Genomic DNA, 143607 nt, shown 5'->3' on the forward strand with positions numbered 1-143607 from the left:
GAGGGGATGTGGCTAGAAGGGAACCCTACTGCATTGCTGGTGGGAGTGTAAACTTGTTCAACCACTTTGAGCTTTTTCACTCAAAACTGGGGCTCTATCTCTTGAGCAACAGTTCAACTTCTGATTTTTTGGTAGTTTATTTATTTATTTATTTTTTGTCGGTCATGGGGCTTGAACTCTGGGCCTGGGCGTTGTCCCTCAGCTCTTCAGCTCAAGGTGAGTGCTCTACCACTTGAGCTACAGCGCCACTTCCGGTTTTCTGGTGGTTTATTGGAGATAGGAGTCTCACGGTCTTTCTTGCCCGGGCTGGCTTTGAACCGCGATCTTCAGATCTCAGCCTCCTGAGTAGCTAGGATTACAGGCGTGAGCCACCAGAGCCCGGCTTTTTTGGTAGTTTATTGGAGATAAGTCTCTTGTGCTTTCCTACCCAGGCTGGCTTTTAGCTATGAGCCTCAGATCTCAGTCTCCTGAGTAGCTAGGATTTCAGGTGTTATCCACTGGTGCTGGCTAGTTTTCTTTATTTTTCTTTAATTTGGGGCTGAACTAAGGCTTGAACTCAGTACCTCTCACTCTTGCTCTGCTTGTTTTCTCACAGATGGTGTTCTACCACTTGAGCCTCCAATCTAAAGTTTTTCTAGTTAACTGGAGATAAAAGTCTCCAAGATTTGTCTGCCAGGGCTGGCTCTGAACCATGATATAGGCATTAGTCACTGGAGCCTGGCTGAGTTAAGTTTTAGAAGAATTTCCATATTGCTGTGTTGATGATAGATTAGAAGAGGGCAAGGGTGACAGTAGGGAAATCAGGGGAATGTTGCAATGCAGTGATCCCTCACCTATTGAGGGAGTTACATTCCAGAGACCCTCAGAATAGGTGAAAATCCAAGAAGTAAAATCCAAGATATAGTGAGGGACAATTAACGCTGCTTTTTTCTGTGGATTTTCACCTATCACTGGAGTCTCTGGAACATAACTCCTGCAATAGGCGAGGGAACACTATGTGTCTTTTCAAAGAGACCTGTGATATCCGGGTGCTGGTGGCTCACACCTGTAATCCTAGCTACTCAGATGGCTGAGATCTGAGGATCATGGTTCAAAGCCAGCCCTGGCAGGAAAGTCCCTGAGACCCTTATCTACAATAAACCACCAGAAAACTGAAAGTGGCACTGTGGCTCAAGTGGTAGAGCACTAGCCTTGAGCTGAACAGCTCAGGGACAGCACCCAAGCCCAGAGTTCAAGCCCAACAATTGACAAAAAAGAAAAAGAAAATAAAAAGAAAGAAACCCATGATACACTGAAGCCACAATAAGTGAACTGAGATATAGTGAGGGACAACTGTAATCCACTTTCTTTAAGTCATTCTTCGGTTTAGTTTGCATGGTTTTTTGGTTATTTTTGTGCAGTATATAAGATGTGTAAGCCTCTTGTTTCTTTTGTAGATATTTGTCTCCGGATTCTATACTTTCTAAAATTACAAAATTAAAAATTATTCCCTCTATACATCCTTCTACCTCTTCTAATTCTACTTCCCAAATTGTACAAGTTGCACTTTTACATTTTGTCAACTTTTGCTTTATTATTTATTTATTTATTTATTTATTTATGTCAGTTGTGGGGCTTGAACTCTGGGCCTGGGCTCTGTCCCTGAGCTGTTCAGCTCAAGGCTAGTGTGCTACCACTTGAGCCACAGTGCCACTTCCAGGTTTTTTTTGGTGGTTTATTGGAGATAAGAGTCTCATAGACTCTGCCCGGGTTGGCTTTGAACCACAATCCTCAGATCTCAGCCTCCTGATCCTCCTGAATAGCCAGGATTATAGGTATGAGTGACTGATGCTCTGATATTCTTTATAATCATAATTAAATTACTTGTTTTTTTACTTCTAGATTAGATTAAAAAATTTGAAAATGAAGTGTTTACTCTGAGTATGTAACTAATTTTTTAGTAGAAAGCCAAAGATTATGGCCTGATTACATTTTACTCTTTATAGTCACAATGTCACAACCTCTATTTGTTGCTGTCTATCATTCCATGTTCTTACTGCCTTCATTATTGGAAAGTGGCATTTTGGGTGATTGCTTTTTTTTTGTTCTGGGTAGAATAAATATATGCTTTCTTCACCATATCTCTGGTACACTCTAGCTTTTTTCCATTTTTTATTGCTAAGAATAAATTCAATTCTTCTTGAAGCTTACTTCTTTTGTCAGTTTAAACCGAGTCTTTGCGTTTGACACATGGACTTCTTCTATAGAGTTTGTCTTTCCTAAGATTTCTTTATAGCCACCCACTATTGCTTGCTTCTTGCCTTCTGTATCTTTATTATGTTTCCAATATCCCTAGCTTTTAATCATACCATTCTTTGGTTGACTTGCCTTTTCTCCAGAGTCCTCCATTTACATTCTCTGTAGAATTTTCTGGACTAGTCAGCTCCCTAATTGGTCTTGGTCTGTGTTCAGTCAACACATTTTTCTGCAATTCTTATCTTGTGAAATATACTATCATCTGATGTTTCTCTTTTCTTTGAACCGTGATCCTCAGATCTCAGCCTCCTGAGTATCTAGGAATAAAGGCGTGAGCCACCAACACCTGACCTCTTCTTCTTTTTCATGCCTTTTTGTAGTGGTACCGGGTTTGAAGTCAGGGCCTTGCACTTGCTAGGCAGGCCCTCTAACACTTGAATCACTCCTTCAGATATTTTGCTCTACGTTAACATTTTTGTCTGTCATAGGGCTTGAACTCTGGGCCTAGGCACTGTCCCTGAGCTCTTCAGCTCAAGGCGAGTACGCTACCACTTGAAGGAAGGAAGGGAAGGAAAGGAAGGAAGGAAGGAAGGAAAGGAAGGAGGGAGGGAGGGAGAGAAGGAAGGAAGGAAGGAAGGAAGGAAGGAAGGAAGGAAGGAAGGAAGGAAGGAAGGAAGGAAGGAGCCCACAATTGAAACCAACTTGGGAGCCGGGCGCTGGTGGCTCACGCCTGTAAGCCTAGCTACTCAGGATGATGAGATCTGAGGATCACGGTTCAAAGCCAGACCGGGCAGGAAAGTCCATGAGACTCTTATCTCCAATAAACCACTAGAAAACCAGAAGTGGTGCTGTGGCTCAAGCGGTAGAGCACTCAAAGAGTGCAGGGACAGTGCCCATGCCGAGTTCAAGCCCCACAACTAACAAAAAAAAAAAAAAAAAAGAAAGAAACCAACTTAGGAATCACCTGGAGCAGCTAGGCATCAGAAGCAATAGCTGGGGTTTGGCTTCAGTTGCATTGTATCAAACTTGTGTGTGTGTGTGTGTGTATGTGTGTGTGTGTGTATGTGTGTGTGTGTGTGTGTGTGTGTGTGTGTGTATGTGTGTGTGGGTGTGGGTGTGTGTGTCTGTGCCAGGGCTTGAACTCATGACTTCCTATTCTTATTTGTCTTGCTTGTTTATGATTGACTATATTTTGCTAGTTAATTGGAGATGGAGTCTCCTAGTCTTTTCTGCCCAGGCTGACTTTAAATGGAGAATCTCCAGGTCTCAGCCTCCTGTATATCTAGTATTACAGACTTTAGCCACCAGCTGCTAGCCCAGGCGGTTTTTAACTGGCTTTTTTTTTTTTTTTTTTTTGTCTGTCATAGAGTTTGAACTCTGGGTCTGGGCGCTGTCCCTCAGCTCTTCAGCTCAAGGCAAGTGCTCTACCACTTGAGCCACAGCACCACTTCCGGTTTTCTAGTGGTTTATTGGAGATAAGAGTCTCATGAACTTTTCTGCCCGGGCTGGCTTTGAATCGTGATCCTCAGATCTCAGCCTCCTGAGTAGCTAGGATTACAGGCGTGAGCCACTGGTGCCTGGCTTTAACTGGCTTTTTATGGTTGTCTTTTTTTTTGTGCAGGCATCTTAAAGGTTCTGTTTGTCTCAGAGAGAGCCAACAATCCCATCATAGTACTGTGAACACAGTGTGCTTTGTGAAAGCGGTTCTGTGTACTTCACCTGTTAAAACAATGTGGCAGTATGTTGAGAGTACTTTGAGAGATGATATTAAAGAACAGCATACTACTTGAACAAGATTACTGCAAAACTTTTCTCAATCAGGGTCTGGGGAGATAAATCAAGCAGCCAGTCAGACAAGGGTTGAATTTAGTGATAATCTTAGAAGCCATGAAACCAGGGTGGCACATGTATGATGCTAGCTTTAGCAAAGGGAAGAATGAAGAACGAGTCTCATTTTTCTTTTATCTTTTTTCTCTCCTCTGCCCCTTGAGCCATAGCTCGATTTCATGCTTTTTGGTGGTTAATTGGAGGTAAGGGTCTCAGATTTGTCAGCTCAAACTGGCCTTGTACCAGCCTTGATTCTCTGACCTCAGTCTCCTGGGTAGCTAGGATTACAGGCATGAGCTACCAGTGCCCACTGAATCTAATTGTTCTTACCTGTCTGTCCTCAGTCAACAGTGTCACTAAAGGAGGAAGGTAGGAAATGGCAGTTCCAGAGACACTATGTAACATTTAGCATTTACTGTGTTTCTCTTACATGCTGGATATTTAACATATGTTATCTCTAATCTCCTTTACAGCTTCTGAAGTAGGTGTAGTAGTCCCTCAGTATCCACAGAGAAGTGGTTCCAGGATTCCAATAGATATGAAAATCCACAGATGCTCAAGACACACTCATGTAAAATGGAGTGTTATCTACAATGTGACCTATGAACACCATCAAAAATAAGTAATCTCTGGATTACTTATAATAGTGAATAGAGCATATATGCCATGCAAATAGTTGTTATACCACATATTTGGGGGATAATGACAAGAACAAAATCTACATAGTAAGTACAGGTGCAATTTTCCAGATTTTTTTTGTAGGCCTGGACACTGTCCCTGAGCTCTTCAGCTCAAGGCAGGCACTCTACTACTTGAGCCACAGAGCCACTTCTGGTTTTCCAATTGTGTTTTGGAGATAAGAGTCTCATGGACTTTCCTGCCTGGGCTGGCTTTGAACCGTGATCCTCAGATCTCAGCCTCCTGAGATTACAGGCATGAGCTACCGGAGCCCCAGCCTTCCAGGTATTTTTGATCTGCAACTGTCTGATATAGAGGCCTCTCTGTAATAGGTTTATATTATAGATTAGAAAGTAAGCATAAATTGGACAAGTTGCTTGCTAAAGGTAATACAGTGTATTAAGTAGCAAAGTCAGGATTTGAACTTGTTCATCTGGCAGTATGACTTAGGCTTTTTCTATGCTGCATGTCTTTTTGCCTCTTCTAGGTCAGCAACAGTATCTCAGGCCTCTGAGAAGCAGATATTGCTCAAGAATACTGACTAATCATGTGTGGGCAGGGGATTCCATGGTTTGTTTGCCTATCAATTCATTCTACAAATGCATGCTTTATTTACAGCTAGAAATTAGGGAGAGGAGTGCAAGGCAGGTAGGTGGAGTAGGAAGGGGCATGCTTATGGGGAAGGAATGTGGGAAGGTTAGGAGTGGTGAGGCTAGAGAAAATAAAGAAAAAAGAGCCATCATAAGCTCAAATACAGGGTAGAGGCTGATTTGTGTGTCTAATTTTGGTTGTGGTACTGAATGGTCTCTCTGGAGCAACTAACAAGCATGTTCCAACCCAGTCATGATATTCAGGAAATGAGTCCCTTCACCAATAATTCACACACACACACACACACACACACACACACACACACACACACACACACACACACACTACAGATAGATTTTTGTAAGTTTTTTTTTTTTGTCAGTCATGGGGCTTGAACTCTGGGCTTGGGCGCTGTCCCTCAGCTCTTCAGCTCAAGGCAAGCGCTCTACCACTTGAGCTACAGCGCCACTTCCTACAGATAGATTTTTAATGAAGCACATCAGAATATATGTTACCATACTATGAATTGTCTTATGAAATGGTGTTTCTAATGCTCATTGAATGACTGGAAGTTCCCTTCAAAGGAGCCAAAACCTGATTTGGGTGCATATCGTGAGAAGTTTGTTGAAAAGAGAAAAGAAAAACAATCTCAGTTTATGGTCATAAGGTTTTAAATTATGTAATTAAAAGGAAGGAAGTACTATGGAATATTTGCCCATATACATTGCCTTAATTTTCTTCTAGTGGGGAACATAACTAATATCAGATTTGAAAAATTAAAAAAAAAAAGCCTGATTTGCATTGGCACTTAATCCCACAGGGAATGTGAACTAAGATATGGAAAGGCAGAGCTCAAAGGAATGTGTTGCCATGATACATCCATTGCAGGACTTCTCAGACTTCACCTGCACCTGAGCTATAGACAAAGTATGTTTGAGTGCTGTTGAGGCTTAATTGTGATTGCTCACACTCAGAGGGATGGCAGCTGGGTTGATCATATGATCCTAATGGCATCTGATACAGACAGGCTTGGGAATCCAGAGAGCTGATAGGGTTGAGAGATGTTACATTTCCCCATACCAACTGTGTGTAGTACCAACAACCTCCAGAATCCAAAGGAGTTGCATTGGAACCATAATACTATTCATATACTTCAGAAGGAATAAACCAATGATTCTAATCAGCTTGAGTGCTCAGGAATAATAGAAGCTTTATAAAAATGTATTTTCTTCTACACATTTATTATAAAACATCTCTCAAGACAATTAGGTCATGATTTTTAACTTCTCTTAACCTTTTGATTGAAAGGTGCCATAAAACATCTAATGTGATTCTCACTATAAAGGAAAAACAGTTTTTGATTATGTATGTAGTCCTTCATTAAAACTATTAACAAATTTCCTTGGGAAGAACTTTGGCATGTCTTCTATAGTAATTCTTAGTACCTTCACCTTAGGGAAACTTCTCAGCTCAGGAAAACCTATGCCCTCTCTACTAGTAGTGTGGCAGGTAAGGAGAGGCCACCTGCAGTCTTTTCTATTATTTGGAAGACAAATGTTATAATAGTGGAAACAGATTTAGAGCTTTGTAATGTTCACCTTGTACTATAATATTATGGATATCTATTGGTTTTCCTACTCTGGTCTCAGTAGGATGGTATCACGCAGAGGGATGGTGGCAGAAGGAAACAATCTGGTTGGTGGATAAGAATCCTGCCTTGGAGTTCCCTCCATTCCCAGCTATCATAAGCTTATCTGTAATAAGAATTTACAAGCTTTTGGGGGGAAATTTTTACTTCATTATAAAGGAATTTTTGTCATCTGAAGAGAGGTGACATAAATTCAGTGCATCAATAAATACTTGCCTTAATGTCAAGTATTTGTTTATGATACGGAAAAATGATTCTATGTTCTTGGGAATGGTTATCCCTTTCAAGCTCCTTTTTTTATGTGCGTTTGTTTTGTTCTGAAAGCCTTGGAGATGCAGAGAAGAGTGATTGGAACAAGCTGGCTACTGAATGGGACTTGGGAGGACTAGGACTTGACTTTATGCCTATAAGCTCTAAAATCCTGAGTTATGATTGATTTTAATGCAAATAGGGTTGGGGAGGCCCAGGGAAGATATATTTCAGTATGAGCATCCATATCTGGGAGCTAGTGTTGCTTCAGCATCTTACCACGTGTGTATGTGGGTTGCGGTTGGTCTGGTTCCTCATGTCCTTTGGCACCACCCTTCGCCTCTGTCTTTGCATAACTATATTAATAGAAGGAAGCTCTTCCTATACTGGCGCTCAGCCCCAAGGAGAGGTTGGCAGAGGCTTGGCAGGTGGGAATGTAGCATGGAGAGGGGTGGGGGTAGAGGGTGGAGGCATCGTCGAGTGGCGTTTGGAATAACCAATGGTAGTTGAAAGCAGGGGCGGCAAGGGCGGGGGCGCTGAGGCTGTTGAGCCAATGGAGAACGAGCAACTACTGGAGCGACCTGGTGACGTGAGGAGCGTTCCATTCGGCCAGCGGTGGGCGGTTGCCACAGCTGGTTTAGGGCCCTGACCGTTGGGGCCCCTTGTCAGGAGGAGGCAGCCTCCCAGCCTGGGAGGAGAAGTCCACTGCCACCTCTGGCAGTTGCTGCGGTCCCCTTGGACAATCTACTTCCTGCCTTCAGTTGCGGCCGAGTTCGATCTTCCTCATTCAGGTAACAAGGGGTGGGGGCGGGGGTCTCCGGGGCTGGACTGCGCGGTGGGCTGTATCCTCTTCAGCTGTGTGGGGAATCGGACACGTTGGCACCGCCCTTCTTAACTCGCCAGCGGCAGAGCCCCGGGCTCGGGGTGACTACACGTGGCGAGGCGGGTGTGAGTGTGTAGAGGGTGTGGAAATGTGAGCGTATGGATGTGGCATGTGTCCCAACCTGCCTGGGGCGGTGGTCTGCTGCGTGGCGGAGGCAGGGCGGGCCTCTGGAGGGCCGCACCCGCGGGCTGGGCCAGACTCGGCCTCTGGTACTCGGCTGGAGGGTTGGTGGAGGCTTCCTATCGATTTTAATTTTTGTTCTTTCAGGCCAGCTTCCCCTTCCGACCTCTCTTCTCCCACTTGGGTCAGTTCCTGAGGAGGGGATTGTTTTCCTGGTTAGTTTTACACAAAGGAAGTGTTCTCTGCACCTCTGCTGTCTCCTCCCCTTTCTCCAGCCTCACACCTTCTATTTTCCTTTCTCAGTTGTCAGTACCTTTTTGGACCTTTGCCCTCTTCAGCCCAGGATGATCTTGAGCTGGTTGTTTCTCTCTTGTCAGTCAGGCTGCAGGCTTCCGCCTCGTTTTGCCAGCGTGGGGCATGTGGTGTCAGTAAATAGAGGCCACAGCCCCATACCTGAAAGCAGGAGGATGGCCGTGCTTGAGAAAGGGTAGGCCTGGGAATTCAGAATAGTAGTTAAGAAATGTCCCATAAGTTGCCCTTATGACTTGTCTTACCTGCTGTCTCTTCTCCCGTCATCAATTGCCAACCATTCCACTATCTTTCTTGCTAAAGTCAGCCTTTCACCTACTTTGTCCCTTAGGTGTTTTGTTCAAGGTTGGTGCTCTATTACTTGAGCCAGCTCCACGTTTAGCTTTTTACTGGTTAATTGAAGGTAAGAGTCTCAGGGACTTGCCTGTTCCCACTGCCTTGAACTGCAATCCTTAGATCTTAGCCTCCTGAGTAGCTACGATTACAAGCATGAGCCACCAGCGCCTAGCCAAAAGGTGACTTGTTCCTTGATGTGATTCATATTTGAGTGGCTAATTGAAGAAAGAAGGTATAGAATGGAAGAGGGGAAGGAAGGACAGAAACATTATTTTTAGAGCCCTCTTAATGAAGATTAAAGAACATTGTGGTGTAATGGAAAGTGTCCTGGGTTGGATGGAAATCAGTGGACATGTTTTCTTGTCTCAGCTTTGCTGTTATATGACCCTGAATAAGTTATTTCCTTTCTCTTTACTAATTTACAGAATAAACTACTTGTGTTAGTTTCAAATCTGCTCTATTCTCAAGGTTCTAGGATTATGAAACCATCAGTATTAGTTTGGAAACAGGATTTATTTCAGAAATACTGGCCCCCTTCCCTTTTTTGCAGAATTTTTCATTGTTTCTCTGTACAGTACAAACAGATTAGAAATGAAAATTTCCAATCCCTACTTTTCAGACAGTGTTCATCTTTCTGCTTCTGGGAAATGAGAATTCAATTGCAATTTCTTATTCTTGCCTCATATTTTTTTTCTTTTCCTTAGGTCTAGAAATTCGACTTTTGATGATGGTCGACCCTGTAGCAGCAATAGATAACGTGATATCAGAGCTGGGCTCAGCCTCCATTTCTGCCTTCCTGTAGTCACAAAGCTCATTTTGGAACAAGACTCCAATCATGTCTGTGATGGTGGTGAGAAAGAAGGTGACACGGAAATGGGAGAAACTCCCTGGCAGAAACACCTTTTGCTGTGATGGTCGGGTCATGATGGCCCGGCAAAAGGGCATCTTCTACTTGACCCTCTTCCTCATTCTGGGGACATGTACACTCTTCTTCGCTTTTGAGTGAGTTTCCAATGAGTTGTTTGATTATGGTTACTTTTTTGTGGTATATGGGGATTGAACCCAGGACTTTAGGAATTCTGGAGTAATACTAGAATACAAGAGTAATGCCCCAGTCTTTTTGTTTGTGTTTTGTTTTTGAGACTGGCCTTGATCTTTTGATCCTCCTGCCTCTGCCTCTAGAATAGCTGGGATTATAGGCATGCACTAGCAAGCCCAGCCCTGATGATTTGGATCCAATGGAAGAATCTTCTTTCCTGGGAGTTTCCTGAAGTGTCTTTGGGTCATGCCAACTAAATTCATTACTTGATGGTTATAGCAGCATATATACTTGCTAAAAAGACCAAGACTTTCAATACCAATTTTATAGTACCAATTTGGGGCTATCCCTGACAAATTTGGGAAATGTAAAAGGTGTTTGTTTTAAATATGTGTTTCCTTCTTTCAGTAACAGGAGCTTAGTACAAATTTTTTCTTCTTTCTTTACCTCTCCCAAATCTAGGAGGACCCTTCATTGTTAAAATAACACTCAACGATATTCACTCTGTTATTTTGGGTTTTATTTCCCTCTCTTACCTAGCTGTTAAATTAAAAAGCCAACTGAATTGGGAACTTGCAAATTGGTTCCAGCCTTAGCTGAACCACAGACTAATTGTGGGCACAGCACACAGATGCTTTTTTTTTTAAAGGGAGTTTCTTTTTCTTCCACTCAAAATAATTCAATGTAAACAACTCTCTATTGTGTGTATGTCTGATGCTAGCCTTGGAGATTTTTTCTGTGATGCAATCTTGAGTGTTAGAGCCACTGTTTAGTGTGTGTAGGTCACTATTCTAGGGAGGTGGCCAGTTGGATTCTAGGACACTGTGGCATGACTACTGAGTGTGCTGAGAATGCTCTATACTCTAGGGATGGGAGCAGTGCTAATTGTTTTGGGATTACTATAGGGAGGGCCTTGAGGAACTAAGAGATGTGTGTGTGTGTGTGTGTGTGTGTGTGTGTGTGTGTGTGTGTGTGTGTGTGTGTGTGTGTGTGTGTGTGTGTGTGTGTGTGTGTGTGTGTGTGTGTGTGTGTGTGTGTGTGTGTGTGTAGACTGAGAATCACACCTGATATGGTGTGCAGTGGTTCATGTATATGAATGTCCTGGAAATGGAACTCCCTTGCTGGGGTGTGGTCAGGGGAGATAAAAGGGCCCCCTTAGCCCTCCTATTCAAAGTGAGCTTTGGTCAATTGGGATTCATTTTGCCCCTTCTATAAGGGTTATGGATCTTTTCAGTACATTCAGAATGATTTTTGGACTGATTTTCCAAACTTTTTTTTTATGGTTGCAGCTGGTTTGAGTAACATCAGGGGCAAGAGAGGGTTTCTTATTTATAACAGGCCTACCAAAGTAGGGTCAGAGTAGCTCTTTGTTAAAGGTTCTTTTGCTGTTGCTACTGGTAGATTATTAAAGATTTGGTACCTGCTCTACAGCCTGAGTTTGTGTGTGTGTGTGTGTGTGTGTGTGTGTGTGTGTGTGTGTGTGTGTGTGTGTGTGTGTGTGTGTGTGTGTGTGTGTTGCTTCTGTTCATGGACCAATGGACCAGGGGCTTTTGTGTGGTATGAGTGAGCATATGCAGGCAGACATATGCATAACATCAGACAGTTTGTTTTCTTTCTCACCACTGACCCCAAGGTTTCTTTGCTTCATTCCTGTCTTGCTTCTTGTTAGAAATGCAAAGCTGAGCTTTGCTGTCATTCTTCTCTTTTGCTGTTTTTGTCACTCACAGCTTTGTGGTTGAATTTTTATGATTAGAATCATTCATGATAGAGTTATGACTTGTGTCCAGGCTCTGAGTGAGTTGGTAGCTCTGGTACTAAGAAATCTAGTTTCAATGTCCAGTGGAATTTGGGATTTGGAGCTATTGCTGTGACAATAACTTTTTAAAAATATTCGGGAGCCAGCGAGAGTCTCTGACTTGGATCTGTTCCACCAAAGCCCCTGAAGGCTTCTGAAGAAAACTACCCATGGGGGTAAAGCTTATAATTAGCCAAGTTACTATCTGACAGAGGCAGGTTGAGTTTTCTTCCAATTTTTCTTGGACTTTGCTTCTAGGTACAAAAAGTGAGGCTGTTTATAAAACTGTCCAAGGCAGTTCTAGCTGTCTGAATGATTTGAAGGTAAGGCTGGGGGGAGGGGAGACAGAAGTAAATAAATGTGTTAGTTTATGAGTGGAATAGAAAAGTATAAATCTGATCAAAGAAGGAAGGACCCTGGGCTGGGAAGGTGGATCAGTGGTAGAGTGGTTGCCTTGCATGCATGAGGCCCTCGGTTTGATGCCTCAGCACCACATAAGCAGAAAAAGCCGGAAGTGGCGCTGTAGCTCAAGTGGTAGAGCGCTAGCCTTGAGCTGAAGAGCTGAGGGACAGCGCCCAGGCCCAGAGTTCAGGCCCCACAACTGGCAAAAAAAAAAAAAAAAAAGAAGGAAGGACCCTGATGATGAATCTTTTTATTGAAAATGATGCAGTTTGTATTTGTAAATGTACAAGTGTATTCATGTAGATATATGTATGTACAGGTAAGGGCATCTGAGTAATGAATGGCTGTCTGTTTCCATTCTTAAATTGTCCAGGAGCACAGAATCCACATCCTCTGGCTGTTGCATTTTTTTGTGTGCAGGTCTTGGAGCTTGAAATTAGGGTCTGGGTTCTATTCCTGAGCTTCCTTGAGTCAAAGCTAGCACTCTACCATTTGAGCCACAGCTTCACTTCCAGTTCTTTTGGTAGTATAGTAGAGATAAAGTCTTACAGACTTTCCTGCCTGAGCTGGCTTTAAGCCATGATCCTCAGATCTCAGTCTCTTGAGTAGACAAGATTACAGGCATGAGCCTTTGGTGCCCGGCTTGGCTGTTACATTTTTGCCTGTGGAAAAATAGTTCAAATTTTGAAGCACATCTGGATTTTCATTTAGCAACAATGCCCTGCTTGCAGCAGGTGCTTAGATACAAGTGTGAGCTGATTTATGGCTGCCTGTGACAAGGCTCTGGGTCAGCCAGACGGCTTGAGAAGTCTGCTCAGGTATGTGTGTACCCTTAATGAAAAACATGCAGTATTACTGGTGCCAGTGGACAGCCTTGTACTTTTAGATTTTGTCTTTATAAATCAAGACTTTTCAAAAGAGAGGTATGTAATTTTCAGTGGGCAGACTGTATGTTGAATACATAAAACAAAACAATAAAAGGTTTTCCACTGGGAGCAGTTAGTTCCAAATTGCTCCAAGTGTTTCCGAAGAAGCTGAGTGGCCATCCCTCAGGACTGTTATTACAAACTGGAAATTTGACTATCTGGTAACCAAACCTCTCACAACTCTAGGAATCTGAAAGTCTCTAGAACTATGTCTAACTGGAAGAGTGAAATACACATAAAGGAGAGTATGGATTACTGTAGGTAACTGTATGTAAATATAATTTTCCTCATGGTAAATGTATTTAAGTTTAAAAATGGAGTGAAAACTATACAATGCTTAAAAATAAGAATTTTAATGGAGTGTTAATGTGTATGCTGATTTCAGCTTTAAGCACAGGAGCCATTTGTAGGCCTTTCTGCTTAAATCTTATCTAGCTTGTGTGGTGAACACATAGCCACCAGTTTGGTCTAGAGTTTCAGGACATTATAGCAGAATGACACTGACAACCTGTGAGCTGTCCAGATACTGAAATACTATTGTATTTGGTCAAACATTTCCTGGCAAAGTATAGTCCTCCTGAAAGGTCAAGCATGCTGTCTTCTGGAACTGGCTGCCTAGCTTGCTTTATTTTGTGACCAAACTTTGAGTTGAGTCAAGGTCCTCAGACTTTTCTTGTTGCTCTTTTAAAAAATTAAAATTGTTATTAAAAGGGTGATATACATAGGGTTTACTGTTACCTAAGTCAAGTTAAGAGTATATCTTCCTCCTTTTTTTTTTTTTTTTGTCGGTCGTGGGGCTTGAACTCTTGGCCTGGGCGCTGTCCCTCAGCTCTTCAGCTCAAAGTGAGTGTTCTACTGCTTAAGCCATAGTGCCACTTACAGTTTTCGAGTGGTTTATTGAAGATAAGAGTCTCACGGACTTTCTTGCCCCAGCTGGCTTTGAACCAGGATCCTCAGATCTCAGCTCCTGAGTAGCTAGGATTACAGGCATGAACAACCGATGCCCGGCAGGAGTATATTTCTTTTTGGACAAATCACCCCTTCCATTTCTTTCTCCCAGTTTTTCCCTCCCATCCCCACCCACAAGTTGTATAGTTCATTTTCAACATAGTAGCTAATGAGTACCACTGTGCTGCATTTGTTTACCCTTTGTCACTCATTCTCATTTCTTAGAGTTCATTTCGATAAATATTATTTTATATGATTAGATACACATAGGCATTGTGCCTTTGTGTTCCTCTCCTAAGAATTTCTTGTGGCTCTTAATAGAAGCAGCCTGCTTCTGTGATCAACATTTATATTCTCACAATACCATATGTGGAAGAAATCATATCAAGGCACTATTTAGACCAATTTTCCCCATGGGTGCTTTTCATGTGCATTGGCAGAAGAGTCATTGAATTAGATGAACTGAATAAGGCTTTATAGCACTGCTTAGTAATTGTCCCACTTCTAACCCATCCAAATTTTGTCCCTTTTACGTTCCTTTAGTTGCATATAACGTTCATTGCAACAAATAATCTATAACATTTCTTATATTTCTGAATTCTGTGGTGATTATACTTTTTATTTGTTCCCCACAACTAGAGATAAGCTCTTTCAGGGATTACCACCTATGTTTATAGTCTCTGTCAGGCCCTCTTCCAGGTTTTACATAAAGTAAGTAGAAAAATAAATGTTGTTGACAGAATACATTCTAGAAGCACTTAGAATTTAACAGTTTTGCCAGGTTCTGGTGACCTGCACTATAATCCTACTAACCCAGGAAGCTGAGATGTAAAGATTGTGGTTCAAATCCAGAAGTGCAGCTGTGGCCCAAGAAGTAGAACTCTAGACTTGAGCAAAAACACTCAGGGACGGTGACTAGGCCCTGCATTCAAGCCCCAGGACCAACACACACACACACACACACACACACACACACACACACACACACACACACACACACACAAGTTAACATAGAATCCATAGAATCACAGGACAGTAGAGATATAAAGGGCTTTGGAGATTTGTTTCATCATTTAGTGGGTAAGGAAACCAGGCCTATGAAAGTGAGATTACTTTATCAAGATCTGTTGACCATCCTGCATCTCTGAAGGACACTACATTACTTTTCATCTTTTATTTGGTGCTGGTCCTAGGGATTGAATGGCCTGTGTACTCTCCTTGAACTTTTTTGTTCAGGGGCAGCACTCTACCATCTTAGCTTTTTTGGTAGTTTAGTAAAAATGATGGCATGGACTTTCCTGCCCCAGCTGGCTTTGAACTGTGATTCTCAGATCTCAGCCTCCTGAGTAGCTAGGATTACAGGTGTGAGCCATTGGCACCCAGCTTCACTGTTACCTTGGCTACAAAATCTGGAAGATATTCAGATTACTAACACTGCTCCTACTAGTCAAAAATGGACCAGCATATTTTGGGTTCTTTCTTGTTAGTACTTGTGTGTATTGCCTCAGTTATTTGGTCTCCCAAGCTAGAAAATGAAGACTTTGTAGAAAATTGACAGCTCTGCAGGAGTACTGTTGCCTATCTTAAACTGCAAACTTACAAGTGTAAGGAGATTTGCAAGATAATTAGGGATTTTTGGCTCTTGGCCACTCCTAGACCCCATTGACAGATGATGACTGCAAGAAAAATTGAGTCATGTGTTCCTTACTTTGTTACCTAATAGATGGTCTTGATGGAAGGGAAACTGTATTTATTAATTGATGTGATAGAAAAAGATCTGGCAATACAAACTAAGCAGGTTTGAGGAAACAGGATTATATAGATCAAAGCTAAATTTTGACAGGGCAGAATACTAATGTTCATAGTGACAAGGTCTAGGGTGCCTGAAGAGTGAGGCATACCTCCAACCTGTTTTTTTTTTGTTGGTCCTGGGGCTTGAACTCTGGGCCTGGGCTCTGTCCCTCAGCTCTTCAGCTCAAGGCTAGCACTCTCCTACTTGAGCCACAGTGCCACTTCTGATTTTCTGCTGGTTTCTTGGAGATAAGAGTCTCATAAACTTTCCTGCCCAGGCTGGCTTTGAACTGTCATCCTCAGATCTCAGCCTCCTGAGTAGCTAGGATTATAGTCATGAGCTACTGGCGCCCAGCCCCCAACCTTTTTTTTTTCTTTTCTTTTTTTGCCAGTCCTTGGGCTCAAACTCAGGGCCTGGGCACTGTCCCTGAGCTTCTTTTGCTCAAAGCTAGTGCTCTACTACTTAAGCCATGGTGCCACTTCTGGCTTTTCGTGCTTATGTGGTACTGAGGAATCAAACCCAGGTTTTTATGCATGCTAGGCAAGCACTGTACCACTAAGCCACATTCCCAATGCATGTTGGTTTTTTTTCTTAAGATAGAGTCTCAATTTCTATCTGGGCATATAAATGGACTGTTATCCACCTACTTTAGACTTCCTGTTGTTGCTAGAATGAGAAGTGCATGACAACACATTCAGTTTCCCTTCACTGAAATGTAGTCTTACAGTTTTTTGCCTGGGCTAATTCACGGTAATCCACAGGATGCTTCTTAAATGGAGCAATGAGAAGATAAGGGTCTTTTTTTTTTTTTTTTTTTTTTTTTTTTTCTGCTGATCCTGGAGCTTAAACTCAGGGCCTTGGCACTGACCTTGAGCTTCTGTGCTTAAGGCAAGTGCTGTACCACTTGAGCTACAGCGCCACCTCTGGATGTTTTCTGGTTATGTAGTACTGAGGAATCGAGCCCAGGGCTTCATGCATACTAGGCAAGTACTCTACCACTAAGCCACATTCCCAGCCCCAAGATAAGGGTCTTACAATGATGATTAGATAAGGCCATGGAAAATCTTAGAATACTGGCATGTGAACTTTGGGAGCTTAATGTAGTTGGCAGCAGGTAATTGTTCTGGGTAATTAATCAGAGGTATACTATAATTGAATTTGAACTGAATTTGAAATTTGTTATTTTAACTGAAGTTTGGCAACTACTAAGTAGATTTGCATGGATATATGTTACAAACCTCCTCTGAGAGAGGACCTCTTACTACCTCAGAATTGAAAATGTCTCTGTTGGTTTGTTTTCTTCATTGCTACTAAATCAAAAGAGAGTTTTTTCCCCTCTTTGGCCTTCACATAGTGTAAATCTGGAGGCTGATTTTAAGTTATGCGTTTAGTGTTAAAGGAAACTTTTTTGCTCAGCAGACTCTGTCATTGGAAGAACCTTGGGGTGTCATGCTTTGTACTTGCAAAGGAGGGAGGGACTTGTAGAAAGTCTTTATCATGTGACCAATGGTATTGTTGCCTTAGTTTTTTTTTTTTTTTTTGGTTCTGGGGCTTGAAGTAAGGTCCTGGATGATGTCCCTGAACTTTTGGGTTTTTTCCCTCATGGCTACCATTCTACCACTTGAACCATAGCTCCACTTCCAGCTTTTTGGTGGCTAATAAGAGATAATACTTTCATGGACATTCCTGCTTGGGCTGCCTTTAAAACTTATCCTCAAATGTCAGCCTCCTGAATAGCTAGGATTACAGATATGAGCCACGGTGCCCAGCCTACCTTAGCATTCCTTTTTTTTTTTTTGCCAGTCTTGGGGCTTGAACTCAGGGCCCGAGCACTGCTCCTCAACTTCTTTTGCTCAAGGCTAGCACTCTACCACTTGAGCCACAGTGCCATTTCTGGCTTTTTCTGTTGAGGTGGTACTGAGGAATTGAACTCAGAGCTACATGCATGCTAGGCAAGCACTCTACTACTAAGCCATATTCCTAGCCCTGCCTTAGAATTCTTAAGAAAGCTGAGTCTGGTCCAGCCATATCTACTCTTTTACCTCCAAAGTGGGAGGAAGAAGATGATACAGAGCATGTGCTGATACTGAACATGTATCTATTAGTAGTAATGTTTCTAAAGAAGAGAGTGAAGAAGAGAATAGAGAGGAGGAAGCTGAGTTGTACACCATCCTTCCTGCAAAAGCAGGAGAGTGGACTCCAGCTTTCTTTGGTTCAGTGGCTGCCTGCTATGTGTACCATGTATCATGTTCCTGCACAAATATTAAGTGTTTCTTTTCCATTGAAGAGAAGAATCTGGGTTAGGGGTTAGGTGCTAGGGGAGAAGGAGTCATTCTCTATAGGACACTGGTATTCTGATGTAACACCATGCCTGGAGCTACACTTTTCTACAGTGGTAGGAAGACTTTCCTATCCTCTCTCTTCTCTTGCCTAAGAGAATTGGAGGTCAGTATCTGAAGCTCAGCATGTGGTGTGTGTGTGTGTGTGTGTGTGTGCGCGCGCGCGCGCGCAAACGTGCGCGCGTACACACGCGTGCGCTCGCACTGGCTTGCTCATGTGCTCTGGTCCTGGGGGCTTTAACTCAGGACCTACCTGCTGTCCTTGAGCTTTTTTTGCTCAAGGCTAGTGCTCTACGAGTTGAGGCACAGCTCCACTTGTGGCTTTTTTTTTGGTTTGGTAGTTTACTGGAGATAAGAATCTCATGTACTTTTTATGGGGCTAGCTTTGAACAGTGATCCTCAGATCTCAGCCTCCTGAGTAGTAGGATTACAGGCATGAGCCACCAGTGCCCAGCCAGCACAATACATGGTTTTTGTTGTTGTTGTTGTTGTTGTTGTTGTTGGTCATGGGGCTTGAACTCTGGGCTTGGGTGCTGTCCCTGCGCTCTTCAGCTCAAGGCGAGTGCTCTACTGCTTGAGCTACAGTGCCATTTCCGGTTTTCTAGCGGTTTATTGGAGATAAGAGTCTCATGGACTTTCCTGCCCCAGCTGGCTTTGAACCAAGATCCTGAGATCTCAGCCTCCTGAGTAGCTAGGATTACAGGCGTGAGCCACCGGCGCCACACAGACATTTTTTTTTTTTGGTCATAAACGTGGCCTTTTTTCCTTTAAGTTTTACTTGTTTGGCAATTAGAATACATGTGTTTTTAAAATACTTTTCTCTTTTGCTGGTCCTGGAGCTTGAACCCCAGGCTTAGGTGCTGTCCCTGAGCTCCTTTTTGCTCAAGGCTAGCACTCTACCAGTTGAGCCACAACACCACTTCTAGCTTTTTCTGTGATTAATTGGAGATGAAAGTCTCATGAGCTTCCCTGCCCAGGCTGGCTTCAAACTGCAATCCTCAGATCTGTCTCCTGAGTAGCTAGGATTACAGGTGTGAGCTAACCAATGCCCAACATAGATATTCATTCTATAATAGGTAGTAACAAGATAGCCAATCATGTCAGGGAGGACTTTAAGGAAAACCTTATTCATATCACAGTTCTTCCTAAAAGCTCTCCTTAACAGATGCTATTGGAATAGTTTCAAGCAGCCACCAGCTCCCCAAGAGAGCTCTTTTCTGTCCACTTACAGTGCTTAGAGTCTGAATCGCTGTTCTAACACTTGATTATTTGGCTTATTTTATTCTTTCACTGTTTCATATGTTAGTTTTGTTTTTCCAGTAAAATTAACTTCTATTTCTCCTCTTCTTTTGTAGTCCAGTGCTTACTTGTTGGCTGAGTGGTTGCACTGATAAAAGAGCAAACAAAACATAAAAACATAACAAGAAAGCTCTTAGGGAGACTTAAGGCAGAGTATTATATAGAACTCCAATCTACGCTTCTAATCTTTGAAACATAGCACTGCAGCAGAATCTGCTTGGTCTCTTATAAGCAATACTCATGAATCTTTTGAGAGTTTTTTTTTTCCCATGTGAATTGAAGTCTGTGTTATTTTCATCCCTCTAACGAGCTAGCATGCTGTGGATGGGGGATGGGACGTGACACACTAACCTAGCCTGGCACTGCTGGTTACTGCTGGTCAGTACCACTATGTGGCCCATCAGGATATAGGAGTCTAGCCCAGCTTTGGAAGCCGGAGGCTAGTGAAGAAGTTGGTAGAGGATGACTTAAAATGATGTCTCTTCAGGTGGTAAAAATGAAGACTGCACTGGAACATTATTTATAAAGGGAGAACAGGAACTTCTAACTCCTTGGAAGGAGAAAGACCTCTTGAAACTTGGAAGACAAAGTAGAGTTCTGTTTCCAAAAGTGTTATGGATATCATTATTCCAAGAAGTGATATAGATGGAAAGTACTAAGGAGTTTCAAATCCAATTAGCTTATGTTCATGGATGACAGATCCAGTCTTTCTCTAAGACATATTAAGGATGTTAGAGGATACCCTGATCTTTGGGAATTACTATCAAATCTTCATATAATTTATTCCTGTCAGACAGATCTTCCAGCTTACTTCAGTTATAGAACTAGCATATGGAGTATTTACATTCATTAATTGAAATGTGCAAACTGTATTTACTTTTGGTGGTCAACGTGATATTTTGATGTATTTATGTATACATTGTGGAATGTTACCTAAATGTACTGAGCACATTTATTATCTACATTTAACAGTTTCCCAGTTTATAGTACATTGTTATTAAATATAGGCACTGTTATATGCAGTGGGTCTCCTGAATTTATTCTTACTTATGGAATTTTTGTTGTCTGTTTGCCAGCATATCTTCAATCACCCCATATTAGGTAAGTATTTTTGAGATAGAGTTTTTCTGTGTTGCCCAGGCTAGTCTTGAATTCATGAGCCCAAGCGAACCTCCTGCCTCAGCCTCCAGAGTAGCTTGGACTACAGGACTACAGGTGTGTACTACCATGCTTGGCTTAGGAGATATTTTTTTAAAGACAGACAACATGGGTGGTAGTTTACAATAGTCTTAAATGCTGGCTCTAGATTTCCTCTTTCTGAGTAGAAAGGACTGCTGGTCCCACATCTGCCTCTCCAGCCACACCCATTCACTAGAGACAACTGGCTGCCAGTAGTAGCCTCATCTCTGGAGGAGAAGAATACAATGGGCCTCTTGTGTACTTGTTGACATACAGAGTGGATTGTTGTAGCAGGTGCAGAAGATAGTCTGTGTGGACATTACAGAGACCTTTATCCTTGATGGTGTAGCATAATTCAGATCTAAGTTGTTCTTTGTCTGGTCTACAAGCAGGTGTTAGAATTGGACTTGGTTAAGCTTGGATTCTTCAGATCAGGGGGCAACATTAATTTTGAATTTTTTGTGGTGGTTGTTCTACTCACTCTGTATCTTTTTCCTTTATTAAAAAGAAATAAACATGGCTAATCAGCTCTGAATAGTTTTCAGTCTCAGAGACATTGTTTCTTTGTTTTCAAGAGATCTTATGGGTGGGCAATCTCCAGGAAGGTGGTTGTTTTCTGTTAGTGTGGTAATTTTGCATGGTTTGCTGATGAAACAAAGCCTCATGCTTCTCCTATGTACTTGGGGTTCCTGGTAGGTGGTGGTGATTTTTGTTTCTGAGTTCGCTTTTTGGTTATGTGTGTCCATGAAGGGGAGCAATGGAAAGGAGGGTAATCCACAAGCTAGTGATATGCTTGAGCCTTAATTACCCTGAAGCCAGCTGCCAGAACCTTCAGTTCTCAAATTCTCCCCTCTCCTTAGCTTTTAGGAGAAGGAAGTAAATCATTAAAAAGCAAGCTAAGACCAAAGATTGTGTTAAAAGCAAGCAAGCGAACAAGCAAGCAAATAAACAAAAGAAGCTACTAAAATTATCTTGCAGGTTCAACAAATATGTTCATCTCATCACAAACTGCTTAGTCTAATATCACAGTTGGTCTCATCTCCTCATGCAGTTTTGTGTGGCAAGGAGGCAGGGGAGGATCGCCTGAGGGTTATTCTGAAACAGCAGTAAATATACAATCCAGGGTTAAACGTTTGCCCTGAATAGACTACAGCTTGCTTACTCCCTATGCTGATGAGGTAAGCTTTTTCCTTAGCTTTACTTTCTCTGCTTTCCCTCTGCTCCTTGCTCATCCACTTATAGTCTGCCTCCAGTGAAGATCTCTGTTTTCAAGGAGAAATGTGCCTCAGGACGATGATATAAATAGGTCAGCAATTACTCTTATTACATATTCCCATTCATTTGGTTTGATATTCAGTTCAGATCAATAAGTGTTTATTGATTTACTTATCTTTGTTCCCTTATATTAGGGTCTAAGAAATACAGAATCATAATGATAATTTTTTTTGTCAGTTCTGTGGCTTGAACTCAAGGGCCTGGGTGCTGTTCCCAAGGCTTTTTGTTCAAGGCTAGTGCTATACCACTTGACCCAAAGCCCCATATCTGGTGGTTAATCGAAGGTAAAAATCTCATGGACTTTCCTGCTCGAGCTGCTTTTGAACCATGATCCTCAAATCTCACCCTCCTGAATAGCTAGGATTACAAGGGTGAGCCACCAGTGCCTGACTGAGGTGGTCTTACTCCTTTTTTAATGGTCTTTAGTCACCTACTAGCTGAACTAATTGAGGCGATGAGGTATAGATGTTGCAGAGTCAGTCACCAGCTCTGAACCTTTTCATTGGTCTTAAAGCATGCTGAGATACCCTGTGTCCAACACTGTGAGCCTGCTTCCTAATTGTTCTTCTTTTGTTTTCCCTTCTCATCAAGTTCAAGCCTAATGCCAAATGAGTGGGTATGAAAATTCCTGGGCATTCCCAGAGTAAAAGCAGCCTTAGCAGATGTGTGCCTTTCCTGAGACAGACAAAATGTGGTTCCCATAGGCTGATAGTAGGCATAGGTTGCGGTAGGTTCCCTGAAGCCGTCTTTGTATGTTATAGGTGTCACCAGTTATTTAGTATGTGTTGAGCTTGTACTGTGTTCAAAACTATCTGTTAGGTGTTTGGAAAATTAGGTAAATATCATGGTCCTTGTCTTTGATGTACTGTTGATTCTGTTGTAGAGACCAGATGGGTATCCTTGTAACATTGGGAGAACAATATAGGGCTAAGTATAATGAACTGTTGAATTGCTTGTTTTCTTTAGGTGTCGCTACCTGGCTGCTCAGCTGTCTCCTGCCATTCCTGTGTTTGCTGCCATGCTTTTCCTTTTCTCTATGGCCACACTGTTGAGGACTAGTTTCAGTGACCCTGGAGTGATTCCTAGAGCACTACCTGATGAAGCAGCTTTCATAGAAATGGAGATAGGTAAGTCTTCCAAACAGATGGCAACTTTTGATGGTTGTCATCTTTTTAATAAGGGAATGGAGTCATAAAAGTAATCGAAGATTCATAGCCTACAAGCGTTTTCTCGCTAAGATCCGGAGTCTGAGATCACAAATGACTGCTCTATGAATTTGGTAAAGCAGGCATAGCAAGTTTATAAAGTCTTATGCTGTTTTTTCCCCCCATGGTAGGCTGCATTCCAGAGAGGATTTGTTAACTAAGGTCTGGGTGCATTATTTCCAAGAGGATTTTTTTTTACTTTTTTGGGGGAGGGTCACTACACATTTGTTTTATTGATGAGTGCCATAAACTTCCCCCACTAAGTATTATATGCATGCATATACATACAATTTGAGATGTAATTTTAGGGACTCATACATCTTCTGAAGTACATTCACAGGTCCCCTTACCAAGAATTCCTGTTTTAGGGAACAAGCAAGGTGAGAAGGAGCAGCTATGGTACAGGAACAACTCAAAATTCTAGGAGAGGTACAGGAGGTAATTTTAAACTCAGAACTGTACAGTCTATAGTGTAGGGTAAGGGTCTTTGTGACAGAGATTGAAATGCTACACTACCTAGAGCTATGATAGCTTCATGAATTAAAGTAGAACATCACAAGGCTAGAGAGAAGGATATCCTGGTTGTTCTCAATGTGAAAGAAGCCTGTGATACAAGTACTAGGAGAGAGTGGGATCCTACCGAACTAGCAGCAGTGTCTATCGAAATGTTTTTCAAGTTTGCACCAAAGTAGTTTGAGTCACCATCTCAATCAGAAAGTGATCTAGGACTTGTAAGGCTGAGAAGCTATGCTAGTCGAGTACCAGTCTATATCTGCCCTATATTTATTTGAAATGCTTTGAAGATACCCATGTCTTTGTAATTTTTTTGGCAGCCCTGTGGCTTGAACTCAGGGCCTCATACTTGCCAGACAGTCATTGTATTCACTTGATATACTGTGCCTGTTTTTTGAATAGGATCTTGCTTTTTGTTTGGACTGTGATCCTCCCATTTATACCTCCCCATGTCACTGGAATGACATGGTGACACATGTGGCACATGCCACTGGAATGACATGTGGGCCACCACACCCAGCTCTTGGTTGAGATGGCATCTCAAGTCATGATCCCTAATCTACTTCTGAAGTAGCTAATATTACAGGTGTGATTCACTGGTGCCTGCTTATTAGCACATTTCTTTTTGAAAAATTTCAGACCATTTTAGGTGAGTTAAGGAGAAATTGACTTGCATATATATGAACTGAATGGGTGGGAAGGGAATAGTGGAGAGAAAGCAGAAGCCAGGTATGATGTATAAATAGAGTCTTGGGGAGAGCTAAGGGTAGGACCAGAGGTAATTAAGTGCCACACATGAGGGAGAATTATGAGCTGTTTTTTTCTCCATCTGGATTCTTTTTTCTTTTCTTTTTTTTTTTGGGGGGGGGTCCAGTCATGGGGCCTGAACTCAGCCTGGGCACTGTCCCTCAGCTCTTCAGCTCAAGGCTAGCGCTCTACCACTTGAGCCACAGCACCACTTCCGGCTTTTTGTTTATGTGGTGCTGAGGAATTGAACCCAGGGCCTCAGGCATGCAAGGCAAGCGCTCTACCACTGAGCCACCTTCCCAGCCCCTCTTTTTCTTTAATATAAGTTTATTGTTATTATTAAGGTATCATACAGAGGGGTTACCATTTCATATATCAGGTAATGAATGCATTCCTTGCTTTTGGACAGTGTTGCCCCTTCCTTTGCTTTCCCTCAGTTTCCCCCTCCTGTCCCTGCCCACAAGTTGCATAGTTCATTTTTAACATAGTATATACTGAATACCATGCTTGCATTTGGTTCACTCTTCCTCCCTCTTCTTCTAGATTATTTCATAGACTGCTTTCTATTCTCATATGAAGAAACCGAAGGTCAAAGCAGTACCTTGACTAGTCTTTGGCATCTCACTTTAGATTCTCAACATGATTAGTTGTTTTCTCCTCCATTACTGGGCCTGTGGCTCAAACTCAAGCTGTCACATTGTGACCTTTGCATTTATCATGGCACTTTCAATAGAAGAACATATTCTTTTTGTTTGTTTTGTTTTGGTGTTACTGGGAATTGAATACATAGCATTCTACCACTTGAACCATGCTCCTAGTTCCTTCTTAAATTAGTTAATTTTGAAATGGAGTTTCACTTTATGACCAGGCTGGCCTGGGCAGTGATCCTCTTGCTTGGGAATGAGAGATGTGTACCACTGCACTCAGCTACTGGTTGAAACGGAGCCTTGTAAACTTCTTTTTGCCTGGGTTGACCTCAAACTGTGATCTCCTGATCTTCACTTATCAGCAAGCTAGGATTACAGGCATTGTACCCTGCTTTAGAAGAGTATATTCTTAGTTAATGCATATATTTATGTTAGCAAGTTTTTGTCAGCTTTATATTCAGCCATATATTTAATATTCTATGGAATAGGAAGAGAAGAAGTTGTATGATTTTTTTGTGTATGTGTCTTAGTGTCTCTGGGAGATTGAAATATGATCTCTGTCCCCCAGGTACCCTAATATAAAGGATATGCAAAGAAACATTAAGATGGCATGCTGGTACTTATGTCATTCTCTAATGAATTAGCTAAGACTTGTGACACACTGTTATTGTTTGATTTCACAGCACCTACCCCACTCTGCAAAAAAGGAAAAATGTTCCATATGGCAGATATTTTTAAAATAAAAATGAATTGAAATATATTCTGTTTTTAGAATTATACTGCATAGCAAGGGAGCAATGAGATGGCACTCTCACATGCTGTGGATGGGCAGGCCTGGAAGTCTGTCTGGGAAGCAGTTTGTTGCCAAACTTTTAAACCTTATGAGCTGTGAGGGTTCATATTCTCTGGCCTAGAAATTAAGGATTCATTTTTTGTGTTTGCCAGTCGTGGGGCTTGAACTTTGGGCCTGGACACTGCCCCTGAGCTTCTTATGCTCAAGGCTAGTGCTCTACCACTTGAGCCACAGCTCCACTTCTGGCTTTTTGGTAGTTTATTAGAGATAAGAGTTTCACAGACTTTTTTGCCCTGGCTGGCTTCAAACCTTGGCCCTCAGAGCTCAACCTCCTGATTAGCTAGGATTACAGACATGAACCATGAGTGCCTGGAATATTAAGGATTTTTTGAGGGTTTAGCTAAAAGACATAATCCAGATATTTAAGGCAATTTGCTATAGGAGGACTTCAATTTCATCTTTCCCTCCTATTTTCTCTTTAATAGGAATATAGCCATTTTAATGCTAGCAACTTTGTACATCACTCCTCAGACTTTACCATGCTCTTCTTTCAGCTTTAAAATAATTTTAAGCCAGGCTCTGGTCACTCACACCTGTAATGCTAGATACTCAGGAGGCTGAGATCTGAGGATCATGGTTCAAAGCCAGCCCAAGTAGGAAAGTTTATGAGATTCATGTCTAATTAACCACCAAAAAGGTGAAAGTGGAAGTGTGGCTCAAGTGGTAGAGCACTAGCCTTGAGCAAACAACAACAACAACAACAAAAAGCTCAGGGACAGCACTCAAACCCAGGACCAGCACACACAGAAAAGAGACGTTGTATACCATTGAATAAATGTCTTTGTAATTTTGATAAGCCCCTAGTGGTAGAATTACTGAATTATAAAGTACTGAACTAACTGCTGCCATATTGTTCACTGGTAAAGTAGAAGAATAACTTTTGCAACCATAGATTATAATGGGTATTTTTATACTTTTTTTTGGGGGGGGGTCCAGTCGTAGGTCCTGAACTCTGGGCCTGGGCACTGTCCCTCAGCTCTTCAGCTCAAGGCTAGCGCTCTACCACTTGAGCCACAGTGCCACTTCCGGGTTTTTTCTTTTTTTGCTTATGTGATGCTGAGGAATCGAACCCAGGGCCTCAGGCATGCAAGGCAAGCACTCTACCACTGAGCCACCTTCCCAGCCCTGGGTATTTTTATTCTTTTTAATATTTGTAAATATAGTAAGTGGAAATGCTATCTTTTGTTTTAATTTTTATTTCTCTGATTATTAGTAAAAATTGGGTATTTAATATATTTTTGGCATTTTTCTTTATGATTGCTTTTCTTTGTAATCAGACAACCAAGTTTGAAGAAATATTTTGTCAGCTGTGGGGCTTGAACTCAGGACCTGAGTGCTGTCCCTGAGCCTCTTTGTACTCAAGGCCTAGTGCTGTACCGCTTAAGCCACAGCACTACTTCCAGTTTTTGAGTCATTAATTGGAGATAAGAGTCTCACAGGGACTTTTCTGCTCTGGCTGGCTTTGAACTATGATCCTCAGATCTCAGCCTCCTGAGTAGCTAAGATTGCAGGTGTGGGCCACCAGTGCCTGTTAAGAAATACCTTTTTACTTATATATTTCAGAATTGCATGGCATTCAGTGGAATTTTGGGTGATACTGTAAAAGGTTGAAATTCTAGTCTTGAAATGCTCATCTAAAGAAGACATTGGACTCACTAGATACTATGTTGAAAATGATCTGTACAACTTGTGGGTGGGGATGGGATGGAAAAGCTGAGCGAGAGCAGGGGCAAGGTAGAAAGGGTGACACTACCCTGACTTAACTGACTTATGTGACTGTAACCCTTCTACACATCACCTTTATAATAACAATAATAAATAAAAAAATTAAAAAGTCTTCAGAAACAAAAAGAAGACATTGGACTGGAGAATACGTTTTGTGTGTGTATGTGTGTGCTGATACTGGGACTTAAAGTCAGGGCCTCATGCTCTTGCTCACATTTTTTGCTCATGGCTGGCACTCTACCACTCGAGCCACTTCTCCAGTCCGACATTTTTCTGGTTAATTGGAAAAGAATTTCATGGACTTTTCTAATCAGACTGGCTTTAATTGTGATCCTAAGATCTCAGCTTCCTGAATAGGATTACAGGCTGGAGTCATTAGCACCTGGCACTTGGGAATCTTTGGTGACCACCTCCCCCTCACTGTTTCTGGAAAGGTGGTAAGACTTTGAGCTCAAATAATGTCTAGCAATGAATGAAACTGTCTTTGTTTATTTACAGAAGCTACCAATGGTGCGGTTCCCCAGGGCCAGCGACCACCACCTCGTATCAAGAATTTCCAGATAAACAACCAGATTGTGAAACTGAAATACTGTTATACATGCAAGATCTTCCGTCCTCCCCGGGCCTCTCATTGCAGCATCTGTGACAACTGTGTGGGTGAGTAAAACCAAGGGGATGTTGCTTGAGGGAAAGGCTGAGCTGAACAGGGAGTGATGTCAGGGTGGTCACAAATTTTTGGGAAAAGTCAAAGGAGGTGAGAATATAGATTCAGATTATTAACAAAATAGATTTAAATAGAAAAAAAGCTCCTGAACTTAAAAATCAACAGTACTTGTGTAGATCAAATCACAAGTGGCTCTCAGTTTAAAATTAAAAAAAAAAACCACAAAACCTCTTTGGTAAGTGGGAAACTAAACTGTTTGTGAAATCTACATTTTCTTCTACGGGATTTATGTTATGTGGGGCCCATCTAACCAATGGGAGGAGGGAGGAGCATCATAGTCCACTGGAGGGCAGTATTGAGGAAGGAAGGTCTATGTGAGAAGTAGTATTCCCAAGAAGAGGATGGGTGCTAGCATTCGTGGAATTTCTATTATATACCAGGCACTGTGCTAAGCACTCTGTTGTTCCCTCATTTGGGACTTGTTACAACTCCCTGAAATTCCCATTTTACAGATAAGGAACTAGTAAATCATTTTGTGTGAGTTCATGAAATTAGCATGAGATAATGCTGGACCAGCTCTGATGGCAAAGCCTTTCATTTTTTTGTCTCTGTTGATACTGCAAGCATGACTGGTATAGCTGTACTGAATACCACATCTATGCAGTTTAGTTGTACACATTACATACTGTGTGCTAAATCCTGGGAAAGAGGAGACATGGACAGTAAATGTACTTCTTGATGGGCATATGTATGACACTGCTGATGTTTTCAATTCTACCATACATGCATACATTCTGTATGCATATAGCATGCCCAGAGTCCTGGCTTTCCTCATATTAGCCACATCCTTAGGTAAAGTTTGGGGAGATGCATCTTAATTTTTATGATGAAAATTGAAATGTAAGTAAAATTTTATACATCAAAACTCATTTAAAATGGATCAGAAAAATAAAGAATGTCTTATGTGAAGGTTTCATAAAGAATCATTTCTGCTTATTCATATTCTTAAATATAAATAACTCACAAAAGTTGATTTTTTCTTGTGCTGGTCCTAGGGCTTGACCCCAGTGCCTGAGAGCTTTCCCTTAGCTTTTTTTTGCTCAAGGCTAGCACTCTACCACTTGAGGCACAGCTCCACTTCTGGCTTTCTGGTGGATAATTGGATATAAGAGTTTTATGGACCTTCCTACATGGTTTGGTTTTGACTGTGATCCTCAGATCTCAGCCTCCTAAGTAGTGAGGATTATAAGCATAAGCCACCAGTGCTTGGCAAAAGTTTGATTTTTCTTTTTAAAAAAGTACTAATATTCTAGTAGAAATGTGGACACTTCACAAATCAAGAAATATATTACTGGGCTGGGAATATGGCTTAGCAGTACAGTGCTTGTGTAACATGTATGAAGCCCTGGGTTTGAGTCCTCAGTACCAAATAAACATTGAAAAGGCCAGAAGTGATGCTGTGGCTCTGGTGGTAGAATGCTAGCCTTGAGCAAAAGGAGCCCAGGGACAGTGCCCTGGCCCTGAGTTCAAGCCTCAGGACTGGCAAAAAAAAAAGAAAAAGGAAAAAGGAAATATATTAGTATGGAAAAATGTTCATCCCTATTTGTAATCAAAGAAAGATATATTAAACAGGATTTTTTTTTCTGGTCCTATGTCTTGAACTCTGGGCCTGGGCACTGTCCCTGGGCTCCTTTTGCTCAAGGCTAGCACTTTACCACTTGACCCACAGTGCCACTTACAGCTTTTTTTGTGATTAATTGGAGATAAGAATCTCACAGACTTGCCTGCCCAGGCTGGCTTTGAACCACACTCTTCAGATATCAGCCACCTGAATAGCTAGGATTACAGGTGTGAGCCACTGGTGTCCCACATCAGGATGCTTTTTGAAGTCTAGAAAATTAACAAAGAAACCTGATAAACTTTAGCTCTGTACTGGTATTAGTATAAATTGGGAAAAACTTTCAGTCAGGCAACCTAATAAGATTCATCAAAAGCAAAAGGACTGGGAAGAGTGGTAGAGTGCTTACTTAGCATGCATGAAGCCTTGGGTTCAATTCCTCGGTACCACCTAAACAGAAAAAGCCAGAAGTGGTGCTGTGGCTAACATGGTAGAGTGCTAGCCTTGAGCACAGAGAGGCTCAGGGACAGTGCCCAGGCTCTGAGTTCAAGCCCCAGGATTGGCAAAAAAAAAAAAAAAAAAAGCCTTAACCCAGCCGGGTGCCGGTGGCTCATGTGTGTAATCCGATACTCAGGAGGCTGAGATCTGAGGATCACAGTTAAAGCCAGCCTGGGTAGAAAAGTCCATGAGACTCTTATCTCCAATAAACCACCAGAAAACCAGAAGTGGCGCTATGGCTCAAGTGGTAGAGCGCTAGCCTTAAACTGAAGAGCTGAGGGACAGTGCCCATGCCCAGAGTTCAAGGCCCATGACCGACAAAAAAAAAAAAAAGCCTTGACCTTGTTAAATGGCACCTCCTGGAAGTGGCGCTGTAGCTCAAGTGGTAGAGCACTCGCCTTGAGCTAAAGAGCTGAGGGATAGTGCCCAGGCCCAGAGTTCAAGCCCCACCACCGACCACAAAAATAAAAAAAAGAAAAAGAAAAGAAAAGAAAATGGCACCTCCTTTGTACAACTACTTAAAAAATCATGTATACCCTTTGATTCCAGTGATACCTTTTGTGGTGACTTGATCTCAAGAAATTGGTGATACATCACTGGGTGTGCTAGTGCACTACTCTACTTTTAGTACTTGAGAGGCTGAATTAAGATCACAAATTGTGACTTTCAAGATAGCCTGGATTATAAAACATGGTCTAGGCTAGCCTGGACCACATAGTGAGAGAATTTGTCTCAACCCTCTTCCTTGCCTGTCCAAAAAAGAAATTGAAGCTATAGTGTAAGATTTAAGGATGGAACTGTATTATGAAAAATTGGGAAAAAACTATAATAGTTCACCAATAAATGAGTGGTCAGATGAATTCTAGGAGGTTCATACAATAAGCTATGGAAAAAGCACATACCAGAAAGCTAAATGGCCAAAACAGGAGATAGGATACATTTACAGTGTTGTCTCAGTTGCATATTTAAAAAGTGAGCTGGGCACTGGTGGCTCACACCTGTAATTTTAGCTACTCAGGAAGCTGAGATCTGAAGATTGCAGTTTGAAGCCAGCAGGGCAGGAAATTCCATAAGACTTTTTTCATTTTTTTAAATTAATTTTTAATCTTTATTTTTTTCAGGTCCTGGGGCTTGAGCTCAGGACCTGGGCACTGTTTTTGCGGGTTTTTTGTTTGTTTGTTTGTTTTTGCTCAATGCTACCTCTTTGCTACTTGAGCTACAGCTCCCCTTCTGACTTTTTTGGTGCTTAGTTAGAGATCAGAGTCTTGCAGACTTTTCTGCCCGGACTGGCTTCATATCTCAGTGCTCAGCCCTCAGCCTCCTGAGTAGCTAGGATTACAGGCATGAGCCACCAGCACGTTCCCATGAGACTGTTATCTCCACTAAACTATCAAAAAGAAGCCAGAAGTAGAACTGTGGCCCAAGTGGTAGAGCACTAGCCTTGAGCCAATGGAGCTCAGGGACAGAGCCTAGGCCCTGAGTTCAAGTCCCCGTACTGGCACAAAAAAAATTATCTATCTATCTATCTATCTATCTACCTATCTATCTATCTATCTATCTATCTATCTATCTATCTATCTATCTATCTATCTATCTAGAGATCTATAAAAAATCTATAAGGAGATGCCCAAGAATTATTATAGTTCATTATCTAAAAGTTGTGCAATTTTGAATTATTTTATTTTCATCATTTTTAATTTTAGTCTTTCAAGTTTTCTACAATGAGTATGGATTACTTGAAAGTGACTGAAATACTGTTAAAAAACATGCACCTGTATACATGTATATTTTCCAAATACTTTATATGGCAAGTTTGCTTAAACTGTGGCTATATCTAGACCCAACCCTAACCATTTAGCATGTCTTTCTTATTTTCATTTCCCTTCACTTTTCTGAAAAAATTTATTGTAGCCCTTTAACCAGAGGAAGTATCATTCTTACAGTTGTATATTTGATCACTACATAGCATATATAAAAGTGATTTCTTAGGGCTGGGAAAGTGGCTCAGTGGTAGAGTGCTTACCTTGCATGCATGAGGCTCTGGGTTCGATTCCTTAGCACCACATGTAAGCAGAAAAAGCTGGAAGTAGTACTGAGGCTCAAGTGGTAGGGTGCTGGCCTTGAGCTGAAGAGCTGAGGGACAGTGCCCAGGCTCAGAGTTCAGGTCCCATGACCAGCAAAAAAAAAAAAAAAAAAAAAGTGATTTCTCTTTTCATTTACATAATATTTGTTTAAGAAAATATGGGAAGTACAAAAATATAAAGAAAACAGTCCTAAATTTACTGTCCATTTTGTTGTTTTTTCTTCTAGTTCTCTGTCACTTGTGAAATGAGACTGCACATAAGAATTAATAATCCTGCTTTTGTGATTTAACATTATATCCTGAACTTTCTTCTAAATATTTAATAAATATTTTTGAGTATATTATTTTAGTGACTGTAATGCATCATATGGTTAGATTCTAGCTTATTTAGGCAATCTACTATTATTCAATATTTTTCATGGTTCTATTTTATTCATGACTCTAAAACTGCAATCAAAGTTATTAAGCTTAGGATGTGGAGAAATTGGAAGCTTCACGTAAAATGGTATAGCCTAGTGGAAGAAAGTTTGACAATTACTCAAAACTAATTAACTGTAGGATTACCATGTTGCCCAGTAGTTTTACTCCTGAGTACTTATTTATATTAGGCTTTTCAGGCTACTGTAACAAAATACTGTAGCATGGGTATCTTAATCAACATAAATTTATTTTCTCACAATTCTAACCAATAGGGTTAGTTTCTATTGAGATCTCTCTTTGATTTGCAGATGGCTTTCTTCTGGCTGTTTACACTTGGATTTTTCTCTGTGATAACACACTCCTTCTGTATCATCTTCTTAGGAGGACACTAGACCTATTGGATTAGGGACCCATGCTTATGATCTCATTTAGCCTTTATAATTTCTTTAAGGTTCCTATTTCCAAGTACAGGCACATTGGAGATTAGAACTTCAATATATAAATTGGCCAGGGGGATATAATTCAACCCATGACAATACACCAAATAATTTGAAAACTATTCAAAACATGCTGTACACAAATGTTCATAGCTTTGTTGGTTTGTTTATATTAGCATACATTGATTACATAAGGAGGTAGCATAGCCATGCAGAGAATGTCTTTCACTCTGTCATACCCTTCTCTCTGTCTTACCCACTTTCCCCTTCCTAAAATAATGCCAACCTATTGCATTGCTCTGTTTTCATACATGAAACAATCTACTTGACCACCATATTCATCTCTATCCACTGATTTTTTAAGCCCCACACCCTCCTGGTAGTTAATACTTCCCTCCTATAAAAGAGCATAGTATCGTGACTGTTTATAATAGCTAACAGGAGGAATCAACCTAGTGCCCATCAACTGATGAATGAACTAAGAAAAACATACAATTTAATCTTATTCATGTAAAATAAGAATGATATACTGAAATATGCTAAAACATGGAGGAACTTTAAAAACAATGCTATGTGAAAGAAGGCAGACACATGAGGATGACTATTGTTTCATTCCACTTATATGAAATACCTAGAATAGGCAAATTCATAGAGACAGAAGACTCAAGGTTGCCAGAGTGTGGGGGTAGGGAGACTGGAAAATGACTGTTGAATGGCTATAGAATTTTTATCTGGGTTAAAAAAATTCTTGGAAATAGTGATGATGGTTGTATAACATTGTACAACTAATACCCTGAATTGTACACTTAAAATGGTTAAAATGGCAACTTGCATGTTATAGATATTTTACCAGGATAAAATTTTAAATAAAAAATTGAATTAAGCTGGGAGCCAGTGGCTCATGCGTGAAATCCTAGCTACTCAGGAGGTTGAGATCTAAGGGTTGCAGTTCAAAGCCAGCCCAGGCAGAAAAGTCTGTGAGACTTATTTCTAATAAACTACTCAGAAGACACCAGAAGTATCACTGTGGCTCAAAGTGGTAGAGCAGTAGTCTTGAAAGAAAGAAAGAAGGAAAGAAGGAAGGAAGGAAGGAAGGAAGGGAGGGAGGGAGGGAGGGAAAGAAAGAGAGAAAGAAAGAAAGAAAGAGAGAAAGAAAGAAAGAAAGAAAGAAAGAAAGAAAGAAAGAAAGAAAGAAAGAAAGAGAAAAAAAGAAAGAAAGAAAGAGAAAAAAAGAAAGAAAGAGAAAGATTGAACTTAGATTTTTTTGTGCCAGTCTTGGGGCTTGAACTCAGGGCCTGGCCACAGTCTTGGAGCTTTTTTTGTTCAAGGCTAGTGCTCTCTCATTTGAGCTGTAGCTCCATTTATGGCTTTTTTGGGTGGTTAATTGGAAATAAGAGTCTCACAGACTTTCCTGCTTAGGCTGGCCTTCTCATTTAGTCATGTACAAACATATATATGGCCATTTTTTTCTTTAATTTTCTCTTTCTATGTTTTGTGTGTGTGTGTGTGTGTGTGTGTGTGTGTGTGTGTGTGTGTGTGTGTGTGTGTGTGTGTGTGTGTGTGTGTGTGTGTGTGTGTGTGTGTGTGTGTGTGTGTGTGTGTGTGTGTATGCATGCATGCTGGTCCTAGGGCTTGAACTCAGGGCCTGGACACCGTCTCTGACCTCTTTTGCTCAAAGCTAGTGCTGTATCACTTGAATCACAGCTCCACTTCTGGCTTTTCAATGGTTAATTCCTGCCCAGAATGGTTTCAAACTGTGATCCTTGGTTCTCAGCCTCCTGAGTACTAGGATTGCAGGCATGAGCCACTAGGACCTGACTCTAATATTTTTTAATGTACAGAAACCATTTTTTATGGTATGGTACTAGGGTTTGAATTCAGGGTTTTATGCTTGCAAGGCAAGTGCTCTACCACCTGATCCATGCCTCTAGCTTTTCTTGCTTTAGTTTATTTTTAGGTAGGCTCTTGCTTTTTCCAGGGTAATTCTCAGACCTTGATCCTCTTACCTGCATAGCTGATATTACAGGTAATACTATACTCTGTTTGTTTAGATAGGATCACATTAACTTTTTGCCTGGGCTAGCCATGAACCACTATTCTCCCAGTCTCTGCATCAGGAGAAGCTGGACTACAGGATTACTTTAATATATTTTCTAAAGTTGATAATGTCAAGTGTTTTCTTCCAGTATTATTATTATTATTATTATTATTATTATTATTATTGTCGGTTGTGAGGTCTGAACTCAGCCTGGCCACTGTCCTTCAGCTCTTCAGCTCAAGGCTAGCACTCTACCACTTGAGACAGTGCCACTTCCAGTTTTCTGGTGGTCCATTGGAGATAAGAGTCTCACTGACTTTCCTGCCGAGGCTGGCTTTGAACCGTGATTCTCAGATCTCAGCCTCCTGAGTAGCTAGGATTACAGGCATGAATCACTGGCACCTGGTTGATATATATTTTTAATATGCTGAGGTCAATAAAGACCACACTACTCATTTTACAACATTTCTTTGACTGTTTTCACTTATTTCTTCTTCCTAAACTTAGTAGGCCCAACTTGCTAAGGATTTTTTTTTTGGGGGTCCGGTCATGGGGCCTGAACTCTGGGCCTGGGCACTGTCCCTCAGCTCTTCAGCTCAAGGCTAGCGCTCTACCACTTGAGCCACAGCACCACTTCCGGCTTTTTTCTTTTTGCTTATGTGGTGCTGAGGAATCGAACCCAGGGCCTCGAGCATGCAAGGCAAGCGCTCTACCACTGAGCCACTTTCCCAGCCCCTTGCTAAGGATTTTTTAAAGTGGTACTGGGATTTGAACTCAAGGCCTTTTGCAAGAAATGTGCTTTCAGCACTGTGAAGGTTTTTATTTGTAAAAATGCCTTTGCAGAGTAAGGCAGATGAATTCCTCAGAGCCTTAGTTTTTCCATCTGTAAAGTGGGGAAGAGTATATCCTTTTCCTTTCACGTAACTCAGTGTTTTTGAGAATCTAATGAAATGGTTATGAAGATATTTTGGAAAAGAATAATGATTGTGTTTTATATATCTGAAGTAGATGCTTACCCTGGGGTCTTGAATGAGATATTATGTGGATGATGGGATTACTTTTGCTAAGGAGGCTTTGTCATTGACCTCTCTTTTTCTCACAGAGCGCTTCGACCATCACTGCCCCTGGGTAGGAAATTGTGTTGGAAAGAGGAACTACCGCTATTTCTACCTCTTCATTCTTTCTCTTTCCCTCCTCACAATTTATGTCTTCGCTTTCAACATCGTCTATGTGGCCCTCAGTGAGTATGCAGGGCTGTTGTCTCTGTGGCCAGAGTGGGGTGAGGTGGGATAAGACTTCAGGTCTGAGTATGGGGGTGGTTGGGTTTCTGGTGGGAACTTGCCATTTAGGAAGGCACCTCAGGACCACTTAGCAATGAATACTATGGGCCACTTTGAAGCTGGCCTATAAACCTCAGCTCATATCAATAGATATTTGCTGTATGTGGTGGCCTTAACTCTAATCCTCTGCTGAAGACTGGAGCCCTGATTACTGCTCTATATCCAGAGAACTGTGCATTTCTGATGCCAAGGTCTGGGAATGTAGTTTTCCTCTGCATAGCCTTTCCTCTTCTGCCTTTAAGACCTACTTTGCACTGGGGAGGAGGGGAAGGTTTTTATCTATCTTTTTTTTTTGTTGTTGGTCTTGGGGCTTGAACTCTGGGCCTAGGCACTGTCCCTGAGCTGTTCAGCTCAAGGCGAGCACTTTACCACTTGAGCCACAGAGCCACTTCTGGTTTTCTGGTGGTTAATTGGAGATAAGAGTCTCACAGACTTTCCTGCCTGGGCTGGCTTTGAACCAATGAGTAGCTAGGATTACAGGCATGAGCCACTGGAGCCTGGCTGCTTTCTTTTTTTATCTAAAGAAATGCATTTTAGTAGCTCAGAGTTTACTTTGAGAAGTTGGTAATACATGCCCACATGTATACATGTACACAGACTAGACACACTTACGACCAAGCTAGGGGCAGATGCAGCGTGGAGTAAAGGGAATTCTCTTGATGAAGACAGCTTCCTGGAAAGGAGCTTTGAGTTGAATTTGCAAGAGACAGGTAGAGAGGGTGTTTTGGGACGATTTCTGGTTTCTTTCATCGGTTACTATCCCTCTACATACCTATATTTGGGAACTGGAAAGGGGGAAGTGAGTACAAAGTTTGGCTTCTGCCCAACTGTAATCTTGTGTGTGGTCATGCATTGGAAACAAACTCCTCAGTCATGAGGCTGCCTGCACGGAGGCAAGACTCTTCACTCTTGACCCAGTGAGAGCTCCTGTCTTGCCTGTATATAGCATGAGGTAGAGAGGAAAAGAACTGAATAGACAGTAGAGTGCTTTATAGTTTTGACTGAATTCACTAATTTTTCTATCTATTCCTCCTTCTAATTTCACAGAATCCTTGAAAATTGGCTTCTTGGAGACGCTGAAAGAAACTCCTGGAACATATCCTTTCCTGGCACTATGTCATTGTAAAGCCTTCTTAAACTACTTTGAAGCATGTTTTCTCCCTCCAGTTCTCCCACCTTCTAGGTTTCTAGACATCAGAGTGTGCCAAAGCCTAAAATTATGAAATATAGTCTAACGGTAGCAACCAGACTAGAAGATGGCCAAGACTTAAAAGGGAGGCCTTTCCCTTGCCCCTTTCTCATCTGCCTACCCCCAGATTCTCCCAAGATCAGACCTATGTCTCTCTAGCAGGTTGTACTTTGCCTCAGTACACCTTGTATGTATGTCATTTACTGGAGGCTCCACTAGGATTTGTTTTGTGCAGTGACTTCATTTCTGAAAAGGATATTTAGAACCATATCTCATTTCTTTCTTTCTTTCTTTTTTTTTTTTTTGTCGGTCATGAGGCTTGAACTCTGGGCCTGGACACTGTCCCTCAGCTCTTCAGCTCAAGGCAAGTGCTCTACCACTTGAGCTACAGTGCCACTTCCGGTTTTCTAGTGGTTTATTGGAGATAGGAGTCTCACGGTCTTTCCTGCCCGGGCTGCCTTTGAACTGCGATCCTCAGATCTCAGCCTCCTGAGTAGCTAGGATTGCAGGCGTGAGCCACTGGCGCCCAGCTCATATCTCATTTCTTTCCTGCTAATTTTTCATTAATTAATTAATTTTGCTGGACCAGGGGCTTGAAAGTCAGCATCTGGGTTCTGTTCCTGTGCTTTGTGTGTGTATGCTGGTAGTAGGGCTTGAACTCAGGGCCTGGGTGCTGTCTCTGAGCTCTTTTACCCAAGGCTAGTTCTCTAAAACTCTTGAGACATAATTCCACTTTCGGCATTTTTGTGGTTAATTGGAGATAAGAGTCTCATAGACTTTTCCTGCCTGGACTGGCTTCAAATCATAATCCTCAGATCATAGACTCCTGAGTGGCTAACACTACAGTTGTAAGCCACTGATACCCAGCCAAAATTTTATTTTTTGATGAAATTTCCGTTGACAGTGATGGTCAACAGTGGTTAGCTTTTGCCCCTTCTTACGTATCCTCTTTAAAGAGCCAATGGTGAACAAACAGGCAAATACTTAAATATACTAGAGATGCTAGAAATTTATAGTGAATAAAAGTCTTTACCTTTCATAAAGGATCTGTCTAGTGAGTTTAGACTTCATCTATTGTTTTATATGAATATTTGACTTTTGTGATGTTGTTGTAAGATGTAAGGATGGTATAACTTGATGGATTGATACATCAAGTTCCCTAGTGTGACTTCTTCAAAATTCCTTAACCTAGCCTCACTGTTCTAGAAGTTCTCATTTGCTTCTTCACACTCTGGTCTGTTGTGGGACTGACTGGATTTCACACTTTCCTCGTGGCTCTCAACCAGACAACTAATGAAGATGTGAGTCAATTTTCTGTTTTGTACCATATATTCTTTTCCCAAAAGCATATGCTCTTGTTACCTGCTAGAGAACAAAGTCTCTAGGGTCTGGAAGTTTGAGGACTGATATTAGAGGTTGTTAAATCAGATCTGTGGAAATGAAGGTGGACTGCTTTGTTTGGAGCTGAATGCTTGTTGGAGTATTAGGAAGAATTTGAAAAGTTAGATGGTCTTTAACTGTTCATAGATCCTTAAAGGTTAGCTGAAGGTCTGATGTGGTAACACATGCCTGTAATCACAGCTACTGGGAAACTGAGGCAGGAAGATCATAAATTTGGGTTCAAGGCCAGTTTGTGCTACATAGTGTGATGCTGCTCCAGTCTCTCCTCCAACAAGCGGCTAGTTGATGCTTCTGGGTTAGAATGGGGAAGGATAGGAATAAATCTTTACTTTCTAAAATTTACCAATTCATTCACATTTACTGTAGAAAATTCAGAAAATACACTGGCACATAAAAAAGAAAATAAATCCCTATAACTTTACCTTGTAGGTATCATCTTATTTAATGTATGATTTTTAGGCTTCTGGACTTGGTCTAGATTTGGTGTGTGTGTGTGTGTGTGTGTGTGTGTGTGTGTGTGTGTGTGTGTGTGTGTGTGTGTGTGTGTGTGTGTGTGAACATGTGTGTGTATTTGATGGTAATAGGGATTGAATTTAGGTAGGTCCCTGAGCTTGCTATGTGAGCACTCTACCACTTGAGTCATGCCTCTAGCCCCTTTTTACCTTGGTTATACTTTATATTTTTTTTCTTGCTTTATATTCTTTGGCCAGCCTGGAATGTAATCCTTTTACTTGCACATCTCTGTTTCAGTGGGGATGAGAGCTATATGCCACAGTGCCCAGCAATTGTGCTTCCCCAGTAGCTTGTATGGCAGGCTTACACCACTATACTCAGCCATTGGTTAAGATGGAGTCTTGTAAACTTTTATGCCCATGCTGGCCTCACACCATGATATCCCAATCCCTGCTTCCCAAGAAGCTACGATTAGAGGTTTGAGGCCATACATAGCTTATACTATATATTTTTAATGAAAATAGTGCATATTCATGTATCTGAGTTTTTCTTTGTCTTGGAAATGTATTTTCACATCTATATATGTATTTATTTTTTGTTTCTATGTGTTATACAGGTGGGATTTCATTGTGACATCTTCTTACCTATTTACAATATATTCTAATTAATCTCACCCACTCTGTCCCTCTGTCTTCATGTGTTTCTTTTTATTGTGATAAAATATGCACAATGTACCATCTTAGTCATTTTAGAATATACTGTTTGTTGACATTTAATTCATCACACTATTGTACAGTTATTGCCACATCCACCTCCTGTACTTTTTCATAATCCCATGGTGCGTGAATTTCTTCAGCATCATTTTTTAAAATGTAAGCTTTGACTTTTATTTTGCAGATCAAAGGATCTTGGACAGGGAAGAATCGTGTCCAGAATCCCTACAGTCATGGCAACATTGTAAAGAACTGCTGTGAAGTTCTGTGTGGTCCCTTGCCCCCCAGGTACTTAAGGGTCTAAAACATCCTGGGATTCTTGGTACAAACCATTCAATCCCATCCTGTTACCTGGTCTGAGGCATTTCTGAGTGGGGCTTCATGTTGTCAAATAGATTTCCTAGGGATTGTTACATGGTACCATTGTCTACATGGAACCATAGGCCATGGGCTGGTTATTTTGAAGGGATGGTCTTTCATTCTTATTTCATTTGTTTGTTCTTTAGTTAATGTGACAGTCACTGGTTTGTAGAACAAAAAATGAATGGAAGATAGGAGATGTGTGCTAAGAAGATTTACCAAATATATATTTAGATTTTTCAATATACACAGCATAGTTGTGTATGGGAAGAAGAGTGAAAGCCAGTGGCAAATCCCTGATTAACTCTCTTGTCTTCTTCAGTGTGCTGGATCGGAGGGGTATTTTACCATTGGAGGACAGTGGAAGTCGACCTCCTAGTACTCAAGAGACCAGCAGCAGCCTTTTGCCACAGAGCCCAGTAAGTGTTCCTGGTTTATGACTGAATTAATGATAACATATAGATTACAATTACTTCTTAGAAATAGAATTAGACAGCTTTGTATCCTAATTTCTCCAGCTTCCTTGGCTTTGTTTGTGCCCTGACATTGCCTTTAGTGCTTTGTGTCCTTGAAATAGATTAATACTTATTCATTTTTGACATATATTGAGCCAGTCCTTTCCCTCTTCCTTTCCCCCTCCCCTTCCCCTTTCCCTCCTCTCACCCTCCCTCTCAATTTTGAGGAATATTGTGGACAGTTTTAAAGAAATAACTCAAATAAGCTTCAGGTGTATTTTGCTGAGAAGATGATATCTTGGTCTTTGGTCTGAGTTTGGCAACAATAGCTGCACATCTTTAGTATCGCTCTGCTCAAAGGCCTCCGAGGAAGACTTCAGTGTCTGTGACTTCTGCACTGGATTTTGGAACAGAACTTGTGTTGAACATCTTATCTTTTTCCTTCTCAGGCCTCAACAGATCACATGAACTCCAATGAGATGCCAGAGGACACCAGCACTCCAGAAGAGATGCCACCTCCAGAGCCCCCAGAGCCACCACAGGAGGCAACTGAAGCTGAGAAGTAGTCTATCTATGGAAGAGACTTTTGTTTGTGTTTAATTAGGGCTATGAGAGAGTTCAGGGGAGAAGATAAATCTGAGACAGAGAACAAATAAGCTTTTACTGTTTTTCTTTGGTCTTTAATCACCCAATTGCACACTGGCATTTTCTTGCTGCAAGCTTTTTAAATTTCTGGACTCAAGGCAGTGGCAGAAGATGTCAGTCACCTCTGACAACTGTACAAATGGGTCTCTTGAGGCCCTGGCACTGGTTTTCCATGGCCTTGGTCATGGCACCTCCGTGAATTCCCCTTTCCTCCCTTCAGATCTCAGCTTTCCTGCTTGGGGGTCATTGGTCTCATTCTGGGGCTAAAGATTCTTCAGACTGCCTCAAATCCTTTTAAGCTGGTGCATGTCCTGAGTCCAGAGGCAGTCTCAGAGACCTCCGGCCAGGGAATCCTAATTGGGTTCTTGTTCCTTTAGCATTGATGATGGTTGAAGTGTGAGGTTGGAGGATTCTTCTGGCCACAAATGCAAGCATTGCCAGCCAGTCCTTTTAGGAATAGAGCAGGTACCTTCTACTTATATTTATTCGTGTAGCTTCTCCTTTCTCCTCATCAACTTTCTAACATCCAATCCTCACTCTTCCCCACTAGATATATGTAAGTAGTTGTAGTACAGATAACAGTATTTACATTTCTTGTAGATTCTCCAGAAACTTCAATACCTGTGCTATTCTCAATAAGAATTGATACGATGCCAACAGCATAGCCCCTCATACTCTGTCTCATCTCTCTTCCTTTCTCATTAGCCCACTTTACGTTTATTCCTTTGACTCTTGCTCCCATTAGGAGCTGGAATGGCAGTAATAAAAGTCTGAGCTTTGGTATTCCTTTTCCTCAGAGGAAGCTCAAGTGCTCATTAAACACTACCCCCTCAGATTCCTTGTGTGAGGCCTGCAATGGTCCTAAATGCACAAATGGGGAAACCAAGGCACAGAGAGGCTCTCCTCTCCTCTCCCTCTATGTCCCCTGAAAAAAAAAGGTTAACCAGTACTTCCATTAAGCCTCGGCTGAGTGAGGGAAAGCCCAGCACTGCTGCCCTCCCGGGTAATCCACTCCAAGGCCTCAGCCCACCTCGGGCAATGGTAACCACACTAGGGGCTTCCTCCAAGCCCCACTCTTCCAGCACTTCCACCGGCAGAGTCCTAGAGCCACTTCACCCTGGGGGTATGCTGTGGCCCCCCTGGTCAGCTCTGCTCAGGACCTGCACTATTTCAGGGAAGAAGATTTATGTATTATATGTGGCTATATTTCCTAGAGTACCTGTGTTTTTCTCTTTCTAAGCCAGGGTCCTGTCTGGATGATTTACGGGGGTTGGGGGTGGGGCGCGGGTGTAAACCAGAACTTTTAATCTATTTGAAGGTGATTAAACTGTGTCTAATGCAAATTGCCTGCCTCCTCCTTCCCCTTCCATTTCAAGAACCACCACGGGGTTGTGAATGTGTTTGTGTGTTGGGTGGGGGGTGGGGGTTGGAAGGGGTTGCTTGTTACTATCCATACTTCCATTTTCCAGGGTACCTTTGGGTTGGAGAGATAGCTCTCAAACTTTCCATTGATCTGTAACATATTCTGGGCCGAAGTTTATCTTATTCTCGACTATGAAGAAAGAACTTTGAAGCAATATACAGTGTGAACAAGATCAGGTGGTAGAGAGATTATAATTGTTTAGGAAAAGTTCTTAGGTTGATGGACACTGTTAATTGCAAATAAATCTTGATTATTAAAAAAGGCTCACTAGGTCCTCACCTTGGAAATACTTCATTAGTGATCTTTACAAGTGATAGTATATATTTATTTTCAAATGGTCTGTTATCAAGACTCCTTACCAACTTCTTACTCTTCCCAGTTAATTGGAATTGGTGAAATTTGGCTGCTCCCAAACTTTCTCTTGTGTCTTCCGGTTTTCTTTGTAGTAGAATTTGAGTTTAGCATGAGGGGGGAAGGGGGAGGGAGGGAGGGAGACAGGGAAGAAAGGAGAAAGAGAGAGAGAAAGAGAGAGGGGGGAGGGAGTATTGGAAGAGAAACTGGGAGATTGACTCAGATTCATCTCCTGTCTGCTTCTCTTTCTCATTCTATTTCTGCCTCTGTCACTTTTGTTCTCTGAGTTATATTTTAGCTCATAATAAGACCAAGCCTGGAGACTGTGGAAGTTACTTGTTTTTTCAGTCAACCTGTCACTCATGTTGAACCCCTTTCGAGTTGCCAGTCCATTCTGTCTGAGTCCATTTCTCCTGGACCAGGATGGCATTCTCTCCTCCCTCTATTTACCTCAGCTACTCGTTTGCTGTCCTTTAGACCAGTCAGAAGAGCTTTCTCTTTCTGATGGGAAGGATCAAAATGGAAACTTCTTATTTCTAATGCAAAATGATATTGTTAAATTTCTGCTTTATTCTTTGCTCTCTTTTACTTCATAATTCTTGGTATTTCAAGACCTTGGCCTTAAGATCTACCCCATTCATCCCATATACCCTAGTCTGAGCTCTAATCAGAGGAGAGGTTGAAGGAATGATCTTTCCCCAGGGAAAAAGGTCATATATTGTTTGATCTTTTCAATGGCTGCCACTCTCTCCAACTCTCCCCTTCCTCCCCATTCCTCATGTTTCCTATGTACCCACCCCACTTCCCCAGGCCAGGATAGTTGGCCCAGATCCAAAACTTCTGGGAGTGGTTGGAATTTATGTTCTTTTGACTCTGGGGTCCTCCTGGCCCTAGCTAAGGTCATCATCTCCCCCTTTGCATTTTCCCCAGGAGAGGGGTGGGGTTAGATGTGCGTTCTATTTCTATAGCAGCTAAATTTCATTTTTCTGTTCTGACCATCCTGCCTTTACCCCTAAGACCCCTTTTCCTACTGACCAAATCTCTTTACCTTGTTGGGAAAAAGTATTTTGTTTTTAAATCTATTTTCTGACTTAATGCAATTTAATATGTAAATCTCTGCACTTTTGTGTGAGCCTACAAATGTGTATGTGTTGGAGTTTTTTCACTCTCTGGTATTTCTTAATAAAGAAATCTTTCTTTCGGGGGGAAGCCAATTAATGAAGGAGACTTGAATGGTTCTAGAAATACAGGGCTGTCTGTTTCTTTGTGCTTCTGCCTCATTTCTTATGCCTAGTGTGAATGGTCGGGCCCCTTCTCTACCTTTTGACCCCCTTCATTTGAGAGAGCTCAGTGTAGTGGGCCAGAGAAGAGGGACCTGTCCTCTATCTGGTTCTACTCTGGAACCATTTGGATTGGCTCAAGTGGTGACCTGGCATTTTTCTCCCATGGCTAGCCTGACCCTGTTCTATCTCAGGTCATTTCCTGCTCCTGAAGGGGAAGCCAAGTTAAGGAAAGTCACCAAGGGATCAGTACATTTTTAAAAATAATTTATTTTCATTTGGTGCTACTAAAGAAGAGCCACAATTCCAATAATGCAAAAAGCATTTGCATCACTTTTGAGAATACATTCTAGGAATCTCTTGTAGCTTTTAGGTGATAGATTTTAGCAATAGCTTCAAGGACTCAAGCTCTGACTATCTTCAGTTTTAAAGGATGCAAGCCCAACACACACACACAAAATGGTGGATTTCATGTTTTGGATAAATATGAAAGAATGGGAAGCATAAATCTGTATCTGTAAAATTTTCAGATGTCCTATACAACATGAATATAGGTGAAAAAATTGGTAAAATTTAGCCTGGCCTAGATTTTCATAAACACAATGATCTTATAATATTACTGTATACTGGGTTTTGAGGAATGCAACAGCTGTGTAAATTGGGGAATTCACTGAATTCTTCATAACTTTGGAAAATCATGCCACTTGCCAGCATTCATGGATATATAAGTTGCCAATACAACCTGCCTATGTAAGTCTGTTTTTAGTGATTGCATCTAACTGATTCTATAGATAGGTGGAAGCCTGCCATACTTTATTATAGGTTTTATTATATTTCCTAGGTATTTGTATATTGAAATACATGTTATCTTAAATAATTTTCTTTTTGTTTTCCCCTATGGTACAATTAGTATAATTGGCCCTCCACATCTGTAGGTTCTATATCCACAAATTTAACTTGCCTTAGTGTGGAAGATATTTTTTTTGTTGGCCCTGGGATGAATTCAAGGCTTGGATGCTGTCCCTGAGCTTCTTTTTGTTCAAGGCTAGCATTCTACCACTTCAACTACAGCTCCATACCCAAGGAAATATTTTTCTTAATCACATGTATAAGTTCAGCACTGGTGGCTCACACCTGTAATCCTAACTACTGAGATCTGAGGATTGCAGTTCAAAGCCAGCCTGGACAGAAAAGTCCCTGTGAGATTCTTATTTCCAATAAACCACTCAAAAACCAGAAGTATACTGTGTTTCAAGTGGTAGAGCTCTAGCCTTGACCACAAAGAGGCTCAGGGACAGCACCCAGGCCCTGAGTTCAAGCCCCACAACCAACCAAAGAAAATTTCAAGTATAGGTGTTCATTGGTAGCTACTCAGCAGAGTGAGATTTGAGGATCTGTTTGAAGCCAGACTGGGCAGGAAAGTTCCAAAGATTCTTATCTGCAATTAACCACCAAAAAGTTAAAAGAAGAGCTATGGCTCAAGTCGTAGCCTTGAGTGAAAAAGCTAAGAGAGAGCTTGAGGCCCTGAGTACAAGACCCAATATTGGCACCCTAAAAATTTCATCTGTACTAAATATATACATTTTTTTCATCATTTTTAAACCATACAGTGTATAAACCATTCACCTAGGATTTACATTGAATTATATATTATAATTATTGGAGAAATGATTTAAACTACATAGGAGGGTATGCATATTACTCCATGCAAATACTGTATCATTTTACATAAAGAACTTGGTATCAGCAGATATCAGTATTCTTGAGAAGGAATGGGGAACAGTGGAACCAATCCCCCATGGATAATGCAAGATGATTGTATATCATTGCTGTTCTTGAAAGTATAAGTAGATTTAATTCTGAAGTTCATTTCAGGGTGGCAAATGGTGCATAAGAAAATATTATGTAGCAAGGGAACATTGGGATTGCTAGAGTTGAGAACCACTGGACCAAATTACCTCAGAGGTTCTTTTCTATTTTGAAGTATCTGAAAAGCTTAGAGGGAAAAAAAGAACATTTTTCTCTCCATTTACATCTTTGGTGTGCTTTAAATTAAGAACAAACCAAGACATATACTGGTGCTGGTGGTGCACACCTGTAATCTTAGCTACTCAAGAGGCTGAGATCTGAGGATTGCAGTTTGAAGCCAGCCCAGGCAAGAAAGTCCATGAGACTCTCATCTCCAATAAACTACCCAGGAAAAGCCTGAAGTGGTGCTGTGGCTCAAATGGCAGAGCACTAGCTTTAAGCAAAGGAAGCTCAGGGACAGTTGCCCAGGCCCAGACTTCAAGCCTCATGACCGGCAAAAAACAAAAATATAACTTACTGCTGAGTGTCTGTGGCTCATATCCATAATCCTAGCTACTCAGGAGGCTGATATCTAAGGATCAAAGTTGGAAGTAAGCCTGGGCAGAAAAGTCCATTTCCAGTTAACCAGCAAAAAGCCAGGCTGGAGTTGTGGCTCAAGTGGTAGAGTGACAACTATGACCAAGGAAACTGAACAAGTGCAAGCCAGGAGTTGAAGTTCTGTTATCAGCAAAAAAAGAGACCTAAAACCAAATCCCAAATATATTTCATTGTTAAAAACTATTAAAGTATAGGAAAGTAAGGGGATTAAAAAACATCACCCATAATATTATCACCAAGAAATAATAACTAGTTTGTTTCCATATCTTAGAGTTTCTATATATATGATATCATTTATCATATATATGCACATAAGCATTGCTGCTTTGTGTTTCCTCAGTTATTCTTGTTTTCTACACATGTATATGTTTAAACATAGCAAGAATTCAATTACAAGTATAGTTTTTAAAATCTCATTTTAACAGCATTTTCCATATCATCAGAAACTATTTGAAAATACTTAATGATTCTATAACATAAACAAAACCCCTTCCCCCTAGAGTCAGACATTTAGAAGTTTCCAGTTTTTATTATAAATAGTGTTGTGGTGAACTTCCTTATATATGAGCATATCTTGTGATTACATCTTTAGAATATATTCCTAGAAGTGGAAGGGAGTCAAAGGGAATGCTTTTTTAAAGACTCTTGATGGGCTGGGAATGTGGCTTAGTGGTAAAGTGCTTGCCTAGCGTGTATGAAGCCCTGGGTTTGATTTCTTAGTACCACCACATAAACAGAAAAAGCTGGAAGTAGTACTATGGCTCAAGTTGTAGAATGCTAGCCTTGAGCAAAAGCAGTTCAGGGACTGTGCCAAAGCCCTAAGTTCAAGCCCCAGGACTGGCAATAAATAAATAAACAAATAAAAAAGACTCTTGATAAGGTCAATTGCCTTACAGAAAGCCTGTTCAGCTTGTTCTGCTGCAGTTTATCAGAAAGCCTGCCTCAATCCATCTTATTTAAGCATTGATACAGTAATTTAATAGTTGTAAACTTGTAGCTCAGTGTAGTGTAGTCTGTTTCATTGGTGAGCTTGCACATTTTGCCTCTTCTCTGTCACACACACACACACACACACACACACACACACACACACATTGCCATTTGTATTTCTTTAAACTGTCCAAGTCCTTTTCTTTTAATATTAAATGTTTTTAAAACCAATTAATGCATGAGAACATAGAATTCACACTTTACCATTGACTAAGACATGGGAGCACCCTTGATTTAGAAGTCATTTTAGAATTCTGGATTGTTGAGTAGAATTACCTTCTTGACATCCATGCCCCTTTGCTTTCTTTAAGCCCCTTTTCCCACCACCATCTTTGCTGCCAGTTATTGCCCATCTATTTGGCCCAGCGATTTGGCTTTACCGACTTGGTATTTTGTGCCCAAATAAGAGATAACGATGATTATTTGTAAGAACATATAATCTCTGTTGAAAAACAGGGCCAAAAGGAGCATATTAATCATAGTTGACATATTGATACCTATTGATGTAGTCCATACTGCTTGCTGGTCCTCTCTTATTTTCTTTCCTTCCTTCCCTCCCTGTTTCTCTCCCCCTCCCTGCTTCCCTTGCTACTCTCCCTCTACTCCTTTCCAAAAGAAGTACAATGACTTGCCCATGTCCACATAAGGAGTTACTCTTCAAGCCAAAATTGAAATCAAGCGTACACAGACTTAGAGTCCAGAGTTCCAACATAAGCTACTGCTTCTCTGCTAAGCAGATATAGACAGAAAGGGAAATCTGAATAATTGCAAATGTCATTTGAGTGAAATTAGTCTCTCATTTATTTAACATTCAATAAATCCTTACTGGATACTGACTACACTCACACTAGAGTTAACATTAGGAGAAATTGTTGCTGACCTCATTGCCTTTTAAGTTCATTGAGAAACAATGACTTTAGGATTGTTTGCCATTTTGGATTAACAGTGCTGGTGAGCTGTCCATTTTAGGTATACAGAGGGTTGACATAGGGGTGGTTATTGAGTTTTATTTTAAACTTAAATCTCTTCAATCTTTCTCTAGACCCCTGCACTTAGGTTGAACTGATGGTGGGATTTCTTTAGCACTGAAAGTCAGGAAGTTGCCTTGCCAGGTTCCCACAGTCAAATTGGCTGTCCCTTTGTGAGGACCATTGCCCAGGGGCTCTTTCTGCCTTTCTGACGCTATCCCTGGCAGGTCCCAGAGGCAATGGTATACAAATGCTATATTGGTCACTGTGAAGTTATAGGAAAAGGTGAAGCCTACATATCAAGTACTATAGAATTCCATTTATTAAGGTCCTTCCTGGAGGAGGAGTCTTGGCTGGGTCTAGAGGGGAGGCAGTTCCTTCCCACTTGATTGTGTTGTTGGCTGAATAAGATGTGGCCACCTTTTGTGTTAGAAGTGAAGGTGGTTTCTATTGTGAAGGAGAGCTGAGGGAGCTACTTCTTTTCCCAGCTTGGAAACCTCATACCTCAGCCTGAATTTCCTGACTGGTGCATGGGGCAGGGGTGGGGGTGGGGGAAGGGAGATGTTGGGCCCTGCTGTAACTATGGTGATCAGTATGCTTTTTTCCCTTAGAAAAAACTTTGGAGCTTTTGTTTCAATACCCTTGGCCTCCAATGGGCCATGTGCAGCCTCCACTTCTGTGAAAAGCCTGTGTGGGGAGCTCAATGAGTGAGAAATTGAAAGGCAACCGGCAGTGCCATGTATCAGACCACATTGCCATAGAGGCTGAAGGTGGTTGGAGAGAGTGTGTGGAGGAGTTTAGGGAGCTGGTTGGAACCTGTCTGAGGTGGTATTAGGTAGGATTATTGAAAGGATCCATCACATCCATGCCAGGGGACCATACAGAGGCAGGCAGGCACAGGAGAAAGATTATTACAAGGTTTATTACAGGAGCCATATTTCCCCCAGAGAGAGAGCACATGGCAGCCTCCACTACCTAGGTAGCAGCAGGGTCTGAGGGAGTAGGAAGTGAGGTAGATGGGAGCTCAGGTGGGTCTGGGTGGAGAGAGGGAGGAGCCAGCTGTATGGCAGGAACTCCAGGGCTGGGAGGAGCTCAGGTCTGGGTGGAGCTGAGGACCAAAGGTGGAGATAATACTAACAGTTATGAGACATAATAGCCAGTAACTGAAAGGGAAGAAGGTTCAGCAGGCAAGTATCAGTGCCCTAAGCTGCCTGCCCTGATGGGAGGAGAAGGGGAAGATGGCTCATTGTGAACTGGACTTGAACTTTGTGGTCTTGAGTCTGGCCTCCCCTGAAGGTGCAAGAGAGTTGCCCAATGGAAGTCTTGTGCTCAGGAATGATCCTTCAACTACAAACTGAGAAGATTTATGGCTGGCCTGAATTCTTTAGGAGGATTTTCTATTACTAGACTCTCTAAGCACAAGATCTGCCATCCTCAGTCAATCCTTGAAGCCCAATACCTCCTGGGAGCCTAATAAGCTTGATTCTGCGCCACAGAAGAATCTGCAGATATGAACGTAAATGGCCTCTGTACCCAGTTTTGAGCTCAGTACCCTGAAGATTATAGAAAGGTCAAATAACTACCATCTACCGCCATTGTCAGAAACTCAATGTGTTATTTACTTCTCAATGATCCCAACTGGTATTACTAGACCACTATTCTAATTTTACAGAAAATAAACACATATGCATATAATTTACCTGATATCATGCAACCAATAAGTGGCAGAGCTAGGTATTTTTGTACATTTTGTTTAATTTTTGAAAATTAAAATGCTTATTTTTCCTTTGAAATTCAAAAAAACCAAGAATGTAAAAAGTGAACAGTGGAACCTTAGTTCACCTCCTAGTTCATCTCTCACAAGACCATTGCCTATAGCCATTTGGTGCTGATTTTTCCAGTCTTTATTCTGAATGTTTTCATTTTTTTTGCATTAAAAGCAGAAACATCCTAGAAATAATTTTAAATACTTGCTTTTCTCCTTGATAGAATAGAAGCTTCTTTTACCACAAAATGTCTATGTATTGTTTACATAATTTTAAACTTCAGAGTAAAAGAAATCAAGATTTCACCATACCATTAAAATAGTTTTCTATAACATGATTTATGGTTACATGGCAAATCAATTTACCATTAATGTACCTATTTCTCCTTTTGAGTTGTTTTAAAGTATTTGCTATTATAGAGAGAGCTGTTGTGAATATCCTTGTCCATGTATTTGTGTGTCTTTGTATGTCTCTGTAGGGAAAAACTTGGAAGAGGAAAGGAAGAATCAAAGATTCAGATTGAGCCGGGCACTGGTGGCTCACGCCTGTAATCCTAGCTACTCAGGAGGCTGAGATCTGAGGATCGCGGTTCAAAGCCAGCCCGGGCAAGAGAGACCATGAGACTCCTATCTCCAATAAATCACCAGAAAACCGGAAGTGGCGCTGTAGCTCAAGTGGTAGAGCGCTCGACTTGAGCTGAAGAGCTGAGGGACAGCGCCCAGGCCCAGAGTTCAAGCCCCACGACCGACAAAAAAAAAAAAAAAAAAGATTCAGATTGTCCTCTGAAGTGCCCATAGCCAAAGCCTTTTGAGAAGCAATGAAGTATAGGAGTTAAGTACCTGGGCTTGGGAATCAGGCTTTCCTCTGGCTCTGTGGTTTCCTAGTCACCCTCTTCAACTTTTCTGAGCTTCAGTTTCCTCCTCTGCAAGTTGGGATGATGATACCTAACTCAGAAGGACACTGATAATGTATGTGCTGATAAAGTGCTCAGTCCTGGGTTCACTGAAGTCAGCAATTATTCAGTCCCCTTGGGGGATTTAAAGCTATTAGGGCTCTTGTTTCTTGGGTGAGGATAATGCTCAAAGAAGATGACCTGGAACTAGGGTGGCCTTGTCCTCATTCTTGTAGCAGCTGCCATTCCAGTCTGCTCTCCCAAGTGCAGTTAATGCTGCAGAAACAGAAAGGAAGCCAGGAACCTCCCAGAAGATGGCATAATCATACTGGGCATTTAATGGGGCCCAGCAGGGGCCCTATTTTTTCAGAGACAAAGCCTTGCTGGTCTCAATTCTCCCCCTCTTTCACTCTGAACAACCCCAGGCAGGCCCTTCTTTGCAAGGGGGAAAATTCTTCCAGGTTCTTATTAAAATGAATGGTTATACCAGGCACTGGTGGCACATGCCTATAATTCTAGTTACTCAGGAAGCTGACCTCTGAGGATTGCGGTTCAAAGACGGCCTGGGCAGGAAAGTCCATAAGACTTTCATCTCCAATAAACTACTAAGAAAAAGCCAGAAGTGGACTACCCTTGAGAAAAAGAAGCTCAGAGACAGCACTCAGGCCCTGAGTTCAAGTACCAGGACCAACTCACACATACACACACACACACACACACACACACACACACACACACACACACAAGATGGTTATGGGATAAGGAAAATAGGTGTCTTACTGTGTGCTCTCAGACCTCTGTGAAGCCTGTGGTCATGAGAGCCTGAACCCTCTTACCAGGAAGGCTGATTAGAGGGAAGGGCATAACTACCTAGGGCATTGGGTAGAGCTTTAGGTCTATAGAGTCAAGGGCATAATTGGGGAAGGAAAAGATGGCCCTAAGAGGACAGTGGAAGGATATTTTGCTGAGGCTATCTTTGAAGGAGACCCATTTGCTCCTCTTCCCAACTCTCTCATTAAGAAAAAAAGCTAGAACCAAGCATTGGTGGCTCATGCTTGTCATCCTAGCTACTCAGGAGACTTAGATCTAAGGACTGCAGGGTTTTTTTTTTTTTTTGGTCGGTCATGGAGCTGGGCCTGGGTGCTGTCCCTCAGGTCTTCAGCTCAAGGCGAGTGCTCTAGCTCTACCACTTGAGCCACAGCACCACTTCCAGTTTTCTGAGTGGCTTATTAGAGATAAGAGTCTCACAGACTTTCCTGCCTGGGCTGGCTTTGAACTGCAATCCCTTACTAGCTACGATTACAGGAGTGGGCTACCATTACCCGGCTCTGAGACTCTTATCTCCAATTAACCACTCAAAAACCAGAAGTGGAGTTGTGGACCAAGTGATAGAGCACTAGCCTTGAGCCAAGAAAAGCTCAGAGACAGCACCCAGGCCCAGAGTTAAAGCCCTGTGACCAACTAAATTAATTAAACAGAGACATTTAGTTGTTCCTATATTTATTGCTATCAACAAGTCCCCCTCCACCCCTTCATATTTACATCCAACTCCTTCTCCAAAGCTAGCTTTTACTGAAGTTCATGATAGTAGGCCAGCAAGCATGGTTACATCTAGTAATCCTAGATATAGTAGGCAGTGTTTGTCCTGCACAAGGGGAGAGCTCTCAGAATGAGTGAGGGCACAGACTGCTACTGGGATAAACGGAGGCCCCACCAACAGGTACTCTTCCCACGTTCTATAGTTTATCATCACCAGAACTTTTAGCAAAGCAATGTTGAGGGTAGCGGACTCTCATTATCAAACACAGTCCTTTCTTTGCTTGTGAGGGTCCATACAAATGGCCAAGGTTATACCCATATCTGCATTTGGCTTCTAAGGGCCAGTTGTGTCTTTAGAAGCAAGATGTGACCACCTGCCATCCATCACCTGGGAAAACTCATTTGAGGAGGATAAGAACAGAAGGGAGGCATATATTGAGTGAGGTATGGATAATTCTTTAAGCTGGGAGAAGTTGGGGCTCCACTTGAGCTCATACTTTCATGAGAAGCTATAAAATAGATGAACAGAGCTGGGTGCTGGTGGCTCATACCTGTAATCCTAGCTATGCAAGAGACTGCAATCTGAGGAACATGGGTTGAAGTCAGGCCAGGCAGGAAAGTCTGTGAGACTCTTTATCTCTAATAAACTACTCAGAAAAAGCTGGAGGTGGAGCTATGGGTCAAGTGCTACAGCCCTAGCCTTGAATGAAAAATGAAGCTCAGGGACAGGGCTCAGGCCCTGAGTTCTAGCTCCAGGACCAGCAAAACAAAAACAGCAACAACAAAAAAGATGAACAGAAGTCATTTCATTTGCAACCCAAGGCCCCACCAGGCTCCTCAATAAATTCCACTGGTGTCGCAGGCTGAAAGTAGCAAAAGGGTAGACACTTAAAGATGCAGAGCTGACAAGGCTCTTGATGGCCATTCATTTTAACCCCAGCCTGTCCTAAGGTCAGAAGTCCAAGGGATAGCCACTTGGGTCAAGTCTCAGAGTGATACAGTGGCCCAAACCTCTAAGAAGTTAAGGAAGACACTGGAAATGGTAGCTGTAACTTTCTTCAGACCTTTTGGGACTCTGGATTCACCTATATCTAAAAAGTGTCCTACAAAATGGGCAGCTTCCCTAGGGGTTTGAGAATGACCTGAAACACTGACTCGGCACCCTTTGTAGGAGCAGTACAGCAGCAGAGTGGGAATGAGAAGGGTTTGGGGGTCTTGGTGACAAGGGACATGAGAAAATCTCTTGGTATTCCACTTGGTGTGGCCAGAGCCTGGGAGTGGATGGTCCTAGGAGGGGGCTGTGCTGTCAGTTGCTGGTGGAAGGAGGGGTTGGGCAGGTGGGATGTGCCTTTAGACAACACCTTACCCACTTCAGCTGAGCCTGTAGGGCTCTGGCCAGGCTATTGACCATAAGCCCTGCTGGGAAAGAAGGATCAGGCTTTCCACCAGTCTTCTGGTCCAGGCCATTATAGGAGACTGGATCAATCCTTGTGGCCTCTGTAGCTCAGGCCCAGCCCTAGCCCATGCCTTCTTCATGTCAAGGTGCTCCAGCCAGGGAAAGGCCATGTAGTTGCTCTTCAGTGCTGGCCAGCTCTGCTTCATCTCGCCCGCTCTCTGAGCCTTCGAAGCAGCCTGAGTCACGCGGGATGTCCACCTTGGGATCTGATACTGTGTGTACCACTGGCTCCTGGCTGTTCTCGGTTCCCTCTTCTGCCTCCTCACTGCCAGCTGCCAAGGATGAGAAGAAAAGATAGAATGTGGGGCCTTGATCCTAATTTGGGAGGTCAGGAAGCCCTGGGATGTCTCTTAGAGGCAGTGATGGTGGAAATCTCATGTATACAGTCAGGTTTCCCCTAGCCTCCTCTACCACCTCTTCCTCTCCTCTCTACACTTCCAGCTAAAAAGCAGATAGGAGTTATTTCCAGGCCCACAAGATCCAAATTTTCTAGTTCTGAAGTGGAACCAGGCAACCAGGGCTTGAATCTTGGCTCTGTTACCCAGATTTGACATTTTATATAAATGTTTTCCCTTCTCCAACCTTAGTCTCCCCTTTGAACCAAAAAGGGATGGGGCCCAATCACCTCTACAACTTCTTCCCCTATCTCTTCCCCCCACCAAATTTCCTGACATTCAAATTCAAGTGCAGAGACTGCCTCTCTACTGCGGAGGGGCTCTGGGGCAGAGTGTGTATGCAAGATATAGGGCCAGGGCAAGCCTTTGCCCCCTGGAATGCCAACAGGCCTCAATGCCCATCTTTTCTCCTGAAGCCACTCACTGTCATAGTCCAGTAGTAGCTCTGCAGCTGTGAGCAGCTTAGCCCGGTGCTGTGGGTCCATGATATTTAGCTCATTGAGGTGTGTTTCCCGCAGCTCTTTGAAGTCCTCCAGTGTCTGGTAGCCATTGAGCAGCAAGGTGGATGTGTGCTCCTGGGGACAAAGGCAAGCCACCAACTGTTTATAAGCCATCCCTGTCTAGAACTTTCCCCCTACATGTAGCAGTAGCCTTAGGCCCCCAACGCAGGAGCAAGTGGGCCTAAAGTCAAACCTCCAGGCCAATGCGCTCCAGCAGTTCATGCAGTGTCTTCGGCTTGGGCCTTTTGCCCTTGCTCTGGCGGCGGCTGGTGCGGGCAGGCCCCACGGTCTCCTCAGGCAGCACATCCACATAGATGAACTTGAAAGAACCCAGCTTGCCATTCAGCAGGCCCAGCCATGTGCCCACAGGCGGTTTTTCTATGATCTGGATCACATCTCCTTTCTGTTTGTGGAGGAGAGGAGAAGAGGGTAGGGAAGAGAGGGGTAGGGTCCTGTGGCTTCTGCTGATGTTCTGCTACCCTGGCTCAGTCTAGCCTTCTTTATGGCTTCAGCCTTCCAGATTTTGGGGGGGCCTGGACGCCAACCTTACCTGCAGTTTCAGTGAATCGTGGTCATAGGGGCTGGGAGTGAAGTCAGTGTGTACTCGTGCCCGACCACAGAAGGGCCCTGTGTACTGAGGGGCTGGTGGTTCCTCCACGAAGCTGCCAGAGCTTGGACTGGGGCTACAAAGTTCACTACCTGCAGGAGATAGGGTAGGGAGTGGAGCAGTCTTAGCTTTGTCCTAAGACACCGGGGGAAGTCCAAGCCTAACAGGTGCTTTCCTTGGAAATGCCTAGATCCAGGCTGGAGAAAAACACTCTGGCAAGCCTCACAGTGCAGCAGCTAGGGAAGGGGGAAGGGGGAGTCAACCCATCCCTTTGGACACCTGGAGAAGGTGAACTTCACCTCTGGGGTCGCAGCTAATGAAAACTTCATAATAGGAAGAGAAATTATTCACAGATCAAAGTATGAGCAAGCTGGAACCCTAGAAGGTTCATATCCCCAATGACCAGATGAGGAAATTGGAGTACAGATGGGCCGAGTGACTTATGCAAGGCCTTTTACTCTGCTGAAACTTGGCAGCACTAACCCCATAGACTTTACATTTCTTCACTCCCATTCCAGTGCTCCTTCTACTCAGGAAAGTCACACTTTGCATTAATATTTTTACTTTCTCTACTTAGTAAGACTCAAGATTTAGTTACACTATCTCACAGAAACCCAGACATACTCTTTCTCCCTGGGAAGGGCAGAGTGATGTGCATCTTAAGTGGATTTTTGTTGGGGACACAGAAGTGTCTGTAGACCCAGACAAAGAGGAAAATTTGGAATGGGCCTGAAGGTCAAGAAAAGCAGTACTTCAGGGCTCCCTCCCAGAGCCCACGGCCCCTCGTCCAGGCTGGGAAGCTCATCAAGTTTTTATCCCCACAGAGCCAGCTGTTAAACAGCACACTACTGAAAATGCTAAGTGGTGCCTTAAGCCACCAAACCAAAGTCTGGGGCCAAGATATCTCCTTATAGCTGGACAGCCTATGTTCCTATACCAGTCTAGGATATCAGAGGCCCAGAGAGCTATAGTCTCTGCCTCTCCCTGCAAGGGTGAGAACAGGCTGTTCCAACACAGCAATGATATTCTTCCCCTGTGGGCCCCTCCAAGGCCTGAAGACAGCTAGTGAAAACTCCTCTATGGCAGACCTGAGTCACTTTGGACAAGTCACTTAACTCCTCTCAGTTTCCCTATCAATGAAGTGGGGACGATAATATAATTCTATGAGATTGTTATGATAGTTCAATGTGAAGGTTGGGAAAGTTCCAGCACGCAGTCAATAAACATTCATTTTTCTTATCATCCCACTGACACTGCTCTAACCTTTTCTCTAGATGTGGCAAGTACTCTTCTACCTGCTCTACTCACCTGTTGATGCCTGGCGAATGAGCACTGGGAGGTCATGCTCTTCCTGCTCGGAAAAGGCCAAGGCCATCTTCTCATGTCCAGGGCTTTCCAGGCCAAAGTCTGGAGATGTTGGGGAGGCTGAGCCCTCCTCCAGTGTGTCTCCCTGCAAAGAGGTGGGTAGAAGTCTTGAGCAGCCTCACTGGGGGACAGATAAGCCAGGCCCAAGTGCAGAGGAACTCTGTCACCTCTGCCTTAGTTTTGTTTTTTTTATTTTTAGGTCTGAGACCAAGGCTCAAGTGGCTTTTACTCATTGGCTAGCTCTTTACCAATTGAGCCATGCCTCCAACCCCTATCCTGCCTATGTTGCAGAATGAGTCTCACTAGTGACAAGTGAATGGGGTTTTTCAGCTTCTAGTGCCAATGTACATGAAGAAATTATGCTATTATACACACAGAAAAGGCCATGGTGGCAGAGCTTGGACTCAGAGTTATTGCTATGGCCTAGTCGAACACAGTGGTGTTAAAGAACAACTTACTGTGTCCTCCTGTGTGCCAGACCTCACTATTTCCTTGAATAAAACTCTTGAAGACAAGAAGAATGGTTGGCCTGAGTTAAGAGATGAAGAGTAAGCTTACCAAGGCTCATGAGAATCCATGACCAAGTTGTTCCATAGCTCCTCCCACCTCACTGCATTTCAATGGGATGATGTTTAATAGCTGGCTCTCTAGGAATAAAGGCCCCAAAGCTTTGCCAATTTTTGTGTTATAAATACTCCTCATCATGATCACTGGGTTAAACTAGCAGTTGAGGTGGTAGAAGAGATTAAGACATTTCTGCTGCGCAGATACCATAGACACAAATATTCTCAATATAGGTATGTTATAGCCCCTGTTTGCAATGGAATTTATTTCAACATCACTATGTATAACTTGATTTTTAGTGATGGTTGTATTCAACAACTAGCTTGCAAGATTTCTGACAATTTAACCAGCTGCTCTCTCAAGCTGGTCGTTAATTCCAGCATATTACTTCTCAGGGCTTCCAGCCCCACAGCCCCACAGCTGTCCATGGGGCTGAGGCCAGCCTTCTTGATTTTCTTTACATTCTTCAACTAAACAATGGTTTGACTTACAATCATGTGTCTTGCTGATGGTGTGAAAGCAATAGAATTTGAATCTTTGCCCAGGCTTGCACTATGCAGTTTGGTCCTGTCTGGTGATGCCAGGCAACAGAAGCAAACTACAGTTCCTCATTAGCCACAAAATCATGAAGGGAAACAACTGATCTACAGGGTGCTGTGCTGCCAAAATCTGATGTTCAGTAGGCAGGTATAGTCAATGTATTTTTAGCATGGGATAGTCTCCACTTATGATGGCTTTACCAGGACATAAATCTATGGAAAATTGAGCAACATTTGCATTTTTTCTTCTATATCCTCCTGGAATCAGACTTTCCCATTCCAGGAGCTAGTTCCAAGCAAAACTTTGAGGTGACTGGATTTGCCTCAGGTGATCTCATCTCCCTTTCAGTTTTCCCTCCCCCAAAGGCTTGCCTTTGCACAAAGCTTTAGCCACCCAGACTTTCAGCCCTCCTCAACCCCCATTCCTTCCCCAACCTGTTTCTGTTCCTATCAATACTTCTTGGCTGCTGTATTTATGGCTGCTGGTACCCTTCTTTCCTATGTGACCTTTCTGCTGGCACTGAACAGGGTTTTCATGCCTAAGTAGTGGCTGTTCAGGTGCTCATTGTCACCCCGTGCTTGAGTGGCTTCCTTAGCCCCTGGTCCCTATTCTTTTGGGCCCCAGACTCACCATCTCCTCTGACAGGGCCTTCACCATCATCTTGCCCATCTTCCTGTTCATAGTACGGGAAATCACTGCCCTCCACTTCTTCCCCAGCTTTTTGCCACTCTTTGCGGAATCCTCTGGAGTAGGGGCACCTGAGTCATCTTCCGGAATCTATGATAAAAAAAAGAGAAGATCCAGAACCACTGGAGACCCTGCTTGGTCAAAGGACTTGGAATATGAAGAAGCTTTGGGGTCTCTGAAGATGGTAAAGGGGATGGGACTGAAAGGCCCCCATTCCCTTCCTCGTTAGCTCCAACCTTCTCCTTAGCCCTATTAATTTATCATGAATCTGCTAATTAATCTGTTAATTAATTTATAATCAAAAGAATGTAAATGAGTGTCCAGAAGTTTGGTGCATGGGAAAATTGGGGTCTTCTGTGTTAAAGGGGGCTTTGCCTCCTCCTCAATCCTAATATCTCCTTTCCCCTCTCCTTTCTCCCACCCCCCACATCTTATCCCAGAACCCACAGCCTGATCCCCCAGGAGGCACCGAAACTCACATTATCATCCAGATTAAATTCTTTCTCGCTCACCACGGGGGAGCTGGGTTTGGATTTGGCAAAATCCTTGAAGCTGCTGGAGCGCTGAAGAGAGAGCTGGAATAAACAGAGTGTCTCAATCAGTGGTGTTAAAATGGCTGCCGTAGGACTGATCAGTGCACGCCAGGGCAGGGCAGAGCCACATGTGTCCTGAGGGCCCCAGAGCTAATGAGGCGAAGTGTCAAGATGTACTTGGAACTACATGGTTTCATCTTGTTCTTGGCCCTATCGCTGACCACATACCGAGCTCCATACTGCAGAACCCAAGACCTCAGACTAAGTCCAAATTTTCACCAGTGCCTGAAATTTGGTCCCACATTCTTGTGTGAAAGATTGAATGAGTCAGAGCAAATATATGCTCTTGCATATATTAGAACTTCACCATAAGTTAACAGAACAATTTCCTCCGGAACCCAGTGGCTCTGGCCTTCATGCCCTGGACCTGCACTGAGCCTGTTCTGTACTTATCACAATAGGGGCAGACATAATGCAGCTGGATGAACTTTTGTCCCAGGAAGAGTGAAACAATCCTGCCAGAAGCTAGCAAGACCTGGGATTATACCTTCTGGAAAACTACAGTAGAGGTTTACTCAGAGAAAGTACCTACAGATTTGGAACACAAATTATTGCAGCTAATTTAAATAAACAAAGCTGCCATTTTCTCTTTATTCATCTCAGCTTAACCTCATCACTGATGGAATGAGCTAGCAACTGTTCACATTGGCTGTTGTTTAGGCTTTCAAGAATGACATGTTTGTGTTGATGAGACTGCTTGCAGGAAATGAGTTTTCTTAACTGTATATGCATGAGCATATGAAGATAACAGCCAGAAACCAGGGCAAGGCACGAAACAGAGCAGGCCATAGACACAAGAAGTTGAGGCTGAGCTTGTATCAAGATAAACACTCAATACTAGAAGATACACACAGGAACTAGGGTTCACAGATGGCCAGACAGATAGAGTAGGATAGACTGCAGACACCCAAGATAAGACCATGAGGAACTGAAGCCCCAAACCCACACAAAGCCAAAAGTTTCGCATCCTCTTTCCTACTAAATGAGGTGTGTGTCTAGTGGTGGACCCACTGAGTAGGGGCAGTATCACCTGTCCCTCAGCACATGTACAATTGATCCTAACTTTTGTGGACTGTAGTAGAGCACACAGTATTCCTTTTGGGTCTTGATCAAAGCTCAGTCAGGATTTGATGGTCAAGGGTCACACATTCCTAGAGGTAGTTGACCAGAAACTAGGTCACTAAAGAAAGGGTTGTGAATGGGTATAGAGAGGGGTAAGTATGACCATGGGTTGACTGCCGTGGTTCCCATGCATCTCCTCCATCCTCCTGCCTTAATTTTTTTCCCTTCCTATTATTGTTTCCATCTTTTCTCCCTTTCTTTCCCATCTTCTACATCTTCCATTCATTTCCTCCTCTTGTATGCTAGGATGCAGCTGCCTGGATAACTTCCTCTTCTTATTGCATGGAAAAGAAGGAACAGAGAGAGGGTGGGCACCAGGCTGGCGTGGGCCCAAGGAGGGCAGGCAAGGCCACTATTTATAGGGCGATGGGGCCTATTATAGTCTTCCCTCCACTACTCTTTAGCCATGTCTGCAGACTAGGAGGCTGAGAGTCGCCCCTGGAGCCCCTGGGACTGGGGAGGCTGGAAAGCAAGCAGAAGGGCAGGAGTGGGTCCGGAAGCAGGCTTTGTTAGGGAAGAGTAAGCTCATGGCTTGGTTGCTTTCTAATCGTAATTCTTTCCCTGGGCCTTTTCCTGTCATTAATCTGCAGTCTAGGGGCTGGGAGGAGGGGCCTTTGGCTCTCCAGCCCTGTGTAAGGGCCCCTCTATCCCAGCTTTAGGCCAAAGCAAGTGCCACAACCCAAAAAGGCCACAGAGGTGGTGCTAGGGCTTGAGTCCAGTGCAACTCCCTAGCCAAGGATGATGGAAAAGATTATCACAGGTTTTTGACCAATGGAAAGGGCCAGTCAGGGTTGTCTTTTTCCGGGCCCATCTCCAATCTTAGAGGCAGAGCCAAACACTGTAACTACCTTTCATTGACCCTGGGGTGCTTACACTCAGGGCTAGATTGAAATCCTTGAGCTCATTTTGGTTTTCTGCATATTCTGTCTTTGGTGGGGAGTACTCACTGGGAGTCATGCAAGTGTGTGATCAAGTATCATGTACTGTTGACCTTTTCAAGTCTAAGGGGAATACATGGCCTTGTGGAAAGCTACATTTCTGGCATTAGACACTTCCAAGTTCAACTGTGGGATATGTGACCTTGGGAGACTTATTCAACTTTCTAGAAGCCCAGTTTTCTCATTTGGTTCTATTACTGCCCAGCTGCATAAGTTACTTAATGTTTCTCACATGCTGTTTTCTTATCAATAAAAAGGAAGACCAAAGCATCTACCTCATTGGGCTGTTGAAAGTGAAATGAATGAACACACACAGAGTGCTAAGAGCATCACATGACACCACAGTCCCTCACTCAGTGCTAGTTTATGCTATGCCTTCTGTGTGATCCACCTCCAATACACTGGAGATTAAAACCAGGGCCTCACAGTGACCCAGATCCACACTCATACCCTGGGAATTTCTCCCTCTGAAAAATTCTACCTGCTCTCTGTCACCCATGGTTTCTTTCCTCCTACAAATTCCAATTTCACTGGAAGCAACTCAAATGCTCATTAATGGTAGGATGAGTAAATCAATTGTGGCAGAGTCATACAGTAGAACAATACCAGTCAGTGAGACAGTGCAATTATCCCAACAATATGGATGGATGTCATCAATACACTATTGAGAAAAAGACACCAGCCCACAAAGTATATGTGATATGCTTCCACCTACACCAAGTTCAAAACCAAGCAGAACAAACCTGTGCTATTCGAAAACAGGAAATTGGTTACTCTTGGAGTAGGAGAGTATATACTTACTGGCCAGGGACATGAGAGAAGCTTCAGGAAGTGTTTATTTCTTGGTCTGGGTGCTTCCTGGGTGTCCATTTTATAGAAACACACTGAGTGATACACTGATGATTCGTGCATTTATTTACATGGATGTTAAACTTCAATAAAAAAGGGTTTCCACTGCAGTTTCAAAGGTAGCATTCCACAGAAATCCTTCCCTGATCACTGCAGAGCCCCACACTGCTTTGGGTGTCATCCCCTCCTTAGTGTCTCCTGAGCCACTCTCTCAGTTCCTTCAGTGCTGTGAGTGCTGTGGATCCGTGTGTGTGTGTGTGTGTGTGTGTGTGTGTGTGTGTGTGTGTGTGTGTGTGTGTGTGTGTGTGTCTGTGTGTGTGTCTGTGTGTGTGTCTGTGTGTGTGTGTGTGTGTGTGTGAGAGAGAGAGAGAGAGAGAGAGAGAGAGAGAGAGAGAGAGAGAGAGAGAGAGAGAGAGAGAGAGAGAGAGAGAGAGACCTGCCACTGAAAAGTTAAACATCACTCATGTGACTGACACACTGCCAAGTGCTACATATATGTCAGCTTGTCCCAGGTTCGGCAGCCCTTTGTTACATCTCATCTAAGAGACTGACATGTAGAGAAATGATGGGTTCTACGCAGCTCATAGTGGAAAGAAAGTCACTCAAATCCAGATGTGACTCTGGAAGGTCATGAATGTTGGTGTGCTGGGCCACCTCAGAACTCATGCAGTTGCCCACACCCCAAAAGAGAAGTGGATTGAGTGCAGCGCTGACTGCAGGTGGAGTTTGTTTGGAGCCACCAGGAGAATTGTAGGGAGAAATGGCAGAGGAAGAGTTCAGAGGATGATGGACCAGGTACTAGAGACAGGATTTCTCCAGGTGGAGAATGCGAACTGAGGATGATTGGAGCATGGTGGAGTGCTGGGTATGCCACTGGCTGTAGTGAAAGGTACAGTACAAAAAGCTGTAGAAAGCATTTGCCAGCCATTCCAAGGAATCCTGTGGGCAGCGATGCCTACAAGCTGAATGCCTTTTATCTGAAATACTTAAGACTAAATATATTACAGATTTTAATTTTTGTAATATTTGTATACATAATTGAGATGTGTTGTGGATGGGATCCAAGTCTGAACACAAAATTCATTCAGGTTTCATGTATTCCCGATATACATAGCTTGAAAATTTTATTCTTCTTTTTTCTTTCTTTTCTTTTTCTTTCTCTTATCTCTATGTCCTTTTCTTTTCTTTCTTTTCTGTTTATTCCTTCCCTCCTTTTTTCTTTCTTCCCTTTCCTTCTTTTCTTCCTTCCTTCTTTCCTTCCTTCCTTCCTTCTCTCCTTTCCTTTCCTCGCTTTCTTTCTTCTCTTTCTTCCTTTCTTCTCTGTCTTTCTTCCTTCTCTCTGTCTTTCTTCCTTTCTTTCTTTCTTTCTTTCTTTCTTTCTTTCTTTCTTTCTTTCTTTCTTTCTTTCTTTCTTTCTTTCTTTCTTTCTTTCTTTCTTTCTTTCTGTCATGGGACTTGAACTCAGGGCCTGTGAGCTGTCCGTAAGGTTTTTGGGCTCAAGGCTAGTGCTCTACCACTTTGAGCCACAGCTCCACTTCTGGTTTTCTTGTGGTTAATTGGAGATAAGTCTCATGGACTTTCCTGCCTGGGCTGGCTTTGAACCATGATTCTTACATCTCAGCCTCTTGAGTAGCTAGAATTATATGTGTAAGCTACCAGTACCAGTTATTCCTTTCTTTCTTTAAACAGAGTCTCACAAGGTAGTCTAGCCTGACCTGGAACTCTTAATCCTCCTGTCTCAGCCTCCTGAGTACTGATATATGCACACCACCAAGCCTAGCTTTGAAGTAATTTTATACAATACTTAAGCATGCTTGCATTTTGACTGCAATGTTACATAAAGTCAAGTGTGGAATTTTCCATTTGTGGTGTCATATTGGTGCTCAAAAAGTTTCAGATTTTGGAGATTCTAGATTTCAGATTAGGGATATTCCACGTGTACTGAAATTATGAAGCATATGCTGGTGAAGTTGTCTTGATAGAGGTGTGATATAGCAAGAGAACATGGGCAAAGTAGTGTCCTAGACTGGAGAAGTTAGAGGAAAGAAAAGATTGGAAGGAGGGAGCAACTAACCACTTGAACAGAAGCCTACATTCTGTTCTATATCCCTAGTAGGAAGTCTGAGAGGGAATTGGAAAGGGACAAGTCACTTCCTGTACCCAGCACTGGTCTATGACTAAAATAAGATGAAAGGCAATACGGAATAAGTAAGAACTTGGAAGAGATGCAAGACTCTGATGAGCAACTACATGATGTGTTCTGACCTCAGGGTTGCCCTAATCCTTCATGATCTACAGTAGCTACCACATCCTCAACATTGGAGAAGTCCTACTCCTTCCTCTGCTGTGCTGGCTGGAAGATCTCTTACCCTACAGCCATCTGGATCTGTACTGAACAGCTCTCCTATTGGTGGGCTTAGTATTTTATGCTTAACAGACTTTTTTAGTAGTAGTTTGTTGTGTTGTTGTTGTTGGTGGTGGTGGTTGTTGTGGTAGTGGTGGTGGTGGTGGTGGTGGTGGTGGTGTGTGTGTGGGGGGGGGATAATGGGGATTGAACTCAGAGCCTAATGCTTGTTATGAAGTCTCTCTACTTGTTGAGCCATTCTTCAGGCCCTTTTTTCATGCTTTGGAAATCATTAGAGGGACAAGAGAGTAGTAGGAGTTTAACAAATTTTGTAGTCAATACATCCTGGCTTGTGTCCCTGCTCTACAGCTCAATAGCTGTGTGACCTTCAGAAAAACCCCATCTGAGTCTTGGGTATAAAATAGGGTGGTCACATGATCTGTTTTACCTTGCCAGGGTACGGTGAGATGTCTGAGAGCTAAGAGATGGGCACAGTACAAAGCACAGTGCTTGGCACCTGAGGAACTCTTTCTCACGGTGGCTCCTAGAGCTGTTAAGTCTTGTTTCCTCTCCTTAAGGGATGGGACCACGGCTCTTCTTTGTAGTGTGCTCTCTAGTTTGTCTATGTCAAAGCAGGCCTCACCTTGTGCTCTTGAATACATGTGAGCACTCATACTATTGTTTCAGGTGATCAGTATAACCTCGAGGTAAATCAGAAGTTATTCTCTTTTTCAGACATGAAGAAAATGAAGTCCAAAGGCAGCTAATAAATCAACGAATTGTCCAAGACCCTATACCTAAAACATGACAGACTTATAAGTCTACTTTCTTGTCCCCTGCGTGGCACAATCTCCATTTGGCAGAACTGAGAGGAGAAGCAGGGGCGAAAGAGAGACTTCCCTTGCATTTATGCTTTTGCCTCCACCATATTTTGTCAGTCTCCAGAGGAGAGGGACTTGCCCACAGCCATCACAGAAGTGGTGATGGAGCTGTCCTTCCCTTCTGGAAGCTTGGCTTATTTTTGTTTTTTGATTTTGTTGGTCTTGGGACTTGAACTCTGGGCCTGGGCGCTGTCCCTCAGCCCTTCAGGTCAAAGTGAGCACTCTACAACTTGAGCCACAGTGCCATTTCTAGTTTTCTAGTGGTTCATTGGAGATAAGGCCTCATGGGCTTTCCTGCCTAGGCTGGCTTTGAATCATAACCCTCAGGTCTCAGCCTCTTGAGTGGCGTGAGCCACCAGCACCCAGCCTATGGAGGCTTGGCTTTTCTAAGAACATTTGCACAGTTATGTGGCTTAGAGAACATGGAAGCAAGCTTGTTTTGGCTCTTGGAGACTGGCATAGACTCTGGTAGGGGTGGAGAGGAGTTTGCCTTGACTACCCTCTTCTAAAGGTCTCAGACCAGACTGTCACATAGATTTCGCTTTTCCTGGAAGAGCCATAGGTGAAATTCCAGAGGCCTACCTAACAAACACAGAATCTGGGTAATGGAAACCAAGAAAGAAGGAAGATGACATCTGATTCTCTGGGTCATTGGACACCTTCACCTGAGGTGGCACAGGGTACTAGTGTCAAAGTGTCAGCTCTTTCTCAGACTCTTTCCTCCAGCTCAGCTCCCCTGTGGTTTGGGGCCTAGCAGTGTCTGTAGAGCAGTCTCTGTTTCCTACCATCGTCATCCAGAGAACAGGGGGAAGTGGCCCCAGTCACCGCTGAGGAATGGCAGCCAATAGCAGGCTTGCTAGACCTAGTACTCTGCAAGGTTTGGGCAGAGGTGACAGGGCCCATGGGAAGATTTGTGAATCTCCCCCACCCTCACCCCGACAACTGCAACCTTACAGAAGCAGCTGGGGTGGGGACAGTACTGCCGGAAGTGGCAGCCATCCAGGACCTGAGAGATAGGGCAGGATGCACACCCCACTGCCCTGAGACTCAGTCTCAGTCACTGCCTGGGAGCTGTTCCCTTGACATAGGGGCTTCCCCCATAGAGCACCTGGTGTGAACTCCAGGGGAAATAGAGAGGACAGAATGAGGGTGTGGAGTCCCTGGACTTGGCTTGAGATTTTGGATCTGACTCCGTTCTGCTTTTTTTAGAGTGGACCTGTGGTCCCACTGGATGTGCAGGATGCACTTAGCTGATTGCCTGGGGAATCTTATCATCAAATCAATTTCAACAAGAGAAATCTACATCTGACAGAACCTCCAAGAAACCTAGATCTGGCAGAGCTTTCAGAGGTCTTCCTTCCTGGCCTTTCAAATCTGCCCCTTCCCCACCCCACGCTGATTTTCCCCTCTTTAGCTCTCTCATGCCTATTCACCATCTCACCAGCTTCATTTTTCATGCCTTACAAACAAGTTCCCCCTTCCCCGTGCTGTCAAGTCACCCTGCATCCCACACAGTTCGGTGCCCTCTTTCCTTGAGTCTGGAAATCACCTCAGACACCACCCATCTCCTTGGGAGCTAAATAGAGCTAAGCACAGTGGGCAGGGGGTGGGCCCCAGACAAAGGACAGAGGATCTGGTAATATCTTGGCTGGATAGTTTAGTGGAGCCACCCAGAGAGTGGGATGGTTCCTGAGAGGCTATGCTTGGGCAAACATGGTAGCAAAACCAAGTGTAAAGGAGTTAGAATTAAGTACAGTCTGAGGAATCAAGTTGATTGTTGCATTGTGGAATTCTCAGATTCTAGTCTGTGATCCTCACTCCGAATTTTTACTTCTTTATTCCATTGTGGTAGGATTAGCTTCTGTAGCTCCAAATTTCTAGGATTCTACCCTGTAGTTCTGTTACTCCAGAGTTTTAAAAGTCCTTTTTATATTCCAATTACTGTAGTAACATTTGGATCCTTGTCTGGTTTCCCCCTGGGAGAATGGTCCTCACCTACAGGCTCAACATATGGCCTTTTGCTCTTTTCACCTCTTAAGAATTATGGACAGGACAGGTGGAGAGCACAGAGGGGAAAGGAAGAAGTTAGCTCCCAAAGATGCTCCTCACCTTTTTCTTCTGAGTGGGCTCCTTCTCGCTGGCGTTGGAGGGCTTACGGCGCAACATGGTTCTCCAGCCAGGCAAAACTCTAGCCCTGCTCTTCTAGGTGTCAAGATGCAGAGGCTTGTTGCTCAGCCTTGCCAGCACTGTCTAGGGGGCACAGCATGGACTGAGCCTCTGGCTGCTACTCTGACTGTTGTACTGGCAGCTTGGAGGTGCAGGCCATGGACACCCGGCAGCAACAGCATACAGGAAGCCCTGCCACGTGACCTGCTCTTACGGCAATTGCAGCCCCTGCTGGCCCCTAGGGAGGAAGGAAGTCCCAGCTTCAGTCTCCAGAGATTCTGATACAGACAGCTCTTTGGCTAAACAATCACAGAAAACACCCTACCCTGTTGTTGGCCTATCAATCATCATTGATCCTGCTAGAAGTTCCTGCTCAAGCCTTATACTCACTAATCAAAATCCAGAAACAGAAGATGGACAATCTCACTGCTCCTGAGTCAGTGCCCCTGATCATTTTGTATCTTCAAGATCACTACACTACCATTACTATCACCCTGAGAGCCATCATTTCAATAGCCATCACCACTGCTACCATCACTCCTATCAAGAGCCATCACCAGAGAGCCACCACCCCCTATTACCATCAGCCCCACAGTCATCATCCCTGCAGCCATTCCCACTGCTATTGGCGCTCCTACGGCCATCACCTCGGCATTCAGCACCCAGCTATCAGCACTGCTTCTATCACCTTCTACACATTATAATCATCTGCATAATGCTCTCAGCCCTCCAACCCTCATCACTACAGTCATCACTTCTACAACCACCATGCCTCCCTGCAGCAGACACTCTAGAGACATCATTCCAGCTTCAAGAATTTACCAGATGTCTATGTGCTCATTTTGTGGATTATCTGTAGAACACTTTTTTTTTTTGCAATCCTAAATATGGGACATAAAGCCTTCTGCATGCTAAGCAAGTGCACTATCAACTCAGCTGCATTCTCTTCTCCTGTGGCAGATATTTTTTTTTGATTTAAAAATCTATTTTAATGACAGCGTAGTTATTGTGGCAGATATTTTAATAACTTCAATGACTTATTCTTACTACAAAAGCATGTGATATCCATCACATACAATTTAGCAAACACATAAAAAGAAAACATTTTTAGAATTGTCTATAGATTATGCATATATGAAAATAGAATAATGAAACCGGTTGAAATTGTTACAGGGGGAGGGGAGAATAGGGAGAGGGACAGAGGGAGGTTGTGGGGGTACATTGTATGTCACAATGAAACCTTCCTTGTACAACAACTGTGTGCTAATGATTTTTTTTAAAAAAAACGGTCATAATTTCTTCCTTTTTAGATGAGTATCCTTTTCTGTTTTAAGGATGTTACCTTTCTGTTTTGTGTGCCACTGCCATTGGGCTCTCTGTCAACTTTCTTGCTCATGATGCTCTACTGTGTGGTATACCTCCAGCCCAGCAGTTTGCTGGTTATTTGGAGACAGAATCTCAGTCTATTCTGCCTGGACTGGCTTCAACTTCAGTCCACAAGGTCTCAGCTTCCTGAGTAGCTATGATCACAGGACTGAGCCAACCACGTCTGGCTTAATCCGTTATCTTTCTGTTTACACACCTTTTTCCTTCTTATGAAGATCATACTGCACAGATAGCAGATCATTGGTTTGGGGAGGTAAGAAAGGGAGAAGAGGAGATCCTAAAGAGCACATAAAATCTTTTGAGAGTGATGGATATGTTCACAATATTGATTATAGTTATGGTTCCAAACTATACACTTTAAAATGTGAATTTTATTGAGCATTAATTATACCTCAATAAAGTAGGTTTTTAAATAAAAGCAGTTGTAAAAATAAAAACATATTTTGAAAATTCTCATTATCTACATTTCACATGGAACTCATTGATATTTTCTCATGCTATGAGATATTTTTAACTGTATTTGTTTTTTAAATTGTTATTATAAAGGTGATGTACAGGGGGGGTAGAGTTATATAAGTCAGGTAATGGGTACATTTCTTTTTGGACAATGTCATTCCTTCCCTGTCTCTCCTAGTGTTTCCCTCTTGTACCCACCCACAAGTTGTATAGTTCATTTTTAACATAGTGTCTAATTAGTATTACTCCTGCATTTGACTGTGTTATTTGTTCACTGTTGAACATCTCATTGGGTAGAGAAACTCTGATTATTTCACCAGGCTGATGAACTTCCTGGTTTGTTTTTTAACTATTCATTGAACATCCTTAATTTAAATATTCATTTACATTTAGTTCATTTCTTAGGAAGAATCTAGAAAGGGGAATTACTGTGCTATAAGGGAATACATACATACATACATACATACATACATACATACATACATACATACATACATACATAAGCATTTATTTATACCTCGGGGCTGGACGAATGTCTCAAGTGTTAGAGAACCTGCCTAATAAGTGCAAGGCTCTGAAGTTAAATCCCAGTACTGCAAAAAAAAAGATAACAAAAGAGAAATAAACATGGAGTAACATGAATCTGAGTATTCGTTTTCAACGAGGAGTTGAAGTTCATGATCTATCACAAACTTTGATTCCTAACCTCTTGGGACATCATAAAGAACCCTCAGAGATACATCTTTTAAAGGCTTTTGACTTCTGTGGCACTTGTGAAATCCTAGCTCACCACAGTTCCCAAGATGTTCTTATGACTTCCTTCCCTGACCCTACCCCACACCCTTAGACTATCCTTCTGTTGGAGGGAGGTGTGCTAAAGGAAGACAAGATCCTTCTCTCCCAAGCTGAAACCATATTTCATTTAGCTCCATCTCCTCCACCTGCAAGGCAGACTTAAAACAAGATACTGGGCTTTAGATCCAGATCATTTTTTTCCAGTGGCTATCATTTTCTCGCCTGAAGGACCCTGCCAGGCTGCCCAAGGCTCTTGGCAGCTGGTTAAGGCTTTGCAGGCCTGTGCATGCAGGAGCCTAGCACCATGAAGGAAATGGACCCATAAGGCCTGGGGCCCAGCATGATCTGGGGTGGGAGAGCAGCCTAGCCTGAGTCTGGGACTGGGATGAGGCTAGATTTCATTGGCTCCAGATACCTACAGCTTTGGCAGCCAGTAGCCACAAGGGACGGAGCAGTTCGCAGAGACTTTTGGGTCTGTGCAGCAAGCAGTGGCTGGTCCCCAGCAAGAGGGCAGGATGTGCCCACTTCCTGTTTGCTCAGCCCCAGCATTGAGTAGAGCTCGCATACCACCAACCGCAGGGACTTCAAAAGCCACCAGCAAACCGGGCCCCTGGGTAGCTGAGGCTTGGGGGAAAAGGCAGGAATGTGGAGGTGAAGGCACCTGGGAGAGAATACAGAAAGGTGACGGACCCCTGGACAGATAATAAATGTTTTCAGTCCTGTCTTCCTTTCCCGTTTTCAGATCTGATCTCTGATCAGCAGCCCACCCTCTGAGGGTCCAGAGTCTCTTTAATACAGACTTGCCTTTCCTTAGCCTTATTCTATCAACAGGTAATACTGGCTGGAGTCCCAAGTGGGTCAAGCCCCAGTGGGCTAATGGGCCCTAAACACTTGTTTAATAGTCTTATTTCCACTTCCTGGCAGCTCATTTACATTTTATAGTTCCATTCCAATTACATAGAGCCTTCAGCTAAAGAGGTGGTCCAAGTTAGTAGTTCAGTGAACAAAACAACCTTAAATTTGATAATGGGCTGTCAGGCAGGACCCTGGAGCTTACTATACGCACAGAAATAAATCACTCTCAAGTTTCCTTGCACCTTTGCCTAGCACTTTTGTTCTTTCTCAAGTACTACCTTAAGACATTGGGAATATTCCTTAATTCTGCCACAACTCTCTCAGGAAGATAGCTTCAAGTGGGATGCATATTGCAAATATCTGTACAGAAGTATAAATGCCAAGCAAGAGAACTTGATTTAGTGCAAGATTGTGGGATGTGTGTATTTGTGTGTGTGGGGTCTCACTAATAGCAAAATCAGTCTGAACCCTCAGAGGCTGGGTGTAGGATTGTCAAAGACACCAAAGTCATTGTTAGCTGCATTCACATAGAGCAGCCCTGACCAACACAGCCCTGAAGATTCTTCTTTGGTAGATGCTCATGAATGGCTATTTGGGTCCGGTGGGATCTGGACACATGTAAAAGCATCATTCACATCCTTGAATGGGTACATTTCTGCTTTGAGATGAAGATTTTGGACATGAAGAAATACCTTTATCTGGAAAGTCTTCCCAAAAGATTCCTCCTCTCACTTCCTACCCCAATCCTACACACATTCCTGCTGAAAATTGTAATAACTCTGAAGTTTACAACTCTGTCTTCCCCATTTTGTAGAGAGAAAATTGAGGCACAAAGGGATTAAATGAACTGTTCAAGACTGCATAGACAGTAAGTCGTGGGAGCTGAGTTTTAAATGCAGGTCAGGCCTTGGTCCAGGGCCCATGCTATTAACCCCTCATCTAATGTGTCTCTGATGCTGGAGGTAAAAGAATTGCAGGGTTTCTGTTACAGCATTTTTAGTGTCCTGTGCTAGGCTAGGTGCTTCAGGGCCACTCTGAAGCAAGCCCAGAGAGTAGTAAATTGGACAAGAGCATCTGGAAATGGCGTCATGTTCACTGCACTGTAGTAATGGCCTGGTTAAGTGGGAGTGATATATAGATAGACAGGCCCTTGTTAGGTGAACAACTAAACACCTATGGAATTTGCCCTTGGGGATTTGATGCAAGTTGACTTCCAACAAGTATGTGGAAGAATGCAATGCATCTGTGTGGCTAGGAATGACCAGGAACAGGTAAATGGGATTGGGTTAGTTCCAGGGAAGAAACATTGGATATTCAGATGGTACTAATTAAGTAAGCAATAGTAAATAGTGATCTTCTTAATATCCAATCAGAGACCACATAGTCCCTTAAAATAGCTATATTTTGACAAATAGACTACCTTAGAAGCCACAAGCAAACTTCATGGTGGTCAACTTAGATAGAGCATGTGGAAAAGCAAAATGGTTGAGGCGAAGGGAGAGAATCAGGGTAGAAGAGGCTAGAAGAGAAGGGGCAGGAGACTTGAGCCTCCATTACTCAGGCACATACAGAAAGGCACCTCGTTTTCAGTCATAAAACACTCTGGAGCCACAAAAGGAGGCAAAGACAGTCATCTCCAAAGTTCTCACTTTATGATAAGGTCTCAGCTTAAAAAACAAAACAAAACAAAATGCACCTGCAGGTAGTTGTGGTAATTATCCTCAGAAGAGTAGGCTGGACTTTACTGCTCATATCAAAACATGGTCAAGATTCACTGGAGGGCCTATCTGCAGGGAGGGGCAGGGTTGGGTTGCTTTTGCTTGACCTATGAGTCTGTCCCAAGGTTTTACGGTCTCTGTGCATTGGGTCCTTGGCCCCAACAAGACAGTTCTTTTTGGCTCTACAGAGGAAGAGAAGCTAAAGAGTTCCCAGAAAAGAAGGCAAGTCAAACGCAATTCAAATTATCCTGTGATCACCAATTGGCTGAGTGACTTTGGACAAGTGACAGAACTTGTGATGGGCTTTTGTGAAGACAATAATTATATGATCATAGTGTGTATATATGTGATAGAGACCAGGTTCACTACTCAGATGACATGCACAGAGGGAGTCCTGTCTGCCACACTACTCTCTTGGCCTATATCCTGTCTGTCTCCACTTTGTCAAAGGCAAATTTCCCTCCAAACAACCCTAGAACACAGGAAATGTGACAAGGAGGACGGCCTAAAGCTGCTTGAGACTTACTATGAGAGAAACCAGCTTTTCAGCTTATAGCCTTGCCACGGCCCATTGGGGCTGTCTCAACCACCTATCCTACCCCACTGGAGCTGCTTGCTAAGTTCCTGTTTCACAAAGAAACAAGGAAGTGAAGAGCTGGGTGGGCCTCAGAGCAAGGGCTGGCTGGGTAGAAGTTCAGAGGGCAGGGAGTACCTCCCACTCCCAGCTCTCATGAACCTTGGGGTGGGGGATTGGAGGAAGGATGGACAGGGAGGAAGCAATTGCTACTGCATCTTTCATAGTTCTATTTTTGAGCACTAAAATGCCCAACTATTGGTTTGAGGAAGTGCCCAATGACTTGGTAAAATGCATTGCTGACGTGGGTTAGATGGTGAAGTGTAGACAGCCCAGACACTTCCTAGGCGTTAACATGTTTTTTAAAAAAAAGCTGGAGCCACCTAGCGCTCAAATGATGGAGGACTGATTTAGTTATCTTAAAACGAACTATTTAAACTCTCTCTGTATATGTATTTATCGTCTTTCCCATGCCATTTTCTATTCCCAAAAGTATTGAAAGCCTCAAGAAATGTATGTAAACCATCACCATTGTTGTCATAGATATGACAACAGGCCTCCCTAGGCCTGTTTGTTACAGGTAATACAGGAGCCATTGCAGAGCTGAAGCAGGATGTTGTGGATTTAACCCTGGTTCTGGCTTCAATGGGCTATGGGACTTGGACAAGACCTTTTTTCAATCTTGCCTGTTATGGAGGTTTCTCTATCTGTATATAGGGGGTTTGAATTGGATGTTTGTTGTTTTTGTGGTCACTCAGCAACTATTTAGATAGACTGGAGATGGAATTTGTGGGGCCCGGTGCAAAATGGAAATATAAGGTCCTCTTTAGAAAAATGATCACGGCTGGGAAGGTGGCTCAGTGGTACAGCGCTTGCCTTGCATGCCTGAGGCCCTGGGTTTGATTCCTCAGCACCACATAAGCAAAAAGAAAAAAGCCAGAAGTGGCACTGTGGCTCAAGTGGTGGAGTGCTAGCCTTGAGCTGAAGAGCTGAGGGATAGCGCCCAGGCCCAGAGTTCAGGCCCCATGACCGGACCCCCCAAAAAATAAATAAATAAAATTAAAAAAGACAAATGCTCTAAAAAAAAAAAGAAAAAAAATGATCAAAGATTTCAGGCTAGATGATGCCGACATGCTTTGAATGGTAGAGTACCTGCTTAGCAAGTGTGAAGTCTTGCATTCAAATCTTAGAACTACCTCTTCCCCCACTAATAAAAAGAATTTCAAGCCAGGTGACAGGAAGAAAATATTAAAACTCACCTTGGGGTAAGCACTGGTGGCTCATGCCTGAAATCCTAGCTATTCAGAAGGCTGAGATCTGAGGCTCATGGTTCAAATCCAGCCAGGACAGGAAAGTCAGGAGACTCTTATGTTCAATTCACTATCAAAAAGCTGGAAGTGGAGCTGTGACTAAAGTGGTAGAACACTAGTCTTGAGCAAAAAACTGAAGGATAGTGTCCAGGACATGAGTTCAAGCTCCTGGGAACCTTCCCCACTACCCCCAACCCCACAAAAAAAAAAAAAAAGAACCTTACCTTGGAGCCTCTCTAAGCCCAACTGCCTGAGTGACTGCTCAGGTAATAAACTCCCAAACCTGATTCAGTAACTACTTCAAGTTTAATGATATTAGAAGCCCATACAGGCTGCTTTGGGTCAAGCTTTGCTTTCTGTTTTTTTTTTTTTTTTTGGTCCAGTCGTGGGGCCTGAACTCTGGGCCTGGGCACTGTCCCTCAGCTCTTCAGCTCAAGGTTAGCACCCTACCACTTGAGCCACAGCACTGCTTCTGGCTTTCTCTGCCTATGCGGTGCCAAGGAATTGAACCCAGGGCCTCATGCATGCAAGGCAAGCACTCTACCATGAGACACCTTCCCAGCCCAAGCTTTGCATTTGTGATACCCCTGTGGCATTTTTTGAGGTACCTTGGGTTCAGGGAGTGTAGATAGAAAGATCCAAATGAGATACTTGCTTCACAACCCTTTCAGTTTTATCTAATTATATATAAATTGGAGTCCTCAATCTTTTCTCCAATGGTGAAGCTACAGCTGAACTCATGCTGTATCAATCATTAGTATTATCTTTTATCTGTGCAGTTTCCTGGTCTACAGACTGCCACATCTTGGTCTCATGGCCTTCTCTCCATAACCTCATAGGAAGGCAGTATGAGTAGTTTACAGAACGGATAACTGACAGGTGAAGTGACTTGCTCAAGGCCACACAGCCAGTGCAAGTGGAACTAGAACCCCTGAATCCTAATTACTAGGAAAAGGGGATTTTCTACATAGTCTCTTCCACAGAAACAATCAACAGACAGGAGAGATTTGGTAAGCTCCATTCTCCAGCAAAAAAAAAGATCCAAGCCCAGGATGGGCCTTTATGAATCTTCATTTTCAAGTCATGTCACAAGAGCTGCTGTGTGTACTAGTCTAGCTATGACTTGAATATTTCCCCAGTGACTCACAATGGGGCCCTTAAAGCAGGAATGGTCAGTGTCAGCCCTTTGGATCCAGGGAAGGGAGAATGTGGGCTAGCTGCTACCCACTCTGCAACCATGCTTCTTGGGTGGAAGATCTCAATCCCAAGATGGTGGGTTGGAAAGGGCAGCTGAATTGTGAGTTGTGACCAGGTGGGGTCCTGGTTTTGGAGCTAGGAAAGGGGGGAACACAGATGCCTCTGGCTTAAATGGCCTCCTCCAGTGTGAGCCTTAGACTACATGAGAGGTTGCAGAGCTTTCTAAACAATGGTATGTAATCATGATGTGACAAATGATGACGAATTTTATTAGTGTACCTATCTGTGGGGTGAGCAGGTGAGAGAGCGAACAGGCCCACCAATGGGTGCCACAGGTTCCTTAGTGGAGATAGGTCAGGGCTGGAGCCTCGGATGTGGTAGCTGTCATAGGCCAACTTCACACACAGCAAATTAGGCCTGGTTGACCTAGCCTTGGGAAACTTCCGGGCCTGGTGCCCCCAGAGCCTTGGCTCTCATCTCCTCCTACCTTATTTGTGCTCTCCTGGGCCACAAGTGCTGTCTCAAACTTTTATAGATTATCTTTACCAACTTTCCTAATATGTGGTTTCCCTGTGTTCCCTCCACAAGGGTCTATCACTTAACACAGGATGGAGGTGGCTGGATGGGCATGGAGCGCATGCTCATGAGTGGGAACACATGCACACAAATACACATGCGCACATGCACATTCTCAAGCCCTTGCGCTCCCCTACTGAGCTGCTGAGAGCTTCACATCCCCATCCCCCACCTTAGCCTCTTCTCTGCCTCCCCTACCACAAAAGCCACAGGTAACAGCAACCTCTGGTAACACAGCAACAGCAAACAGAATACAAAACCAGAGGCAGGAGTCTTCACAAGGCTGTTTTAAGCATCTAGCAGGATGTGAGGCCAGGTGGCTAACCGCCAAGACTAGAGAAAACTCTTCTCTCCCAACAGTGGGCTCAGTGAATGAGGGGCCTAGAAGGTAGGTAAGAGATTCAGCATGGTGCTGAAGGGAAAAGGAGCTGGAGTGTTGGTCCATCTGCCCCTCCACCTCCCAACAAAGAGCTGTGTATCCTTGGGAAGGCCCTACTTGGACCTCAGTTTTCCTGTCTGTGAAATGGGGAAATCAGACTCCAATGTTAAGGGCCATGTAAGGACTTGGGAAGATTTAATAACATTGGCACCATAGCTGTACTCCAAGGACACCTTGGATGTCAGGAAAGCTTTGTAATAGTGACTCCATGTAGTTGCCTCAATTGCTCCCTGAATTCCCAAATGCCTTGCCACAATCCATTCCTAGCCCATAGCCAAATTCTTGCACCCTAACTCTTCATGCTTTCCCTCAGCATGGGTCATACTCAGGGGTTAGGAACTCACATGTGAGCAATGGGCTAGTGCATGTCTCTGGATGATCTCTGGTTCCAGACCTAACCTACCCCCTGCTAATCTGTTTTCAATCCTAGGATGGAAGTCTGCAACCAGAAGATTCATCCACATAAGCGTGAGGAAGCTTCTCAAAAATTGATACAGGATTTGCGTGAACAACTTGAGAATACTCAAAGAGAAAGGGAGGAATGGCGTGAGCAGGCAGAGAACACTCAAAGAGAACTGCAGGAATCCCACAGAAGGGAGGAAACTAATCAAAGAGTAATTCACGAATTAAGAGACCAGGTAGAGAATACACAAAGATCACTAAAGGCATTCATGGAATCCATTAACAAAGAGCTGAAGGAAGTCAGGGAGACCACAAAGGGAATGCCGAATGGAACCCAACAGAAGGAATGGGAGTCCAAAGAAACCATAACCAATCAACTAAGTGATTTGAGAACAAACACTGAACACCAAATTAAGGAAGTAAAGAAATTCATACAAGACCTAAAACAGAGCTTCAACAAAGAACTTGAAGCCATCAAAGCTGACCAATTAGAAGGAAAAGAGATAAAAAACAAAGTAGAGAGTCTTGACAGCAGGTTAGACCATGCAGAACATCGAATCTCAGGGAATGAAGACAGCCTAGATATTATAGAGAAAGAACATACAACCATCCAAGACAAGTCCAAGAGATATGATAGGTCTATCCAACACCTGGAAGACACCATCAGAAGGCCCAATCTAAGGATAATGGGTGTAGAGGAGCACCTAGAAACAGAAGTTAATGGTCTAGGAAATTTGTTTAACAGGATCCTAGCAGAGAACTTCCCAAACATACAAAAAGATAGGCCTATTCAGATACAAGAAGCTTTTAGAACCCCAAATAGACCAGACCAGAATAGGACATCCCACCGTCACATTATAATCCACACAGGATCAACCCAGACCAAGGAAAAGATCCTTAAAGCTGTCAAGGAGAAAAGGTTAATCACCTATAAAGGGAAACCAATTAGAATTACCTCAGATTTCTCAGCAGAGACAATCAAAGCAAGAAGAGCCTGGAATGACGTATGCCATGCCCTAAAAACAAACAACTATCAACCAAGAATACTGTACCCAGCTAAACTCTCCTTCATAACTGAAGGCCAAATAAAAACCTTCCATAGCAAAGAAAAATTGAAACAATACATCTCCACCAAACCAGCCCTGCAAAAGATTCTTAAAGATGTCCTACACATAGAAAACCAACAAGAACGCAACAAAGGCCAAGAAACTGCACCCAAACTGAGAATCCAAGAACCTTAGGAAGAACCCAGTTTTCACAGCCCCCAAGAAGGCGGATAACATGGCAGGAACTCCCAAATACCTCTCAGTCCTATCTCTTAACGTTAACGGACTGAACTCTCCAATTAAGCGACATAGACTGTCTAGTTGGATTAAAAAACAAGACCCTTCTATCTGCTGCCTGCAGGAGTCACATCTTGCCGGTAAAAACAAACATATTTTCAAGGTTAAAGGCTGGAACAAAATCTACCAAGCAAACGGCCCTCATAAACAGGCGGGAGTTGCAATCCTAATATCAGATAAAATAGACTTCAAATTAAAATTAGTGAGAAGAGATAAAGAAGGTCGCTACATATTAATTAAAGGATCTCTCCTTCAGGAGGATATTACAATTCTAAATATCTATTCGCCAAACAATGGAGCACCCAAATTTATCAAAGAAACACTACTTTCCCTCAAATCCCATATAGATCCAAAGACATTAATTGTTGGGGATTTTAACACACCACTCTCCCCACTAGATAGATCAACTCGGCAAAAACTCAACAGAGAAACCGCAGATCTAAACAGCTGCATAGATCAACTAGACTTAACAGACATTTACCAAACATTTCACCTAGCAGCATCAGAATACACGTTCTTCTCAGCAGCACATGGAACGTTTTCTAAAATAGACCACATTTTAGGCCACAAAGCAAACTTGTCTAAATTCAGAAACATTGAAGTTATACCTTGCATTCTCTCTGACCACAAGGGAATAAAATTAGAACTCAACACCAAAAGCCACCAAAGAAAGTCCGGTATCACATGGAGGCTGAACAACACACTGCTGAATCATGAGTGGGTCATGGAAGAGATTAGAAAGGAAATTCAAATGTTCATGCTATTCAACAAAAATGAACACACAAATTACCAGCTCCTCTGGGACACAGCAAAGGCAGTACTCAGAGGCAAGTTTATAGCTCTGAGTTCCTACATCAACAAATTGGAGAGATCTGAAACTAACAATTTAATGACACATCTAAACCTCCTTGAAAAAGAGCAGCAAGATAAACCCCAATCCAGTAGACGGAAAGAAATAATCAAAATTAAATCAGAATTAAATGAATTAGAATCCAAAAAAACTATAGAAAGAATCAACAAAACAAAGAGTTGGTTCTTCGAAAAACTTAACAAAATTGACAGACCCTTAGCAAACCTTATCAGAAAAAGGAGAGAACACACCCAAATTAATAAACTCAGAGATGAGAATGGAAACATCACCACGGAAACAACCAAGATTCAGAACATTATAAGGGAATACTTCTCAAAACTTTATGCTAATAAGTTTGAGAACTTGACAGAAATGGACCTTTTCCTAGCAAATATTGACATGCCAAAACTAAACCAAGATGAGTTAAACCAGCTTAACAGGCCCATATCAAGCATTGAAATAGAAACAGCAATAAGAGACCTCCCAGCTAAGAAAAGTCCAGGACCAGATGGTTTTACAGCGGAATTTTACAAGGCCTTCAAAGCAGAGCTCACACCAATACTCCTCCAACTCTTCAATGAAATTGAAAGAGAAAGCTCATTACCGAACACATTCTATGAAGCCATCATAACCCTCATCCCAAAACCAGGCAGGGACTCATCAAAGAAAGAGAACTATAGACCCATTTCTTTGATGAACATTGATGCAAAACTTCTCAACAAAATTTTGGCCAATCGACTTCAACAATTCATCCAAAAAAATCATACACCATGATCAAACAGGATTCATTTCAGGGATGCAAAGCTGGTTCAATATACGCAAATCAATTAATATTATTCATCACATCAACAGGAGCAAGAATAAGAACCACATGGTTATCTCAATAGATGCAGAAAAAGCATTTGACAAGATCCAACACCCCTTTATGATGAAGGTTCTGGAAAAATTAGGAATCCATGGAACATTCCTCAATACAATAAAGGCTGTATATGACAAACCTACAGCCAGCATTATACTCAATGGTGAAAAACTAAAGCCATTTCCTCTTAACTCAGGAACAAGACAAGGATGCCCACTCTCTCCACTTCTCTTCAATCTAGTATTAGAATGCCTAGCTACAGCAATAAGACAAGATGCAGACATAAAGGGGATCCAAATAGGGAAAGAAGAAATAAAACTCTCCCTCTTTGCAGATGACATGATCTTGTATTTAAAGAATCCCATAGACTCCACTCCCAAATTACTCAAGCTGATTCAAAACTTTGGCAAAGTAGCAGGTTATAAAATTAACCCCCAAAAATCAATGGCTTTTCTATATGCCAACAATGAGAAAAGTGTGGCTGAAATTAGGAAAGCAACTCCATTTGTAATAGCCCCACAAAAAATAAAATACCTAGGAATTAACTTAACCAAAGAAGTGAAGGACCTCTATGATGAAAACTTTAAAATCTTGAAAAAGGAAATCAACACAGAACTTAAAAAATGGCAAAACCTCCCATGCTCCTGGATTGGCAAGATTAACATCGTGAAAATGGCAATACTTCCCAAAGCTATCTACAAATTCAACGCGATACCTATCAAAATTCCACCCTCATTCTTCAAGGAAATAGAGGAGGCAATCCAAAAATTCATATGGAACAATAAAAGACCCCGAATAGCAAAAACGCTCCTCAACGGAAAGAACACTGCTGGAGGAATATCAATACCAAATTTCAAACTCTACTATAAAGCCATAGTAATCAAAACAGCTTGGTATTGGCATAAGAACAGACCTCAGGACCAATGGAATAGAATTGAAAACCCAGAAATGAACCTACAGACCTATAGCCATCTAATCTTCGATAAGGAAGCTAAAACAATAGAATGGAAGAAAGACAGCCTCTTCAGTAAATGGTGCTGGCAAAATTGGTTAACTACATGTAGAAAACTAAAGCTAGATCCTTATATATCACCCTGCACCAGAATCAACTCCAAATGGATCAAAGACCTTGAACTCAAAGCAGACACTCTGAAAACATTACAGGATGGAATAGGAGAAACCCTAGGTCTCCTTGGCTCAGGTCGAAATTTTCTGAATAGAGACCCGGAAGCACAACAAATCAAAGAAAGGTTGGACAAATGGGATTGCATAAGATTGCAGAGCTTCTGCAGGGCAAATGACATAGCTGGCAAGATCAATAGAAAGCCCACCGATTGGGAGAAGATCTTTACTAGCCATACAACGGACAAGGGTCTCATATCTAAAATATACTTGGAACTCAAAAAATTAAACCACCCAACAACAAATCCTCAAAGAAACAACTGCCCAATAAATAAGTGGGCGAAAGACTTAAAGAGAAGCTTCTCTGAAGAAGAAAGAAGGATAGCCAATAGACACATGAAGAAATGTTCAACATCCCTAGCTATAAAAGAAATGCAAATCAAAACAACATTGAGATATCACCTCACTCCAGTTAGAACAGCAAAAATCAAGAACTCTAACAACAACAGATGCTGGAGGGGATGTGGACAGAAAGGAACCTTACTTCATTGTTGGTGGGAATGTAAACTTGTTCAACCACTTTGGAAAGCAGTATGGAGGTTCCTCAAAAGACTTCACATAGATCTCCCCTATGATCCAGCAATCCCAGTTTTGGGCATTTACCCAAATGTTTACAAACAAGACCACACTAAAGCTACCAGCACAACTATGTTTATTGCAGCATTATTTACCATAGCTAAGATATGGAACCAACCCAGATGCCCCTCAGTAGATGAATGGATCAAGAAAATGTGGTATATATACACAATGGAATTCTATGCCTCCATCAGAAAGAATGACATTTCCCCATTTGTTAGGAAATGGAAAGGTTTGGAAAAAATTATATTAAGTGAAGTAAGCCAGGCCCAAACAAACATAGGTCCCATGGTTTCCCTTATTTGCAATATCTAGTATAGGTATGAGTCAAGCGGAAAAGGTCAGATAATGTGATGTTAGGAAAATGAACCCTTAAATATGTATTTTAATGCTTTCGTTTCTTTCATGCATGTGTTTCTAACGCATTTATAAGATTATTTCTTTGTTGCTTTGTATGTCCCTCCCCCACAGTGTAACCCCCGCTTTCACTATATTTGATGTCAGTATAACATGTGGAGGAGATGGGGACAAACAAGTCGTTTAAGGATTCAGGTGGACCTGTTGCAACAATGAGAAGTACAAAATGTCATGTCAAAACCAGCTTTACAATGTCGGTGTGTGTGGGGGGGGAGGGGGGTAAAATTGGGTGGGGGGAGGGGGAGCGGGGAAGGGAAGTGAAGGGTAAACAAAGGAGGAGGCTGCAATGCTTGGTAAGAAATGTATGCATTATCTTGCCCATGTAATTGTAGCCCCTCTGTACAGTATGTTCTCAAATAAAATAAAATACAATTAAAAAAAAAAAAAAAAGAAGATTCATCCACCCTCCCTCTATAGGTACAGCAGGCAATCTGGAGAAAACCTAGTTCCTTCAAGCCCTATGGGCTGTAACCAGGAAGTCATTATAGGGCTGGGGACACTGGGATTGGCCATAGGCAGCCTTTAGGATGTGGGAATACCACCAAATCAGTAGCCAGTATGGATGGAAATGCTCTGGCCATCCATCTGCAGCAGAGGGGTGATAGAGTAGGACTCTTCCTGGGCCATGGGGCCCCTAAGAGTAGGGGCACTGGCTTTGGTTCTTTTATTTGGCGTAGGAGGAGCAGCTGTAGCAGGGGGAGCAGGGGATGACCACTGACTTTATTATCCTGGGAAGTTGGACTGGGAATCTAGGGTGAGGTGTATAGGCCTTGGAAGAGGGGAAAGCATTGCTTGGGGTTTGGTCCTGAAGGAGGCTGAGGGGAGCTTTGAGCCCACATGTGGGTGGGGGAATCAGCAGAGGAATTGGGAGTTGCTAGCTATTCCAGCAAAGAATGGCAAGAGTAGAGGCAACCCACACAGAGGCCAAGGAGGCTGTGCTTGAGGCCCTGGCAGACAAGGGTTCTGTGTGCCGCTGCAGCCATGCCAACTCCTCCAGCAGTTGGCGACGCTGTAGCTCTGGGCCCACCTTCTCCAGGATAGTCTGGTGGTAGTGATTCAGGTACTGGAGCTGCAAAGGGAGCAGAGTTTGAGCTAGCTGCCCAAGATCGAGGCCTTGGTAACTTATATATTGGTATCATCCAGGCCCCTATTGTGATATTGTAAATGCTTACCTTGGACCAAGTACCCAGCCACATTTGGGCCTCATGTATTCTCTGGGGCTTCCCAGAGGCAGGTCCCCATAATGGATGCTTATGTTAACAATGATGCTCATGGGAATGGGGGTAAATAACCAGGGCAGGAATCCCATTTGACAAGAGACTGAGGCCCACAGAGGGGAAGGAATTGCTTACAGTTCCAGATCTTCCAGTGGCACTGCTCAGAAGTCCAACCTCAGACTTCCGAGGGGTTTACTATCTGAGGTTGGGAAGGCTGGTCTAACTACAAAATTCCAGAAACTTTGAGATTTCTGGTAAGCTGGGAAGATATACTCTAGGGCCTGCAGTGCCACTTGTGTGGACCCTCCTGGAGAAAGCAAGGACAGATGGTCTTGGAATAGGGCGAGTAGAAGCAGGAAAGGCCCAGGGCAGGGGAGAAGGCATTGGTTCATAAGCTGAAGAGTAGGTAATAGAGAAGAGGCACTTACCTGATCAGGGGACAGCAGGCTGACATCAATGAGGTTCCGGTCATAGGGCACAAAGGACACCACTTCAAAGGTCAGGTAGGATCCTGGATACTAAAGAGCCCACAGGGAAGAATGGGGAGCAGGAAAGTGAGGGAGTAGAAGAGCTAGGCTGAAGGAGGAAGGTGCACTCTACCCAGGAGTCATGGACACAGTCTTGTCCACTCTGGACACTTCAGGTTAGGCCTGATCGTTTCTGAGTCTCTTCCCGTGGCCAAGCCTCTTATCTATCACTCATCTTTCTGCTCCCCTCTGCATTCTTGAAAGTTGTACTTATGTCTGTTTCTCAGAATGTGCATATCAATAGCATTTGGAAAGTATGTTAAATGTACAGATGTCAGGGCCTGCCTTCCAGATCTACTAGAGGCAGAATTCCAGGGTAGGAACTTAGAATTTATATTTAAAAAGAAATTGTTACTGAGAGAGAGCAAGGGAAGAGGTGACATTGTCCAAAAAGAAATGTACTTTCTACCTGACTTACGTAATTGTTAACTTCTCTGTACATCACATTAAAAAAAATTGTTTAGCTGGGTGCTGATGGCTCATGCCTGTAATCCTAGCTACTCAGGAGTTTGAGATCTGAAGATCACAGTTCACTTTCCTGGGCAGGAAAGTCTGTGACTCTTATCTCCAATAAACTATCAAAAAGTCAGAAGTAGAGCTGTCACTCAAGGAGTAGTCTTGAACAAAAGAAGCTCAGGAACAGAGCTAAGGCCCTGAGTTCAAGCCCCAGGACCAGCACTAAAAATAAAAATTTCTCTGCCGGGTGCTGGTGGCTCACGCCTGTAATCCTAGCTACTTAGGAGGCTGAGATTTGAGGATTGAGACTCAAAGCCAGCCTGGGCAGGAAAGTTCATGAGACTCTTATCTCCAATTAACCACCAGAAAACCCAGAAGTAGCACTGTGGCTCAAGTGGTAGAGTGTTCGCTTCAAGCTGAAGAGTTGAAGGACAGTACCCAGGCCCAGAGTTCAAGCTCCAAGACTGACAAAAAAATTCTCTGCTCTCCACTACCTATCTATCTATTCATTCCTGTATGTATTTACTATTTCACCTATCTCTAAAGACATGGAAAAAGATTTCCATCTTCCAGAAAGTTTTTGGAAACTAAAACGACATAGTTTCCTTCCTGGAAATATTTCAGACATGCAGAAAATATATCGGTATATTTAAACATTGACTTCTTAATTTTCTGTGAATTTAAAATTGCTCTAGAAAGAACGTCTTAAAATAGTAAAAAAAAAAAAATTCACCCAAAATGGATCCTACCATATCCTCTACTCTGTACCTTCCTCCCATTTATTGTGACCCTCAGATCTCAGCCTCTTAAGTAGGTAGAATTATAGGCATGAGCTACTGATGGCCAGTTAGGCACAAGGATTTTTAATAACTTTTTTAAAAAACAGATATTATCAAACTGCTATCCAGAAAGTTTGTACCAATTTGTACTTCTCCCAACAGTAAATGACAGTGCTCATTTCACCATATACTTCCCAGCACCTAGTATTATCAAAGCCTCTTAATTTTGGTAATTTGTTATGTGAAACATGGTATTCTCTTGTTTTGGCTTATTCCTTTAAGGATGAAGTTGAATATCTTTCCACATATGTATGAATCTTGTGTGTGTGTGTGTGTGTGTGTGTGTGTGTGTGTGTCCTTGCGCTTGTACTGGGCTTGAAATCAGGACCTTATGCTCCTGGCTTGGCATTTTTTGCTCAAGGCTGGAGCTCTAGCACTTAAGTCACTATTCCATTTCTGGCTATTTGGTGGTTCCTTTGAGATGAGTCTCACAAACTTTCCTGACTGGGCTGGCTTTGAACTAAGATCCTCAGATATCAGACTCCTGAGTAGCTAGGATTATAGAGGTGAGCCACTGATTCCTTGTGAAATAGCAGCTTTATTAGGTACAAATTCCCACGTTGCTTATGGTAATTAGAGGGTGTACTTTGGGGTAGTTTATTCTGTTGCATTATTCCTGCTGTGTATTTCATGTCCAGTGTTACTCTGTTTTTATGTAGTAATTTATGCTAAAATCTAAAAGGGTTAGTTTCCCCTACTATTCCTGTTTCAGAATTTTCCGAGCTACCTAGCTAGCTGCCTTTGCCTATTGTTTTTTACAAAAAAATCACTGGCATTTTCAGAAGTTATAAAAGTATCCATTTAACATTGATATTGAGATTGTCTTGAATTTATAGAGTAATTTAGGGAGAAATGAAATCTTCATAATCAAGAAGCTTCTTCCCAGACAGCACCATTTACTTAAATCTTTTTTATATCCCTTAGCAGAGAGCTTGTCCATGTAAGTCTTTTAAAGTTTATATATGGGTATTTCATCTTGTTAGTTGCTATAATATCAAATGTTTGTTTCTTTTTTATATGCTGGTCTTGGGGCTTGAACTCAGGGTCTGGGCATTGTTCCTGAGCTCTTCTTACTCAAGGCTAGCACTCTACCACTTGAGCCACAGCCCCACTTCTGACTTTTTGGTGGTCAAGCAGAAATAAGAGTCTCACAGTTTCCTGCCTGGGATGGTTTCAAACCACAATCCTCAGATCCCAGCCTCCTAAGTAACTAGCATTACAGGTACCAGGGCTTTCAAACATTTATCTCTAACAAGCTCCCCTGGTGATTATTATGTGCCCTAGGGAATATGATTTAGGGGAGGGACATTGATTCTCTTGGTTGAGTGAGGGATTGCATTGGTATTTAGAAAACAAAGCTTCCCAGATGATTTTAACTTGCAGTTTGAGAAAACTGATTTATGGAATTCTTATGGAGTTAAGGAAGACTCTAAAGTTCACGCTCACACATGAAATGCCTTCTCCTTTGGCCTCCCTCATGCCATGCAGTCTAAAATCACTGCCATACTACCAACACCTCCAGTCCATGGCACTTTACCTTGGTCTTTGCTTCCACCACAAGGGCCACATCTTCAAGACGAATCCCAAATTCTCCATCCTGATAGTAGCCAGGTTCTGGGAGATACAGATGCTAATGGCACTAAGCAGGCGAAACTTCCTGGACCAATCCAAGTTGTTGGAGGACCCAGTTGCCTGGCTGCCTGTGGCTTGTTGGCTCTGTTAGCCCCACAACTTGTTAGATGCTCATTGGCAAAGCACAGACAATCTGTCAGTCCTCAGATCTCCTCCAGGCACAAGTCTGCTTCACCTTCCCTCCCTTGCAGTGCATCAGGGAGGACTGAAGTGTCATTTGGGTCTTGGAGATACTCCCATTGCCCTGTGTGCCACTGTACTGTTATCCCAGGATATTTGATTGGCAACTCCACAGTTTAGATATATACTAGCTGGGAACCAAGATCCAAGGATAAAAAGAGAGCATGGGCCAAGGAGGGTGAGAGTAAGGGTGGGACAAGCCATTTGGGGCTAGGGCAGAGATGGGCGTAGGAAGGTGAAGAATATGTTGGTGGAATAGGGACTGTGGCTGTGCCTAGAATGATCTCTGAAGGTGGAACAAGACTGCTATCACCAGCTAGTCCTGCTCTGGTATGGCATAGTAGTGGGGAGGAGCCCAAGAATCATACCAATGGATGTGAACATGCCCTTGGCCATAGGAATGTTGTCAGATTGGAATCCCACTGGCCCTGGAGAGGAAGATAAAGGCATGTTGTCAGCTCTCCTGTCCCCACCAGCTTGGAAATGAGCAGATTATGGGAAAGAGCAGGTAACTGGAGGGTCACACAGGATTTCTACAAGCATTTGCACACACATGATATGCTATGGCTTTGCTTTCTCTGGGGTCTTGATCGTCTGTCTTGTGCTCTCCTGGATGCCAAGCAGGCAAGAGGATTTACTAGCTGCCGGCATTCTTTACTGACCCTGTGGAACACTATTTTCCACCAGCTGGGTAGCCTTGAGTAAGTCATGCTCCTCTGTGCATCTGGTTGGTTATTTCCGTACCTGTTAAATGCTCTTTTTCTCTTTCATAGGAGAGTGCAAGGATGTCAGACAAAGGAAGGAATCCTGGGGCAGGGGCTGAGAAAATACCTACATTCATGTACACACAGGAAATTGCCAATGCCATGGCCTGTCCCATGACCATAATTGAGCCCAATACTCCACAAGGCTTTGCGGGCAAATGCTTCCACCATTCTCCCTGGAAGGGAAAAGAGATCACCCCAGTTAGTTAGTTGGACCAAGATTGTCTACCTTGGCCCTTCCTGCTCAACTACCAGGGTAGTTCCTAAGGAGAGGGGTTCCTGAGAAGACACAGTGATATTGAAGTGGGATGGAAAGGGGCTGATGGTTTGAAGCCAGTGGCTCTCTGGATAGCCCAGCCATTCACTAGCTCCAGCACATTGCACGTTGCATGCATTGTCTGAATGGCTCTATTACAATTTCTTTCCATGCATTAGGACCTAGTGCTTTGACACCCACTTCCTTCAGGATTCTTTCGTGACTGCTGCAGCCCACAGTAGCAGTCCTGCAGCCTCTGAGAGATAGCATTGGCTAGCACAGGCGGCAGGGGACCTGAGAACAATGCCTGGCTTTCCTACGATCCTTTTGTGAGGAAGTCAGTTCTAGACTAGAAATGCTTGATTCCATTTTCTCATCCATAGGAAAGAGAGGAAGGTGACATAACTCTTGCCCTTTCTAGGTTCCTGGGGCAATGGTCTGGATGCTATGAAATTAAGGCCCAAGGCTTTGGGTCCAGCCTGGCCTTTGAAACCCACCTGATGTCCCAGCAGGAAAGACAAGTCTAAACAGATCCATGTTTCCCATCAACACACGGGTATATGCCTCCTGGTAGGGAGAGGAAGAGGTGAAGTGAAGGACAAGACAAGAAGCTGCGGAGCATTTGGCTGTTTGACCTGAAGGGACTCGAGTATAGGTCTTAGCTCTATAGGGAAGGGGGAAGGGGAAATACGTTCTTATATGTGGTCACTCAAGTTCTGGAAGATGGCCAAAGGAGGTTAAGGGGGAGGTTCCTACATCTCAGTCTTAGTTCATGTGGTCCCCTTTGGTTGATCCATGGAAGTCATAATGTGTAGAGAACTGAGGACATACTTGTAGCAGATGGTGACAATAGCAGTGGCAGGCAGATTCTCTGGGCTGGAATTTTAGCTTGGCTATTCAAACTCTGAGACCTTGGACTACTGACTTTCACCTCTCCATGCCTTGGTTTCCTCATCTGTAATAGGAGCTAAAAAGACCTAGTGCCTAAAGTTGTGAGACAGGAGCAGGAGGACTTATAATGAATGTTATATGGTGAGTACATGCTCAAGCAAAACCGAGCACTCTTACTATTGGGCTCCTACTTGACCATTATTTTGTTTTTAAGACCTGAAGTTAGAGTTGGACCTGATTATTTGGCAGGCCACTCTTCCTCTGTTAGAGAAAGCGGGTAGGCTGATGGTGGTCTCTCCTGATCATTGCAGGTTGCTGGTGATGTAGTCAAGCCTCATCAACTCACAATTGCACAGGTTTGGGATCCCATATCTTGAGGCAGTGGACTCAATTTGCCAGACTGTGAAGCTCCTGGTGGTCTGTACAGTCTTCCCCTACTCTTGTTTCTAGCACAAGCTCTGACTCACCATATGCTTACCAGGCAAATGCATGGATTTCAGCTCCATGTTTTGTCCCAAGCCACCTGTCTACAGAGCACAGAGACAATGCCCCAGGCTCTTCCTTGGATGAGCAGCCCTCAGGGTTTTCTGATCACTTCCAGTTCATTTGCACCGGGGCCCTACCTAAGCATTTTCCTCCACTTGGAACCTCCTCTCCCTCCTTTCTGTTAAGTGTAGGCCAGATACACACACAGCAAAAAAAGTAATGTTTGTGCACTGACATTCCACAATGGGATAAGGACTAGCCTCGCCTGAGGCCTTGCTGGTGGTTTGAAATCTCTCTGGAGTAGCAGAGAATGCTGGGATTTCTGGTAAGAACTTGTCAACCTCTCTGTGCCTCAGTTTTACCCTCTCAAATGAAAGGGCTCTTGGAATGATTGGTTTTTTGGGGGGGGCATTAGAGGAAGGTGGCAGGAGATCTTTGACCCAGCCCCTTACCTTTTGGAAGGTGGAGGGGGTGCCCCAGTGGACTGTTCTGGTGATGTCTGTGGTTCCATCCCTGTGGAAAAGGAAAACCAAATCACCCAACTCTGCTGGACACTTAAAAGGACCAGGACCATGTGCTTTCTGCATTTTCTGCTAGGGTTCCAGCAACAGTGTTGGGCCAAGTTGGAGGTCAAAGGAAGGCAGGTCTGATCATCAAAATCACACCTTCAATATCCGTGCATAGAAGAGGCTCTGCAGAGCCCTCAAGTTCAAGTGTTCTTTTGACAGTCAGGGCCCCCCTCCCCATCCTCCCCTATATTCCCCAACTGGGTGATTTCATAGTTCTGGGTTTCCTTGGGTCAGAAAGGCTTCTTCCAGGCTTGGAAACAGAGGATCATCTCCCTTTTATAGATGGGCGACTAGAGGTCTGAAAGAGAGCACTATCACAACACCCCAATGTTCTCAGCATTTACCATGGAGAAGCTCCCCAGGAAGGATGGCAGAACAGGTCTCTTGATGCCCATTTCACAGATAACACAACTGAAACCTCTCCACTGAGAGCATGGGGCTGACCCAGTGTTTTGTTCAGAGTCCCAGTGCCGCAAACTAAGAGCTAGAACCATTACTCCTAGCTGTTCCCCTACATGCCTCCTGTAACCCTTTGGGAAGCAGAAGAGAGGAAGGGAGGGGGAAATTGTTCCTGGCCTGGGAACTCCTCTTTGGGAAGTCGGACATGGGGCATGGCAAAATTCTTTCTTAGAAGGAGAGAAGAGGAAGTGAGGTGACCATTCTCTACCTCTTCACTTTGAACATGCCTGAACCCAACAATGCTCATAAAAATTCATTTCCCTTTTGCATATTAGCCATCAGGCAGCAGGAACCAGGGACTGCTCAAGTAGATGGATACTAAGTTGAGTACCTGCCACATTGGCTCCTGAAAGCTGAAAGCTGTTCTAAGGACAAAAGAATAGCCTCTGCTCTGAGCACATTCGCCATTTCCACAGGGGAGAAACAGGCAAATCTTTTGAAACCACTCTGTGCTCCCCTTTCAGTTTGGCACAGTTGTGAATGACTCGTCATACATTTGAAAAGGATAGGTTAGCCTATTCAGCATGAGTGTCACGTGTGACTGTTTGGGTTGTACACTGTACAAGGGAAACACATCTCAAGGGTTGCTTCTCTCACCTGTCCCCATCCCCAACCTGACATCGTCATCTCATATATGCTATAGGGGGAGGGGGTGGCTGAGGAGTATGCATGCTACCTAGTGGTAATGGGCCATATCCAGGGCCTGCAGGAGTGGGTGAGAATATGGATGTGTCAGTGCAGCCAGGCAAAACAGTGTAATAATTTGCAGATTTGTTTAAAAAATACTTTTGCCAGGTGTCATTGGCCCATGCCTAGAATCTTAGCTATTCAGGGGGCTAAGATCTGAGGATTAATCGAGATTCAAAGCCAGCTGCAACAAACAAATCCATGAGACTCTTATCTCCAACTAGTCAGCAAAAAGGTAGAGGTGTGGCTCAAGTGACAGAACACCCACCATGAGTACATGAGTAGAGTATATATGGGGGGGATGTTGACGGTAGGGAGACCCCAGAAAGAGTACAAGGCTCTAAATGTAAGCCCCAGTGCTGTCACAAACAAAACTAAGCAAACAAACAAACCAAACAAACAAAAAATAATTTACTTGAGCAAAGGATGTCTTTTCCTAATTCTCACAACGGAGCTGCGTGCTCCCCTCCTCCATTATTCCACTGTCTGTATGCAGGGACCTCCAAATGGGAAAATGAGAAAGCTGCTCAGAGTTTGTTCAATTCAGGCCTGTCCTTTCTCAGATGGAAAGTTCATAGCTCAGGAAAGGAAAGCTTTGACAGACTTTTGGCAGTCAGTCGGGGAATAGGGTACGTACCAGTATTGTCCCCCAGAATCCACCAGGTACATTTCATCTGAGGACAGCTTGCGATGCAGCTCCTGGGTTGGGCTGAGAATGGGAGAGAACACTAAAAGGAGTAGCCTAGCACGGTTGGGGGGGGGAGAGCGGGGGTGGGGGGGGGGAGGGAGGGGTCAGGGGGCGCTGAGTGAAAGCAGAAGAACTCCCTCCTCCCTCTGGACTGGGTTTTCAGGCTCTTCTGCTGAGGGAAATGAGTGGAAGTCTTCCCACTGGGTCCTGGGAAAATACTCAGCTTCTATTGCTGCTGTCCTGACCACACTTTTGTTTATCTTGCACTTGGCTGAACAAGGGAACAAGGCCTTGGTCCTTATGGGAAGGAGGAAGGAATGTGCCCAGGATGTGGAGGGTACTAGGAAAATTTTAGAGACCACCTAGTTCACCCATTCTCTTAACATAGGGAGATACTGGCCCACAGAGGCAAAAAAGCCTGAACGAGGTCATGAAGGAAACAGGGCGGAGCTTGGTTTGGGTTTGGATGGTCCCTCTAGCACTCTTTGTCTATCTTCCTGATGTATTTGAAAACAGAGCCCCCTCACCAAATGGCAGGGACCCCAAGGGTGAGCCTGAGCAAAAGATTAGAGGGCTGAGAAGTCCTTACTCTGCTATTCTCTAGCTCTTCTAGGGAGAAGGGGTCAGGACAGAGTAGCTGAAGGCTTGAGAGGCATTAGGATGAACCAGGGTGGGAGTTCTAAAGATAAACAAGGTTTTTTCATCGATGGGGCATCCACCATTTCCTGCTATGCCCATGCCAGGCTAAGGCATCTGGCCAGTTTGGCACTCCAAAATTTATTAAGCAAACTTACAGTGATTTGTTTTCAATGGGGCCAAGTATCTGGCTAGCTTGTATCTTGGATTCACCATTATTGGTCAGACTGAGTGAAAAGATGTTTCTCTGTAAGTGCTTATGAACTTTAAGAATTGGCTAACTGCCAGGCACTGGTGGCTCACATAATCCTAGCTACTCAAGAGGCTGAGATCTGAGGTTCATGGTTCAAAGCCGGCTGGGTCAGGAAAGTCTGTGAGACTCTTATCTCCAATTAATACTTACAAAACCAGAAATGGAATTGTAGCTCAAAGTAGTAGAGTACTAGCCTTGACCAAAAAAAACCTCAGAGACAGTGCCCAGGCCTTAAGTTCAACCCCCATGACCACCACCACCACCACCAACAAAAGAATTGTCTAACATAAGTTGGGCACAATGGCTCAGTACTTTGAAGGCAAAGATTAGGATGATCATAATCCAGTCACTCTGGGCATAAATGTGAGACCCTATTAGAAAATAAGGCAAAAGGGCAGGGGATATAACTCAAGTAATAGATTGCCAGCCTAGAAATTGCAAGGCCTTGAGAACTGACTAATAAAACTAAGTCCCAGCATCCTATAGGGAAGATCACTAAGACTTCTTGTTTCAAGGACAGTCCCAGTCCTAGACTAAGCTCCTCCCCTTAGCCTTCACAGTGCTCAGAGCTGAGAGACTCAAACCCTAAATGTGACTCGGGGCCCAGTGCACCCCCCCCCGACCCCTGTACCCACAACCACAACCATTAAAACCCGAACCCTAGAAAACTCTTTGTCCCGAAATACCTGTAGTGGGCTAGGGCAGCATTCAGGCCACTCGCAGAAATGGTTTGGAAACTGGGTCCAGAGGAAAAGTCTTCTTCTCTGGACATGCAAAGCAAAGAATGGTGAATGAATGGGCCTGGGGACTAGGCTATATCCTGGATTCCCACAAGAACTCATGAGGGCCACAACTGTCTTCACCTCAGCCTGACTCCATTTGTCTCTCCAAGCTCCACCTCCTGCCTCCTTTTTTGCCAGCTCTGTCCTGTCACTGTACAGCATTCAGAAACAGTGGACAGACTGTGAACACCCACTGTACCCATCTACCTTCTGGAAATGTTCTAGTCCAGGACTGCTGGCCAAAGTTAGCCTCCCCTAGGGAGACTGAACTGTGTCTGAAGCACACGCTAGGGGGTGCTGATGAGTTGTCCCGCTTTTCTGTGGGGTCGGAGAATGTCATCCAAACACCTCCAGCACAGCTCCCAGACCACCCAAGAAACTCAATCTGACTTCCAAATACAAGGATGATCTTTCTCCTAAGTAAGGGTACTAATTACCCCTCGCTGCCCCACCCCCACAGCAAAAGATAATCATTCTCTTACCCTCGAAACTTGTCCAAGAGCTGTGCCCCAGAGAACTCATCCACAGTGCCTTTTGGCACGTTCTTCTCCAGCCACACCAAGTACCGAATCACAGCCACAGCATCCCGCACCTGGAGCAGGAAGCAGAGAAGCAGTGGAGGTGCGGCCAAAGAAGCAGCCACAGACTCTAGATGAAGATCCCATAGCTACTCTGGAATTTGGTGTCATAAAAACTAGGATGACTGGTTATTTGATATCAAAGGATTCCCATTTGTGTTTATATCTGATTATAGTGTGCCTGTGTTTTTTTAATAAAAGCATTCTTATCTTTAGAGATACTTACTGAAGTGTTGACAGCCAGAATGATATGATAGCTGGAATTTGCTTTAAAATAATCTAGCAGCGGGAGTGGGAGTGGAGGGCACGGAAGTGGGTTTATAGATGAAACTATGCCTTGATTACTGAAGCTGGGTAATAGGGGACACAAGGGATCGTTATGCTATTTTTCTCTACCATAGCATGTGTTTAAAATTTCCCCTAAGAACAAGTTTTTCAATATGAAATAGTTTATCCTAATTTTACCAAGACTATTTCCCAAAAGTGAGCCATCCCTCTTGCTAGGGTAAGGAAATCATTATGGCTAACACTTATTTAACACTTAGAATGTACCAGGCAGTGCTCAAAGCAATATATATTTTACTGAGTTTCACAATAACCATATGCTGTAAGATTACTTTTTTTGAGACAAGGCCTTGCTATGTAACCCAGGTTGGCCTTGAAATTGAAATCTTCCTGCTTCAACCTCCTGAGTGCTAGGATGACAGGTATAAACCACCATGCCCAGCTAAAATTCCTATTTTAATGTATGCTAAAAATGAAAAGAAATAAATGTCAGGAAAACAAACCAGGCTCTTGGGTGGCAAGTATGAGAGAAAGGGGGGAGAGGAAATGGAAAGGGGGATGAGGGTGAATATGGTCAAAGTACTTTAGAAACATGTTTGAAAATAGAATAATGAAACTTGTTGAAATTGTTTTAGAAAGGGAGGAGGGCAAGTGGGAGTAAGATGGAGGGGGTGAGTTTGATCAGGGTACATTGTAGGTGTATATTATATATACACATATAGGGTGTATATAAAATATGTAATATATTTTCTTTTTCTTCATCCCCATTATCATCTCCTTCCACATTCCTCTGATTAGTATTTTGATCCCCATTTTACATAGGATACTGAAGTCCAGAAAAGTGAAATAACTTGCCCAAGGTCTAGGTAGAAGGTGGAGTTGATGCCTGGCCCCAAACCTACACCCAGGAGTTTGGTGTCTGCTTCTTTGTTTCATTGAATGTCTTCTTCAGGCTCCTCTGCCAAGCTTCCCTTTCTAACCCTTCACACCAAGAGCTCCAAAGGGCCAATTAACATCAGAAGTGAACTTACGTGGCTGGACTTGAGGAGGGTCTGCTCCTTGCTGTTCTTTATTGCCTTGGTCACCATCACTGGGGAGTAGTCATCTTCCTGGAGTTTCTCCTGTTGGGATCAAAGAAGCAGAGGAAGACTAGGAGTACCCTCCAGGGCACAGTGATACTTCCAAAGGACCAGCAGGGCTAGGCACTGGTGGTTCACACCTATCATCCTAGCTTCTTGGGAGGCTAAGAATGGGAAGATCACATTATTCAAGGCCAACTGGGACAGAAAAAATCGCAAAATCCCTTTTCAACCCGTAGCTGGGCCCAGGGGCACATACTTACCATCCTAAGCTATGTGAGAGGTTGAGGTTAAGAGGATCACAGTTCAAGGAAAGCCCAGGCTTTCCCAATGGAAGGAAATATGGACATGTGGTATGTGCCTCTCATCCAAGCTAGGATGGGAATCCTAAAATATGTGAATCATGGTCCAAGGGTATGCCTGGCAGAAAGTAAGACTGTATCTCAAAAATAGCCAGCATAAACCAGGGCTGGAGATATGTCTGTGGCAAAGCTCCTCGTTAGCAAGTATGAGGCCTTGAGTACCAAATAAATTGAGGCTTACTACTTCTTCAGAGTAATGACCTCTCCTTTAGACACTCTCTGGCTATGCAGATCTTGCCTAGGCATGCGACCCACTCACTCACCCTCCCTCCCTCCAGAAAGGCTCCTATAATGAGCAGGCTTGTTGGCAGTTCATTCCCTACAGAACTCTGGCATAGCTCAGAGCCAGCCTGGCCTGTGGCATCCAAGGGCTGTTTTAACAGTGTGAGTTTCCTGTATATATCATAGCATTCATTACCATTTACTGAACACCTACCAGGTATTGGCCATTGGGCTGCATTGATACTATCTCGTTTAAATCTCAGAGTAACTCCTCCTATAAGGTCAGGACTCTTAGTGTTATTTTACAGGTGAAGAAACAAATACCGAGGTTGGCTAACCTGCTTATCCCAAGTCATTGCACAGGAGTAGAGTTGGGTTCAATGTCATGTTGACCTGTGTCTAAAATTTCTGCTTGATTAGACCAGGCTGTATTGTTTCTAACCTCTTCCACAACTATATAAACTTTCCATGGGCAGAGAACTTTCTGCTCTCTTCCTAGGGGAGCCTAGAAGGGAATACACAGACATTTGTTGACTAACCAGATGATGGAATGACTGAGGGGCTTTGGCTCCATTTTAACTCAACACTTACTGGATCTGGAATAGTGGAAGTTACCTGGCAAACTCACATTGGGTATCACTTCATAAAGCCCATGTGTGGTATATTTGGTCCCAATCCAGACCTTCACATTTCCTAAGGTGTAGGCCTGGACACTGTCTTGAACTTGACTGTAGTCCTCAATTTGCACACACATGGATTCTGTGCAGTTTGAGTTCAGGTACTGCAGAGTCTCAGGACTAAAACGGCTCTTGTTTGCAAATAACCTGGGTAGAGAAAAAAGCTGGGCAGTATCCCCAGTATCTGCTAAAGATAACAGAAAAACCTATAGGCACACATGTAGACTCTTTGTTCCTAAAGGTCAGAGGAAGAGGGAGCCAGCATAGCATTGGGAGCCAAGCAGACCACATTGAGATTTGTTAGGAGCAAAGAAGGAGGGGTTATGAATATCCAACAGGAGGTTTCCCAGGGTGGGGATCCTGTTACAGCAGGCTCTGGGCAGCCTGAAGGCTGGATATTGGGGACAAAGAGAAGGTAGAAGTTGAAGGAAATTCAAGACTGCTAGCGAAGGAAAAGCCATACCTGATGGAAGAGTTTGTGAGCAGAGTGTAGGAATAGAAGAAAGGGTTGAAGGGGATGTCACGGCTGCGAAGGTTGAAAAGCCCTGGGAAAAGAATTATAGGGACTGAAATTCAGGCCTGTTTTGAGGATCTTTGAGATGCTGAAGGAGATTACATACCTTTTATCCACCACAGTAATGCAGATACAAAGTAGTTAAGACATAGCTTTCATGGCCCTTAGAATGGCTGAAGTCTAGCCATAGAGATTGGGCAGAAATCCCTGATCTTTCCCTTAAGTAGTAGACAGAAGTATTCTGCTGCTTGGGTCAGTCCATTCATCCCATGGCTTGTGGCTCACCCCAGCTTGCTCAGCCTCCTTACTCTGCAGACATGAGCTTCTGATCTGTTTTCCCTGAGGTCCCATAGGCCACTGGTGAGCACATGGGTGTCTGGGGGAAGGGCTCTGTGCCATAGGGCTCAAGGACCTTATGTACATCCATGTCCACAAATCCAGACTCACAGGCTGTCTCATCAAGCGCTGACAGAAGAACAGCAGTTGGAGCCATGCTATGCTTCTGCATCTGACTTCGGATGTCAGATACTTTCTCCTGCCAAGTGCTCCCTAGAAGCAAAGAAGCCCAGAAGAAATTGTAAGCGGTATATCTTGTCTTTGACAAATAGTTCCTGGAGGACTCCCTTAGGATAATAGTTTCCTTGCCTTTTTTTTTGTGCAAGGCTTTGCAAATAAATACAAAGCCAGAGCTCTAACACTAAGCTATGAACCTAACCCTTCATTTTGTTTTAAAAAAGCAAAAAGTAGAACCTTAGTTCAAACAAACTTGCTGTATACTCCGTGATGACATGGACTCTGGGCCTAGACTGGACTCAGATTTTAGTTTTTCCTTTACTAGTTGGGTGACATTGGGTGAATCACTTAATTCTCCATGTCTTATTTTGTACATCTGTAAAATGGGGATGAGTTGCTATGACTAAAGCATATAGAAAGGTGTCTTGACATTTAGTAAGTCTGGTTGACTTTTCTGATGGATAAACATGCAAAAGAAAACAGGAGAACCAGCCTAATTGAAGAGCAAAGGGAGAGGCCTGGGGCCATACTGGATGCTCCCCTGAAGTAACTCTAGGATTTAAGAGGTCACAAGTATTGGGCTAAGCACTTCATGTACATTGTTTTCATTCTTACCCCATTTTTAGATAAGAAAACTGAGGCTTTAGAGACATAAAGTGACTTGTCTAGGGTTTTATGTGTTTAAGTGGTAAAACTGGGATTTGAACCCAAGGGCTGTGTGACTACATGCCCCATATTCCTCATCTGTACAAACAGTGTATTGTCTTACTAGTATTTCTAACCTGTTAAGCTATCCCTAAATTATGTATCACAGTGCAGCCCTTCCTAGGATGCTTGTATGAGAGTTCTAGGGCTTCTTTCCATGCCCCCCTGCAAGGTATAGTTTCCCATGGTGGGACTAGGAAGGTTGTTGTTTTTTTTTTTTAGAAAGTCATAAACATGGGCCGGAAATGTAGCTTAGTGGTAGAGTGCTTACCTAGCATGCATGAAGCCCTAGGTTCAATTCCTCAGAACCATATAAACACAAAAAGCTAGAAGCGGTAGAGTGCTAGCCTTGAGCAAAAAGAAGCTCAGGGACAGTGGCCAGGCCCAGAGTTCAAGCCCCAGTACTGGCAAAAAAAGAAAGTCATAAACATTAAGGATCCTACTTAGGCCCAGATAGCATAAATGGTAAGTTAATGCCATTAAGAACTTTGTGCAAACAGGTAAATGTATTCAACAAGAACCAAAGGTTTGGGTATGATATACTTGGGGGAAGTTATTTTATTACGGAAAAACAAATATAAAGTTTATCATTTTAGCCTCAATTTTTAATGTGTTAGTACTGGGGTTTGAACTCAGGGCCTTATGCTCCTGTTTAGCTTTTTCACTCAAGGCTGGATCTCTAACATTTGAGCGACAGCTCCACTTTGGCTTTTTGGAGATGAGTCTCAAGGTACTTGTCTTCATGGGCTGGCTTTGAATGTGCTCTTCAGATCTCAGCTTCCTAAGTAGTTATGATTAAGTGTATAAATCATCAGTGCCCAGCTTCTTTAGAGTACACAATTTGATTGGTTTAAGTGTATCTCAATGTTTTGCAATCATAACCACTATCTAATTCTAAGACATTTTCATCATCCTAAAAGGAAACCTAATACCCATTAAAGAGTCATGCCCAGTTCCCTCCTCCTTCCAGCCCTCTCCTTCCAGAAACGACTATTTTCTGTTCATGGTTTTACCAATGTTTGATGTTTCATATAAATGGAATCATACAGTACGTGGCCTTCTCTGAGTGGCTTTTCTCACTTAGAATTATGTTTCATGATTCAATAATATAATACATTTTAGAGAAAAATGAAACTTAAATGTTCAGAGGCATAGAGCTATCTTTGAGTAGCTAACTTTTCATGTTCTGCCCTATACTCCCTCTACTGTCTACCCTGCTTTTAAAAATTGCAAGGGGATGGAACGAAAATCTCTCTTGTCTAAGCTTTTTGAAGCTGAATTTTGTGTGTAGGCTTCCAGGCTCAGCTCTGGTTCTGGATAGCTTTCCATTGAAGATTGGCAGCCTGCAATATTCAGCATCTCTTTACTTGTGGAAAGTGATTTTTAAAAAATCTATGCAAATCCTGTACCAATCTCTCCAGTTGATATTTCTTTTCTTTCCTCCACACTTTTTCCTGGCATACATGTCATCTTTATGGGAATGAGATGATTAGTTGTATTTATGATAAAACAGTCTTGGAGAAGATGTTCCTTTAAAAATGGTGGCAAGAGGCATGAAGAATGGAACATTGAAACGGATAAAGAAAAGTGGACACAATTCTCACGTTTCATTATAGCCACAATTTTGACATATCCCTCCTGCTTTTTTTACTTCTTTCCAAACTAGAAATGTTCATGTGTATAAAAATGGGCCTCTCAGATTGCCCAATGTGACTAACAATCAAAACCTATTGGCCTATTCAGAATTCCCAGAAAGGCAGGGTGGTTAGTGGCCAAGATACTGGTCAGGATTTTATTATTTACAAGAATCCTAGAGAAACTTTACCACAAAAGGTGAAGGACACCACCCAGGCACTGAGTTCAAGCCGCAGAAATGCCGCACATGCATGTGCACACACACACGCATACACACACAGAATTCTAAAGCATACAGATCCTATGAGATAGTTAGATGGTGCTACTGAGGTCAATGTTATGGATATTAGATTTTCCGGGCCAGCTAACTTTTCTTTGTGGTACAGCCAAAACCCAAATCTTCTTTTATGCCAGGACTTACCCTAAAGTTAATTGTTCACTTTTGTCCATGCCAGATATCTCACAAAACTAAATTCCTCATTGTAGGAGAACAAGATGTAAAAAGGGCCAAATGATTTCATAAACCAGTTCCCACTATCAGACAAGCAATTCCTATCATGTCTTTCCTATTCAATTCCCTTTCTTTGACTCTCATTTCCTCCCTTCCTCATATTTCATATCCCAACACTATTTATTTCAGTATTTTTTTGTCAATCATGTGCCTTGAAATTTGGACCTAAGCACTGTCCCTCAACTCTTCAGCTCAAGGCAAGTGCTCTACCACTGGAGCCACAGCACCACTTCCAGTCTTCTGGTGGTTTATTGGAGATAATATTCTCATGGACTTTCCTGCCCGGGCTGGCTTTTAGCCTCAGTCCTCAGATCTCAGCCTTCTGAGTAGCTAGAATTACAGGCATGAGTGACCACTACCCAGCTTATTCTCATATTTTCTTTTTGTTGTTGTTGTTGGTACTGGGGCTTGACCTCTGGGTCTGGGCACTGTCCCTGTGCTCTTCAGCTCAAGGCTAGTGTTCTACCACTTGAGCCACAGCGCCACTTCCATATTCTCATATTTTCTAAACAGAGTTCTAAGGACTCAGATTCTCTGTGGAAAGGGGGTAAAAATTCTCCACTTTCATCAAGCATCTCAGGGCTAGGAGCATAGCTCAAATGGTAAAATGCTGCTTGCCTAGCAACTGTAAGATCCTAAGTTCAAATCTTAGTATCATCAAAAGAAAATTTTAACCAAGCCTTTTAAGTGACATGCTAAGTTTGTAATCCATTTGGTTGGGACCTCTGTTGGTGACTTTTCCAGCCAAAGGAGCAGCAGTGGGGACCTCTGTTATGAGGAAGCCATTGTGGTACTCATTAGAAAGAGGGATGGGCTTACTCAATCACCTATGAATTCCTCCTGCAGGGCATAAATGGGTTCGCTTGGCACTGGTGGCCTCTCAGAGCCCCACACCAGGTCCACAAGATTGGTGGTAATGGATACCAGTTCTCTGTTGACTTCTTGAAGGGCCAGGTCATAAACCATCCAGGTAACTGTAGAGATAGGAAAGAGTCAAGGAAAACTGGTTCAAGCAAAGTTAGGTTTGCTTTTCTTTGCCTCCCACTTCAGTCCTGTAGCTCCAGTTGTCTTAAGCTTCCCCTTAAGTGTGGTCCTGCTGCAATGCAGCCCCCCCCCATCCTTCTCTTTGTGTTTTCTTAGGCTAAATTGCTGAGCCCACCTCAATGCTCTCTAGTGCCAACTGGCTAATCTTGTCTTTTTAAGTGTCAATGGGTGGGAGTTGATACTCTTTAGCGTATTCATCATTTTTACCATGATTTGATGCCATTATTTAAAATAATAGTGATGTTCAGATATTGGGTAGGTTGATAAAGAATTTAGTTTGGAAGTTGGAAGTTTTCCTGGCGTATTCAGGAGGATTCTACCTTTGAGAGTATCGTCAGCTGCCTGGGATCATGATCTATTATTATTATTATTATCTTTAAGTAATTGTATTCATTCTTTTTAATGTGTCTCAATTACACAGCCATCAATATAACTTTGTTGCAAAATATTCTGCAACTACAACTTCAAAACCGTATTTTTTTGTCAGTCATGGGGCTTGAACTCTGAGCCTGAGCAGTGTTCCTGAGCTCTTTTTGCTCAAGACTAGTGCACTACCACTTTGAACAATAGCTCTACTTCTGTTTTTTTCTGGTGGTTCATTGGAGATAAGAGTCTCATGGACTTTCCTGCCCAGGCTGGCTTTGAACCATGATCCTCCTATCACAGCTTCCTGAGCAGCTAGGATTACAGATATGAGTCACCAGCACCCAGCTCAAAACAATATCTTTAGGGTCATATTACCCCTTTTGAGAAAGTATGTTTTTTACTACCCAGGAGGCTAAGACACTCTGTGGACAAGCCCAAGAATACAGGGATGAACATACCAACCGAGAAGAGGAAGGGATCCACACCCACACGCCCTCCAGTAGGAATTTCAGCAGCAATCCAAGTGGTAATGGAATTATAACTCACTGAAAGACAGGAAGAAATGCAAAGGTTACCTCCAATGCCATCCTTAGATTCCTCTAGCCAGGCCTCTGTCTGCAACAGTCCTCCATGTGTCTACCATCAGTCTTAAAGGGCAGAGATAGATTCAAATTATTGGAGCTTCCCAAATGGACCCAGCAGAACCTTGCATATAGTCCCTCATCTTTGCCCTCCCAATCCTAATCTGGGTTCTATGGCTTTGAGGGGGACAGATCCATTTGGGCCTTCTACCTTCTTTATGGAGTTCCCAGTTGCAGTCCATCTGTCTCTCTGCCTGAGTCCAGTACCGACTGTCAGTCCAGACACCTGCCTTCCTCATGGTCACCACAGCAATACCTGGGCAGAAAAGAGAAACCTGGAGTAGAGGGGGAAGGTGATGATGAAGAGTGTGACTTTGATGGATGTGAAATTGAGTACTGACTCTGAAGATGTTACAAGGGGCCTCTAGAAAGGGTTTATCGTCTCCACTGGATGGAAGAGGATGTGTTAAGAATAAGACCTTGGTGGTAGAACATCTTGGTGAAACTTCTCTCTTTGTGTTGTAGTCTTGTAGAGGAAGCCATTCTTTTAGCAGGAGAAGTAGCTTTTTTGTGAGTTGAAAAGAGCTGATAATACATATGGGTGCCCTTAGGAAAGAGAAAACTTGGTGTTGAGACTTGGTGGCTAATAAGAACACTGAGCCTGAGGTTTAGCTTACAGTGGGTAAGGCCAAGCAGCTTGAAGTTCAGGAAGGAATGTTTAAGGATCAGCAAAAGAATCTGGCTTCCATTGAAGAGGCTGGGACGCAGGTAGGAGCCCCTTTAGAAACAGGGGCATTATTAAGAGCTTCTGGATCTGGGTCTCATTTGGCCATGTGAAGTGATATCTATAAAAAAGACCTGTAAATTAAAACTTATCTCCAAGTGAGCTATCATATGAAAGAATGAATGGGTCCCTTGTGGGTAAATATAGAAGTCGTAACTATCTCAGTAATGGAATCCAGGGAGTGCTGGGTTGGGCCTAGCTATGGCAGCAGCATGGGAAGTAAGCCAGAAGAGTCATCTGCCTCACTCTACAGAAATGTGGCCAGTGTACTTTGAAATTTGTGCCCTGGAGAACCTGCTGATTTCAGGGTTGGGAGAGGAGGTTGAGAAAGAGAGAGAATAAGAGGAGCCTCTGTATAGATCTTGTGTCCTGGTTGCTAAGGGACTATTTATGCTAGGTCCTCTGTGACTATCTTTGGTCCACCAACAGAAGCCAAGGTGGCAGGTAATGGCTGTTACCTGCAGTTCCTGTGAAGCCTGTCATCCATGCACGCCTCTCATCATGTCTGCCAATGTATTCATTCTAGAAAATGGACGCCATAGAGTTACATCCTACATGAAGGCTCCAACTATATCCCCATTTTTTTGGTCTCATTAGTTGCAACCAGTCCCACAAGGCACCTCTGTAACTGCCTCTGTCCACTATCTTCTCTTCCTTTGAATAATTATATCTGTTTTAGTCTCAACTCCACTGTCTAGCACTGGACTTGGGGTTATATTGGACTGTTCTTCACTGGCCACCCTAACCAGAATGCAAATTCTGGGCAGTCCAGGACCATGACTTCCAAGTTTCCTTTCAGATATCCCTTCTTCCTCTCCAGTCTATAATAGCCATTTGGTACAGTGAAAATAACTTCTGCATAGAGCATCACAAACTTTGGGCCAGTTGGAACTCTGTACTCATGGATTCCTTATGAGCAGCAACCATCAAACAACAGGCTGAAAATACCCAAAAATGTTTCTACTAAAAATGTACAGACTTTTTCTTGTCATTATTCATTAAACAATACTGTATGACAACCATTTACAGAAATTTGAATTGTAGTAGGTATAAGTATTTAAAGGATATGGAAGGGTATGCATATATTATGTGCAAATACTACACTATTTTTATAAGGGACTTCAACATCCATTCATTTGAGTGTCTGTGTGGATTCTGGAGCCAACCTCCCATGGGTGACTTTATTGATTTATAATCCTTGAAGACAGATTTTGACATTTGCTTTTGCAAAAAAGAAAACTGGAGAGTTGAGGTGTGGCACAGTGGTAGCATCTGCATAGTAAGTTTGAGGCTCTGAGTTTGAAGCACAATACCACCAAAAAATAAAGAAAAATGGAAACACTCAACAGAAAGAAAACAGTCTCAGATACCATCAGATATGTGTCCAAAGTTCTTAGCCATCCCCATCAAGTGGGAAACTAATTTAAGAAACCTTATTGGCACTGAAAATGCCTGTTCTTCCAGGTGGGCTGTTACTTGATGTAGAGTGGGTAGAAAGTGTGCAGGCAGAGCCACTGATGGAAAGGGGTGGGCTACTGAGGGAGATCACTGCTTTGGGGAAAGTAGTTCTTATTCAGACTGTTGTGTTTTTTAGACTGTGTGCCCTTCTCAATTGTATATGGTACATGCTTGTGTATCCCAGAACTCACTGTTTCATCCAGCTGGTTCTAACAAGGCCAGGGTCAAAAGGAAATTTACAGTAGTTCTACTCAAATTCTCAGCCTCCCTTCTAACCTTTCAGGGCAGGGATGACCCAGACACACCTTCTGTATCTGCCACTACCTAGGAATTAGTCAAAACTAATTCAGATAGGGTAAGGTTGAGCACAGAAATGGTAGGACAAAGGGTGAACCAATGTAGCAGTGATACCCACTAGGCACTATGTTAAAAATGAACAACACAACTTGTGGGGGAGCCATTGGGGGGGGAAACTGAGAGAAGAGGTGATATTGTTAAAAAAGAAATGTATTAATTTCCTGACACGTAACTGTAACCCCTCTGTATGTCACCTTTATAATAACAATAAAAATTAACTTTGAAGTTGTTTTATATCCTTCTGAAGGTCAAGGAGATTTGGCTGTGTCTTCCCTCTTGTGTAAAGGACTATGTTTTTTTTTTTTTGTTTTTTTGATATTTGCAGGTCTTGGGGCTTGAACTCAGTCTGGGCTCTGTCCCTGAGCCTCTCTGTGCTCAAGGCTAGAGCTCTACCACTTGAGCCACAGTGCCACTTCTGGATTTTTTCAAGAGTTTATTGGAGATAAGAGTCTCAAGGACTTTCCTGCCCGAGCTGGCTTTGAACCATGATACTCAGATATCAGCCTCCTGAGTAGCTAGGATTATAGGCATGAGCCACTGGTGCCTGGCTAAGGAATGTTTTTAAAGTTGTGTTAAAACTATCATGAAAAAAAAAGAAAGAAAAAAATTATCACGTACAGGCTGAGCATAGTGGTAAACATCTGTAACCCAACTACTGGAAAATATAGGTAGGAGAATGGAAGTGGTGAGGCTGGCCTTGGGCTAAAACACAAGACCCTATCTCAAAAATAAGAAGTGAGGGCATGACTTAAATAGTAGCATACTGGGCTGGGAAGGTGGCTCAGTGGTAGAGCGCTTGCCTTGCATGCAGGAAGCCCTGGGTTCGATTCCTCAGCACCATATAAGCAAAAAAAAAGCTGGAAGTGGCGCTGTGGCTCAAGTGGTAGAGTGTTAGCCTTGAGCTGAAGAGCTGAGGGACAGCACCTAGGCCCAGAGTTCAGGCCCCATGACCAGATCCCCCCCCCAAAATAGAACTTTTCCAACAAGTCAAAAATAACAGTTGAAACCCTAGTACTGTCAAACAAAAACAAACTACCATGTGCAAGGTTTCCATTTTGATCCCTTTGATTGTCAAATGCTTTCTTTGCTTTCATTTTCTGAGTCAGAACTGCCTTCTGTTTGTGGCCTATGGCTAGCAGTTGACCCATGGTAGCACATAGGACAAGAGGAAGAGAAACAGTTGCTCACCATGTGTGCATCCGTGTCTGGGATGAAGTAGGCAGAGAGGTTCCAGGCCTGTATCTGCTGGCGGAGGGCTGTGAGTCGTGCTGTAGTATTGACCACAGTAACTGGAAGGTGCTAACAGATTATAGGAAAACACTCAAATGCACATACATTGTTTAGACAAAGTGAGACCCTACCTCCAGAGGAGCCAGCCTTTTATAATGAAAGGTGGAATGGCAGCTGATGTTATTGCTTAGTCTACAGTCAAGATGCCTGGGCTAAATCCAAAGGGCGAGGGGTAGAGTTTGGGGAAGAATCTCTGTGTCAGTAATGGGATCCGAGTGTGGGATGGGAGTGTGGGTGAGAACTATAGGAATCTGAACTCTGTTCCTGGGCCAGGTCATGAAGACAGTCTCTCTCTGGATACCTTGGGGTACAGTTAGCAAATAAAAATACAGGATGCTACTCAGCTACATTTCACTTTCCAATTAATAATGAATAGTCTTTTAATATAAGTATGCCTCATGTAGTATTTGAGACTTTTTTTTGGCGGGGGGAGGGGCAGGGAGGGAGACTGGTCCTGGGGTTTGAACTATGGGACTGGGTGCTGCCCCTGAGCCTCATTGTGCTGATGGCTAGTGCTCTGCCACTTGAGCCACCATGTCACTTTTGGCTTTTTCTAAGTAGTTTATTAGAGATAAGAGTCTCACCAACTTTCCTGCTTAGGCTGGCTTTAAATGGCCATCCTCAGATCTCAGCTTCCTGAGTAGCTAGGCTTACAGGCATGAGCCACCAGTTTATTTGGGACCCTCTTAAAATATAATATTATTTGTTGTCAGAAATTCAAATGTAATCAACCTAGTGTGTAGTATTTTGTCTAGAAACCTCTTTGGGGCTTTTTCTCAGGCTGTCGCCATTAGTCCCAAATGACAGAGGAAAGTGCATGAATACCCCCTCCTCAACACCCTCAGGAGCTGTCCAGGTAATTTGTCCTCTCCAAGACAGATATTTCTTTAAAAGACAATCTTTATAAAATGAAAACTATGTTTTTGGTTTGTAATGTTTGGCTTTATACTCAACAATATATCTAGGCTTGTATTAATATAAAAGTTATGGTAGTGAGGGGTTGGAGTGGATAGGGAAAGAGAAATTGGTTTTCTCTGTGCCAAGAGGGGGTACTAGCAGGAAGGGACTAATAAGGAAGATGAAAGAGGCTGAATGAGGTTGAAATAGATTATTAGCAACTATGAACCAGAATAATGAAACCTGTTGAAATTGTTTTGGGAAAAGGATAAGGGATCAGGGAAAGTGATAGAAGAGTGTGATTGGAATACATTGTAAACATGTGGAAAAATGTGACATCGCCCTATAACTAATGTAAACTAATTTTTAAAAAGAAGGTAGTTTGCCTAGCCATCTATTAAGTGGCTTAGAGTATTATACACTTGCCCACTCATCACACTTCCTCACCTACCCTTTCCTGGAGAAGTTCTTTAGATCCAGTTTAGCTATACAAAGAATTACTGAGTCCTCAGCTAGGAAGCTGGCCGCCTGATCTATTCAGCTGGCTCCAGTCTTCAGGCTTTCTGGCTTTCACACCCTACGTTTTTCCTCTGGCCCTTCCGCTGGCTCTTCTAGTCCCTTGGCTTCCTCCCTCCTCTCTTCTGTGCTTCCCTCTTAGCTATTTTTCTAGAATTTCTAGTTTCTTTTCTCCCATCCTCCTCCTTGCCTCTGCTTAGCTACATCAAAGGAAATTTGGGGCCTCCCCACCCCTTTCTTTCTCCCTCCCTCTGATGGGTGTTTCCCAGGCCCAGGCCAGTGTAGAAGTTAACAGCATGCTGTTAGGAAGAGTGGAAGAGAGACCAGGCATCCATAGAGAACTGAAGGGTATGTTGGGCACCTGAATCCCTACAGACAGACTGCTCTGATGGATGCTCATAACAGGGGTTTCCAGTGTGAAATCAAGAGAGAGTGTAGTTGGAAGTGCTAGCAACTGAGCCAATGGGAGAAAACCATAGGGTGGGGTCATATAGGGATGGGGCCAAGTCCTCACCGGAGGGTTGGTTGAACAGTTTCTCACATCCTTTCTTCCAAGGTTCACAGGCTTTGGGTGACTCCAGGCATAAGCTAGAAACCAAGAGAAAAATCCAGAGTTATTTAGTTACCAGAGAATTCTCAGAATGCAGAGACATTCTCCTTCATTCCCCTCCTTCACCTTGCAGAACCTCCATCCTTTGAAAGACACCATGCTGGCCAATTCTACTTAAGGATAAAAATAATCACATTTCATGGGATATCAGGCTGAATTGGATGGCACCCTGAGTCACAATCAAAGAAACTAGTTTCATCAACAAGTGATTGCCACTTTTGGGGGGGGGGTTAATGCTCATTACATCAATTCATTTTTCCTCTAATCTAAGTGGGTCTTTTCAGGGAAATGGAAATGTTGGGTGTAAATTAAATTTTTAAAATCAAATTTTCTTTGAAATATTCTATAAGATCTTACTAAATATCTACCCCCACTTTAATCTTAGTCTTCTATAATTGTAAGTATATATGTATATAAAGTATATATTTATATATGTATACACACACACACACACACACACACACACACACACACACACACACACACACACACACACACGGTTTACCGAAATTCAAGGCTCATATTGCCATTTCTTACAATCCGAATCTCCCCATATCATTCTAGGTTTATTTTTTATTTTTAAAATATTTTAATTTTTATTTTTTGCTGCTCATGTGCCTTGAACTCAGGAATTGAGCATTGCCCCTGAGTGTTACCCCTCAAGGCTAATATCACTCTACCAAAGCTCCACCTCTGGCTTTCTGGTGGTTAATTGGAGATAAGAGTCTCACAGACTTTCTTACTTGGGCTGGGTTTGAACCACAATCCTCAGATCTCGGCCTCCTGAGTAGCTAGGGTTACAGATGTGAGCTTCCACTGCCTGGCTATAGGTTTATTTTATTTTATTAAAAATTATTTTGTTCCAGTACAAGGGCTTAAACTCTGGGCCTGGATGCTATCCCTTAGCTTCTTTGCTCAAGACTGGTGCTCTAACCTATAAGCCACAACTCCACTCCCACCTTTTTTGGGTAGTTAACTGGAGATGAATCTCACAGACTTTCCTTTCCCTGCTGGTTTCAAACCATAATCCTTAGATCTTAGTCTCCTGAGTAGCTAAGATTACAGGCATCAGCTACCTGGGTGCCTGGGTCTAGGTTGATTTTAAATATAAGACATAAGGGCTGGGAAGGTGCTCAGTGGTAGAGTGCTTGCCTTGCATGCCTGAGGCCCTGGGTTCGATTGCTCAGCACCACATAAGCAAAAAGAAAAAAGCCAGAAGTGGTGCTGTGAGTCAAGTGGTAGAGTGCTAGCCTTGAGCTGAAGAGCTGAGGGACAGCGCCCAGGCCCAGAGTTCAGGCCCTATGACCGGACACCCCCCCCCAAAAAAAAGTAAGTAAAATAAATATAAGACAGAAATCCTACTCTAACATCATCTGGTGGGTGAGGAAAGGTGAATTAGCATTTAAAGAGCTCCTACTACATGCAAAACACTGAAGTCAGCAATTTAACTATTGATGCATATGGCACATACCAACATTATGGTCAACAAAGGTCAGCATATAGGACAATGGTCCCAACATGACCAACCTAATGACATCACAGCCATTTTAGTTTGCAGAAGTCCACTCCATGTTTGTGTGACAATGATTTGCCTCATAATGTTTCACAGAATGTGTCCCCATTGCTAAGTGACACACAACTCTATCTCATTTAGTACTTGAAATAATTAGACTCTAAGAGGTATGTAATGATTATTCATTTCTCAAAGACTCTTTTTGATGGAACTTGAGATAGGCTCCTCCACCCTTTTCTTAACAAGATCTTGACCTTGGCCTTCAGGGTCACTCTTGCCCCTATAGGCCTGCATTACAGTTTTAACACTACCTCCGCCTTAAATATCTAAATGATTCCTTCCACTATCTGATCACAAGCCGTGTCCTCCACCCTAGATATCTGACTTTCCCGCTCCAGCTCAGTGGGAACTCTGTCAAATCAGTTTAGCAGGAAACTCCATACTCTGGATGATTTCTCACACTCACTTGCCATGTTCCAGGCTCCTCATTCTGCTCTGGTTTAGATATCCATCCCTAGGGTGCTCTGAAAGGTTCCAAAATGAGCCCCACCTGTTCTTGATGCTTCAAGGCCCTGTTATCTCTAATAAAGCCTTTATCACTCTACAAATACCAAAATAATTTTTATCATTAACTGGAGGAATAGAAGGACTCCACCAAAGATTCAGCTCACGTCATAAAGGTTCAGAATGAAGATTGCCCCTAATGGGGCTGCATCCCAAGACAGAGAAGGTAACCTCAAGAAAGAGAGACAACCAGGGTCCTAGCCCTCACCCCAACCCTTGATGAGCCCCGGAGGAAGAGGCCAGAACTGGCCTCTAGAACAGATCAGGATGTACATACCACAGAGGAGGATAAGCCAGGGGCAGCAGCCCCAGTGAGTCAGGGCCATGGGATCTCCAGAGGCTGATGCTGAGTGGATAGGGTTAGGTGGCTTTGGAGAGTGAGGGCAAGGCTGTTTCCTTCCCCTCTTCCTCTAGGACTTTCCTAGGCAGGAGCAGACAGTGGTCAGGACTAGTAACAGGAAGGAGGCGGCTCCCTTTCTTCTTTTGTTGTGATGGGCTCAGAGAGCCACAGTGGGCAGAAGAGTCTTGGGCTTTCGCAGACAACTGGTGCAGGCTCCTCGGATAGGGTGTGAGCCCGCCCCAGGGCAGAGTCCAAAGATCTTGGAGACTGAGTAGTAACAGCTGGTTTCAATCAGCCAGTTTCTCCCAGCCCCCTCTTCAGCAGCCCTGCCCTGGCCATTCCTGAATTCTGTCTCCCTCCCTCCAGTAAGCTGTTTCCCATTAGTTCTCCCACACAAGGCACTGGGTTCAGCCTTACTTTTGCTTTGGTATGAATATTTGTCCTTCCTTCTCTGAGCTAGTTTGATCCAGAAAAAAAGCCAGTGACCTCTCTTTCTGCACCCCTTGAGGAAGTTGGTGACAACTACAATTATGTTCTTGAGCTGGTGAAAGTTCCTCCAGGACAGTCCACTGTCAAAGATGCCACCAACCCTTCCTTTGGGAGCCTCTGAATCTTATTCAGCTGCACATTCTGTACTCTGCGAAGTCCAAGCTACTTAGGGACAGTCATACCGGGCTGGTGGTAGGGTGGGGCAGGAGGAGGGTTGGCACAGAGGCACTTAGATTTCAAGGAATCAGAGGATATCACTAAAGATGGAAGTGAAAGGATCCATCACATCCATGCCAGGAGACCATGCGGATGCAGGCAGGCAGGCACAGGATTATTACAAGGTTTATTAGAGGAGCCATAAGAGAGAGCACATGGCCACCTCCACTATCTAGGTAGCAGCAGGGTCTGGGGGTAAGAAGTGAGGTAGATGGGAGCTCAGATGGGTCTGGGTGGAGAGAGGGAGGGGCCAGCTGTATGGTAGGAACTCCAGGGCTGGGAGGAGCTCAGGTCTGGGTGGAGCTGAGGACCAAAGGTGGGCATAATGCTTACAGGAAGAAGTTCCAAAAAGAGGAATTTGGGAGCTCTGAGAACTTTGGTTAGTTGGAAATGTCTTCCTACCATGGCTTCTAGAACAGGTACTTGGCTATGCTACAGTGAGGGTTGCTCCTGCATAACATGACTCTCTGTGATGGAAGTGGAGAAGGTAAGACCAGCATTGTCCCTGTACTCAGCTGTGTCACAGAGCACCATGCAACACCAATTCCAAGGCAGTGTCCAGTAAATGTTTCTAGGGCTTTTGGGTTCTTATGAGCTCAGGAAGGATTTGCTTCCAAGAGGCAAACAGACCCAGTGTATGGATTCTCAACTAGCCTGAGGGTTAAGGTACATGGCCTATTCCTATCTACTTATATGTTTGTTTGTATGTTTACCTTTTTGCAGTGCTGGGGAATGAGCTAAAGGCCTTGCAGCTGCTAGACAAATGTTCTACCTTTGAGTTTTAGCTCTAGCCCCTACTTGTTATTTTTTTTTGAAAGAGAGTCAAATTATGAAGTTCAACCTGGCCTTGTACTAGCTATATAGTCCAGTTTGGCCTTGACCTTCTGGATGCTTGGATTATAGGCATTATTGCCATGCCTGGTTTTGGTTTCATTTTAAATGCATTTGTCCTTATTTATAATAAATTCAAGACAGTTTTCAACATCCCATTAAGAAAAACAGTACAACTTTTATAGAGGGAAAGGGGACCTTTATGGAACTCCATGACAGGGCAGAGTCAAAATGAGTGAGGAAGCTTTGTAAACTTTACTTTCAGGAATCAAAGCAGAGGACAGAAGCTCTGAGCCTTTCCCAACAGATATGAGAAATCTTGTCATTTTGTGGCTGCTGAAACTTGTCTTTTCCCTATCCACTCTTTCCCACCTCTTCCAGGACTGGTGATGAGGTTATTCCCAGAGCTCTGTGGATTAAGGAAATGTTTCTTCAAAGGCCCTTTCCCTGCCTCTCAACTGTATTCACCATCCCAAAGGGCAAGGAAGTAGATCTATTGGGGTCATGCAGAGAAGGAATTCTAAAGAAAGGCTTCAAGGACAAGCACAGTCTGGTCTCTTCATCCGTGAATCTAAGAGCACTGACTGCCTCCATTTCAATGCCAATTCTGACCTGTCAGCTGCATGGTCTTGAGTGGTGACTTCACCTTTATGAGCCCTCAGGTTCTTTGCTTGTCAAATGGTGTACAGTCACATTCAATTCTCAGAGATGTGATGAGGATTAAATGGTTAATACTTAGGAAGCTCCTAGAACATTCCTGGTAGACAGTAAAAGTTAAATGCTTTGTGTTTATTAATACAAATGTATAACTTGAACCAAAGTGAGTCTCATCTGCACCTTGGCCTCTCTCTCCTTGGCATCCAACACTGCTGAAATGGCAGTTACCAAAAGCCAAGCTCAGCAGGGGCCCCAGGACCTTGAGACAAAGGACTCAGACATCCCTCCCTCATATACTGACCTCTGCCCAGGGATGGTCTCTACACAAGACTCAGGCTTCCAATTCTATCCTCTGGGTCCTTGCTTTGGCCCTGGTGATGATGATGACCTCAGCTCTTCCTTTATCTCCTTATCTCAAAACCACCCTCTTCACTTTCATCAGTTTGGGGACTTGAACTCAAGTTGGCAACAAGCCTGAAGCAGAAGGAATGATTTGGTATAGTCAGGGTGAATAGCCAAGGGTCACAGTTACATAAGTGAGGTAATGAGTACATTTCTTTTTAAACACTGTTATCCCCTGCCTCATTTTCTCCCACTTAACACTCCCCACTCTCTTCCCCCCACCAGATTGTAAAGTTCATTTCCAACATAGTGCCTATTGAGTACCACTGTTGCATTAGCTCATCCTTTGTCCTGATGTTTCTGTGGTTCCCTTTCTCTTCCACGAATCAGATAAGCTTGTATACAAGACATAGGATACAGAAAACTAAAACAGAAAGATAAAAATAGAAATAACTGCATACAGGACATAATAAGAACCTCTTAAAGGCCAAATTCTGAAAGTAGAGAAGTTGTTTTTTAGGGTCTTTCCTCTCCATGTTTTTATATTTTCTTTGTGGCTTAAGCACCCTCAAGGCTTGTCACCCTGACTTTTTTTTTTGTATATATTTTTAATTGTAAAAATACTGTTCAGAGGGGTTACAGTTACTTCAGTAAGGTAATGAGTACATTTCTATGGAGAGTTGTTACCTCCTCCTTTGTTTTTCCCCTACCATCCCTTCCCCTACCTCCCCAACTCCTCCCACCCCCCTCCTCATCGAAGTTGTAAAGTTCGTTTTCAACATAGTGTCTTGGACATCTCATTGTTACAATGGGTCAACCTATATCCTTATTTCAGCATGTTATTTCCCTTCTTCTCCCCGAATTAGAAAAATGTATATTCAAGATTCAGGGCACCAGAATCAAATACAGTGAAAACAGGGATTATACCATGGTGGAAGAACATACAAAAGAAACAAAAAAAAAATCACATGCTACATTATAAATATATTTAAAACCACAGCAAGAAAGATAAAACCATATGTGTCTCTATCTTGGGGTTCATTTCACTTAGCATCATCTTATATGGTCATATGTATATAGCTTTCGACCTATTCTGCTTGTCCTAGACATATACAAGTTATTGCAAATAAGGGAAACCATGGGACCTATGTTTGTTTGGGCCTGGCTTACTTCACTTAATGTAATTATTTCCAAGTCTTTCCATTTCCTAACAAATGGGGCAATGTCATTCTTTCTGATGGAGGCATAGAATTCCATTGTGTATATACACCACATTTTCTTGATCAATTCATATACTGAGGGCATCTGGGTTTTGATCTGGGTTTCCATTGGAATAGAGCAAGCCAGTACCCATGTCCTTCCACCTCTAAATGTCATCATGAAACTCATGTTGTACAATTGGTATATGCTAATAAAAATTTAAAATACCCAACAACCTATTAGATATTCTGAGAAAAGGCATGTAAAGTGAGCAGCAAGAACTCTTATACCAGGACCAGAGTGGCTCTGCCGTGAGAGAACCTGGGCCAAGGGAACTGGGGGGAAACCCAGGAGGAAGGAGGTGAAGGTCAAGTGGCCATGAACGTTGGCAGTAGTGGCCCAGAAATGACAAAATGCAGGCATTGGTCACAGGGAGCCCTGTAGCCTGGGGACAGATTGGTGACAACAACACAATGAGCAACCTGTTGAAAAGAACACATCTGGGCAGCAACATAGCCTGGGATAGATGTGGTATGGGACAGAGATCTAGTGGGGTTCTGAACATGTGCCTTACATTTGCTAGGATGTCTCAAGATACTGAAGATGAAACCTGTAAGAGGATTTCCAAGGTCTTGCAGTTCTTCAGGAGGAAAGGGGCCTTTGAGCTAGTGTACTTTAGGCCCCACTGCTGATGTGACCTCAGAGGCTGCCACACTGGAAAACCTTGGCTTTATACGCATGACATACGACCCCAGTTTCCAATCTCTTTTCTTATTTCATAAGGTTTCTTTTTTAAAAAAATTAAAATTGTTATTATAAAGTGATATACATAGAGGTTACACTTACATAAGTCAGGTAATGAGTACATTTCTTTTTGGACAATGTCACCCCTTCCCTTGCTCTCTTTTCATTTTCCATTGGGTTTCTTCACCACATTGAGAGACAAGTAGAGTCCTCACTAGCAGAAAAGAAGATAGACTTGGAGAAGAGTGGGAGCATTGTCTAGGTCCAAGATAACCTTCTGGCAGAACTGGAACTCAGACCTGGATCTCTTCCTTCCATTACGTTGAAGCTTCTCCATGGCACCTACTCTATGTAGCACAAAGCCATGGCTCCCATGGCTCCAATCTCTGCAGTTTAGTAACCGAAGCCTTCATCCTTTATATATCTTATTATCCCTTTCTTTTTGTACATACTCCATCAAAATCTAGCTTAGTCACCTCATACACCAAGCCCCAGACCACCTCAAATTCATCCCTCCATCTCAGGGGCTCTTGTAACACATTGTCTGAGCCTATGTTTTAAAGGTCTTGCATTGATCCCTTACTTTTCCTTCTTACGTCACTCATCCCTGAGGGCAAGATCTTGCTTTTATAGATATTTGGCTTCACCAAAGCATTCAGGACAAAGCCAGCTCAACAGAATGGGATCAACACCAGTTTGTTGAGTTGACACTAAACTCCAACAATATGTGGCCCAGCCTCTCCATCTGTCCCCTGTAGTGTCCTGAATAGCGGGTAGGGAGTGATTTTCTAGTTCCAGAAGGCTACTGTGCTACTCATGGTTGTACTTTCTATCATACCTCCTCACTGGACAAAAGCTATCTTGTGCTGTACAAATCCCAATAGGATTGAGGCAGAAGAATCATAAATTCAAGGCTGGTCTCGGAAATTGAGACTTTGTCTCAAATTTTTACAAAAAAAAAAAAAAAAAGGAGTGGTAGAGCACTTGACAAGCAAATGTGAAGTCCTGGATATGGTGTTGCTGCTGCTGCTATTGCTGCCACCACCTTCTCCCCCTCCTCTTCCTCGCCACCTCTCCTTGCCACCTCTCCTCATCCTCCTCTCTTGTTGTTGTTGTTGTTGTTGTTGTTGTTGTTGTTGTTGTTGTTGTTCTTCTTCTTCTTCTTCTTCTTCTTCTTCTTCTTCTTCTTCTTCTTCTTCTTCTTCTTCTTCTTCTTCTTCTTCTTTCTCCTTTGTCATCTACTAATATACTACCACTTCTACTTGTCCCTCTCTGTTTCTCATGCATGCATGCGCACGTGTGTGTGTGTGTGTGTGTGTGTGTGTGTGTGTGTGTGTGTGTAGGGAGTGTTCAGAGGGGAAGGAACATGAGTTTATTTTAAGGAAGTTGGTCTTTGATAGATTTTGGCCCATACCCTCTCCACCCAGACAACCTGGCAGCAGGAGTCGATCCTCTCAGGAGGAAGCCTGATTGTCCCTTTACTATAATTGGTCAATGGAGTGAGCAGCTCCTTCCCTGTTCATGGCTCCTCCTCCTTCCTCTTGCTGTTATTCTCCTCCTCCTCCTCCTTCTCATCTTCCTTATGGACTAAGTGATTATGATCCAGAAACATGGGGAGACCCAGTGGGCCACTTGACTAGGTTCTGTTCTCTGGTCAGAGGCTGAGTCAGATCCTGAGCTCCAGCTGAGTTTTATGCTCAGCCAGGCATGCTCCAAATCTGTGCTACCACCTCAAGGACCCTGAACTGCATTAAGGACGCATGACTCAAGCTAAGGCTTGCCAAGGGTCTAGTCAATTCCATTCAAGCCTCCATTTGGTGGTCTTTAGGCCCTCTCCCAGCCATCTGTTGTCTTCAGTAGCCTGATCAGTAGTCTTCAGCCATCTTGTGCTTTTTGCTTTCTCCTTTCTTGCGACACTATCCTTTCTGCTGATTTCAATGCCCCTCCAGTATGACTTTGCTTGTTCTTTATTCTCCACCTGGAACATATCCTTCCTTCTTCTCTTGGTCCTGCCAACTCCTCCCTTAGTCTCACCTCAAGGGTCACTTGATTTGGAAGTGACCACTCTGACCTCCTACTCCTTTGGTTGCAGTATCTAGTTACAGATCCTGTCATATGACTCTTAAGGTTTTTCCAGTCATAGGGAAGACCATAGCAATAAGATCATGGCTGCTTCCTGACATCCACCATTATCCTGGGTGACATCAAGGTTCCTGTTGATAACTGGCCTAATATCTGATCAAATCCAAAGTTCCTTCTATCAGTAGCCCTTTCTCTTCTACTCCTTCGCAGCCCCAATACCTAAAGCAGCATCTTGGGCCTAGTCATTGCCTAGGATTGTTGTTCTCTGACATACTGAATTCCAACCTCCCATTCTCTGACTACATCCTCCTGTTCTTCAGTCAACCTTTCTCCCTTACTTTTACTACACCTAACTTTTGACCTCATCAAATCTTCCTTTCTCTTACCCTGTGCTTTAAATATCCATTTCTCAGCTTCTCCTAATAATTTCCCTCCCAATTTGCTCCAAACACTGGAGTTGTGGCTCAAGTAGTAGAGTGCCAGACATTTTCGAAAAAGCTCAGAGTGTGCAAGGCCATGAATTCAAGCTTCTTTGCCCCTCATGAGCCAATAAATGTTAATGAAGTAGTATGGGTGCTATAATAGTTTATAAGAACTCTTAAGAATAGAGAATGAGGGCTGGAAATGTGGCTTAGTGGTAAAGTGCTTGCCTAACATGAATGAAGCCCTGGGTTTGATTTCTCAGTACCACATAAGCAGAAAAAGCTAGGAGTGGTACTATGGCTGAAGTGGTAGAGTGCTAGCCTTGAGCAAAAGAACCTCAGGGACAGTGTCCTGGCCTTGAGTTCAAACCCCAGGACTGGCAAGAAAAACAGAAAATGGATTAGCTTTTTTTTTTTAAAAAAGATAACTTTAGGGCTCAAATATAGCTTACTGGTAGAATGTGTGCTTAGTTTGGGCAAAGCCCCTGACTCAATCCCCAGCATCTCCTGGGTCAGAGCAGAAAAGAGAGATTTTAGGGAGATCCACTAGAAGGCTCTGAAACAGCCTGAGTAAGGAGACTGAGAAGATGTGATAGAAATGAAGAAAAGTGGGTAGATTTGAGATTTAGGAAGTAAAAAGGAACTAATGTATGCCTTTTTGTCTTGATTCCCATGGTAAGAGCTGTTTATAGTACAGTACCAGTATTGAATATTTGCTGTTAGCCTTAAGGCTAAGAAATAATTTGTGGGATTCTTTCTTTCATTCAACTTATCTTGTGTTTAAAATAACTGTTGAGTGGTACATTTGGGGAAAATAAATATGTGATTTGTTACAACAATAATCACCATTTAAAAAAAGGACTACATTTCCATTCACTTCAACCTCCCCTTTTCAAACACACTTAATTCTCCTGTTCCTTTGAATATCCATTACATCCATCTGTCAATCTCTACCCCCAAGGTGAGCAGTGTCTAACCTTTGCTACTATTAGGAGTGCTCTTTTCCCAGAAATCAACAGGCTGATTCCTTCATGTCATGTTGACTTCTATTCAAATGTCACCCCTTCAGAGAGACTTTCCCTGATCTTTATTTAAACACTACTTCTTCACCCTCTATTCTGTTTCATTTCATATTCTTCACAACAGTTATCAGGCATTACATTATGTAGCTCCTTATTTATTTTTTATTTTAACTTATTCTATTCTATTTTTATTCTCTTTCTACCTGTTTATTTTTGTCCACTTCTATATTTCCCAGGATCTAGGACATTGCTTGGTCCTTAGTAGGTACCCAACTCAAAATTGTTGAATGAATGACTGAATCTCAGAACATTTGAACCATCTGTCTTTTCCATGGAAGAATATATTCCAACTCAGTGGATTGGGGTCAACTCAAATTCACAATGTCCAACCTTGGCAGGCCTCTTGGCGCTGCTTGGCAACCCCTTTACTTGTTCTGGTTCAGTTCTATTTCTTAATGCCCTCACTGGCAATTACAGACTGTTATCCATGTCCTCAAACCCATACTCTGTTTGCATTTCAGAATGGACACTTAAGTTGTTCCTGACTTCATATTATTACTAACAAGTGCAATGAGAATCCATGGACATGTAGAGGAAATTTTTTAAGATCTATATCTAGAAGTAGAAAAGTACATTTTTCATTACAATAGATTGTGCTGAATTTCTCTCCAAGACAAGTGGAATCAGTTCCTAGTCCTAACCAACAGAGAATGAACATAGCTGCTTGTACTTCATCAGCACTGCATATCATCAGTGTTTTAAAATGTTATCAGTTTGAGGGGTTTGTTTTAAAATTTGTGGTTATTGTATTGCTAGTATAGACAGAATGTGTTTTTATTTATTTTTGAGGCAGGATCTGGCTTCGTTGATCTATTTACATACATGCAAACAAACTACTTTAGACCATGTTATCCTCATTCATTCCCCTTGTTAACCCAATGCCTGTTTTACTTGCATGTCATTCTTTTCTTTCTTTTTCCAGTGTGTTTTAATTACACCAAGTGTCACTATGGTATTCCAGACATGCACCTATTATGTTTTGCTCAGAATAGGTTATTGCGTTGTCTTTCCTTACTCCCTCAATCTCTTGTTGATCCACAGCTTTCATTGAAATTTCCCTATGTAATCTTCACACATATTTCAAAATGACTCACCTTCTTTCTTCTCTGTCTTCCCTTCCTCTCATCCTCCTAATTAGTCCCATAGTAAGCTGGCAAGAATTTTCCTCCATTCTGTGGTTTGTTTCTCAGTTTTGGTAATGGCTTATTTTGCCTTTAATTTGACATAGTCATATTTATCAATTCTTTTGTCTGTTTTTAATTTTAGATGTAATTCTTATGTAGCCAAAAATCTATCAAGATACTTTTATACTACCAGGATTTGTGACTTACTTCAAAAGGAAATATTATCCTAGATTTCCTCATAGTGTTTTAGATTATTTTTGTGAGTGCCAACATGTTTAGCTTATTAACCAATGCAGACTTTATGTTTGGATTTGATAAGAGGAACAGAGCCAAAATGTCATGGACATTCTTCCTTCACACTCCCATTTTGAGAAATAATTGTCCCCAAACTATTTATTGATCAATATATTTTTTCTCTTTGATTTTCAATACCTTACTTGGTATGTGTTAAAAACTCACATGTCCACTGGACTGTACTAAACCTAATTTGCTCCTTTGATCTATGTTACTGTGCCAGTATTCCACTGCTTTACTGACTGTAGTTCGTGTTATGTTTTGCTAACTGGTAGTGTAAGCATTCTGCTCTATTTTTCACAATGTCTTATTCATGTTTCATATTTTCTTTAGACAACCAGCCATTTGCATCCATTGGAATTGAGACTGCTTTCCATGTTTGGATTGATCTCAGAAGAATATTTATTGTTATAAAACTGGAGTTTAAAAAAGTCATAGAACTAAGTCTTTTCACTATTTTATGTCCTTTTATGATGTCCTCCACTCTCACCTTCACCCTAGGTGCTGTGGTTTTAGCACTAGCCAATCCACTAAAGATCTTCTGACAGAAGTCACCATTGACTTTTGTGGTGGCCTCTCATCAGTGATGGAGTCTACATCTACCCCTTTTAATAATAAGAAGGTTTTTTTTTTTTTACTACTTTGACCAACAGTAGATGATAAAAGTAATTTTTTCCACTAATGTAGGTGTTTTTATTTTCTATGAACAGTGTTTTATAGTTTTTAGTATATATGTCTTTCACTGCCTTGGCTAAATTTATTGTTTAAGATTTTCATTAATTTTTGTATTACTGTAAGTGGAATTGTTTTCTCAATTCCTTTGAATTATTCATTGCTGATATCAGTTTGGGCTGTAACAAGTTACCATAAACTGGATGGCTTAACAGTTTATTTCTCAGTTCTGGAGTTTGGGTAGTCCAAAATCAAGGTGCTGATAGATGCAGTGTTTAGTGAGAATCCTCTTTCTCAGTTTGCAGATCGATGAGTGATCTTCTTGAGGTGTCTTGACATGGTAGGGAGTGGATGGCAGCTCTCATTGTTGTGTCCATGTCGCAGGACCCCCACCAAAAAGACCACTCAGAGTCGGACTTTACAGCTGTTTTAAGGCCTCGTCCTACACTCTGACACAGCGGAGCCTAGGAGGAGAGCCCTGAGCTAAGGATTTGCAGGGCTTATAGAGGCACACAACCAGGTTTTTGGATTACCACCACGTGTTGCTCTGCTAGCGGAGATAAACAAGCAACATATGGTCACTGCCTCATAACCCTTTACTCATGCCTCTTTTTTGTTGATTGTAGGGCTTGAATTCAGGACCCAGATTCAGTTCCTAGGCTCTTTTGCTCAAGTCATGCCTCTTTTCTTTAAAAAAAAAAAAAAAAGCACTAGTTAGAAATACATTAACAAAAGCCGGGCGCCAGTGGCTCATGCCTGTAATCTTAGCTACGCAGGAGGCTGAGATCTGAGGATCGCGGTTCAAAGCCAGCCCAGGCAAGAAAGTCCATGAAACTCTTAACTCCAATAAACCATCAGAAAACTGGAAGTTGTGCTGTAGCTCAAGGGGTAGAGCACTCACCTTGAACTGAAGAGCGGAGGCACAGCGCTTAGGCCCAGAGTTTAAGCCCCACGACCGACAAAAAAAAAAAAGATACATTAACAAGCCAGGCACTGGTGGCTTATACCTGTGATCCTAGCTGTTCAGGAGACTGAGATCTGAGTATCTGAGTATCACAGTTCAAAACCAGCCCCAACAGGAATAGTCCATAAGACTTATCTTCAGTTAACTACCAGAAAACCAGAAGTGGCACTGTGGCTTAAAGTGGTAGAGTGATAGCCGTGAGTGAAAAAGCTCAGGGACAGGGCCCAGACCCTGAGTTCAAGCCCTATGATGGAAAAAAGAAAGAAAGAAAAAGAAATAGTTTAACAAATGAAAGTAAGCTTACACCCATGAGGAAAGAAAGCACTAGCCTCATCATAAGAGTTTAATCCTCATTTAGCTCTAATGACTGCCCAAAGGCTTCATATCCAACTATCACATTAGAGATTAGAGTTTCATTGTATGAATTTTAGGAAGTGCAACATTCAGATCATAGCACATGAGATCCTCACTCCTGAAGCTGTAAGATACCATGCAAGCACTCTAACTACACTGGGATTTCCATGTTGTGAAGAAGCTCAAGGTAGCCCATGTGAGAGGTAGTTTGGAGAGACTCTGAGACCATAGGAAGAATAAGAGAGATGCCTAGCCAATATCCAGCTGTTTCAGCCACCACACCCAATGTTTCTGCTCCAGCCAGGAACATTATTGTTTTACTACAACCATATGAGAGACCTTGGGCCACACAGATCAGCTTTCACAATTCCCAACCCATAGAAACCATGAGACATAGTAAATTAATACAATTACTTATGTATTTAAAAGAACTTAAGAATCCCTTATACTGCAATATGTAACCAGAATAGCTTTGTGATTAAAAAATCTAACAGACCATTTTTAAGGTATTACCTTCTCTCTGGTAATTGATTTAGTAGATCTAGTCCCTCCTTGAAATTCTCCCCTTCTTTGACTGCCTTACCTTAGTTTTCTTCCTATATCCATGGCTGTGACTGGCCAGACCTGGTAGTACTTGCCTGTAATTCTAGCAGTGAGGAGAATCATGAGAATCCCAAGTGTGAAGACAGCCTAGGCTATATATAGAGAAAAAATAACAGCAAACAAATAACAATTCCCTTCAAAGCATTGTACTTGCTACTTCTTTGTCCCTTACTTCACTCCTTTTCATATACCTTCTCCTAAGTATTAATGCTCCATCACATTCAGCCCTCTTCTTTGCTGATGACTCACACTGTCCCTGGTTAGTCTTATTCATCTCCACATTAACACCAGTCCAGACATCTTTCTCGAGTTCTAGGTTCATGAAACAAACTTCCTTCTGGCCTTTACCTGGATATTTAATGTTTGGAATGTCCAAAATGGATTCCTTCATACCCTGCACAGCCCAGTATGATCCTCTTCACTTGGGTGTCCAACCAGAATCCATTTCAGACCCCTCTGTCTTTGCCACTTCCAAATTCAATCACTGACGATGTCTTGTCAAGTTTATTTCTATATTTCTGTCCAATCCTGGGGCTTGATCTCAGATTGGGCACTGTGCTTAGGCTTTTGCACTCAAAGATAGAACTCTAGCACTTCAGCAACAGATCCACTTTCAGCTTTTTGGTGGTTAGTTGGAGATAAAAGTCTCAGAACTTTCCTGCCTAGGTTGGTTTTGACCCTCAATCCTTAAATATCAGCCTCCTGAGTCAATAAGATTGTAGGTGTGAGCCACTGGTATCAGGCTCAAGTTTATTTCTTAAATATTTAAGTCTCATTACTTCCTCTTCTTTTTTTAGGGTCATGTATGATTGTCACAGGTCTTCACTGGCATGTCTGTCTCTACTTTCTTTCCCTCTAAACTACTCTCTATGTCCCAACCAATGGTTTAAGACATAGTATTTAGAGCTAAATAGATCTCTTTTTGTGTCCCATCTCTACTCTCACTGGCTCTGTGACTCTGGGCCTGACATTTAACTTTCTGAGTCTCAGTTTCTTTAAAAAGTAAAACATGTATACTAAATATAGCAATGTTAGTGTCAGGATTCGATAAAATAATGCATGTTCAGCATTTAACACAGTGCTAGCTATATAGAAAACACCCAATAAAGAATGTGGAATATTTAAAAAGTGGCTTTAGAACATGGATGGCTACAGTAGCTCATCTTTGCTGAAGGGCTCCAATCTCAAGGACCACATCAGTTGGGGCTTGACGATCAAATGTGAATGGAAAAAATACCATTTGTGATCATCAAGGAAGAGACTACATATTGTAGAAGACAACTTATGATGTGTCAGAGATCAGAGTGGCAAGTACTGCATAGGGTAGGTATGTCTTTGAAAACTGACTTTTCTCACCTAACTGGAACCAGCACTTTTGGAACCCACCAGTAGAGGGCAGCAGAGGTTGATGTGATTGCGGTCTCTAGGTTGGAGTAGGGAGTGTGAAACAAAAACCTAAAAGAAGAACCTAATTACAAATGGGAGGCTGGTTTAGGAGAACTTTCCAGAGGATAACAGTGCTTTGGAGCTCACTTTCCTTTAGGGCCTGAGATGATAGTTAAAGAAGTAGGATATTTTTGAGAATAGGAAAGGGATTACAATTTAAGGGGGAAGCTGAATTGGGATATTTACAAAGTATAGTAAGGAACACAGCCCAGCAAGAAGTGTCTTGCTCAAGTTCATATAGTTAGAATCAAGAGTAAAAGCTAACATGCACTGAGAACTTTCAGGTGGCTGAACACATTACATGCATTACTTATTCTCACAATAATCATTTAAGGCAGCATTGGATATTGTTTTACCAGTGATGTTTTATAGATGAGGAGACTAAAACTCAGAAAGGCTAAGTCATTTTCCCAGGGCCACACTGTTAACTGGCATTTAATTCAGGATGTAAACCAAGTCAGTCTGACTCTAGGGCCTGAGCTCTTAACCATCACATTCTGTTCTTTGTTAAGATCATGGATTAAGATTCTGGACTCCCAAATCAAGGATTTGCCATTACATTGACCTGGATGGAAATCTAAATTTAGTAAATCAAATCTTGGTCTTAAAGTAAGCAAAATAGAAAGGCAGTTTAATACAATAACTGGTTGCTTAGTTGATCCTTTTGTGCCAACATTTTTATTCTCCCATCTGTAATTTACCTGCTTTGTGATGTTCCCGTATTTTGTGAACCATTCAGGGGACAAATGGTTGGTAGGTATTCTGTTGGATGGTTTCTTTCTCAGCCAGCTCTGGTTCTCTCCTGGGCTGCCTTCTCATACCAGATTGTCAGTGAAAGAAAGTCAAAGTGATAAGATTCTTTTGGACAATTTTATATTTTGTTTTCTGTGTACTATTGCTTGTTGATTAAGCTGCCATTTTTATAATTTTTAATATTTTTCATTTTAACAAATCTATGTGTAAACACCCCTCCATCATTGCCATGTTTAGTTTTATTCAGTGTCTGCATATAGGAATTCATTCATTCATTCATTCATTATTCATTCATGAATGAATGAATGAGAAACCACTATGCACCAAACATTATCCTGGGAGTACAATGATGAACCAGTATGCACAGTCCTTCCATCATGAGAATTTGCATCTGGATGGGAAGAATGTTGACTTATCCTTCACTTCTTAGTTGGTATGGAGAGTCACCTATCTTCTCCACCTCCATTGCCTTAGTTTGAGCTAACATTATTCAACTTCCAGCTGGTTTGTCTGTCTTTGTTTCCTCCCAGCCCCCACCCTCGCCTGCAAATAGCAGACAGGGCAGACAGACTTTGCCTTTGAAAACATCCTTTCAACATGTCACATCCTTCCCCAGCTCAACTTGCTCAAAATTCTTCAGTGACTCCCCATTTCCTGTCAAGTGAGGTCCAAACCCCTTCACCATCTAGCCAAATCGAAACAGCTCTATGATCTGATCCTGCCCTATCCTCTCCTCTGTCTATTTCTTCCCTGTCTGGTCCCTTTATTCCACTGTGGGAGGGCTACTGAATGTTCCCATGTGATGTCAGCACCTCACCTTCAGTTCTATCTCTTCAAACCCTCCCTGGCCTTCAGAAGCTCCTACAAGACTGTTCCTTCTTCTTCTTTCCCATCTCTGTGATCCTAGATCTAAGGCCCAATTGGTATGAGGATCAAGTGAGTTGCCATCATGGAGAAATGCTTTGCCTTTCACAATGAGACTTGTGATCACATCTGTCCTTATAGCTACCATTTGTCCTCTATCAGACAGTGATGCTCAGTGGTTTTCAGACATCATCTCATCGAATTTCCATGACACTCTACAAAGTAGATCACATATATTATGCGCATCATCCAGATGTGGCAATAGACTCAGTGAAGTTAGATATCTAACCCAAGGTCACACTTATATGGAGGCACACCCGGGGAGGCTGTGCTGTCTCATAACCCCAGCTGTTTCTCTTTTCAGCCACCTGCAGTACAAATTTAGATGGCCTTTCAGTTCTTCAATACTTGATTAAAAAAAATTATATTGCCATTTCCCCTGATTCTAATTGTCTGTTTCTAGTTTGTCATTGTTTTGTTGTTGTTGTAAACACCTTAAAACACTTGGGAGATAGGGTAGGGGCAACTGAACATACACAAATGAAAAATTAGCTGAGTGCTGGTAATTCATACCTAGCTACTCAGGAGGCTGAGGTCTGAAGATCATGATTAAAAGCCAGCTCAAGCAGGATAGTACATGAGACCCTTATCTCCAATTAACCAGCAAAAAGCTGGACTTGGGGCTGTGGATCAAGTGGTAGAGCACTAGTCTTGAACAAAAAAAAGCTAAGGGGGGCTGGGAAGGTGGCTCAGTGGTAGAGCGCTTGCCTTGCATGCAGGAGGCCCTGGGTTCGATTCCTCAGCACCACATAAGCAAAAAAAAAAAAAAAAAAAAAACCAGAAGTGGCGCTGTGGCTCAAGTGGTAAAGCTCTAGCCTTGAGATGAAGAGCTGAGGGACAGCGCCCAGGCCCTGAGTTCAGGCCCCATGACTGGACCCCCCCCCCAAAAAAAAAAGCTAAGGAACAGTGCCTAGGCCCTGAGTTCAAGCCCCAGTACAAATACACAAACATACAGACACTTACATGTATACACACACACACACACACACACACACACACACACACACACACACACACACACACACAGTCCTAACCCCAAACCAAAAGCATAAAACAAAATGTTTCTCTTGTTCACTCTCAATGCCCAGAAGAGAAGTAGACAAGGGTGCTGGAGGAGCATCAATGACCTTGTGCTCTGTAAGGCTGTTAGGAAAAAGTAATACAAATCAGAAGTCAAAGGTCAGTTCCTTTTGTTGAAGAAAAGAGCACAAAATCTGTGCCAGGTCCTCTATCAAAATGGCACAAGTGGCATGGACTCTATTTCCTTTTGTAGTTTTATTTTTATTTTTTTTCAGGAGCCATCAGGTGGTAATGGATGATTCATGTTTTACTTTTCTTGTTTATTTCCTTTCCTCGACCTTCAGATTGTTTTCTCCTTAATGTTTGTTCCGGTTTTGACAAAGCACTGGGGTACTTGACTAGGTCGGTAGCTTCCCCCCCCCCATATCTTCTTAGGAAAAAAATGAAAGGAAGTGACAGTATTCCCCAACCATCTTTCATTCCATCAGTGGATGGATTACACCTGTTACTTCTAAGGCCCCTCTCCAATCATTTCCTTTTACAGTAAAAACTCATTACAAGACAACCTCTGAGTGCTGAAGGAGCTCTACCAGGTTGTACTTAAATTATTGTTAGCAAACAAATACATTGAATAAATGGTCTGTAAGCACTGGGTTTCTAAACTTCAAGGCTCCAAACATTGTCCTTCCTTAGGCAGGACTATTTGCATACAAATGATTGATGCTGGAGATTCTTTTTATTTCATTAAGGTAAGTCTCCGCAGACTTAGATTAGGCTACAATTTGTCAACCTACTTCGAGTTACTTTGAGTTATTCAAAGCAATCATTTCAAAGCTTCATTTCTTTATAAGTAACTTACAATACAGATGGTTCACTAATTTGAAAGGCTACCTCTAATTAGTTTGAGTAAGTGAGGTTGGACTGCATTCAATAGCAATTTATTGATTTCCTTTATCAGACAAATCACTCTTCCTGGGCAAGATTTGTTTTTAATAGCTCCTGTACTTTGTGAAAACTGGAATACTGGGTCTCCCTCAGAGACGAAAACGCAATGTCCACTTACTTGCCTGTGAGTTGGAACCTCAGTAGTAATGATTCCTTTGCACAAATACATCTACATGCTTATAGTCCTGTCCTCTGTGATTAAAACATGGGTGGAAGTTCAGGGTCAGGCTTTGAAGGAGAGAGGATTGGTGGTGAGTTGCTTTACCTCTCTAGGCATGAGTTCTCTCATTCTGTAATTATATACTGAAGCTGTGATGAGATGAAGGGTGCTAGTTACCAGGGTTCACTGTGTGGACAGTGTTAAGGGAACATTCTAGACTAGAGGCAGACCTTGGTCAATAGCTAGAGTTAGAGCCTGTGGGTAAAGAACTAAGCTAATGCTCATTGGTTGCTTACTGGTTGCTCTTTTCTTTATTCTACTGAGCTTAAGACCCACAATATGAGTAGTAACTAGAGGAGACTGGAATTACAGGTCAATGAGACTTAAGATGTGTAAAGATATTAGACCATTCATCTTCCCTGCCCAGACTTCTTATAAAGAAGACAAGAGAACTGGGCGATGGTGGTTCACACCTGTAATCCTAGCTACTCAAGTGATTGAGATCTGAGGATCACGTTTCGAAACCAGCCCAGGCAGGAAAGTCTATGAACTTCTTATCTCCAATTAACTACCAGAAAACTGGAAGTGGTGCTATGGGCTCAAACTGGTAGAGCGCTATCTTTGAGCAAAAGAACTTAGGGACAGTGCCCAGGCCCTGAGTTGAAACCCTATGACCAAGAAGAAGAAGAAGGAAAAGAAGAAAGAGGAGGAAGAGAAGGAGGAGGAGAAAGAAGAGGAGGAGGGGGAGGAGAAGGAGGAGAAAGAAGAGGAGGAGGAGGAGGAGGAGGAGGAGGAGGAGGAGGAGGAGGAGGAGGAGGAGGAGGAGGAGGAGGAGGAGGAGGAGGAGGGGTTCATTCCTATAGTCACTGGTGTAGCAAGGAATTATACAATTCCAAGGTAGTATTTAAGTTGTTTGCCTTTCTTTGCTGTGAATTTCTCTGTCAGGGACTATAGCTCTGGGGTGCCGTGGGACATGTGCCAGGCAGGTTGTCTGTTGTCTGCCTCTGCTAAGAGTGGGGAAGAAAGGAGATGGGTTGGGCCACCTAGGACCACACTTGAGTTCTGAAATGACAATGGGAATTCCTGCTTTATGTGCCAGGGAAATGGGTTTCTCTGATCTCTTGGGAGGAATTGTAATTACCAGGTTTTGAAAAAGCCTAGGGAATGCATAAGGGAGGGTGATTTTCTTTTGGGACAGGAAGAGACAGCCAGGAGTGAGACTGATAAGTGAAAGGGTGTGAAACACCATTTCCCCCTGCAGGATACCGGGGCTGGGCTGGAGAAGTTGTTGCAGGAGGTGCTGGTGCTGAAGGGGGAATCCACCCTACTTGACTTAAATGCTCACCATGACCCGGATGAGCTCATTATGATTATCATCCTCACTTGACAAATGAGGAAAGCAAGGCATAAGGAAATGTAGAGCTCACACTTTGGGTGAGTTGCTGAGCTGCAGTTTGTACTCCAGAACCACCAAGAAAGGATTATTGGGAAGATCTAGTCCATCTGGAACAGCAAAGATAAGGAGAGGAAGAGACGAGAGTTATGGTAACATGGCACCTTAAGTATTCTGAGTGAAGAACACACATTGGGAATCTCACAGTCTCAGTCAACGTCTGTGTTCATATCTCAGATCTATCACTTCTTGGTTCAGCTTCTTCATTTGTGAAATAGAATATAGGGGCAGTCGTACTACCTCCACTGGGTGCCACGAGAATTTGATGAATCGATGCAGGAGAATGTTTAGGCACTGAATGTCACCCAGTGAGGATTCCCCACTCTCTAATACCTTGTAGAAAAATACAGTGCCCAAGAACTAGTCTGTGGTTGGCTCAGAGTTCTTTGAACCTCAGTTCCCCAACCACCTACTCTGGGATTGATGTGAGCCACAAATAAAGCTATGTCTGAGAAAGAGAACCCACACTGAGCATTAGATTCTTGGTGGCTGTTTTGGGTTATTTTATCAGCAACTAACAACGAACCTGAAGGTGGAGTCCTCATTCTCCTGATGGTGTGCGAGCTCTGAGCTTCAAATTCAAACAGTGCATCAAATCAGTGAGCCAGTGGCAAGGGATGGAGAGAATATTTTGCTTGACAAGGAATTTCACTTTTAATGGAAGTAACATTCCATTTTGCCATCAGACAGTGATGAAGGCAAGGCCTATGGTCTCAGATACTACCTGGTCCAGATCTGGAGCTTCAAAAATTTAAGCTCTTCAAGGGGTGGGGGTATAAAGAATACAAACTCTCTTTGGGATTAACTGTCAGTTCTGTCACACATCATGTGACTTTGGGCAAGTTATTTTGCCTCCCTTTTCCCCAATTTCCCTATGTAGAAAATAGAGATAGTATTTCTATCTTCCCCACAGGGGCATTACAAGAATTAACAATGTGGACCCATGTAGAGGGCTAAGACCAGTGCCTGGCACGTAGTCTCCTATTTGTTGACTGCTTTCCAAAGAAACCAAGGAGATGAATGAGCAATGAAGGAAGGTTATAGCAATTCTCTCCACCCTCTTCCCTTCCCCACTGGCTGGAAGATGCTCCTGTCCAAATGGGAAATGGAAACTAAAATAGCACAATAAAGGAAAGGAAGTGCTCCAGGAGCAGATGGGCTCCCACTTGCAGTCTTCAGGAATGTGCTGACTATTCAGGAACAGGACTTTGGCAGTCACTTAGCACAATCATGAAGCAAAGGGAAATGATCAAGTCTGTCACCAGGGCCAGTGCCAATGTGTTTAAAGAAAGTGGTGAGGCTAAAAAGGAGGATGTGGGGACCAGAGGGCCCCTGAGCATCCCTGAAGCCAATTTGTCAAAGCTCCTTGGGCAGCAATCCCAGGTGAACGTGGTTGGGACCTGTTCTCCTGGCATGCCCTCCCGAAGTTCTTACAAGAGCAGACTTGACCATCATGAGGGACTAGTAGTTTACACGGTCTTAGGCAAACTGAGGCCTACATGCTTCCTTCTGTCCACTAACTTGTACTGGGTAGTTGCTCCTTACAGGCCCTAGGCCAGGCACTATGGGAGATGCTAGGAACAATGACACAGGTAAGATTCTTGTCCTCAAAATAACTCAAAGAGGATTGAGGATGAGTTTCCTACAAATGGAGAAAACAGCTGAGATACTCTGAAAGATGGGGGACTAAACAACTACCCCATTCCCAGGGGGTGATCTGGAAAAAGAATGAAAAGCATAACATGAAATAACCTCTAAGAGTGGAATTAGCGGGGGTGTTATTTGCAGAGGAGGGGGGATGGCAGGGCCATGGCAGACTGTAAACTCATTATAGGAAAGGCTTCTGCCTCTGACAGTCCCTGGACCAGTAGTTTACACACCTTGAGAGTCCTGTAGGTAGGTTGTTTAGAATGAGATTCTACCAGCTTTAACTGAACTCCTGTGCACCAGGTACACACAACGCAGGGATCTCTCTCACGCTTTGATATTATAGAAAATCTAGCTGAGGTGAATTTTATGTAAATATTGATGATTAAATGTAAAGATAGGAAAGGCCTATAACATAACCCAGTGGCCTTCAAAGTGTCATCCCTGGACCAGCAAAATCAACATCATATGGGAACTTGTTAGAAAATCCAAATTCTCTGCTGGTGGCTCATGCTTGCCATCCTAGCTACCCAGGAGGCTTATATTTGAGGATCATGGTTTGGTGCAAGGCTGTCAGGCAAGTTAGTGAGATTTGGCTTAAGAGTTAGAGCACTACCTGTGAGTGGAAAAAGCCAAATAAGAATGGGAGGTTAGGAGCCGGGCACTGGTGGCTCACGCCTGTAATCCTAGCTACTCAGGAGGCTGAGATCTGAGGATCGCGGTTCAAAGCCAGCCCGGGCAGGAAATACCCCGAGACTCCCATCTCCAATAAACCACCAGAAAACCGGAAGTGGCGCTGTAGCTCAAGTGGTAGAGCGCTCGCCTTGAGCTGAAGAGCTGAGGGACAGCGCCCAGGCCCAGAGTTCAAGCCCCACGACCGACAAAAAAAAAAAAAAAAAGAATGGGAGGTTATGAGTTCAAGCTTTTGTACTGGCTCAGAGAGAGAGAGAGAGAGAGAGAGAGAGAGAGAGAGAGAGAGAGAGACAGACAGACAGACAGACAGACAGAGAAAGAGAGTGTTAAAACTGTCAGTCCCCATTCTATATATACTGAATCAGAAACTCAAGGTGTGGGCCTCCAGGTGATGCTGATGCATGCTCAAGTTTAAGGACCACTGATGTAATCTAGTTATCTCCCTTGACTGCCAGAGAGATGCTGAGGAGAAAATCTGAGAAAGGAAAGGGGATGCGACCAATTCAAGGATAGTGAACTTTTTGTAACTGTGACAAAATATTGGAGAAAAATGACTTAAAGGAGGAAAAGTTTTCTTTGGGCTCAGTTTTAGAGGTCTCAACATAGTCACTGATCAGCTGTCTCTTCTACTTTGGGTGTGAAGCAAGGCAGACTATCATGCTGGTAGGAGCCTGTCTTGAAGGACGTTACACACCTCATGACGGCCAGGATGCAGAGAGCAAGAGAGCAAGCATCTGGGGACAAGATATACCATTCAAGGGCACCCTCCATGACGTACTTACTCTAAGTGGACCATGCTATCTAATAGTCCTTTCCGGTATAAATTCACCAATGGATTACTCTACTGATGAAGTTAGAACCCTCACCATCCAATCACCCCTCAAGGCCCACCTCTGAACTCTGCTGTACTGAGGACAAAGCCTTGAATGTCTAGGGGAAATTTTATATCCAAACACAAGCTCCATTTTCATCGACCTTACCTGTTGCGTTGCTACCTCAGATTTTTGAAAAACATATTCCAAGTAGAATAAATTTGAAGACCATAATTTGTTACCTTTTCAATTGTATCTATTTTGCACCATCATTGTGCACATAGGGAAGACTGAGTCTTAGAAAGGGTTAGGCTCCAGGAGGCAGGGAAGACCCTCCACCCAGGCCTCCTAACCGCACCCAGTGCCTTGCAGCATCTCAGGTTGTTCCTTCATGAGGAGGAAAGAGGAAGCCAAATCTTTGAGCCATCTTTTATTAAGAGCCTGGGGCTCTCTGTTTCTTTCTAGTTATGCCAGGAAATGCTAGACATTTCTGGAGTTCTTGGAAGAAGTACTTCTGGTTCTGCCCTTCTCCTGTGGTCCAAGGCCAATATCCCAGCCAGCCTAACTCTTCTTCCCATCACTCACCCCAAGGTAGAATCTTCTGGAGCATCTGTCTGAATGCTCAGCTCCCCCCGCCACCCAGAACTACAGAGCACAGAGGTGACATGTGAGGATCTGCCCTCCTGCATGTCCCCTGTCTTTTGCTTCCTTTCCACATCAATCCCTAAAGTAGATACTTCTCTGTCACAGCCCTCATACTAAGTCACAATGAGAGTCTCCTGTACTATGTCCCATTCCAGTCTCCAACTGCCAGGCCTGTTGCCCTGCTAGCAATGTAACAAGCCTGGGAAGAGTGATTTTCCTGGTGCTGCTTCTGTTGTGTCTCAAAGACCCAGTTACCTAGACTTGGTCACTGCCGTCTGTGCCTTTTCAGATGTCAGGAGTCACCTTTGACTTCCAACTCTGACAACTTCTGTTAGCAGTCTTCTTCCAAAGCAAAACACTTATTCTAACCATGCCCACAATGAGGGAAGAATGCAGTGGCTTCTCTGGGTGCCAGCTGAGGTTACCCCCAAGGCTAGGGCAGGGTTTTCTAGCCCCTGAGCCTACGTGAACAAAGTCAAGGCAACTGTGCTGTGGTGTGTGAGTCAGCTACTTGGCTTTTTCCTTCTCTGTGTGTGTGGTAGGGGAAGTGGATTCTGGAGGAGGAAGAGACAAAAACAAATTTGGAAACACGATCACTAAGCTATGTCAGCTCTAGCCCCAGCCCCCTGCAAAGGAGCATTTGAAATCCTAGGCAGGCAGGAAGTGAGACCCAATCTCAAAAATAACCAGTGCATAAAAGGGCTGCAGGTGTGGCTTGGAGGTGGGGTGCTAGTCTGACAAGTGTGGGCTCCTGAAGGCAAACCTCAGTACTGCTAAAAAAAAAATTAGTGGTGATAATGGTGATGACAATGGGTATACAAACTTAACACTAGCCATAGAATGAGCACTGACCTGGCCATCTCACCAATACAAGTCCCAGCTAGGCTTAAATGTATTGGTTGCATAAAGTATGGGGTTAAAATGGACCCCTGACCAAATATTCCTTCTCTCTGGCATATCCTATTCTTAAGATTTATTTTTTATTATTTTATTTTATTTTTTTTATGGAGAAACCACTGTTCACTGAAGGTTGTCAATAAAATGTCTCAAAGGGAGAGTAGTTTTAGTCATTGGTTTACTCATTCATTTAACTCCAGTGGATATTGGGTTGAATGTATAGTCCCTGCTCTAACAGAACTTTCCTTTTGATATGGGAGAAGCCCCCCCCCCCCACTTTAGAAAGTTACCATCAGCCCACTTTTTTTTGGTGGTGCTGGGGTTTGAACTCAGAGTGCTCTGCAGGTGTTCTACCTTATGAGCCACGGCCTAGCCCTTTTGCCTTTGTTATTTTTTCAAATAGGATCTTGTGTGTATGCCTGAGTCAGTGGGGACCATAATCCATATTTCTTTTTGTCCATTTTTTAAAGCTTACATTAGTTACAGGGAAGAGGGAGGATTTCATTGTTACATTTCCACACATGTTTATAATGTACTCCACCTGATCTCACCTCCTCCATCAAGCTCCCTTTCCCTTCCCAAAAGAATTTCAACACATTTTATTGTTTTATTACATAGTTGCAAATCAACTATTTGACCCTGTTCATCCCCTTTCATCTTCCTTGTTAGTCCAAATCCCTCCTGCTAGTACCCACCGCCTGACAGAGCCTCTTCTCCTTGCTCATCCCAATACTATATTAATCATAGTGTAAGGCCTTGAATTCATATTCTAGCCTGCGCGTGCGTGCACACACACACACACACCACACTAAGTAAATAAAAATAAAATAAAGTGAACTACTATAAACATTTCTGCTAGGGCTTGTTGTGGGTGTTTGTTTTTATTCTCTTGAATAATGACTAGGAGTATAATTACAGGATGAAAATATTGGTTTCTGTTTAATTTTATAAGAAACTTACCAGTCTGACTACCACACTTGGTTCTATCATTTTATACTACGTATCCAGCAATGTAAGAGAGTTACTTTGCTTCACATTCATTTGGTATTGTTATTTTCCAGACATTCTACTCTGTGTATACTAGCACCTCATGGCCACTTTATATTACATTGATAACTAATGCTATTGAAACTTTTTTCATGTGGTATTTGTATGTCTTCCTTTATGAGGTATCAGTTTAAATCTTTTGCCAATTTGGGGAAGTAACTTGAGGTAATAAAATGCATCCATTATATGTAAACAATTCAATGAATTTTATGCAACTGATAACCAGTACTGCCCAGATAGAAGTTGATTAATTTAGTCAGTCATTTCATAGCAGCCAATTTTGTTTTTATTGATATTCTCTGTTTTGCTGGTTCATTGATTTCTGCTCTTGCCTTTATTATTTCCTTTCTTCTATTTACTTAGGATTTAACTTGTTCTTTTTCTAGCTTCTTAAATTTGAAGCTGAGATTATTTATATGAGATCATTCTTCATTTCTAACATAGGTGTTAGGTTTTTTAAAAAGAGGTAGACAAGTAAGAACAGCACCAGCATGCACGTGGTATTCAGGTAAGGGGTAGGTTTATTCAGTAGACCTGCTGGGACCAGGCAAGGTTGGCACTTCACGCGGCTGGGAAAGGCCTGAGAATGAGAGAGAGAGCTGGGAAAGAGAGGAAAGAGCTAGAAAAGAGCAGAGAGAGCAGAGAGAGAGCAGAGAGGAACAGAGAGAGCGTCTGGGCCTGGGCTAGGCCTTATCTAGGGTAGGGCGGAGAAAGGTGTGGCCACATCAAATTCAGATGTGACCTCAGCTGATGCAGATGTGACCTCTTCCAGGTGTCCCAGTTGCCTAGGTACTGGGTGGAGACTTTGCTGCGAGGAGGGTGGAGTCTGCTGGCCATCCTGGAGTGGATCTTACATTCCAGCCTTTTAATAATCATGAAATAGGGCGCGGATTCTCTCTGGCTACATCCTGCTGACAAGGGGCGTTGACAATAGGGGTAAAAGGCTGGAATTTGGTCCCCTCCCAGAGAAGGCAGTGAGCAGCAGCTGTCCCTTGGTGGCGTTGAGTCCTTAGATGAAGTCTGGAGAAGTCTCATGAGCATTGAGGGGCTGGAAAAAAAATACTAGACAGCAAATAAATGGCAAGAGGAAGGACTTGGGGCTGAAAATGTTGGTAGAAATGTCCCTAGCTACTTCTGACATCTGGCGACTAGGTAGAAGTCAGGTGACAAAGGCAACAATATAAATTTCTGTTCAGTTAATAGGTAGAGGTATAGACATTGGATGGGCAGGCTTCTTACTTCTATTGACCTCCCGGCTCTGGTTAATTTTGAAAGGGCAGGCACAAAGTAGCTGATATGACATCATCTCCTCTTACTCCTCTCCATGTTCCCTTGTTCCCCAGACTGGCTGAGTCTAGGTGCTCATTGCTGGGATGGCTTGTCCCAGTTGGTATTCAAGGAGGTTTGAACTCAAGGCCTGAGCACTGTCCCTGAGCACTTCTGCTCAAGGCTAGTGCTCTACCACTTTGAGTTACAATAGCACTTCCAGTGTTTGGCTGGTTAGAGATAAGAGTCTTGAGCCATGCTTCCAGCCTGGCTCTTTGCAGGTTAGTTGGGAGATGGAGTCTTAGGGATTTTTCAGCCCGGGTTGGCTTTGAACTGAAATCTTTGCCACAAAAGCCCTTTATTATTTCCAATTAAAGCAACAAGGAGATCAAATAGAATAAGTAGAGCTTACCTAGTACTATCAAGAACTGACCAACAAATATTCTGCAATGACAAAAAACTCATTAGATGTGATGAGAATTTTAGCATAGATATGCCCAGTATTTTAGAACCATGTAGTCAGTAGTAGAATATACAACACAAAACAAAAAAGGCAAAACTCAAAACCTAAAATTTTGACAACATTTAGACATCTTTGCTAACAAAGCACATCACATGGTTGGGCCTCAGTTACTAGGGCCTGTGAAAAGAGCAACTTGTTAGCAAGGCACCTTAGAATAGATGGAGTAGTAAACTTAGTGGAAGGTTAAGGGTCAGATGGGTCCAAACCCTTAACCCACCACGTGGCCAAGATGGCGAATTCAAGATGGCAAATTTCTGAAAGAATGCAAAGAAACCCTGAACAAATAGATCAAGCCTACATTGGCTAGCCTTTGAGAGAAAACCTAGAGGGGGTCCCTGGGACCCAGCCTGCGTCGCACTCTTCAGGGCACAAGCCAAAAAGTTGTAGAAAAATGGGTAGAAAGTTGGACATGAGTGGCAGAGAGCAAAGAGAGCCTGAAATTAAACAAACTTCTGACCATTTACCATTGCAGTAGCAAAAACTGTGTACTTCTGAGAATGGCACAAAATTAGGCTCTCTGGCTTTCCAGGGAGCGCAGGAGGCATTTCAAAGGAGCTTCACGGCTCGGGCGTGACTTGTAGCACCCGATTAATGAGTAGGAGAGTCAGTCTGGTGAGTGAAGGGGAGCTGACCAGGCAGAAGCGGTGTCCCGACTTCCCCCAGAGCCCTCCAGAGAGAAATGACCAAGCCCCCAAAGCCAAGCGTCCTCGGCTTCAGAGGTGACCGGCCTTTCAGCTAAAGGCCGTAGGAGCTCTCTGGCGTGGCGCCACGTCTGGACAGAGACTGAGCAACAGAGAGCCATAGAGAGTAGTTTCACTCACCAGAGTAGAGAAGTGGTGTGGACGTGGATGTAAGGCAGCAATGGTATCGATGGGCTGTGTCCGCAGCAGACAGATGGATTCGCAAAAGGCCGTCAGAACTGTGGGTATTCCTCAGAGCAAAAAGGGAAAAACAAACAAAAAGAAAAAAGAGGAAAAAACAGAGAGGAATCCCAGCTATCCTGACTTTAAGCCCTTTATCCGAGTCACGGCACCATTTATGTTAGGTTTTTAAAAAGAGGTAGGTGAGTAAGAACAGCACCAGCACGCACGTGGTATTCAGGTAAGGGGTAGGTTTATTCAGTAGACCTGCTGGGACCAGGCAAGGTTGGCACTCCATGCGGCTGGGAAAGGCCTAGGAATGAGAGAGAGCTGGGAAAGAGAGGAAAGAGCTACAAAAGAGCAGAGAGATCAGAGAGAGAGCAGAGAGAGCTAGAAAAGAGCAGAGAGAGAGCAGAGAGGAACAGAGAGAGCTAGAAAAGAGCAGAGAGGAACAGAGAGAGCGTCTGGGCCTGGGCTAGGCCTTATCTAGGGTAGGGCGGAGAAAGGTGTGGCCACATCAAATTCAGATGTGACCTCAGCTGATGCAGATGTGACCTCTTCCGGGTGTCCCAGTTGCCTAGGTAACACAGGTACTGGGTGGAGACTTTGCTGCGAGGAGGGTGGAGTCTGCTGGCCATCCTGGAGTGGACCTTACAATAGGTATTGAGTATTATAAATTTCCCACTGATTTAGTGGAATCCTGCAATTATTTTTGTCAATTGTGGGGCATAAACTCCAGGCTCTGTCTCTGAGCTTTTTACACTCAAGGCTAGTGTCCTACCACTTTGAGCTACAGTGTCACTTGCAGTTTTCTGGTGGTTAATTGGAGTTTAGAGTCTCACAGACTTTCCTCTCTGGGTTGGCTTCAAATTTTGTTCATCAGATCTCAGCTTCCTGAGTAGCTAGGATTACAGGCATGAACCACTGGCACCAGGCTGTAAAATTATTTTTGAAATGATATACACTTAATTACTGGTGCTAATAATAATGGAGATAAAAGTATGATAGAAAATATTTTTTTGGGGGTCAGGTCATGGGGCCTGAACTCTGCGCCTGGGCACTGTCCCTCAGCTCTTCAGCTCAAGGCTAGCGCTCTACCACATGAGCCACAGCGCCACTTCCAGCTTTTTTCTTTTTGCTTATGTGATGCTGAGGAATCGAACCCAGGGCCTCATGCATGCAAGGCAAGCGCTCTACCACTGAGCCACCTTCCCAGCCCTGATAGAAAATATTTTAAAAAATAAAATATTTAAAAAGAAGATATTTGGAAAATCCTTACATATTTGGAAGAACAAAATTAAATACTTGTATGAAAGCATGGGCCAAAGAATAAATCAAAACAGAAATAAGAAAGTATTTTTGAATTAATAAAAATGAAGAAAATATATAAAATTTGTAGTATTCAGCCAGGCTCTGGTAGCTCACAACTGTAATCCTAGCTACTCAGGAGGCTGAGATCTGAGGATCATGGTTCAAACTAGCCTGCCAGGAAAGTCCATGAAACTCTTATCTCCAATAAACCACCAGAAAACCAGAAGTGGCACTGTGGTAGAGTACTAGCCTTGAGCTGAAGAGCTGAGGGATAATCCCTAAGCCCAGAGTTCAAGCCCCACAATTGACCAAAAAAAATCAAAAATAATTTTGCATATACTTTTTCTCTGATTTCAAAGTAGATTGGAAACATTCTATTATTTTTATTGTACAGATGATATGTACAGAGGGGTTACAGTTGCATAAATCAGGTTATTAGTACATTTCTTTTTGAACCATGTCACCTTTTCCCTCTTTCACCTAGATTTTCCCTCCCAACCCCTTTCCCCCACAAGTTGTATAGTTCATTTTCAATATAGTATCTAATGAGTATCACTGCTGCGTTTGTTCACTCTTTTCCCACCATTTATTTCCTTCCCTTTACCCTTACCAAAACAGATAAATATACATACAAGACAAAAGGTACAGAAAAAAACAGCAATAAAGAAAGAAAAAAAAAAACAAAAAGCAAAATAACAAAAACCTTCTTGTTTCCATTTCTTGGAGTTCATTTAGATAAAATTTTATATGATCATATGCACATAGCTATTGAGCCTTTGTGATTCTCTCCTAAGAAGATCCTCCTTTGGTCTTACTGCATGAATGTCCAAGTATATTTTTTGTCTTTTTTAATCTATTGTGTTTACTTGTAGATTTATAGGTACATTCTAATTACTACAAATGAGGGAAACCATGCAACCTCTATTTCTTTGGGTTTGGCTTACTTTGCTTAATATGATTTTTTTTCAAGTCTTTCCATTTCCTTATGAATGATACAATATCATTCTTTCTGATGGAAGCATAGAATTCCATTGTGTATATATACCACATTTCCTTGACGTATTTGTTCACTGAGGGGCATCAGGGTTGATTCCATATCTTGGCTATGGCAAACAATACTGCAATGAACATAGTTGTGCTGGTAGCTTTAGTGTGGTCTGGCTTGTGGTCTATTGGATAAATGCCCAGAAGTGGAGTTGCTGAGTTATAAGGAAGCTTTATGTTTAGTCTTTTGAGGAACCTCCATAATGCTTTCCAGAGGGGTTGAACAAATTTACATTCCCACCAATAGTGTAGTAGCATTCCCTTTTGGCCACATTCCTGCCAGCATTTGCTATTGTTAGTTTTCTTGACAATAGCCATTCTAAGTAGGGTGAGGTGGAGTCTTAATGTTGTTTTGATTTACGTTTCTTTTTTGTTTGTTTGTTTTGTTTTGTTTTTGGTCAAGATGCTGTCCCTAAGCTTTTCCTCAAAGCTAGCACTCTACAACTTTGAGCCACAGCTCCACTTCCAGTTTTTTCAGTGGTTAATTGGATATAAGAGCCTCATGGAGACTGTTCTGCCTGGGCTTCATACCGTGATCCTCAGATCTCAGCCTCCTTAGTAGCTAAGATTACAGGAGTGAGTCACTGTCACCCAGCTTTTGATTTGCATTTCTTTTGAGGCCAGAGATATTAAACATTTCTTCATGTGTCTATTGGCCATTCTACTTCTTCTGAGCAGTCTCTCTTAAGTCTTTAGCCCATTTATTAATTGGGTTGTTGTTGCTTCTTTGAGGGTTTGTTTTTTGGGGGGGGTTTCAAATATCTAATTTGGTTTCTAATTTGATTTCTAATGTGATTCTATTGAGGTCAGAGAATACAGTATACGTGATTTTAGTCCTTACATTTCTATTTTTGGCAGTCCTGGGGCTTGAACACAAGGCTTGGGCACTGTCCTTGAGCCTCTCTGTGCTCAAGGCAAGAACTCTACCACTTGAGCCACAGAGCCACTTCTGGCCTTTTCTGCTTATGTGGTACTGAGGAATGGAATCCAAGGCTTCATGCATGATAGGTAAACACTAAGCCACATTCCCAGTCCTAGTCCTTATATTTCTTAAGATTTATTTTAGGTCCCAACTTATGATCTATCGTAGAGAATGTTCAATGTATGCTTAAGAAGAATATGTATTCTGTAGGTGTTAGGTGTAGATGTTGGATATTCATGTTAATTAGATCAAGTTGATTGGTGGTGGTATTTAAGTCTTCTACATCCTTACTAATTTTTTTTACTTGTTTTCTTAGTAATTGAAAGAAATGTCAGTCTCTCCAACTAAATTTTTTTTATTTCTCATTTCTGTTCTGTTACTTTTAGCTTTATGTATTTTGAAGCTTGTTATTAGGTAACATATGTATCTAAGATTGCTATATTGTCCTAATGAAGTGACCTTTTCATCATAATCAATGTGTTCATATCTGCTAATGTTCCATGTCTTGAAGCTTATTTTGAAACTAATATAAGCATGCCTAATATATTTCTATCCATCATTTTGGCTTTAATCTATTTGTGTCCTATTTGAGTTACTTTTACTTGTGGCACTGGGGATGATATCCATGACCTTGTACATGTTAGGCAAGTTCTATATCCCTGGACCCCATCCTTTGCCTCCTATCAGTATCTTTATACTGAAAAAATATTTTTACTGGCAGTAAAAAGAGACTTGAGCCAAATTTATTTTTTAATATTTTCATCTGTTCACTGTCAACATTTCCCTCTTTTCTGCCATGTTTTGGTTTGATCAGATTGGATAAGTTTTAAGTTTGAATTCTCATGAGAGGATTATAAAGGAACAAGACTAGCCACTCCCAGTCTCCCCTTTGGCTTTTTCTCTGGCAATTTAGTATCTCTGTCATATACCATTCAGCAAGAGGTCCTCTTTAGCCTGAAGAACTGCCTGTAGCATTTCTGGTAGCATAGGTCTTTTGAGTATTTCTTTT

At 42.9% G+C, this 143607-nt stretch overlaps 3 protein-coding genes across 4 annotated transcripts; 1 reads left to right on the forward strand and 2 right to left on the reverse strand.

Moving 5' to 3' along the window:
- The first annotated feature begins 7805 nt into the window (after positions 1 to 7805).
- On the forward strand, positions 7806 to 43089 carry Zdhhc9 (zinc finger DHHC-type palmitoyltransferase 9). 2 transcript variants are annotated; one of them, XM_070039747.1, is made up of 10 exons: positions 7808 to 8019; positions 9581 to 9878; positions 22837 to 22997; positions 28059 to 28217; positions 36421 to 36558; positions 37706 to 37752; positions 39044 to 39148; positions 40599 to 40702; positions 41097 to 41193; positions 41679 to 43089. In XM_070039747.1, the coding sequence occupies exons 2-10, from the start codon at positions 9712 to 9714 to the stop codon at positions 41793 to 41795; spliced, it is 1095 nt and encodes a 364-aa protein (XP_069895848.1). In that variant the 5' UTR covers positions 7808 to 8019; positions 9581 to 9711; the 3' UTR covers positions 41796 to 43089. The 2 variants fall into 2 exon arrangements, with proteins under 2 accessions (XP_069895849.1, XP_069895848.1); XM_070039748.1 differs by lacking the exon at positions 36421 to 36558 and having other exon boundaries at positions 7806 to 8019.
- Positions 43090 to 50309: 7220 nt separating this feature from the next.
- Sash3 (SAM and SH3 domain containing 3) lies at positions 50310 to 68716 on the reverse strand. Its single transcript, XM_070039749.1, has 8 exons — positions 68440 to 68716; positions 60083 to 60178; positions 59547 to 59693; positions 57756 to 57897; positions 56391 to 56539; positions 56034 to 56243; positions 55765 to 55915; positions 50310 to 55217 (listed from the first exon to the last, which is right to left on the reverse strand). Exons 1-8 carry the CDS (start codon positions 68494 to 68496, stop codon positions 55027 to 55029), a joined length of 1143 nt encoding a protein of 380 aa, XP_069895850.1. The 5' UTR covers positions 68497 to 68716; the 3' UTR covers positions 50310 to 55026.
- Positions 68717 to 83720: 15004 nt separating this feature from the next.
- Xpnpep2 (X-prolyl aminopeptidase 2) lies at positions 83721 to 112368 on the reverse strand. The gene is made up of 21 exons (XM_070039750.1): positions 112092 to 112368; positions 109642 to 109715; positions 107613 to 107723; positions 105068 to 105131; positions 104037 to 104141; positions 103703 to 103789; positions 102662 to 102808; positions 98918 to 99019; positions 98420 to 98501; positions 97908 to 98103; positions 96648 to 96737; positions 95236 to 95345; positions 94658 to 94735; positions 93032 to 93103; positions 91132 to 91192; positions 89800 to 89869; positions 89118 to 89222; positions 88651 to 88710; positions 88008 to 88084; positions 85077 to 85166; positions 83721 to 84500 (listed from the first exon to the last, which is right to left on the reverse strand). Exons 1-21 carry the CDS (start codon positions 112138 to 112140, stop codon positions 84306 to 84308), a joined length of 2025 nt encoding a protein of 674 aa, XP_069895851.1. The 5' UTR covers positions 112141 to 112368; the 3' UTR covers positions 83721 to 84305.
- Positions 112369 to 143607: the final 31239 nt, after the last annotated feature.

Source organism: Dipodomys merriami, unplaced genomic scaffold (genome assembly GCF_024711535.1).
Source record: "Dipodomys merriami isolate MVZ:Mamm:240054 unplaced genomic scaffold, mDipMer1.0.p SCAF_3, whole genome shotgun sequence".
In the NCBI taxonomy this organism is placed as follows: domain Eukaryota; kingdom Metazoa; phylum Chordata; class Mammalia; order Rodentia; family Heteromyidae; genus Dipodomys; species Dipodomys merriami.

Coding starts and splice junctions, on each gene's coding strand:
- Zdhhc9 (XM_070039747.1), top strand. CDS start 9,712: ATGTCTGTGATGGTGGTGAGAAAGAAGGTGACACGGAAATGGGAGAAA. Junction 28,218..36,420: donor CATCTGTGACAACTGTGTGG/GTGAGTAAAACC, acceptor TTTTTCTCACAG/AGCGCTTCGACCATCACTGC. Junction 36,559..37,705: donor CATCGTCTATGTGGCCCTCA/GTGAGTATGCAG, acceptor CTAATTTCACAG/AATCCTTGAAAATTGGCTTC.
- Sash3 (XM_070039749.1), bottom strand. CDS start 68,496: ATGTTGCGCCGTAAGCCCTCCAACGCCAGCGAGAAGGAGCCCACTCAG. Junction 56,540..57,755: donor CATTCGCCAGGCATCAACAG/GTGAGTAGAGCA, acceptor TATCTCCTGCAG/GTAGTGAACTTTGTAGCCCC. Junction 55,916..56,033: donor TGGAGCGCATTGGCCTGGAG/GTTTGACTTTAG, acceptor CTTTGTCCCCAG/GAGCACACATCCACCTTGCT.
- Xpnpep2 (XM_070039750.1), bottom strand. CDS start 112,140: ATGGCCCTGACTCACTGGGGCTGCTGCCCCTGGCTTATCCTCCTCTGT. Junction 107,724..109,641: donor ACTGTTCAACCAACCCTCCG/GTGAGGACTTGG, acceptor ATAATCTGTTAG/CACCTTCCAGTTACTGTGGT. Junction 98,104..98,419: donor CTCACAAACTCTTCCATCAG/GTATGGCTTTTC, acceptor TTCTCTACCCAG/GTTATTTGCAAACAAGAGCC.